This window comes from Acomys minous (assembly GCF_964271855.1).
Source record: "Acomys minous genome assembly, chromosome: 11".
In the NCBI taxonomy this organism is placed as follows: Eukaryota; Metazoa; Chordata; class Mammalia; order Rodentia; family Muridae; genus Acomys; species Acomys minous.
Window position 1 is genome coordinate 17891365 of NC_140492.1, and position 144179 is coordinate 18035543.

The 144179-nt window shown below is 35.4% G+C and overlaps 1 long non-coding RNA gene across 1 annotated transcript; it reads right to left on the reverse strand.

Annotated features, from left to right (window-relative positions):
- Window positions 1-53648: 53648 nt before the first annotated feature.
- On the reverse strand, window positions 53649-119205 carry LOC311608015. The gene is made up of 3 exons (XR_014782824.1): window positions 119160-119205; window positions 117865-117958; window positions 53649-53765 (listed from the first exon to the last, which is right to left on the reverse strand). It is a non-coding gene; the product is annotated as an uncharacterized lncRNA (long non-coding RNA).
- Between the last annotated feature and the right edge of the window lie 24974 nt (window positions 119206-144179).

The following is a 144179-nucleotide window of genomic DNA, read 5'->3' on the forward strand; positions in this document are numbered from 1 at the left end:
CATATGTCCAACTGATTTCATCTTTGTTGACTGCAACACACACACACACACACTCTCTCCCTTGGGTTGGTTTCGCACAACTGGGAACTCTTGGCGTATATTTCACAACTCTGGCATCTGCTACATCTTGGAGCCTCCAGTAAAATCCAGGCTTCACTTTCACAGATTCATACAATCGACTTTTTGGGCCTCCATGAAGGGACACTCCTGACGCACGCCTGGCATCAATAGCTCTCATTAACCATGGAGAGAAATTGCACAACCCTTTCCTAGTATCCTTGGCTCTAAAGCCAGACTCACATGCTCAAAACTGCCAAGTTATTCTGCTTGCTGATTTTGGAACACAGACCCCTTGTTAAAATACATTTTCAACACTTTTTGGTTTTTGATGTCTTAAGCTTGTCTGTTCTGGAATGTTGTGTGTAGTCTATGCTGGCCTTGAAATATGAGCTCTGTCTCCCCACCGATTGCTGGGATTAAAAATATAAGCCACCACTTTTCATACTTTATTTTCATAAACTTGAATCTCAACTGGCTGGGATCTTGTCCCGAGGTGACCACTACCTTTCTTTAACACATTTAGGATCAGCCTTTTCCTCAAACTTGTTTCTGGTGCGCTGTTTCTCCTCAACCTGTCCATTTTCAATTTTTTACTTGCTCTGCTTGTTCCTTTTAATTATAAGTCTGTATAAGGTGGGCAAAGAATAACTACACAGCAAGTCAATATTAGGCTGTCTGGAAATCTCCTCTGCCAAAACTGTTAATTAATAATGCTTTAATTTAGCTTCAGGCAGATGCTTTTGGACAAGGGCAGAAAGCAGTTATATTCTTCACTAAAATATCACAAGAACAGTCTCTAGGCCACATATTAATTTTCTTCTCCAGTGGAACATTTTGAGTAAGATCACCTTAATTCAAATTACTCTGTGTGATGCATTTAAATACAGCTAGAAAATGCTGGCCCACTATGCATCTTGTACTAGTCATTTGAGTTTGGCTAAAAAATTTTTTTCTCAATTTCATATTGTAAGTTAGAATATTTATAGTCATTTTAATCCTGAGTGACCATATTTTCTATATTGTAGGTGATTACTAAAAAAATAAGTTACTCATATATTCATATGAAATATGAATTCTTATGCAACCACAGTATTAAGATTACTACTATGATTCACTAATTATGATTAGAAAACTAAGATTATAAGAAGTTGCCAAGGTCAAATTATTTAAAATTCTTTCACTTACTAGAATTAACCCTGAACAAGATGTGAATCATCCTACTGTCACCACGTAGGCCAGTCTCACATTTATATCGTTCATTATGTACCAGAAGTAATGAATCTGTGAAAAAAGTCATTTGCATTTTCATTGTGCTCTTATCATATTTAGTTTCCATTTACTGCCTTATGCACTCAACTATAATTTTTGTTTTTGCATGGTTTAAATGCCAGCAACCAGACAAGTGATAAACAAGTTGGCACAAGATTATCATTTACTCTAGAAGATATTCCTTAAAAATATCCCCTAGATGTTTAGGCAGCAGATGGTACCTAATAAGTTAAACTCCTATCACAGCCATGAGTTAGCTATGATTAAATTTTAAATCAAATCATGTCCTCACAAGTATCTTGATATCTCATTTTATTTGATAATTGCCTCCTGAATGGTCCAAATTTTAGAAATAATCAGTGTAATTCCATGTGTCTTGCATTTGGTAAGAAATGCTTATGTTCACGCTTTTTCTTTGAGCAAAACAAACTATATTTCCATGTGTTGAACTCTGATGTAGAAAAAAGAATAAATAAAAGTATATGTTTTTTTTTTCAAGAAGAAAGCTACAGAGGTGGGCATGCTTTGAAATATTGTCATCTGAAGATGATGTTGCCATTACAATTATGAATACACTATATAAAGACACGTGCATAAAACAAAGAAAACAAAGGCATAAAAGAGGAAAAGAGCATGGTTAGGAGGGGGAAAGTGGTTAGTGGAAGTGGAAAGAGATGGAAGGATGTACTTGGATGAATATGAACATTGCTTCCATAGCTACAGTGATCAAAGTTAAAAATGTGTATATAGTCATGCTTTTAAAGATAAAATAAACATAGAAAATACATTCATCTCTTTAAGTAAAACAGGCTGAAACACAAGGTTCCGTCTAAAGCAGTGGTTCTTAACCTGTGGGACATGACCCTTAGGGAATTGCATATCAGATGTCTTGTATACCATATATATAGTGAATTCATAACGGTAGCAAAATTATGGTTATGAAGTAGCAATGAAATTTTCTTTGTTAGGGGATTACCATGACATGAGAAACGCCATTAAAGGATTGCAGTATCAGAAATATGAGAACCAAGGCTGGAAAACAGTCAAGCATAAGAACATGAAGAGTTATACATAAGTTATATATAAGTCATTATATAAGAAAACAAATGAAATATATTTGTGTTAGGTCACACATTAATCTTAAGAAAATACTAGGTCTAATGAGGGCAAAAAAAAATTCCACAACTTTCTTTTTAAAAAAGAGAGAGGACAATTATGAGATTAATAAGAAAATTATTCTCAGAAGACCAAATCCCTTATTCATTTCATGTTTGCTATGGGATAAGAATAGGAGAAGCCAGAGCACACACATGTTAATTTTTGAAGGGAAAATGCTGCAAGAGTTATATGAAACCATCAGCGATTTCTCACAAATTATAACTATAAGTCTAGTAACGTAACTCTGCTTACTGTCTCAGTTCTTAACTATGCAAAATGGTATCATAACAACAAAACAAAAATGTCTATACAGAGATTTGGAAAAAAAATTTTCACATTGATCTAAATTGTCTATCAGCAAGTTAATAAAATATGTAAAATTTGTTACCAGTCTTAAAACTACTCAAAAGCTTTTTCAACTGTATCTACTGAGGATCAATGGTAGTGTGCAAGCTATCATAATGTTAAATAAAGAAAGTTTTTTTAATTTAATTTTTTCCCTTTATTAATTTATTCTTGTTACATCTCAATGGTTATCCCATCCCTTGTATCCTCCCATTCTTCCCTCCCTCCTCTTTTCCACTTATTCCCCTCCCCTATGACTGTTCCTGAGGGGGATTACCTCCTCCTGTATATGCTCATAGGGTATAAAGTCTCTTCTTGGTAACCTGCTGTCCTTCTTCTGAGTAACACCGGTCTCCCCCTCCAGGGGACATGGTCAAATGTGAGGCACCAGAGTACGTGAGAAAGTCATATCCCACTCTCCACTCTACTGTGGGGAGTGTTCTGTCCACTGTCTAGATCTGGGTAGGAGTTTAAGGTTTACCACCTGTATTGTCCTTGGCTGGTGCCTTAGTTTGAGCGGGACCCCTGGGCCCAAATCTGCCTATCATAATGTTCTACTTGTAGGTTTCTAGGACCCTCTGGGTCCTTCTACTTTGCCATTCTCCCGTGCTTCTCTCATCTAGAGTCCCAATAGGATGTCCTCCCTCTGTCTCAGTTTCCTGGTAAGTGAAGGCTTTCGTGGGACATGCCCCTTGGGCTAATATGCAGATATATAAGACAACAAAAGGAGATCAAGGGTATTCAAATGGGAAAGGAGGAAGTCAAATTATCCCTATTTGCAGATGATATGATAGTCTACATCAGTGACCCTCAAAATTCCACCAGAGAACTCCTACAGCTGATAAACACCTTCAGCAAATTGGCTGGATACAAAATTAACTCCAAAAAGTCTGTAGCCTTTCTATACACAAATGACAAGCTTGCAGAGGAACAAATTAGGAAAACTACACCCTTCACATTAGCCACAAGCAATATAAAATACTTAGGAGTTACTCTAACTAAGCAAGTGAAGGACTTGTTTGAAAAAAAATTCAAAACTCTAAAGAAAGAGATTGAAGATGACATGAGAAGATGGAATGATCTTCCTTGCTCATGGATCAGGAGAATTAACATAGTAAAAATGGCTATCCTACCAAAAGCAATCTACAGATTCAATGCAATCCCTATCAAAATATCTACACAATTTTTTAAAGACATTGAAAGTTCAATTCTGAACTTCATATGGAAAAACAAAAAACCCAGAATAGCTAAAACAATCTTGTACAATAAAAGTTGCTCCGGAGGAGTCTCCATACCTGATCTCAAACTGTACTATAAAGCAATAGTAATTAAAACAGCATGGTACTGGCACAGCAACAGGCTGGTTGATCAGTGGAATCTAATCGAAGACCCAGATATGAATCCACACACATATGGTCACTTGATTTTCGACAAAGAAGCCAAATCCATTCAATGGAAAAAGGATAGCATCTTCAACAAATGGTGCTGGTCTAACTGGATGTCTATGTGTAAAAAAATGCAACGGGACCCATATTTGTCACCTTGTACAAAACTCAAATCCAAGTGGATTAAAGACCTCAACATAAAACCAGAGACACTAAGTCACGTAGAAGAAAAAATGGGGAAAAGCCTGGAACGTATGGGCACAGGAGACAACTTCCTGAACAGAACACCAACAGCCCAGGACTTAATGTCAACAATTAATAAAGAAAGTTTTGAACCATCCTCAAGAAATTCAGGAGAAAGTCGTGTGTCTAGGTTCTTCACTCTTATTTAGTAAGGTTCTTAGAGACATACTCAATTTTAAAGCATCATTTCTTGTTCTAGAGTTTATTTTTACATAGAACTAATGTAGAAGAGTTGCTGGATTTATTAACTATGAACACTTACAAGTTTTGAGCACATTAACTGTGACTATGAACACTTAATAATGTTTTACAATGTTATCTTTACAAAGTCTTTTTAAGTAGATGTGTACAAAATTTAATTTTCATGGATTAAGCAGAGAGGAAGTATCATCAGAGATATAAATAAATCTTCTTACACAGACATATAATGTGTTAATTCTTATGGCTTTCTAGACTATACTAAGTGTTATCACAAATGCTGATGAGAATAATGATTTAGACAGAGGGTACAACTATCATAGAACAATCATATCTCACCTCAGCCTTCGTACCACTGGGATAAAAACTTGTACCCTATTGGGACTCTAGGTGAGAGGAGCATGGGTGAATGGGGAAATAGAAGGATCCAGAGGGTCCTAGAAACCTACAAGAAGAACATTATGATGGGCAGACCTGGGCTCAGGGGTCCTGCTCGAACTATGGCACTGGCCAAGGACAATATGTGCAGTAAACTTTGAACCCCTACCCAGATCTAGCCAATGGACAGGACATTCTCCACAGTTGAGTGGAGTTGAGGACTGACTTTCACACATACTCTGGTGCCCCATATTTGACCACGTCCCCTGAATGCGGAGGCCTTGGTGGCACTCAGAGGAAGGATAGCAGGCTACTAAGAAGAGACTTGATACCCTATGAGCATATACAGGGGGAGGAAGTCCCCCTCAGTCATAGTTGTAGGGAAGAGGATTAGGGGGAAAGCGGGAGGGAGGGAGCAATGGGAGGATACAAGGGATAAGATAACAATTGAGATATAATATGAAGAAATTAATAATATATATATATATAATTACTTGTAGTAATTTTAAATTTTCTCTGAGATTTGCACATTGTCTTTTGAGAATTCTGTTTAGTTCTATTCCCCATTTGTTAATCCAGTTATTTGTTTTTCTCGTGTTTACTTCACTTAATTGCTTTCATGTTATAGATCTTAACTCCTTGTCAGATGTTTATCTGGTAAGGCTTTTGCCCATTGTGTCTACTACCTCTTCACTCAAATGATAATGCCCTTTGCTCTATAGAAGTTCTTTGGTTCCAGTAAATGACATTGTTAACCTTATAGGTTAGAGTATTGGGCCTCTTTTCATAAAGTCCCTTTTGTTGTTGTTGTTGTTGTTGTTGTTCATAGAAATTAAAAACTAGCCTTTCCAGGCCACAAGAGGAGGAATTCAGTCCTGATGCAACTTGATGAGCTGGGGTAGGTAGATAAAGGGACTCCCCTAGTCTAAGGAATGGGGGAGGCTGGATAGGGGAGAGAAGGAGGGGCTGGGAGGAAAGGAGGAAGGAGATATGTCCAGGATGTAAAGTGAATGAACGAATGAATGAATGAATGAATGAATAATGAATAAAAAAATAAGTAAATAAATATTAAACAATTAACTTCAACCAAACAAAAAAGTTAATCTCACAGAAGTTGAATGTAGAATTGTGATTTCAGAGGCTAAGAGTAGGCATGTTGGAGGAGGGGTAGAGGTTGATTAATGACCATTCAATTATAGTTAGATATAAATAATAAGTTTTGATGTATAATTATTACACAGGAATGATGATAGAGTACTAATGATGATAAAATTATAAAATGCTGCATGGTTTTTAAAAACTAGAAGGAAGCATTTTGAATGATTCTAACTAGAGCTATCCTAAGGTAAATAATTTTAACTCAATTTGACTATTACACAATGTACATGGAAATTGTGACATCACATGGAAGCCTATGATATGTACAATTTTATTTTGTCTATCATTAAAAATAAAATTAAGCCAAAAATTGAAGACTAGAACAAAGTTGTGGGCATGCTAGAGGGCATTTCTCGATCTGAATAGATCATCAGAACTCTGACCTAATGAATAATTTAATTTTTTGATTGATTAGAATTTCAAAAACGTACTTGGGATGTGATGGGAATCTCTGTTTTGTTGAAGTGCCACTGGGTCCCAGAACGTTCTTTGCAGTTTTTCTCCTCCCTGTCTCTCTTCTTTCTATCACTTGTGAACTGAATCACTGAGCTCCGTGTGATCACACATCCACTATACTCTGCCCTCACCACAGGGCCAGAATCAACAGCGACACGAACTACTGAGAGAATTTCTAAAATTAAGGGTTCAAATAAGCAATTCCTCCATTTAAGTTGTTTCTGTCTGATATTTGGCCACAGTTACAAATACATAAACAACTCAGTGGGATCATCAGCCATAAAGTAGAAAGAAATTAGGCATTTTTTCATGAAAATAGAAGAAAGTGGACAGCACCTTATTAAGTGAAATGAACTAGACACTAGGGCAACATCCAGGATTTCTCCGATGTGCAATATAAGTTTAAAATGGTCATGAAAATAGAAGAGAATCAGTAAAAAGCATAAAAAATTGTGTGTTGGGATGGTAGGGATCATTGACCATAATGAAGGATAAACAGATTTCACATACATGTATGAAAATGTGACTAACTTCAGTACTTTACGTAGTTAGTATGTCACAATAAATAGAATACACTTCTGTTATTGCATGCTATATATACTAAAAATAGAATAAATTAAAATGTGTAGTTTTATACCTATTTCCTTGGCGTTGGTATAAAATTTAGTGCAGTAAAACAGAGCAAAACAAAACAAAGCTACTAAAGATATGGTTAAATCATTCGGTAAAACATTGTCCAAAGAGAGCAATACCTAAGAAGTTCATAGACTACTGCCTCAGTATGATAAATCTAAATATCAAAGGAAATGTTCTTTGGGGTTAATGTACCTGTGTGGAGAGAATCTAAGTTTCAGAAAGGAAGCTACCTCTCAGGGATTGTGCTAACATGTTTCCAGATCTGCTTAAGAAATAAATGCTGACATTATGTGCCCTCACTGGAATTTTATTTATTACCCAAGGTTCTGATAGATTGTCTGTTTTTCAAGTACTAGGATTGAACAGAGACTCATGAGTATTAAGCATGCCACACACTATGCCCCTGGGGTTTATCCATACCCTTTTTCTTACTTTTTTATTGTCTTCAGACCTGCGTTTCATATGATGTAAGCTCTTTTGACATTCTAATCCAATTATTTAAAATTTGTTCCTTGAGAATAATTCTTATTGAAGAATTAAATAAAGTGATTAAAACTAAAAAAAAGAAAACCTGAATATTTTTACTCTTCATGGTTTTGTAGAGTATATTATTTTTTGTTTCCTGACTACATGATAATTATAAAACACCTGGTTACTATAGATGCCACTTTATTTCATCTGAAGTACAATGAAATAGAGCAAAATATGAAATTTGAGAGATAAAATTAATTGTGATGGAAAAAGCTAATGGTAAAAAGGGCAGATGCTTCTAAACAGCTCAGAAAGCTAAAAAAATTAATTGATATATGAAAACATGAAAAATTTAGTAAAGATATGATTTTGTAGTGCAAATAGCAATAAAATATAGTGAATGTTTTATTTTATATGACTGGAACAGCCTCTCACATAGCATATATCACACTCTGTTTATAGTTCACCATCCAGGAAAGGAAATGGTAATCAATGTTACAGTCTTGTTAAATATTTAGCATTGAATTCTGCAACTGTACTCATTAGCGTGAATTTATAATTGCAATTATAAATCAGGTTTGTTTGTTAGAATTTGAATGAAAGTGTATCAATACTGATCAAGCCCCTAATAAATATTTGATAACAAATACCAATAATGCTTATTCATGGTGATTAACAATATAAAGTATTCTTCAAATGTAGGCTGACTAGCGTATTAGCACGGAAAGCATGGCTCTGCTTCAGTTCCTGCCTCCAAATTCCTATCCTGATTGAGTATTCATTGACTTTCCTAAATGGTAGACTGGACAAAAGTTGTCAATAACACACCTTTCCAGTAGATTTTACAAAGCATATGTTTGCATTCTGCAATATATATACTATACTGTACGAAATAGAGTAGAAGTGCCCATCATTTCTTGTAACAGTATCAATAGCTAGTTAAATCACATTTCTTAGTATTTTTTATTTACATTCAGAATTTTATTTTATTTTTATTTTTTATAGAAAAAAATTAAAACTTTATTCATTTAAGCACAGAAACAATGTGAACACCTCTCATCTACCTTAAAATTTTATAATACTTATGTACAAGTAGAACATTATGATAGGCAGATTTGGGCCCAGGGGTCCCGCTCAAACTAAGGCACCAGCCAAGGACAATACAGGTGGTAAACCTTAAGCCCCTACACAGATCTAGCCAATGGACAGAACACTCTCCACAGTAGAGTGGAGAGTGGGATATTACTTTCTCACATACTGTGGTGCCTCACCTTTGACCATGTCTCCTGGAGGGGGAGACCTGGTGGCACTCAGAGGATGGACAGCAGGTTACCAAGAAGAGACTTGATACCCTATGAGCATTTCTTAGTATTGAACACTGAATCGAGTTCTGTTATCCTTGAGGCACCAGTTAATACTCTCCCATATACAAATCCAGTTACTAAATATCCTCTGGTAAATAAACAGCATACTTGCAGAAAAGCAACGGCAAACATGTGAATATATGAAATACCACAATGACAAAGAACATCCATGCATTGACATCTCTTATGCATTACAGAGACAAAGGGATTATATAAAATTCTTACAAGGAGTTAAGGGAACAGTTTTACATATATGTGTATATATACACACATCTACATAGTATTCATATATGACATTGTTAGTTTGTAAAGCAATAACTGTTAGATATTATAATATTTTCAAAAGACTACCTTAATATTTTTCAGCCAATGAGATGATGTGGAACACTGTCAAAGTCCTTTTAATATTTAAACTTAATTTTATCATTCTTAAATTGTATGTGTTTATGACATACTTGGAGCCAAGAAAATGAGGTACCAAAATGGTACTCAGTATCTGGATAATGCAGGGAATGCATATTACACCCTTCTCACCACAACACCTGATATGAAACCAGGAACAGTCACATACACAGCCAAATGATCCTCTGTCTCTTGTAATAAGAAGCCAAATCACATGAAGAGCTTACATGTATACCTTCCAGTTTTCAGTTCCACTGAGACCTACACTAATGCACACAATAAGACTCAAACGTAAGAGTACATCTTCCTTCAGATAATTCAGGTTCCAAGAAGCCAAAGCTATTCTTGATTACTTTCTAAGGACTCAGATGTTTTTCCATTTTCATTCCACATTGGCAAATACAAATGTGTTGTTATTAGAAATTGTTGGCTTCAGGCAATATTGGATGAAATCTCAGGGCTTTCATTGAATCTTGCCTTATCAATACAGATTAATCTCCTTTCTTGGTTTTAATAACATGTTGGCACTGGGCAGTAGTTTAGACAGCTGCTATTATTTTGATTTGCCATGTTAAGATAGTAAATAAATGACTATCATGTGAGTATTTCCAGTAAGCAGAATGATAGCTTCACAGGGGTTTATGAAAGCACACACGTATTGTGTAAAATTTGTCCTAAGTCAACTCGATCTTGATATAGTCACACAATTGTTTGACTTGGAAAGTCTTTATTCTAGCCAATGAAATATGGAAGATCTTTATGTCATTCATATATACAGAAGTAAGCTCTGTTATATATTTCCTAAAGACAATAAGTTGCTAACTTTCCTCATAAGTAAATTTTTAATAAAATATATAATGAAGAGAAGTGTCATGTCGTAGAATATTAAATATCTTACTGTTATTTCTAAATAAAGCTAACTCTTATCTTTGAATAAAAGCAAAATTAATATAGTAGAAAAGCAATATCATTGAGTTCAACATCGTTTACATGAAAAAAAGTTAACAGCAAAAACAACTTTTTATTTGTTAATGTCTCATGTTACGGTATCTTAAACACAACTAGCACATTAAGCAATATTAAAATACATATATGGAAAAGAAAAGACATGAAGCTATTTATAGGTGCATTTTGGTATTCTGACATGTTAGAATAATTTTAACAGTTTAATTTTAAGTAATAGCATCTATTAAAAGATAATAAGTAAGCTAAAATATTTAAAGATGATATAATGATTGTATACATATTTGAAAAATGCAAAATATAGAATTACTTAGGAATAAGAAATATATTTTTTTCTATTTCTGTGACAATATAATATGATCAAAAGTGTCTTAAAGATGGAAGATTTGGGGGGATTACAATTGCATATTGTTGGAGGAGGGCATTACATCACCAACACATGAAGCAGAGATTACACCTTGACCACAAATATGAAGCAGGAAAAGCAAACTAGAAGTAAGTTCTCGGTACAAACTCTCAAAGCCTGTTTCCTATAATAAGTGACATCTTTTGTCCTCCAAAATGCTCCACAGCATTACAAAACAGAGCCACCCACTTCATGGAAACAGTATGGGAAATACATTAAATTGTGTCTTCTTTGTGAATCCCCAGAGCTTTCAGAGCTTTCAGAAGTTAGGAAGTATCTTAGCTCAGACACAGTGGAGAAGGATCATATATACTGTTCTTTTCAAATAAACAACAGACTACTATGTCTTTGATTTCCATTTGAATATTTTCATATTCTAATGTGCTTATTTTAATCATTTCTAAAACACATAACAAACCTTCATGGCTTAGAGATGGAATGGAATTCATGTTATCATTGCTAAGTACACAGTGAATAAAAGGGAAGCCAGTACCACACTTCTCACACTGCTAAAGAAAGTATCTTAGCTCTTCTCATGATGACCTCCAAGATGCAAAAGAACCTCTAGTAATGAAGGCAACAGCTTGCTTCATATCTATGATGAGGTCTTAGAAGATGCAAGGCATCTGTGGCCAGGCATAAAACCCTCTTTGCTTAGCAGTATGAAAACCAGTCCTGCTCAGCAGTTAAGGATGCAAACCAAAATGATGTACATTTTCTTAAAACCCTCAAAAAAGTACTAAAGGATTTTTAAAATATTTACTTTTAAAATTTCAAATATAGAAAGTGAAAAATGGAGTTTGAAAAACTCATGTTGTACTTATGAGATGGATTGGCATATGAATACTCTTGCTACCAAGCTTGAAGACACAAATTTCATTCCAGGACCCAAATCTTATATTGAAAACAAACTTTCCTCTGACTTCCACATGCATGGCATAGCAGGCATTCACATTATGCATATATGCAATCCTCATATGCAATGAAAAATTTAATAGTAGCATATTAATTATTAATGATACTAGATTATATGCAAAATTCAACTTTTAAACAAATGTATGCCTATCCCATGGTAGGTTAATGTGACATAATACAGCTTCTTATACAATGGTGGAAAGCGCCAACTAATTTTGGAACAGCAAAAGAGGTATCAGAATGTGTGACAACAAAAAATGAATTGAAAAATATTAAATTCAACATGGGTCTGTGTTTTCTGTGGCACTGACTCGTGTTGCATGGCATAATTTTATGGAAGGCATTTTCCTCAACTAATAACTTATATTCTTTACACTGTGCATGGTTGATCCCTCAAATGCCAACAAAACCTACTGGAAACAGCTCAGTTCAGATTTGAGCCTGTCTTATGAATTTCTTCTATTATTTTTATTTTTTGCTATACATTAAAGTTTTTTCCTCTAAGAAAAATATGATGGGTTAATTATGGTACGCAATGTCTTTTTATCATTTGCTACGATTATTCCTCAACATACAAAAAAACTAAGTTCGTGCACCATTGGGTTGGATTGCGATAGAGTGATTTTAAATGCTGATGTATAAATTTCTTCTTTGAAAAGCTCTAAAACTCTGGACTTGATGTATAATCTCAAGAAACTGTGGATGCCAGGAAAGTAGAAAATAGAAATGGGAAAGAGAAAGAGATAAAGCGTTAATTTCTTATGAAGGATGAGCTAAATTCCCAAGGGGAGAATTTCATGACTGGGCTGGTAATAGAACAAGTCTAATCCTGGAAGATCGTGTCTCTTTCCAACTTGTTTTTTTTAACAGTTTTCTAAAATCATTTTAAGTATTTACATGATGAATTTTAAGTTCACTCCATATATCCCTTTCTTATTCAGCTGTATCTCTCAGCGGACCTCTTCTTCACAAGCCCCTCTTCTTTCATGGCATCTCTTGAGTTTAATCAGATTTTTATGGTCTACGTATGGTAACAGGGTTATTTTCCAGATAAAGGACTACTTAGCATCCACCACATTACTGAAGAAAAGAGGTCTTCCTCCACCACCAATACACTTTAACTACAAAGAGTTGTTCTGACAACCCTCGGAAAACAGACCCTCATAGGCCCAGGGTTGGTAATTCAGCTAAGAGCTGGCACAGTTAATAGTCCACAAGGAAACATTAAGATCTCTGGGTCATCGCCAACATGCCTATACCAAGAATATTCTAGAAGGACAAAGGTGGTTTTAGGACACATACAATGAGCTTTGCGATGCTATTTCTTAGACTAGTTAACACGTTATATTCTTACGCTAAGTGTTTAGAGCCACATTCGGGTCTCTCTGAAGGTAGGTATTTAGACTTAGCCATCCTGCTGGCAGGTCATGTCGTCCTGTATATATACAATACAGCTGGAATAATATGAATGTTCCTGGATTTACACTGGTATTGGATTTTCTCTAGTAAGACCTTGGCTAAAACATGTGCAGAGCTTCTGTTCTCAGCCTCTGCTGAGGAATAAAGGAGACCGAAGTGACTACGTGCAATATACTCCTACATTGCCCATATGGCTTCTCGAAATTGTTGTTTCAGGATGGTGTATTCTGTGTATAGCAATCAAGTCCAGTGTGCATTTTGTGTCTCTATGACAACCCTGTTATGTCACTCACTGCCACAATAATCTGAACTGTCGTCTACTTTAAATGTATATTCCATGAAGCCAAGGAACTATTAGTTTCTTTGTTAAGTTGTCAATAATTGTAAAAGTTATTTGATTTCCTACATGAAGCTGATTGCATAATAGATATTAAACTTTCTGAAGTAAGGAGTGAATTTGCTACACAGTTTAACCTAATGATAAGGTAGATATAGCATATATATGTTTGGAGATGATATGACATTTCAATGCCTCTCAAGTTTTTCCACAACGGCAGTGATGAATTATATGGTTCCTGGAGGAGAAAGGACAGGCTTAAGCATTTAGTGTTATGAACCCTTTCTAATAACCTGATGTTACATACATCATTTAAATTATGCAATTTATCAATTATAGCTATGAAGGAGGAAAGATGATACAATATTTGTCTTCATTTCAGAGACCAGCAATGGCGTGAAAGAGAATGTTAATGAACTTCTTAGGATATCTCAAAGGAGGAGGAAGGCAACTCACATTGAAATGCCCCCAAATTAGAAACTAGGTTATGTTTTGCATGGGTTACATCACTTAAGCACTACAGTGGATTCTCAATGAATATTTGAGCATTTGGGTGTTAATAAATAACAAGTCACTTTAGTTTATGAACAAGACTTTGCTAAGAACTTCAAAATGATTGCCCTTGAAATCTAACATCTCACTTTTTTCACCTTTTGCAATAGTGATTAATCAGGAAATTATGTCAGTAATTATGAAACTTATATGCAAAGCATACTGAATATCAGTGGCATATTGGCTATAAAACTGTATGTTTGAATGTATACACATTTCCCAAAATATTTGTTGTGGTATTACAAGACCTTTATTGTCCTTTGAATGTATCAACTAAATTTTTAAGCTATTGTTACTTTGTTTATTTTTATTAGCACTTATTTATAAAAGTATAATATATACTTTATTATGTTTATAAAGATAATGTATGCCATAAAATTAAAGAAACCTAAAAATTTTAAAATAATAGTAGAAATGTTTTCTTGTTTTTGTATAATTTTAATTTTGAGATATAATATAATTACAACACTTTGTCATTTTATTTCTTCCATCTAAATCACCCATAATATTCCTACTTACTCTATTTCATGATTATGGACTTCCTTTTAATCAACTCTTCATTTTATTACATGAACATATATATATATACATATACACAAACATTCATATTCATATGGAATATATTAATACAACCTACTCTGTATATTATTTGTATGTATGTTTTTAAGACTGGTATTGGGTATTAGATAACTAACTACTGTCCAATCACATAGGGAAGACATTTTTCCTGCTCTAAGCAATTTTTTCCTTGTACTGTAAATTCCATATAAATTTTCTACATTGTTAAAGTTTTAAAATAAATACAAATATCTAGAAAGCTATTTTTCATTTATAAAATGAAACATCTTTAGTGGTAGATTTTTTAATGGAGATGCTCATTATGGATATATGTTATTTGATTATAGGTCATTTAAAGAAATAGAATGTAATTAAATGAAATATAGAAATTAATAATTAACATATTTTAAAACCTTTAAAATTTATCAGCTAAGATTCATTTGAATTTTAGATAATGAAAATAGACTTTGTACACTTTTAGAAGCATGGGGTACACAATCTATGAAGTAGTAAAATATTTAAAACCTGGATTTCCATTAATTGGATAAGTAGACAGTAGAGCACATCTTTAGTAAACTGAATGAATTTTCAAGCCTGCATAGCAGAGGTGTCCAGTTTATAAATCAAGATGTTGTACAAACAGTTTATTTCATATTACAGTCAAGCAAATGGATCTAAAAAGCAAAAAGGTATAGTAGTTTTAGTGGCTGGAAAAATTATAATTTAAACTGAAAGTAGTCAGAAGAGATAGGGAAAGGCACCACATATTCATCAAAGAGAGAAAACACCATGACTCACTTCCTGAGATAATATATACTCTAATGCTCAGTCCTGAAAAGAAGGGACGCTTGATATGATGTGACAATGGCTCCCAGCCACTGATGGAAACTGTGCAATGTTAGAAGTATAGTGTGTAGTAAGATTAGAGTAAATTAACACCATGGCCCCACATCACATTTCTCCATACACAAACCCAGTTCAAACAAGCAATGGAACTAAAATGAAGGTAAAACATTAAAACTTCTGGACAATACTGAGTGCTATAACTTTTTACAATGAAAGTATGATACAGATGTACACACTGCAAAACAAATAGTAAGGCCAGCTGACCTTATTAGTATAAAGGAAGGAATATGGCAGCTTACAATAAACACAAGAGGCCTTTTGAAGAAGTTGTATAGAAACCTGCTATTAACGATGCTTCCTGAAGTATACACATGCATACACAAAAAGCATTCTGAAGCCACCATAGTAACACACATCTCTAATATAGCACCTGGAAGGCAGAAGCAACTAGATCTCTGTGTGCAAGGACAGCCTGGTCTAGGACAATCAGGGTTGCTCAGTGAAACCCTTTCCTGAGCTCCAACCCCAACAAAAGGAGTTTTAACAGTTTCCTACTATGATGAATGAGAGTATAATATTTAAAGTAGACAACTCATGATAATAAATAAAATCCCAATACCAGGAATGGGGTTTGTCCATAATTTTGACTTGTTGGCCAACTGGGTCTCAAACCCTTACCCTCCAGGTGGGTAGTCTAACAAGAGATACCCATCTGTGCAATAGTAAGATAAAGTCTATGTTATCAACTAATCATTTCTGATGAGTTCCAGGTCTCTTTCTATAAGATGGAGTGCATACACTACTAAAAGAACAAGGATCTGGAGGTAAAGTGTTTCATTTTTTTTTTAAATGAGCAATAGGTTTCTAGATATTTGTATATATTTTAAAACAGTAACATTGCAGACTATTTTCAATATTCTTGGCGACCCTCCAGAATTGACCATAAGACTTTACTACTGAGTGCAGCACATAATCAAGTAATGGAAGACAAAGAATTCAAGTTAGCATTCACCTTGAATCAGCATCTATACTTGGTTGCTTTCACAGTGTTGTAAGGTGCTGGGCATACTACCAAAGGAGAAAAGCAATCCCCAGGGTTCCTCAGTTATAAACACTGCAAACTACAATAGCCAGGCTAACAAGAGATATGCAATTTTACCATAGTGAGAGGAATCATATGCTGTTAACTAACCATTTTCTGATGAGTTCCAAGTCTCTTTCTATGAAATGGAACCAATACTTGTCATGATTAATAGGGCAAAGATCTGTCTGTAGACAACTCATAGTCTTCAGGGAAAAATACTATTGTTCTGCTAAATAGACAATTAAAATAACTTCTAGTCACCTATTGCTATAACCATTGTCTTAGTAACTGTTTTATTGCTGTGAACAGTCGCCTTGACCAAGGCACCTCATAAAATAACACACTTAATTGTGGGCTTGCTTACAGTTTCCAGGAATTAATCTATTGTCATCATGGCAAGGATCATAGCAGCTGACAGGAAAGCACAGTTCTTGGGAAATATCTGTGATTTGCAACCTGATCTGTAGACAGTAAGAAAAAAGAAAGAGAAGGGCAGGGAGAGAAGGAGGGAGGAAGAAAAGAAGGGAGGGAGGCACAGAGAGGAGGGAGCCTGGGTCTGCTGTTAGTTTTTGAAACCTCAAAGCCTACTTCTAATGACACACTTCCTCCAACAAGGCCACAGTGCCTCCAACAAGATCAAGCCTACTAACATCCACCCAAGCAGTGCATCAACTGGGATTTGAGCATCCAATTGTATAAGCCTATTGAGGACATTGTCATTCAAAGGGCCTCACTATTTGATCTCTCCATCCTAATGAGAGAATAATCTATCTGCAGTAGATAACAGTCATCCCAGAGACAGGCAAGAACAAGCACAGAAGAAGAGACATAAATGGATGTGCACTTCACACCCAAGGTTCAGCTTTATTGGTAGAAGTGGGTGTGGAAAGATTGTAAGAGCCAGAGGTAGTTAATAACATTTGGGAGACAATTTTTTTATGAACACAGCTGGATAGTTACACACATATAACTCACAGTGATTGTTGGCAGCATGGCCTAGACTATGTACAAACTCAAGCCAGACAAAATCCTACATGGAGAATGCAAAATGGACTGGGAACCTCTTCCTACATAAGGAGATATTAGCATTTGACAGCTGCTGGGAAAGGGAGAACCAGATTTATTTACTTACACGACTCCTTATAGGTGACCACACTAAAGGGCAGACCATAGGCTTACGAGAAGGTTGGCAATACTAACTGGACTCATGGGTTTAAGAGAGAATAGAAAGGAATACTCAAAATAGAGGGGGTAGATGTGCAGAGTGGAGAAGGTCCTTATGAGAGATATGAGCATAATAAAGTCTATGAAATTCTCAAATAATTAACTCTTAGGTCTAGATAGATGTTTTAAAGTGGTAAGGAGTATTGGGAGAATGGCAAAGTAGAAGGATCCAGAGGGTCCTAGAAGCCTACAAGAAGAACATTATGATAGGCAGATTTGGGCACAGGGGTCCTGCTCAAACTAAGGCACCAGCCAAGGACAATACAGACGGTAAACCTTAAACCCCTACCCAGATCTAGAAAATGGACAGAACACTCTCCACAGTAGAGTGGAGAGTGGGATATTACTTTCTCACATACTCTGGTGCCTCACCTTTGACCATGTCCCCTGGAGGGGGAGACCTGGTGGCACTCAGAGGAAGGACAGTAGGTTACCAAGAAGAGACTTGATACCCTATGAGCATATACAGGGGGAGGTAATCCCCCTCAGGAACAGTCATAGGGGAGGGGAATAAGGGGAAAATGGGAGGGAGGGAAGAATGGGAGGATACAAGGGATGGGATAACCATTGAGATGTAACAAGAATAAATTAATAAAGGAGAAAAAAATAAATAAAAATAAAAAATAAAAATAAAAAAAATAAAGTGGTAAGGAGGAGATATGATACATAATTCATTTACATTCAAACTTTAGACACACCAAGATGGGAAAGAGGTTTTATATGGTTGCGAAATACAGCTAGCAAAAGCACTATGAATGTAACATTGATATAATTCTTGATTGTTTCATGGTTCTTCTTGCTGTAGGTAGTTTTTGTATATATGTGCAATAATATAAGTGTATATTATATAAAACAGAAAAATAAAAAATAATAAAAACAGAAAATTCCAAAAAAGAGAAAAGAAACAAAGATTCGAGGAAAACTTACTGGATTATGTGGATAAAAGGGAATCTAAGAAAAAAATGGTTATTTTTCAAAAATATTATGTGGAGAAACTGCTATCACTAACTAATGATGTAAACAAATAAGCATAGTAAAATATGAAGAAAATATAATAAACCATAAAACAAATAAATAAAATCACAGATATAATAGGATGTTCATATCTTCAATAATAAGAAAAAATATTAACTAAACCCAAATTAAGGTGCTACAACTTATGCACAAGCCCAAAAATCTTAAGACTTGAAATAGTATGCATTAATGAGTAGAAGTCCCAGAAATCTGTGTAGACTATGAGTGCTCAGGTAAAAAAAAAAATGACAAAACCCCAAAGATGGACTTTTGATGCTTAAAGAAATGTTTGGTTTGGTTAAATCCACTCCATTCTTGGCCAAAAAAGGGCTCAATATTGTGTTTGAGGATTGCAATTTATTATAGACATGGCAATTCGTCTTAGTTAAAGCCACCAAGGGAGTTTTACAGCAGATGAGAAAGCTTCAGGAAATTAGAAATAAAATGATGTACACCAGCCTGGTGCAATTCTGTTAACTATAAACAAGAGGATAGGAAATTCTTTCAGTAAATCAACTTGGCCAAATCCCAGTCTGTCTCAGTACGAAAGCACTCAGGTTTCGATAAAAGGTGAGGCATTGTGAATGGTGGCTTCAAGTTTTTACTTCATTTTAAAAACATTCTGTTGTACAGTTCTGGTTTTATCCAAGAAAACAAGTGCTCATGTGTTGTAAATTCCAGACCACAATTCTCAATGTGATTTAACCCTAGTGTAGAAAATGTTATTGTGATTACTCATTTTCCCAGCACCTATTCTTTCAGCACATTCCCAATCACAAATTGAGATTATCTTCTAGCAACTGGGCTATCTGTGGCTGTGTAACCCAAAATGACAAAAGCCCATCTGCATTCTCCTCAAGACGAACCGTGCCGGGCTGGTTAATACATAGTATGATCTCCCAGGTTGCTTAGCATGACTGACCACCAGTTATCCATAATGTGTTACCTAGTTGTGAACATATCTTTTGATCCTTCTCCCTACTGGCCCCACCTTGTCAGTGCTTTCTAGATTTTCTCAAATAAATAATAAATAAATTCTATTCTGGTCTTTCTTTCAAGTTTCCACTGATAATATATATCTTTAAAGGTAAAAAGTCTTTGTGCTATTAAACAGATTTTTTTACAATTTTTATTAAATATTTTACATAAACATTTATATTATTTCACATATATACAATAAAATTCCCTACAGCAAGAAGAACCACAGGTGTTTTGGCTATTTGTATTTAGGAGCTTTGAAGATAACGTCTTTCCTATCTTGGTGAATGTAAAATTATGAATGTAAATCAATGTCTATCATATTGCACTTTGCCAACTTAAAACGTCTGTCTAGACCTAAAACATCTAACCCTTAAACAACTAAGCTTCTTAAAGAGCCTGATGTGATGGTTAAGATATTCTGTCGAGTGTACTCAGTTTTTATTAGAGAGATACTTAATTCAATTACAGTTTCAAATAATGATCAACAACCTGAAATCTCAATTCCACATGATAATGTCTATTTGTTATATGTTCAAAAACATAGAACAAGATCCTATCATACATCCCAATGCAAGAGAACTGAAATGCTAAAAAAAAAATCATATTCACTGAATTGCATATCTATGTGTATTTACAGGAAAAAATGTAGATGGAAATGATGGTTAAAGAGAATACTATCTTAAGATAAAAATACAAAGAAATTTTTCATCAAAATATTACGGGAAAAAGATGGAAGATAAATGCATACAAGGAAAATATTGCAGGTGGGGAAGCCAGTGGCACCAAGAGAGAAAAAATAGAGCGGGATGCAAAAATATTAAGATTCAAGAAATAGTGGAACAACTGAAGGATTCATTTAAATGTCATCACAAATTCACAGTGATGTGAAGTTAAAACAATCAAAGACATAACTGTTGGAATGTTCTATCATTTCACAAAACTTGGATGGAACAAAAGTATGCTATTAATGCAGTATAAAACGGATGAAGAATTAAATTTGAAGAAAAGGTACAATATATATATATATGTTTAAATATGCATATATGCATTTATATTTCTAACATATATATGTAAAGCTAAATATTAATACATAGTACATTACATATAATAGATGATGGAGACCCATGGTGTGTATACTGTTATATCAAATGCCTGAAATATAACTATGAAGAAAACTAAACTAGAATTTTAATCGTTTTTTAAATTAACCACTACTGCTAGGAAAGTTTAATTTAGTTTTGTTTGGTTTTGTCTGACTCACAATATGAAAACTGAAAGTCCAAACAGAAAAAGACAGGTCTGATTAAGGCCCCTTGTTGGAAAGAAGACGTATAAGAGAAAATGAGAGATTTTATCTTTTTTTTTTTTTAATTTACAAAAGAATTTACAGGAGAATGCCCAGTGCTTTGAAACAGGCTTCAGCAAGATCTTGCTCTCCTATATTTTAGCCCAGCAAGTCTTTGGTCTCTTCCAAGGGCAGTACCACAGAACCTAATAACCTCTAAGCCCCATGTCTAACTATATTCCACTACTTCCCACAATGTCACACTGAGAATCAAGGTCTGACACCCTGGGCCTTGGTCCTGACAAATCTTGCATTAATGGAAATAATTTTGTCGTGAAAACACATAGGCATTCATCATCTCTCAAATACATCTCTCAGGAGATCCAAAGATGTCTATCGTGTTCCTTTCCAAAAGGAGTTATAGGAAATATAAGTTTGCAGCAAAACAGAAAGCAATGACAAGAAGATGAAGTTGTAAATGATTTGAATAGTTTGAAAAAATTTAAAAAGGAATTACATCAAAGGCTCTTATAAGGGAAAGTAAGATAAAACAAGTAAGAAGACATGCATGCATAGATAAATATATACACATGTGTGTGCCTATCATGATTTATTGATCTATTTCTGAATCTATACATTTAGTCGCAAATTTGTGCCCATAGAACTAAAGACAAAGAAAGAGGGGGGCAGGGACAGAAGGAGAGAGAAAGGGAGGGAGGGACATACGGAGGGAGGGAGGCAGGGACAGAAGGAGGGAAGAGGGAGGGAGGGAAAGATGGAAGGAGAGCAAGATTAGCGTTGCATGATAAAAGCTTTTTTCTTAGAAAAACTTGTAAGTAACTGCTGGAAACAAAATTTAAACTTTTTTTTAAGTGACCACTGCTTCTAGTTTATTGAAGATAATTGATATTCAGAGTTAAGAAGGAACATAAAAATAGTAAAGAGTTCAAAGATATATGCACATTTACTTTATGTCATTCCTTTATGCAATATTTAGCTATTAAAATCATATAGTTTATGCTCTAATATAGGGAAGCTACACTTAAAAACGTCAGACTGTGTATAATAAACATTCCTGAATCATCCAGAGTATCTTAACTGATTATATAAGTGAGTTCAACTCTATTAATTCAACCTTTTTAATAGTACTTCAATTTTAAAATTTATAAATTTTAAATGTATAATTAATCTAGGCCATCAAAAGATATGGTATGAACAGGTTAGGGCAGACACTACACACTGGGTACAGTATACAGCCAATTAAATTTAAACCAATAAAGAATCTTCCTCCTTGCTTCTTAACTTCTATAGTACAATAAGGCGCTATTCAGGGTGCTGGGGGAAAAGTCAGGAGTGGCCTACCCATTAGCAGACACTGTATGTTGCAAAAATGATTTGCCGGACAAGATATTCCAGCTAATACATTAGCACTGTGCTATTATGTGGTAAATGACAACATTCTGAATAGGCCCACATCACTGGAGGGAATATCATTGCTGATACTATAATTCTGATGAGTAGCCCACAGGTAGGAAGGCAGAGTTTGCTATCAGTAATTCTGGATTGCTTGCATCTTTGGGCAGAGAAGTGGTTTTTGTTTGTTTGTTTGCTTGTTTGTTTTTGTTTTTTGTTTTTGTTTCCAGTGGGTAGTAGTTACTGTGGAGGTTCATAATTTATTATAGAGCTGAGAACAAAACAATAATATTTTTTTGTAAGTACCAGCTTACATTGAGTTTCTTTAACATCTCCCAAATCTTTAATCCATGGCAATATTTTCATTTACTCCAGAAGTCAAAAATGAGCAAGAAATATTGTTTGAATCACAGAAATATATTTCCCTGAACTCAGCTGTTTACTTGTAAGAAGGGAAACAGATCCCATGACTTTCTTATCTGGTTCTTACAAGGGTCCATTCTCTGCTAAAGGTCAAGGTGATCATGTTGTTTTCCCATCAATATGTTTCTCTGCAGGAAGCAGAAAGGGGCACTTGGGCTACCTAAAATGAGCAGATACTGCAAATCCCATCTGTAACGTCAATGTGTGCAATTGAAACACATTTACTGTAGTAGCTGAGCTCATGTTTGTTATTGAAAAACCTGCTATTAGTTGGTATCAGCACTTATTATTTCAATATTGCACCTTCACTACCTGGAAAAATGATCACTGGCCATCTAGCTGTTAGAGTAAATCAGAATTTAATAAGCTTAATATCTGAAGGTGGACACTTCATAAGAATACTGTATTTAAATGTCTTTATAAACTTTAAATGCAATTTTAAAAAAGTACTCACTATTTTGGCCAATTGTGAATATACTATACTAATGTTTAACAGAATTGTTTTCTACTTTACTAAAAGAAAAAAAATGCTTACAATACATCCTATGCATTGCATTCTCAACTTGAAAAATTAGTCAGAACACAATTCAGAGTGACTGGAAACATAACAAATATTTCAGTTGTGTGTGTGTGTGTGTGTGTGTGTGTGTGTGTGTGTGTGTGTGTGTGTCTGTGTGTCCATATATATGTGTATGTAAACTCTTTTCTTTTTGTTAATGTTGGCTACTGAGTAAGAGTGTGCCAGGTTTAGAAAGATGGCTCAAACCTTAAGGGCTTAGGCTCACAACCAAAAATATGAGTACATCAGGTTAGCTTGCCTGTTCTTCATGTATACACAGAGGGGGGGGGCGGCCGGCAGGCAGACAGACAGACAGAGACAGAGACAGAGACAGAATATCTTAAGCACTGAGTCTACAACTATTGAAAAAATAGTCAAATTCATACTTTCTCTGAGAATTGCATAGTATGCTTCAGTGACTGTTGCTCTAGGTAATCATGGACTCATGTTTGTTTGAGTAGTCCTATTGTAATGCATTTGAGACTGCTATAATACGATCTGAGTTAAGAAATAATTGTTATATTCTTTATATATATTATCTAGTTTATTAAGTACAACAAAGTTTAAAATCTTCACCAGGGAAAACAATTGCTTTTTACTCTCTGTCTCTCTGTCTCTCTCTCTGTCTCTCTCTGTTTCTCTCTCTCTGTTTCTCTCTCTCTCTCTCTCTCTCTCTCTCTCTCTCTCTGTCTCTCTCTCTCTCTGTCTCTCTCTCTCTCTTGTGTGTATGCTGCTAATTGTTTCTGTTTTGTGTGTTTGTGTGTGTGTGTGTGTGTGTGTGTGTGTGTGTGTGTGTGTGTCTCCATGCCTGTGTGTCGCAGGCATGTGAATATGGGCAGCATTAAGTGCCGGTCCTTGCCTTCTTTCTACCTTGTTTGTTCTCTCTGTTCTTTTTTCCAGTTGTTGCTCTTGGCCACTGAGTAAGATTATGCCAGGTTAGCTTGTCTGAGTTTCATGCAAGCTTCTGATGATTATACAGTCTCTGCCACCCATCTCACCATAGAATACTGAGATTACAAACTTGCACTATCACTCCAGGTATTGCATGATTTCTAGGCACTCAAATGCAAATCTTCGTGTTTGCAGGGTGGGAGCTTTACCTACTAAGCAGCTCCCAGATGTTCTCAGCATTTTTAGACATAATTTGTAGTCACATTAAAAGGTAGAAAACTATGCAATAAATATATATTCAAAACTTAAGTGGGTAAAGGAACTTGAAGATCACTGGTTTGATATACTCATTAAAGTACTAAACATCATACCAAAGCAGCATTTGCATCAATGTCCATCTCACTAATGATGCCTTTGATTTGACATTCAGCCTTTAGTTAAAATTTGTAAATTTGTTTTGTTGATTCTTTGAGAAGTTTAATAATTTCAATTGGTATACAGTATTGATGATACATTTGCACTTTGTTACTTGTAGAACTATATGTCTCAAACATCAGATGTATGTGATACTTTTGGAAGAAAATATATCAAATAATGGATAAAATTGGAGAATTATTCAAATAATTTAATTTCATGGTTTATGAGAATAAATGTGTGTAGTTCAATAGTAGGGGGCATGACTGGTTCATGTACAGGGTTCTGGTTTAAGCCATAGTGCTAAAAAAAAAAGAGAGAGTATGGGTTGACGTAAGAAAATAATGCATAATTCATAGAGCTTCATAAGAAACAAAACTACATTTCTTTTAAAAATATTTTTTATTAATTTATTCATATTACATCTCAATTGTGAAACTACATTTCGTGTGTGTGTGTTTTGCTTGCATGTATGCCTGTATGAGGGTATCGGATTCCCTGGAACGGGACATACAGACAATTGTGTGCTACAATGTGGGTGCTAGGAATTGACCTCTGGTTCTTTGGAAGAACAGCAGTGCTCTTAACTTCTGAGCCATCTCTCCATTGCCTGAAATATAGTTCTTAACAAGAGAATGTTAGATAATTTATCTAGTTCTTAATCTACTTGTTTTACTCATTATATGGATGAATTTTCTATCTAGAGAGAAGCCTGTTAAGACTAAGCACATTTGTTTTGGAGTTAAAACAATGAACTTCACTACACCAACAATGTAATGTAATTGTGAATGTAATGCACTTTAATTAAGCAAATCCTACAAGGTTCCTTCTATGCTTTGACGTTTTTCTAACTTTTGAGTAAACCTGTGGCACAGCCATGCAATAAATCCTAAAGCATTCATAAACCATTTTTCCCTTTGCAAACATACCTCATTAGCATTACATGTTTAAGTACTTAATAAATCACACCTTTCAGTGCTGACAATGGCTTCATGTTCTTTTGAACATAGGACATAAACACCTGTATTTCAGATAGTGAAACAGATTCAGTGTTCTTCTCTTTCGCTTTCTTTATTCAGACTACGTTCAAATACCTTTGAATTGGTAAACTACAAGCATACATCCTCACTCCTGGATTCTTTTCAGTCGTGTTCTGAGGCCTAAACTCAAGTTTTCCTTCTTGTAAGGAATGCATGTAAGGAACTGAGCAATCTCCTCAGCCCTCAAACCAAAATTTTGAAATGCTTTTTTCAAAATATTGTGTAACACTTAAAGGACAGAAAAAAAAACCACTTTCTATTATGCAACGAATAACTTCTAATATATAAAGGGAAACATGAATCCTTTATTGTATTCATTTCAGCCATAATTATTATTTCTTAATGCAACCTCAGATCTGCAGTGGACATCCTTAGAATTCACACTGAGTTGGTCAGATATATGCATCGTTCATTAATCAGAAAGAATGAGTAAATATAATTCAGTGGGAATGCCTCTGCTATTGCACAATGAGTAATCATGCTAGAATTAGGACAACGCCTGAAAATTAGATGTAGCTTTGAGACTGTACAGATCAAGTCACATTTATAAGCTTTATAAATGTTCAGTAAGTATCCTGATCTTAAAGAATAACATATTTATGCAAATGCATTATCACTACATTTAAAGTGATTATCTCATCAAGATTTTAGTTAGCCTTGGAACTTTACGATGAATACTAGTGTCATAATTTCATTGTTACTCAGAAGGAAGGAGCACGTAAAGATGATGCTCACAGCGCATGGATTTTTCCTGTGCCTTTCTATGTCTTCTCCCTATTGAGAAGTGGTATTTTCACTACACTATAATAATCTACCTTTCATGAGAGATCACTCCCATACGAGAAACTTAAAAAGCTTGTAAGTATTTCTCACAAGGCAGCAATTTGGTATCACTGTGGAGCTGCAAAAAAAGGAGAGCATTTAATAGCGATGGAAGCAGGAAGGTGTATGAGCCCGAAAGACGGAGAATCGGAATCACCGTGAAACCAACTCACTGCGCTGAAAGGACAAGGGCCTAAGAAAATCCTTCCTAGCGTGGGGTGGTGGGGTGACATGATGACATGCCTTATTTCATGCTCCATTGAGAGAGAATGCAGGAGCTTGGCACTAACGGCCATTGTCACTGTCCTCTCTCCTGCAGATATTAAAGCCTTCATTACTGCGTGTAAATGCACTGCAGCATGCAAAGTAATATTCTGCGGGTCATATTCTCTCCTGTCATTATTTGGCCTCTGAAATGGGTGCACAATTTTGCTATATAAACTCAGTTAGGTAGTCCATAATTAGAAAAGAGTTATAAGTTGCAAAAGAAAAAGTGCAAAGCTATGTGTCCAGGAAGGATTGCTACATATGAGTAAATTTGCAATAATTTAATGTATTTTAATAACAAGTCATCCATAAGTGAAAGAATGTGCTCTAAGCCTGGGTTCACATCCAAACACAGTCGCTCAAGAAGCTTCCTAGTGGGTACCTTCTTGCTCCAGGTTGGTAATCTCTTAAGTACAAAAAACAAAAACCCTTTTCTCAAAGTCTTTGTACAAATTATAAACAAAGACCACCAACCTTTTTTACATATATCATCATTTATTTATTACTAGAGAGAATACTAACAGGTTTGTCAGCCAGGTCTCAATTAAAGAGAAAAAACTATTTTTATGGTATTTATATGATATATGATTTACATAAGTGGTAGAGAATAATGAATTTGTGATGAGGATTAGGATTTAACCCTCATGGGGTCTAGTGCAGTGCTTGGAGCCCTAGTAATGAACCTGGAATTAGGAAAACTGAGCTCACTAAGGAGAGAGCAAGGAGTTCCTCCAGCCAAGAACACAAACTAAAGCTCACAGGAGTTAGAACATTGACGTATCCCTCACTACCTTGAGGCACTTGGATACAGGTAATCTGCTAAAAGATGGAACATTTGACCTTGAAGCTACATACCCTTGCCTAACATTTACAAACATAAACAGTAGGTGTTGCAGGAATTCTGAGTCCAGAAGTTACCATTCCCTAAAACAATAAAAGAGAAAGTTGGTATGTATGTGTGGGCTCATATTATCCTGGTTTCTGCTTCCTGATTTTGTCCTCATGAGTTTGATGAATAATAACTTCAGTCTTCCAGGCTTACCTGTTTCCTTTTCAGTTCTATCCCATAATCATGTATGGAAGAATACACTGATTATACCCATTTGAGCACAGAGATATTGACACAGTGTAAAGATATTCAAGTAGGGAGATTGTAATAACCTTTCATAACCTTTGAGAAATATCAGAGGCCGATATCAATAAGCATTTGTTATATGAGACATCTGTTATTACTATGACATGGAGGTAGCTCTGTGAGAAATACTACCTTAGTATGCATTCAGTGAATTGAAGCCATCTTTTACTGCAACCAGCCACTCATTGTAGCTAATGATAAGAATATGTCTCAGTGCACTGCTCATAAAATATTTTATGAAAGCATGAGAAATTTATTACTTGTGCTACATCCATTAGCCAAACACATGGTAGACAAAGACTTTTGCCAATTGCGAAAAATTAAAATATACTCCAGAAAAGGGAAACATTTTATAATTATTATTTTAAATTATTATTACGATTACATCCCAATAGTAGGCCCCTCCCTCCTCTCCTCCTGGTACCTCCCTCCACCCTCTTTACCCTATGCTCCATCTCCTTGTCTTCAGAAAAGAGGACCCTTCTCAACAACAAAGATGTGCAGAGGTAAAGTTAAGAGTAAATACTGAGGGAATGACCAAAGAAGGCCTGACCCAACCTGAGACCTTCCCCATGGGAGAGAGCCAACCCCTAACGTTATTAAGGATACTCTGCTTTGTTTACAGATTGAAGCCACCTTAACTATTCTCTGAGTGGAGCCTATCCAATAGTTGATTGAATCAGATGCTGAGATTCACAGGCAAGCATTAGGTAGAGCTCAGTGAGTGCTGTGGAAGAATAGAAGGGAAAGATAAAAGGACCAGGAGGGAACAAGAACCCTACATGAAGACAAACAGAGCCAACCAACATTTTCAAATTATTATACAGACTTCTTGAGTCACCTTTTCTTGTCAAAAATTCTTAGTTTCCTGTGCTGTATATAGTATATAAGCACATCACACAATTATGTGATTTAATAAGTATGAATGATACCCACAGAGTTCAGTTTCTGGAAATTTGGGCAATATAATGGCATTGAGCAAGAAATTGAATAATCTTTAAAAGTTAGCTCTAAGGTAAGGAAGTCAGATAATTGGAGATTCTGTTATTGGATAGAATTAATGTTGTTCTCTAAGGGTCTAATTATATAGGAAAAGAATAAATTATAAAAGAGCAGGTGTGGCTCATTATTTCTTCCCCAGCATGTGATTACTTCTTTTTGCACAATGAGAGCTGCGGTGTCACTCACCTTAAGGCATTCGCTAGAGCCGAGCCAACCCAGAACAGTGCTCTTATACTTCCCAAACTGTGAGTTTAATTAACTTCTTTCTCTTGCAAGCTATACGGCCTCAGGTACTTTGCTGTAGCAACACAAAATGAAAAAAAAAATACACTCAAGAGAAGACAACTAAAATATAACTCAGCTATGATATTAAACTTAAACTAGAGTCTCTCTTGACTGTTTTCCTGATCGAGAGAGCCAGGAACAATGACAAATCTACAATGTGTTTGCTTCTCCTGAACTCTGAATCTAACAATGTAATGGAAGAAGAAAAAATTTGATGTTATAAAGTAATAAAATAAACCATCATAGAAAGAAAACGAAACTCATTACACTTTGATTGTTCTGAACTCATCCGAGAAACATGGTGATTTCTCTTATAAGCAACAGAAATCTTAAAAAGGACTTAGGTTTATTTTCTGGAGGAAGATAAGTTTATACTCTGGAGGAAGTTAGCTTTATGTTCTGGAGGAAGTTAGCTTTATTTTCTGGGTGTGGCTATACACTCTGACAACACTTTTCCATATTCTTACTTCCCATTGCAAAGAACATTTATCATTATGCTTTTCATGGTAGTCAAGCAGGTTTTTAAAATCTTCCTCCTGCCTGAAGCCAGTTGTAAGCCTGGGGAATCATATCAAGGATTGGGCATTCACAGTACAGACTGCAAATTTCTGCAATGAACTATGTAATTCTGGCTTCTTAATGTTTAATCTTGGTAAGTCTTTTTTTTTTCCAGACAGGGTTTCTCTATGTAGCCTTGGCTGTCCTGGACTCACTTTGTAGACCAGGCTGGCCTCATACTTACAGAGATCTGCCTGCCTCTGCCTCTGCCTCTGCCTCTGCCTTTGCCTCCCTGGTGCTGGGATTAAAGGCATGTGGCACCACCTCCCGATGATCTTGGTAAGCTTTATGTAAAAGAAAACAGACCCAAATTTGTGCTAACCTATAGGCTTTGTGGCCCATTGAATGAAATGCCCCATAGTCCCTGGCACTTAAATACTTCGTTCCCCATAGGTGATGCTGTTTGAGTACGTTTTTATCTGATCCATGGCCATTCTGGAGAAGTATATCACTGAGAGAAAGTTTTGAGGTTTTAAAAGTCATAGGCCATTCCAAGTTTGCTCTCTCTACCTCATTCTTGCAGTTCAAATGTAATTTGTAACTGATTGTTCCCACTGCCAGGATTGCTGCCATGACTGCCGCCAAGGCTGCTGTTTCCCTCTGACAGATACATCCTTCTGTATCCATAATATTAAATAAACCCTTGCTTCTATAAGTTGCCTGGTTATGGTGTTTTAGAACAGCAATGGAAAAGTAATAGATAAGGCATTTGCTGATAATTTAATCCTGCTTGTTCAGTACAGAAACTACATCCTTAATTTCTTTGCACAGAGATAGCTTTCCACTGAACAGAATTATTAGTTATTATCTGGAAACTAAAATGGTTCATTTATCGTAGTTGGTTTTTGTCAGTCAGTTTTTTTTTTTTTTACATTTTATTTTATACAACAGGTAAGCTTTTGCCATATGCAATCCTATGTCTCTAGTTTATGGGTCCTATTTTTAAGGAAAGGTGATTTTTCTATCAGCCTTTTTCTTTCTACTCATCTTTCAAGGTAAACCCTGGTTGCCTTTACTTTTTCTTTTCTGATCAAGAAAGTTCACATGGGCCCCAGTCTTGGGGAATACTATATTCCATCCAGAACAAACTTAGACATGATTGATGCCCACCTATGACAATAAGAATAGAAATGCTTTTCTAGGGCAAAGGACCAGTATTTTAACTTAAATCCTAAAACAGTTATGCCCCATGAGACTAGAGTTATTTTCTTCTCATTTGAGCCATATACTGTACAGAAGCCACCTGACCCTCTTCTCATTGTCCTGTGATAATCAGTGCCCAAGAAAGTGGTGCAAAACACTAATTCTCTGAATCCCATTGTTTTTATCACTATGTGTCTGACATGTCTTTTGACAGCCACCTTACATAAAATTAGATCAGACTACTTCCGCTTCTTGTATAATACATCCTCACATACCTCAGAGTTCTGTAGAATTTGCTATGCTTTCTGCTTTAAAATTAGCTGCATTTCAGTGAGTCCACCTTATATTAACATTTTTGCAATGCATAGACTGGGAAACCTTAAACTTTACTAATATTCTGTTTCAATCTTTACTTGGCCTAAAGATCACTCAGTGCATTATTGGTGTTCTAGTATGTTATATGTCCTCAAAACGCCATGATAAATGATTCAGACTGGATTATCTCCATTTTTTTCCATAGTAGCTTCCCATTCAAAACTCTCTTCTTTCAATCAGTGTCAAACTTAGTGTTGGCTGTTATATCAGAAGTCTTTCTCCAGTCCTAATAATTTCCCTAATCTACTGAGGTAATTCCTACTTGTGATTCACTTTATGTCATCTGAATACTATAAATATAAACATTCTCCCCGGAATATCTATATTATGTTTACTATTCCCTTCATAATGTATAATTATCCTGGTTTTTAATGAATGGGGGGAAAAGCACTTATTTTTTAATTAAAGAATAGTTCTTATGTTTTTCCTATAACAAAAATTAAATAAATAAAGACTCATCACTGTTTCTGGTGAGCACTAATAGGTAAACATATCAAATGTGCACAATATGATACATTTAATGTAATTGCTCATTGAATATCACGGATTGATCTCTGATTGTGGATAGCATGAGTTGTTGGAATGATCCTAAGGATTTATCAGTAGGAAATGAACTGCCACAGCTTTTGTAATAAATTATCAATTCCTCTGGCTTCTTAAAATTTCATATTGTGTAGTAGAGCCTTGCATTTATTTTTCACTTTTCACCTAGCTCTGTGCACATCAGTCACTGATATTTTGTCATTACACAATTTAATTATAAATTCAAATCCTTTTATTGAAGGATGAAACTAAAACAATGAGTTCTAATCATCTGACTCCTCCAAGTATGAATGGAATTATGAAACAAATTGAGAGACAGTCTAATCACTGTTTTGAGAAGGAAGAGCCTTGAGAATTTTGGGAAATTTAACAATACCTGACTCATTTTCCATTTTCATTCTCTTTTTAAAGTGCAAAACTAAGAAAATGACTTCCTGTAAAAGTGGGAATGCTTATCTTTTTAGTATATGTTCTGTTCTGCTCCCGGTGAAAATGTCCCCTCCAGGAGTGAAGAATAAAATTTAACAAAAGCCCAGATGTTCATCCAGTTCATAGGAATGTTGCAAGAACTTCCAAGAAAATTATGAGAAACTGTGGATTTAGAAATAAGAGGAGATTGCTTGGAGAAAGGAGTCTCTTCCTCAGAGCTAGTGACAAATTGTGCAAGAAACTCCTCTTCATGCTTTTGTGGGATTTTGTTAATACAAATATCTGTAAGTCATGAGTGTTTCTCTATCAAAGTAATATTTACAAATTAATTGGTTCATCAATATAAAGTTAGATAGAATTGTCAGCAGTGTCTAATCTGCAAGAAATAGACATACATCCCACAAAATTCCCATGTTCCTATAGTTTCTGATTAATAAGATTTTACTATTGATTATTTAAGAAGGAGGCAGAGCAGAACCTTATGCAAAGTGGCTCTTGTGGACTCCATTTCTAGAGACTATTTGGAATTAATAAGACTATTGATTTTTACCAATTTTATTATGAACAACTTTCTACTCCTTCTGTAAGACCTAACTCCCAAAACAAGGAGCTAGAGACAAGAGTAAAATGCACTTCTTCATATATTGTTTTTTGTTTGTTTGTACCTGGGAAGATGAAACCACAGTCCTTCTCAAGAATTCACTCTGAATGTAGCCTCCTTCATCATATCTGAGACCTATGACCAGTGCTTTGAGACAAAATCTGTTGTCATGTTTGGTCCATACAAGATCTGATAAATGTGCACATTGCCTCATAACTGTAGCAGTCCCATCAATTTTATAATGTAAACCTTTTGCTTTCTTTCATGCCAATGAATAGTTTAGTAAAAAGGAATAGTTTACTTTAAAGGGAGCTTTGGGATTGAGACCATACTTCCTTCAGAAAATGCTTGCCATGAACAGGACAACAACTTAGGTTTGAGTTTAGGAATAAAATAAAACAAAAAAAGGAACAAACATAACTGAAGATTTTTTAAATTTATATTAGTTTTAAACAATTTAATAATGCAATCTTATTACTCTAGTCAAGTCACTGTTGTTTATTTTCCACTTGCCTCTTTCAAAACCCTCTCCCACCGTGTGTTTTTCAACTTCCTGGTACTATTCATGAGTTTAACGATTCATGGTATTTACCAGGTTTTGTGGCACATGTTTGATATATGCAGAAGAGTCATGTTTTCAGACAGTTGATAAGCTAGTATGTAAGTAATAAGAATAGGAAACACATGAAGAATGAAAGCACACCACAGATAGAAATGGTTAATATTAAATGGTACTATATTCATGGAAGGGACAACTGTAGGAGGCAATCATCGAAGCTTTTACTCAAAGAACTGAATTCGCAATCTTGCCATTTAGTAACTTTAAAGTCTTAGTAGCTCATTTGATAATAATCATATTCATCATGTGTTTTAAGAGGCTCTGGACATAGTCAAGGCTCCATCATAGACTGTTTTGACTGACAACAACTACTCTGTACTTTCTCAATATCTTAATTAATCACTCTATGAAACAAAACACATGGCTTTTTAAAAATTATCTTTCCATGTCAAAAATATTTATAAAATTGCATTATATTTCTTATGATAGTCAAGCTTCTAATTCTGAACCAAGTTTGCTCTTTTTGTCTCCCTTTTAAAATCGATTCTTCTCTTATATGTTACATCTCAACCACAATCTCCCCTCCTTTCACTACTCCCAGTCAATCCCCCACCGCTCCTCACCCCCAGGTCCACGCTCCTATGTTTCCCTTCAGAGAAGAACAGGCCTCCCAGGAATATCACAGGAAGATGGCTTAAGAGCTCCAATGAGGCTAGACACCTCCCATCATGCTTTTCTCACTTGTTGCACAGTCGTGAACAAACCTCACAATCACCTCTCCATGCAGTCAGCCCTTATGTGACCTTCACCTGACCAAGTCAAATCCTGTTTTTCAAACTGGACGGTTGATGGGATACAGTCCAAACACACACTTCTGCTGTGCATAAGTATGCTTTGAAATGCCTGCTGAAGGTTTCTCAGCTTTTCTTGACATCTTTTAAGAGTCTCAATATCAGATTCACATCCTCTCTATGTACATTTTCACTGATGCATATCCTTATTCTCCATAAAACTAGTATGTTGCTATCACCATAAATACAAACTCATACATATTCAATGACTGCTTGAAGGTAAGATTCCAGATATCTAAGCATGCACTTGAACTTTCTGAAGTTATTCCCTTACTGAATATACTGCCATAAATAAAAGATGATTTTTAAATATTTGTGGGTCTGGTATATCTTAAGATGAGAAAATTCTGTATTGTTTTATTCTTACTGGCCCAACTTTTATGTAACTTGATTCATGTGGTGAATTGATTTACCAATAAAGTTCTTTACTATCTTGTTGAATGATTTCATTCATGTGTAAAAAAACCACACATATCAGATACCATCAAATATTTCAAAGAATGTGCTGTCATTTGAACTATATTCCAAGCTGCATAACCAGACAACACACTCAACCTTGCAGCCCCTTGCTTTCCCAAGCCCAATGGCAATTGTATGCTGGGGAGTTGTAATTTAATTCAGAACCATGCAACAGGGGTAGCAAAAATAAACAACATAAAGACATAGTACGCATGTATATACTAGTACATACATGTACATATATACACATATACACAAAATGAGATATACATGATCATATGATGTATATATGTACATTTATTATATATAAATTTATGGTTTGAATTCATCTGTTTATAATTTCCCAAATAATTTATAATTACTAACTCACAGATATCTAGAGTGACCCTACCAATGTCCTAGTAATGAAAAAGGTACTCTCATAGTAACTAGTATACAATTATCAAGTGGCTAATATCATACAAGAAAACGTGGAGGAAATATTGACTGTGCACAACTTTGTTGACTTCTACTATGCTTCATCCTTTATAAAATATTTTATGAGTAACATTTGCTTACTATATTTGGAACAGGAATTCTTGTCTTTGTTTCTTAAAAAAAGCAATGTAAAATTGAGAAAGCATTATGAAGATTCTGAAAAAAATCAAACTTTTCAAGGGGGGTAAATATATTGCGGTGGAACATATTTCCAATCTATGATTTGCAATCTCCTTTTACTACATACAAAATTCTAAACTTGGTGTTTTATAAACTTATCTGGGTTCTAAAAACAATGAGATTGAGCAAGGAATAAGTTAGGAGCTTATTCACCAGCCATGATGTCTAATTCCTTTATGGAATAGTGGTGTTTGTCTGAAGTTTTCTGAAAAAAACATAGATAGGTAACTACTAAACATCATTATTATTATTTTCAAATAAAATAACTTTCTGGCTATCATAATTTAACACCTACTCTGGAGTTTTTAGGGAATACAAAAAGTGAGATTTGGTGACTTCACGGCTCAAGTATAAGCCTTGTATTTTCAGACAGTCATATGAGAGAGTTGCCAATCAGTTAGCAACACTGCCTCATTTTATAATAAGACAAAACTCTAACAGAGTTTAATTCGTCAAATTGTGCATATTTTTTTTTACCATTTAACAGAGTTGTGTACATTTTGGTTGAACTTAAAAAATTATTTTACCCCAACAGAGGGAGTCTGAAACACTACTACTTTCTAAATGGAAAAAGACATGAATATGTTCAATTTTATTCTTATGCCCTTGCTACTAATTTCAAATTCTACACCAAATAGCTTTTATTATAATACTTCACAATACATTCAGATGATCATTTTATCATTCAAATTTCTTATAAAATATTCTTCAAGAGAAATTGATTTTCCTCTGTGTTTTATATAACTGTATTTCTGCTGAGCTCTTTAAATTAATAACAACTTTCCCCAATGACACATAAACCTATTCACTCAGAATTTATTATCAATGGTCATGAAAAATGGTTACTTCCCACAAGGTTTACTCCTCTGCAGTGATTGGTGTTTATTCCATTAGCATATTTTCAGTGTTAGCTCTCTTTGTTTTTTGTTCATCTGGTCTCTAGTTGCTCTGCATTCTTCAGTATTTCTCAGATAGATAGCTACACTGTGCTGTCAGCACAATCACCAGTAGCAACAAGCCTGAGGCAACAATATTCCCAGAAGGTTTTGAACTTGTTATTGCTACCAAATGCCCAGCATACTTACAATTACTTTAATATGCTTTCTATCTTCATTATACTAAGTTGTTAACTAAAGTGACCAATAACTAGTAAATACTCTGCATTTTTACTATATATTTTCATTAAAATGAAAGACTACATCTTGATGTTTTTCTAAGCACACTGCATTTAGAAAGGTTTTGACAGCTATATAATGTTGGTTTTATACATGGGCTTCATAGTATCAATTTAGACTACATATCATGAATTCCATATATAAATGAAGTGATAAATCACAAACAAACATGTGATAGTAGAAATTACTAATTTTAAAAGCATTTTGACATTTCTTTAAACTTAATGTCAGGTAAGTCTGAAGTATATTCGAAATTACATATGCCTGTGTATATTCAGAAAATCCAATAATGGTGGAATGAGTCCCTCACAAATCAGAAAGCTTATGTTAACATGTTTTTGAATGACAAATTTATTTTATTTTATTAATTTATTCTTATTACATCTCAATGGTTATCCCATCCCTTGTATTCCCCCATTCCTCCCTCCCTCCCATTTTCCCCTTACTCCCTTCCCCTATGACTGTGACTGAGGGGGACTTCCTCCCCCTGTATATGCTCATAGGGTTAGGTAGCCTGCTATCCTTCCTCTGAGTGCCACCAGAATAGCCAAGTAGAAGGATCCAGAGGGTCCTAGAAACCTACAAGAAGAACATTATAATAGGCACATCTAGGCCCAGGGGTCCTGCTCAAATTATGGCACCAGCCAAGGACAATACAGGCTGTAAACTTCAAACCTCTGCCCAGATCTAGCCAATGGACAGGACATTCTCCACAGTTGAGTGGAGAGTGGGGTCTGAGTTTCACACGAACTCTTGAGTGACAAATTTAAATGATGTTGAATGTGGCTCTTATTTGCAATATCTGAAATGATTACCAATCTGCCTGAAGACTGATTTGCTAATATTTTCCATTTAATATATTCTATAACATGATAATAATTGTACAAGAAATAACATAAGACTTAAAACACATGGATTTGAGGAGTAATGTGAGTACCACTTTTGAGTAAAAATGATATATATACTCAGAAATAATGCAGCCTCTATAATACATAAACCGAGATAGGAATGAGAGCTTTCATTGAGAGATTCTTTAATGAACCTAAATTGGATAAATTATGGATTTATTTCGCTATTCTCAGTATATAATGTTTCTACATGACTCAGACTCACAGCTTACTCTAACTCCCTTTAGATATAAATATAAATGGAGAAAAACATATAACTCTAGTTAGACAACAATAGTGTTTACTCTCCACCAAATTGGAGCAAAAATAAAGCCATGCTTTGATATTAAAGTGACTATTATTTTTAAAGCTATTATAAACAACAAAACAATATTTTGCAAATATCATGCAACATTCTTGAAGGTGAGGCACTTGATCTGCTGATAGAATGATATTTAAGACTCATCTCTCTGTTTGCAATTCTATTTTGGCTGGAGCATGTACACTGTACTAGGAGTTATTAGGCCTTCAGTGTTCTAGACCGATTATCAAAACCCAATGCTGATCTTATATTCCAGTGTTAAAAATAAACTTTCCTGGGGTAGGTAATATGGCTTTGTAGGTTTAGGTGCTGGTCATCAGGCCCTACAGCCTAAATTTGAGTTCAAAGACCACATGATGACTGGAGAAAACCAGTACCCTTTAATTGACCTCTGACCTTCATGTATACACCATAGCACAGTTATGGACACAGAGAGAGAGACAGACAGACAGACAGACAGACAGACAGACAGACAGAGACAGACACAGAGAGACAGAGAGACAAAGACAGAAAGAGGCATGCAGAAACACATACACAGAAAAAATTGTTAGACATAATCAAAATTTTTAAATATATAATCTCAAGTATCCTTGACAAAGTCAACAATTGCCTTAAGAATAGTGTTATGAGACATCTATCGGAGTCCTATTTTAAAAGAGTGGGTATTTTTTCTGTTAAAACCAACCTACCCACATCTAGCCAATGGACAGGACAATCTCCACATTTGAGTGGAGAGTGGGGTTTGACTTTCACACGTACTCTGGCGCCTCATATTTGCCCAAGTCCCTGGATGGGGAGACCTTGTGGCACTCAGAGGAAGGATAGCAGGTTAGCAAGAAGAGACTTGATACCCTATGAGCATATACAGGGGGAGGAAGTCCCCCTCAGTCACAGTCATAGGGGAAGAGAGTAAGGGGAAATGGGAGGGAAGGAGGAATGGGAGGATACAAGGGAAGGGATAATCATTGAGATGTAATATGAATAAATTAATAAATTTTTTTTTAAAAACCAACCTGACAATCTCAGTTAAACACAGTTGAAACTAGGCATGCATATGCATATTGCTTTCATCATTATAAAGTTACTGTATGGAACAATTCTCAAGTCATTGCTGTGCTCAATGGAATTGTTTTCCACTGCCATGCTACTCACTAATATCTGCTGCACACCTTCGCATGGTTCCCTGGAAAACAGTGATTTTCTTTAATCAGTTTTAAGCTTTGGCTGCTCACAGACTTTCTTGCTTCATAAAACATGTACAGACTTTAGCTGCTCAAATACATTGCTCTTTCCCACTATGAAGTTTTAACCTTTGTGTGCAGACTATTCCAGGTGGACTTGATTCAGTCCTCTTTTCTTTCATTAATAGTCTAAAAGTCAAAAAAAATCTGGCACCAAGAACAACCAAAGGCAATATTTACCACATGGAGATTTGGACATTTTATTTCAAAGTTATCAATTGAATTTGTTTCTAGTTCAGAAAGGGAATCTCAGTCAGCTAATGTTATCCAATCAAAAATATGTTTTGTAGGCAACTTCCACACAAAGATATCTAGTATTTCAGCTCTGGATTGCTGCAATTCTGAGATCAAGGATCCAGAGGGATCAAGGATGCTACAATAAGACCTACAGGGTAATCTAACCCACAAAGGCTCACAAAGACTGAACCACAAACCACAGAGCTTGCATGGACAGAGCCTAGACCCCTTATACATATGTAGCAGAGGTGAAGCTTGGTCCTCATGCATGTCCCCTAACAATAGGAACATGAGCTATCTATGAATCTGCTACCTACTGCTGGACCAATTCCCCTAGCTGGGCTGCCTTATACTTCCCAGTGAAGGGGGTACCATGGTGGAATGTAGGCTTCCCCTTCTCTGGGAGGAAGTAAATGGTGGAATGGGAGGAAGGGGATGGGGATGGCAATGGACAGAGAGGAGGGAGGGGGCTTCAATTTGGATATAAAGTAAATAATAAATAAATAAATAATAAATGGAGAGCGGGAAAGCCATCAAGTTGGTGTGGGTGTGGATATGGGGACATGACACCTGGCCTCCTCCCTGTGTCACTGCATGGCAGAAAGAGTGTCATGATGTCTCTTCTTGTTTGGGTAGAAGCACTCTTGCTTTAGAATGCCTTCATTGTTTCTGTGGCTTAGGACAAGGCCTCATCTAAATTTAAGATTCCCCAAAGGCCTTCTCTCTAAATACATTAATTTCAGAGGCTCAAGTTTCAACATAGGAATTTAATAATATGTGTTTTCAAGCTATACTTTTGGTTGTATAATTAAAGGCTTGGAGGCAGTCCATAATAGAGATCAGTTGAAGTAATGTTTTCTCCTGTAATTCTGTTATCATGCAGACTAGTCAAATACATCTGGAATGATTTACTATTGAATTTTCATGTAATAAGTTTCTATCTGAATGTTAATATTCAACTTTATTTTTGAAAAATAGATGACTGCTAGGTACCTGATAGGTGGATAGATAGATACATATAAACACACTATTGATATTAGGGAAAGTAGCAAAATGTATCCTATGTCACAATATAATTTATTTTTTATATTCCTTTTGTTATATCATTTATTATTTCTTAAGAAGAAGTTCAGAGGGTTCTTCAATTGTAGTTGTTTAAGGATCAGAAGTCATGCATTCATCGGTTAAAGATTCAAGACACTTGATGCTTCTGATTGGTTTATCATTTAATTCTAGAGGCCGGAAAAATGGCTCAATTTTTAAGAGCACTGTATCCTCTGAAGATCCAGGCTCAATCCCCAGCTTACCTCCTCCTGTTACTCCTGTTCCAGGGAATTCTATGATATATTTTAGCCTCTATAGGCACTGCAAACACATGATACATAGACATGCATGCAGAAAAAAAATACCCATACACTTAAAATAAAAATAAGTATTCAATTTAATTTTGATTTTTTTGTGTGTGTTTTAGAACCAGAAAACACATGTGTAGAAATTTAGTACTTAAGGGACATAGGCATCAGAAATTTCGTGCCACTTCTATCTCCATAGTATGAGAACAGTCTGGGCTATATAAAGCCCTATTACAAAAATAAAAGAAATAGATAACAATCCCCATATTTAATAAGCATATATCTCAAATGTGGGTGAAAATTTATGTTTCTTTTTGATTAATTTAAAAGTATTATTATTTTCTGTAATGATATATAAAATCAAAGCAAAACAAAAGCAGAAAGTGTATGGATTGAATGAAGGCAATGACCAATGACACCGTTTTCATGCCTTGCCTTTCTCTGGGGGGAGGAGGGGTGTCTGGGTTAAGACTATTCTTTTTTTTTTACATAATTATTCATTTATTTTTATATGATTAAACAGGTATGAGCAACTATCTAAATGGGAAACATACTCTTTTATGAGTGCAGAAAATATATTTTTTGTCTACATACCACATATACAGACACTCATGCATATATAAATGTATCCATACAAATATGTGAATATATGTCCTAGTGAATATATGGAATGAGAACTACCACACGACAGGGACATATGCTCAACCATGTTCATAGCTGCCTTATTCATAATAGCCAGAACTTGGAAACAACCTACGTGTCCCTCAATAGAAGAATAGATAAAGAAACTGTGGTACATCTACATTATGAAATACTACTCAGCTATTAAAAACAAGGAATTTCCAAAATTTGTGGACAAATGGATTGAACTAGAAATTGTCATAATGAGTGAGTTCACACAGAAGCAAAAAGAGCTAAATGGTATATACTCACTTATATCGAGACACTAGTCCAAGTTGTACGTCCCCATGAAAAACTGTACCTACCAGGATAGTGGGTAAGAGGGGAGGTCATCCTATTGAGACTTTAGGTGTGAGAAGCCTGGGAGAAAGAGGAAATAGAATGATCCAGCGGGTCCTGGAAAACTACAGGCGAGTCTGGGCCCTGGGGTCCTCCGCAAACTATGGCAACAGCCAAGGAAAAAATAGGCAGTAAACCTCGAACCCCTACTCAGACTAGCCGATGGACATTCTCCACTGTTGAGTGGAGAAGCAGATCTAACTTTCACACAAACTCTGGTGCCCCATATTTGAACATGTCCCTTGGATGGAGATGCCTGGTGGCACTCAGAGGAAAGATAATAGGTCACCAAGGAGAGACTTGATACCCTATGAGCATATACAGGGGGAGGAGGTCCCCCTCAGACACAGACATAGGGGAGGGGAGTAGGGGGGAAGTGGGAGGAAGGGAGGAATGGGAGGATACATGGGATGGGCTAACAACTGAGATGTAATATGAATAAATTAATTAAAAAATAAAAATTAAAAAAAAGATTATTCTTGATACACCCACTCTCATTGCATTACAGCCCTGCTCTAAGTGATTACAGTTCATAATTTTCTCTTTTCAAGTGTGTCAGGACTTAGGGTGCCACCATCAATTAGACAAAGAACACAACATTTACTTGAAATCGTAAAACAGGGAAATCAGTCCACCTATATTCCAATTCTATCCCAAACTTTCATTATCATTGTGTTGGACAGATAACTATAATGTAAAATTTCATTTTTTGACTGAATGATACAGCTAATATAACTGACTATAGGAAATGTTTCAAGGATAAAATGATATAATATGGCCAAAGGATGTAAAATTGGCATTATATATTTGAATTCCTCAAAAGTTTTATCACAATAAGATGCCTATGGCCAGTATATTAGCAGTAACTGAATAACAATAGCAGTTATAATAATTCATGTTAAGTAGTAACCACTATTTTTATATAACTACCTTTTTATTTTATTCTTGTTCTTAAAATTCTTCGCTGTTACTTTTTTCCCCATAGCAATCTTGATTGCATGCATATTTTCCCATTTCCTGTAATATACATAGCTGACTAAACTCTTAGGTTCAAGTGTGTAAGACGCCATCTGCTTTGTTCATAATATATAATTTACACCTAAACTGAAGAAAATAAGATAAGTATCTACTTTTAATCAATGAATACTAAAGGTGTAACTGAATTTCATTTAAAAATTGAACAAGACAAATTAGTGCAAATCTCACACTCAATGAAATGTCTTTTTTTTCCCATTGGATGGCTATTACTACAGAACATACATACCTGGAAATGTTCAGTCCTAAAAGGAAGATCTACATGCTACCCTGTTTCCACAAGGGTCAAGAATTAGAATGGAAGACCATGTGGAAAGATTATAAGAGCCATTGGTGAGGGAGGACTGCAGCAAGACAGCTGTGGCTGCCAGAAAATAGACTTAAACATAATCTAGCAATTTAATATTCCATCCTGAAACCCTAACCACCTGTTGAGGAGCTACTCACAGTTTGCTGATGCCTGCAGATGAGTGAAGTCTGACTTCTTTCCCATATCACAGTAGATTGTCCTATGTAGACAATACTATATCCATACACATGTTGGCAACCTTAAATGTCACCAGGGGATTAAAAGCAGAATGTAAGGTGAGTGGGGGACATGGTGTTGTCTAGCGGAGTAGAGGGAGCCATAGAGTAGATACAAAATATTTTGTATACATGCATGCAATTTTCACAAATAAATCTTAAAGTATTTTATAAGACACTTTTGGAACAGAGTCCATGAACTTTAGAGACATGACTAGCAAAGTACTTGAGTTTTCAGATATAAAATTCACCAGCAAGCAAATTCCTTAAAAAACACCAACTAGAATGCCAGAAAGTGAGCAGAACTGGTATAGAAAAGGATTGACTAATTAAAAAAAATAGGCACACTCTAGTCAATATACAAAAAAAAAAAAAAACCCTACGAATAATTAGAATAAATATCTGATCACTTGAACTGTTTGGTGCTAGGACATTTATAGTACTTACAAAAGAGAACTAGTCATAAAGAAACAAGAGATAATTATACCAGGTGGAGATTTTTTCATAAAGAGTGAGATAAAAGCCCCTACCCTGACATAAATTGTAAAAATAGCAGGCATAATGTGGACCACCACAATGGGTAAAATGCTTTCTTAAATAGAAATTGAAAAAAAAAACTATTAATTTTCTTACATCCAGGGGACATGGTCAAAGGTGAGGCACCAGAGTATGTGAGAAAGTAATATCCCACTCTCCACTCTACTGTGGAGAATGTTCTGTCCATTGGCTAGATCTGGGTAGGGGTTTAAGGTTTACCACCTGTATTGTCCTTGGCTGGTGTCTTAGTTTGTGGGGGTGACCTGGTGGCACTCAGAGGAAGGACAGCAGGTTACCAAGAAGAGACTTGATACCCTATGAGCATATACAGGGGGAGGAAATTCCCCTCAGGAACAGTCATAGGGGAGGGGAATAAGGGGAAAATGGGAGGGAGGGAAGAATGGGAGGATACAAGGGATGGGATAACCACTGAGATGTAACAAGAATAAATTAATAAAGGAAAAATAAATAAATAAATAAATAAAAATTTTTCTTACATCCTTATTGAGTGATACTTAAAAAAATTTACAAAATAAGTTGTGCTAGACACTATAAAAAGCAAATGAGGCAACTTTTTTTTTCTGAAATGAACAACGTTACATTTTGTGTGCACTTTGCATGATGATTTCATTGTGTTTCGTGTTGTCTTCGATTTCCCCATTTCACTTACAGCGTTGTCGCAATTTTTCTTTGCTCTGCCTTCTCTGCCAAACAGCTGATGTTATTTGAATTAAAAATGCAGCTGTCTTGATCAATCTTTCAAGTTATATATGGAGTTAAAAAGTAAATTTTCATGTAAAAAGACTCATGAAATTATTCATTCTGTGAGCTAATTTGAGATCTGGTTGTTATGATGTAGCTGTTTCTATTCCGATGCAAATGATGCTTTGTTCTTAGTATCAACTAGCCTTCCACTGCATGGTTGACAGAATTAAGTCAGACAGAAGTCTTACAAACAAACTCATGTTATATTAATGTAAAACTTTCACTATTATAATTATAATAATTAATATAATTAGTCTACAAACAAGTTCTACTACTTTCAAATGGTGACAAATTTTTTCATTTGGAATTTATATATCATTCTTGGTTTCTTATCCTGTAAGTTTAAAATATGGAAATAGCTATATAAATCAATCCCAAAGTTTCTATGAATTAATCAATGATGCCTAAAAAGCACAAAAATTTAAGTAATTAGGCTAATATTAGAAATTAATTTGTTTCATGTGATTGGAATCATCTTGGAAAATATTATATCTACTGTGTGCTTTTGATTAAAATAAAATGTTTTTTATATTATAGCCACATATAAAGTAAGGGAGTAATTAAAATTATTTTCTCCAGTCAGGCAATCATATTAAATTTCACTGAGAAGTTTCTATCAAAGTAGTATAAGTCTAGTAGAAAAAAAAAAACACGTCTTCCAAGAGCTTAATCATGAATACCCATTTAAGTTGCCACGTCTAGTAGATTTTTCACAAAAATGTGCCTCCAGAATTCTCATGTGGAAAACAAGGAAGAGTTGGTCTACCAGGTGGAGATTAGTGCTCAATGAGACCATTAATGCATATTAAATTAGTACTAACCTTGTCCCTACCACATATGAGCTTATAAAAAATGATATTTCTAGTGTGAACTAATTACACCAATGACTACACTGAAATGACATCATTAATCTGCAGTCATATTTATGAAGGTGACATTTCTCACTAGTTTTGATCTCTTGACTTAGAATTTGAAAGGAAGAATAAATTAACATATAGCAGGATTTTAATCTAGAGTACTATTTAGCAGTTAACTGAAATAGCTTTATTTCCCTTAGCAGCAATAAAGGAGAAAGAACTAATTGCCCCTTTTTATAGGTGCAGTCGGAACTTAAAACTCCAGAGACAGTGTGAGCACTGAACCACTGTTAGAGTGTATTACACCATCTGTACCTTGAAATTAGAGCCACCGAATCAACAAACAAACAGCCATTCAAATCATGGTAAATATCTTATTCCAGGTTTTCAAATTGTTTATTATTAACATTCTTCAGGGCTTCTCAGAACTTAAAACAAATTTGTACTGAAACATAATCAAGTGTTCAAGTTATATATTGTTAGATATAACTGTGAGCAAAATGCCAAGTCCATGTTTAAAATTTTACATATATTTTAGAATTTTAAAGGATAGCTTTCAAATATTGTTGTTGTCTTTCTAGAAACCTCAACTTGTCATTTAAAATAATAATAATTTGCAAATATCTTCTTAGATAGCAATATTTTTCCAAAGAAGATAGGCACAGCACAGTAAACCATGAGACACTCTTGTTTTAAATACATTCATCAACCCTAAGAAAACTCAAAGAATGTATTTTGTATGGCCATATAGAACCACTAATGGAAGAGCTCTCATATATTTATTTTCTTTATTTGGAATAAAAGTAAATCTAAACAGGTATGATTTGGTCATTTTTAAAATAATAAATACTACTATGAAATATATGTTAATTATTATAAATATCAATATAAAAGTACATTAAATATTGAGGTTTTAGAGTTTTCAAAACATAACCTTTGAATAAATGGTCTTAAGTTAAAAATATAGATTTTTATATTTAATTCAACCAAGGAAAGTCTGAAATTGCCATAAAGATGAGGTCTGTGAGGTTGGGTAGATGCCTTAAGACATGTTCAAAGAAATATATCACCCTTTTATCAAAATATTGTTTCACATTCTGAAGATAAAATTTCCCAGGAATATTTATATATTTATTTATTATCTGTGAATTCATAGAAAACCCTTTCTCCACACTATTAAAAACAAAAATATATTCATTTAGACTCAAAGGACATAGCTTAACTTTACTTTACATGCATGCACACACAAACACATGGAGAGGGAGACGAAAACAGAGATTAACACACACACATGAAGACAGAGACGGGGACAGACAGCACATAGACAGACAGACATAAACATAATGAAAACTTAAAGGAAGTGCATATTCTTTCCGATACTGTCTGAAAACTGAAGTGAAAGGATAATATGCAAATCTAAAAGGAGCAAATTCTTTATTGTGTATGCTAAACTGCTAATGTACTTGAATGAAAAATCTTACAGGGAATATTATCTATGACATACCCAGCATTTTATCACAGCAACCATCTATACAGACAGCTACATCAGGGCACTTTAACTTGTTCTTTCGTGTGACATTAGAGGGGTCAAGGAGTTTTGGTGATTAAAAGGAACATGTTAACCAGTATAAAAATCGAGGATAGACTCACCGATGTAGGAAGAAAAGTATCATGAGTCCAGCAGGTTTAAGGATCACTGACACTAACAATAGTATTCTTATAGTATAATTCTAATATATCCTGACAGTATTACCCAAATGGTACTGAGGAGAGGGCAGAGACTCAAGAAAGGTCCTCAGAAAAGTCATGGGATATGTTTATGGGTGGGGTAAGGTAATGGCAAGTAATGAAAAGATGAATGCAAAAATGTAGATGATTGGCTGGTATAATCAGTTGACTTTATTCTGAGTAGTAGGAAATAAAATGGACAATGCTTTTTCACTTTTCTTTCTTCTTCCTTTTCTTTTCTTTTCTTTTTTCTTTTTCCTTCTCATTCTGAGAGCTGCTAACATGCACTTCAGGTTCACCCAAGTAATTAACTTTCATTCCTTCTAAAGTCTCTGATGGGTTTGAAGTCCTGATAGTTTGTTTAGTCTTACAATTAATCTAGGCTGTTTAAGGGTTAAGAAGTATTAGGTATAGAGATTTTGAATTGGCAGAGAAGAGAGAGGATAGATATTGATTCTCATCCAGAACTTTAGACTCACCAAGATAGGAAAGATATTTTCTACAAGATTGCCAAATTCGATTAACCAAAATAACTTGAATGTAACATTTATACCATCCCTGCTTGTTTTGTTTCTACTTACATGTAATAAAATAAATATATATGCCAAATAAATAAATAAATAATTTTAAAGTACAAAGCTGATAATAAATATTAAGAAGACAATGTTCTTTCTCTGCAGTATTAATGGTATTAAGAGCATGGAAAGGGAGGAGGAAACATCATTTCATGAGAATCAAAATCAAATAATATCCTCAGTTCACAGAAAACAAAATGCTACATGTCTGTACAGCATAGCATATGTATGATTGCATTTTGGAACCGTTGATTCTTTTTTTAATAATAGAACACTTTATTAATTCCTTGAAATTTTTATGGAAAGAATTTTTTATCATGTATCATATCCCAACTTCTCCCAGATCATCTTTCTTTTCCCTTTAGAGATTTTAATCCACCAACATGTCTGCTCTGGCAAGGGATTACATCTGAAGATCTCCTATGTCTATGTAATCCAGCTGTAATGCAGACACATTTCCAATGACACTATGATATGGTTGGAATACAAAAAGATTCTCACTACACACCCTTAATACCAAATAATGAAAGAAAGATTAGTTTATAAAAGGAAGCATCCATGTTTGAAAGTGATATCTAATTGAGGGGCAGACAAAGTGGTGAATCAGAGAAAGGTTTGACAGATTGAGTCAGAGATAGGATATGCCCAACTCGCACAAAAACAGGGCAGGAAAGAAAGGCTACTTACAGTCAGGGCAGGGAAAGTTAGGAGATTTGTTTTCGTTTTTGTTTTTGTTTGTTTGTTTGTTTACCAGGAATTTCTTGCTGAGACAGTTTCATAGAAACAGGTTGTAGAGAGCCTAAGGTAGACACAGGTGAAGACTGAATGAGCCAGAGATTAAAACATATTGCCAGAATTAGTTTGTGGCCAGGCAGAGCAATTTAGTCAGAAGCTAAAAGAATCCAGTTTGAATCAGTCAACTTGGAAAGGAGTTTCAGCCTAACAACTGAGTTGAACCAGCCCTGGAGAGTTCAGAAAGAGCTAGAAAATCCCATTCCCTGATAAGGGTATGTCTTTATGCCTTTATGGAGTGCCACGGACCACTAGCTCAGCCAGTAATAGGTCCTTGGGATCGGTCGTTCTTGGAGCACTGGTGAGTAGAAATAAGGCGAAGTGACACACAGATAAAACAAGGCTGAGCTAGTGGTCTGTGGCATCTGGCGCCCGAAGTGGGGCGCCAAACTGCCATGGACCAGATCACTTGGGTAAAGGTCCCTGGGAATGGGAGTTCTTGGGGCGTCGGTGTACACGAGATAAGGCATTGACAGACACAAAACTCAACATCAAGTCTGTATTTGCGTGTATTTTTAAGGAAGGTGTCTAGCATTATATACATTTCTTGAAAGCAGGGGGTGGTTTTGGTTACGTTTTCCCACAGCATTTTCCCACAGAGCAGATTCACGGACGTCAGTGAGCAATGAAGCATCCAGGTACAGGTACAGAATGCAAAGTTATTGTGTTGTCATAATTTAAATTACAGCTTTAAATGAAACAATGCAGGGTACAGAACGTACAAGAGAGCCGTCATTACTTCTAAGTTACTGGCTTGACATCAGTACGCGTGTGCTCCCTCTGTCCATGATTAATGCTCTCTCTCTAACGAAACTTGTGCCCAGCACCTGTGTGCCAGGACAACTTTTTTTTTCTTTTCTTTAGTTCCCTCTTTTGATATCTGAGTGCCACTACATGGAGTCTTTTGACATACTCCATTTTTTTGTAGGCCATAGCATAACTCATTAACTAATGATTAATTTCTAGTCATGTTTCTTTTCATAAGTGGAAGTGAAGCAGAGCTATCCCGGACCTGGACAGCACCTGCCTGTAGTCCCGAGTCAGGGTCATCTCCTAGCGACGATGGTTGTGCTTGAGAAGTCCTGATCGTGGAATGATGTGAAGTTAAGTAAAAGACTAGGAATATATTTGCAGTTAAGAAAAGAGGAGAGAAAAGCAGGGAAGAGCTGCAAACAGTCTTTCTCCTGGCAGAAACTTGTCAATCTCACTTCCAGGAGACTGTGCCCAGTTAAGGGGGTCGCGGCCTCAGACCTCTGTATTAATTGTCACACAGGTTCCACTGGGGGGGGTGTTGTGACAATGGAGGGATTATCTCAAAGCTGTTGTGGTCCTAGATCTTCCAATTTCCTATTCCCTTCTCTGTAGAATTATTTGAGCTTTAACTACAGGCACTGTGTTTAAATATAGTGGCGCACCCATCAATCAGTTGATGTCAGCATCTGATTCAGTTGTGACTTTCTGAAATGATCTTTATCTACTACAAAAATGATCTTTGATGAAAGAGGCTGAGAGCTACACGTATAAGGATATCAGCATAAGTTCTTATATAAACTGAAATCATACTGGTGTAGAAAAGTGCCAGTAGGGGATTTACTTCTATATTCCATGTTCTCATCAGCCATAGATAAATGGTTCATTTTACAATTTCATGTATCAATTGAATCCTATTGAATGACTCCAATTGGGTGACTGTTGTTTTCACCCACAATATATGTGCCATTATTGCACTTTTTAGAATATTTTGCCATGCTAGTCATTGTAATGGTTCTCAGGCTATAAAGCTGTGTAGGACTAATATTGGATTTTCTCCCTTGGCGGATTTCATGGTTCCTTCTGATACTATAATAACTACATAGAAGAACACCTTAAATTGCAAAAATTTTTGGAGCATTTCATAAAGATACATCATTTTAACAGTGCAGATGCAAAGCACATTAGTTTGCTTTGGGGGTCTGTGATAAAGACCGCGATCCAAAACAACTTGGGGAAGAAATGATTTATTTCACCGTTCCCTCCAAGGTCTCAGCGTAATTATAGAGCTATAGCGTTATTATTTATTTTATCCTGTAGCTAACTAGCAGCGTCATGAGAGGAAGTTAAGGCAGGAATGATCCTGGACCCCGGGCTAAAGCAGAACTTCAGAGGAAATTACCTCATGGTTTAGTTATTTTGTTCTCTTACATCACTCAGGAGGGCCTGCCCAGATGTGTCACTAGCCATAGTGGTTTGGGTACTCCTGCAGAAATCATTAATCAGGCAAATGCCTCCACACAAGCGTATGCAGGTCAGTGTGATGGGGGCAATTCCTCACAGAGATCTATCCTGCAAAATATACCTAAGTTTGTTTTCAAGTTGGCAATTAACTAACCAAAACACAAAGACTATCGGAATGAAAGAGAAACACAGACACAACTTTCTCAGTCTTTTTTTTTTTTAAGTCTTGGTAATGATGTTTGTTGGTGTTTAATATATGTGTTTAATGTTTTTATTTATTTATGTGTTTGAGCCCGTGTGAGTTCATGTGAATGAAAGAACTCAAGGAGGCCAGAAGAAAATGTCTAATTGCTTGGAACTGAAATTAGAGCAGGTTGTAAATCTCAGGCTTGGTGTTAGAAATTGAATTATGTTGTTTTTAATTTATCTGTATTATCAATATACCTGACTAGCAACCAATCAAGGCACCAACCCTTGTTATATTTTAAAATAGCCTTAGTTAACCTGGGGCAGGGCAGACATTAATCCTCTAAACTACTTCCCATTGCATCTGTTTCTAATAATATCTATCAAGCTACCTTCCATTCATAATCCCAATACTTGCAAATGTTCTTTTTTTTTTTTTTGAGTGTCCATTTTAATTTCTTTTTTTTTCTTTTTTTTTAAATTAATTTATTCTTGTTACATCTCAATGGTTATCCCATTCCTTGTATCCTTCCATTCTTCCCTCCCTCCCATTTTCCCCTTATTCCCCTCCCCTATGACTGTGACTGAGGGGGACCTCCTCCCCCTGTATATGCTCATAGGGTATCAAGTCTCTTCTTGGTAGCCTGCTATCCTTCCTCTGCATGCCACCAGGCTAATGTTCTTCATCTTGGCCAAATCTCCATCCACGTTGCCATGTGCTTTTCTCCCACCTAACCTATGGCAGCCTTCCTCTCTCCCTCCCCTCTCAGGACCCTTGGGCCTTCTCTTCTTCTTTTTATTCTTCTTCTCAGGATTCCTCTTTCTCTCTCTAAGCCCAGGAACCTTAGCCACACCTAGCTCCTTTGCCATTCCCAGGTGGAATAGCTTTTTATTAATTAGCATCAAAATACATCACACCATCCCCCAACAGAATTCTGGTTCTCTGGAAGAAGAGCAGCAAGAACACTTATTTCTGAGACATTTGTCCTGCCTCTGTTTTGACACATCTGAAATTCAAATTGATTGTGATTGATTGGTACATTCAAAACAACATTGTTTTAAGTGAAAACTTTGGATTCATCATTAAATATGGCTCCTAAAAATGTCAAAAATCCTTAGTTAATTTCTACAAATTTTGACCGATTTTAAATCCCTGCATTGTTTTCCTTAGATAAAATTGTCTGTATATCTGTATCATATGTCTTACACGTGTAATAATAAATAAAACAGATATATATATATATATATATATATATATATATCAAATGGCAGTATTTAGAGAAATACAGTTCTTAATAACTTAATGTTACTAAAATTACTTTAACTATCTTAAGCTTTTTGTTGTTTGTTTGTTTGTTTTTCAAGACAGGATTGCTCTGTATAGCCTTGACTGTTCTGGACTCTCTTTCTAGACCAGGCTGGACTCAAACTCACAGAGATCCATCTGCTGTTGCCCCCACCCCCCACAAGTGCTGGGATCATAAGCATTGGCCACCACACCCAACTTACCTTAAACTCTTTAAAGAAAATTAAAAGCAAATGGCCAGCAATACAATTAACATTTATCTCTATTTTTCTCTACCAATTATTGGATGTCAATTCTATTTTTCTGAAATATTTTAGGTTAACAAAAGTAATGCTGTAGAGAATGCCAAAGGACTTCCTTAGACTAAGCACTTAGTGACCTATGTAATCATCTAAAATTTTCTTAAACAATTTCTGCTTTTTAAAAAAAGGATAAATAATGCCTTTCAAAAAGGTTATATGAGAGTTAAAGCAATTTAAAATTTGAAAAGCATACAATATATTAGCTTCTATGTGACTGTCAATGGAGGGCAGTTCTTACCTGTACAAAAAGCCGACTCCATCAGTCAGAACTTTTGAAACTTTGTTTTTTTTTTTTCATTTTTTTCTCCTTTATTAATTTATTCTTGTTACATCTCAATAGTTATCCCATCCCTTGTATCCTCCCATTCTTCCTTCCCTCCCATTTTCCCCTTATTCTCCTCCCATATGACTGTTCCTGAGGGAGATTACCTCCCCCTGTATATGTTCATAGGGTATGAAGTCTCTTCTTGGTAACCTGCTGTCCTTCCTCTGAGTGCCACCAGGTCTCCCCCTCCAGGGGACATGGTCAAAGGTGAGGCACCAGAGTATGTGAGAAAGTAATATCCCACTCTCCACTCTACTGTGGAGAGTGTTCTGTCCATTGGCTAGATCTGGGTAGGGGTTTAAGGTTTACCATCTGTATTGTCCTTGGCTGGTGCCTTAGTTTGAGCAGGACCCCTGGGCCCAAATCTGCCTATCATAATGTTCTACTTGTAGGCTTCTAGGACCCTCTGGATCCTTCTACTTTGTCATTCTCCCATGATTCTCTCATTTAGAGTCCCACTAGAATGTCCTCCCCTCTGTCTCAGTTTCCTGGTAAGTGAAGGCTTTTGTGGGACATGCCCCTGAAATTTTGAAAACTATTCATTTCATCATGAACCAAGGCACTCTTTCAGATTTTAGCATGGCATCCCTGTTTCATAGTTATTTAGCCATAATTCTTATATTCAATAATAAATAGACTCCTGAGACCAAATGGCTTCAAGATAATTTATAGTTATCCTAAGTCATTGGATAGGACTTATCCAACGTGTGAGGGAGTGTTGAATAGGTTGACCAGCATTTTCTCTTGGTCCTCTGAGGTCCTGGGGGAGCACATGGTTGGTGCCCAGGCTTGCCTGCATTCAATCCTCCAAGCTCTGGAGAAGCTGGCTCCAGGAAAGCTTGCCCTGAAACCTGGATGCATGGAGGATAAACAAGGATGTGGGTCAAAGTGCTTTACTCCACTGAGCTGGAACAAAGTGAGCAGGCTGCTACCTTGGTGAGGGAGCAGGTAGACCCCTCCCTGCATGTGTTCTCCAGCAGAGAAAGCCCACAGAGCTCCTCTATAGGGAGGAGCCTCTGCTGCTGCATCTCTTGAGCCAGGGAAGGAAATCAATGGCTTGAGGGAGCACCAAGTATTTGGACTCAGTAGTCAGAATAAGACAGCCAAGAAAAGAAAACCTAAGCATTTAATGCATCCTAGGTTTCATACATTCAATGTAAAAGAAAGAGTCAGAGCTACGACAAAAGAAGAAGAGGGACAAGGGACAAGAAGACAAAAGACAAAAGGCTTAAGGCTGAGAGGGTAAAGGGAAAAGAGACAAGAGGGGTGGGGAAGGCTCCCCAGAGAGACCCTGGGTTATAAGGCCTGGTTGTAAAAAGGGGAGGGCTGAGCCAAGATATGCTTTTTGTTTATGGTAAATATCCACAAAGCCTGTCTCACAAACTGGGCCTCTTGTTAATTTAGGGGCAGCATTGAAGTGTCTTATCTAGAAGGAAATAGGTCGGTGATACCTTTTATCCAAGTGCTTTTTTACAGGCAGCTAGAACCAGGAGGGAGGCACTCCTTTTTCCCAAGTTCTAGAAAACTGGATTTTCAGAAAGGAGTGCACTCACCTTCCTCAAGCAAAGTCCCACAGAGGAGCTGATACTAACTTTTTTGTGAATGCATTTTTCCAGAGCAATCCAACATGTGATCCATTCAACGCATCCCTACTAAATGAGTTTTGCTCGAAACATTAGATATAGGAGCATAGCAAAAAAAAAAAAAAAAAAAAAAAAAAAAAAAGGTTAAAACACTAATGTCCGCAAAACTCCTTTAGAGTTGTTTGTCAGAGGACTCTAAGAGGTTGTAAATGGTGCCCTTAGTTGTGTGCCAGAGCTTGAAGTTCAATCCCTGTGATAAAAACATCATACACTTGGGATACGATGACCTGAGCATCTGAGCTGATGTGACCTGAAAATCTCCTTCCTGGAAATTAGCTTTCAAAGTGCCAAAACTTATGAAGATAAACTATGAAATTATTAAACAGTTTTTGTTGAAAATAAACAACTCTCTGATGTGACATCAGGCTTGGTCGACAAGAGAAATATTATAGTGAATTCTGGACACATAGTCAACTAGTTGAGTCTAACCAGGTTATGGACTCTTGGTGGAAAATGTCACTTGGCTAAAACAGCATAATTCCTAACAGCATTTACCCCGGGACAAGTGTAGCATTCACACCTCATCAAAGGAACTTGACTTTGCAACAGAAGAAAACCATTTTACAGAAAACAAAAATACAGAGAACTGGTTGTCATTGGATACTCAGCCTCAGTTGATCCATCTACAACACAACACCTGAATCTAAAGCTTGGGTACACTGCAGAAGAGGTAACAGAAATATTGTAGGAGATAATGGACCATAAAAGCTATGAGATTATATCTCCTAGAAATAATAGAGAGGCTTCACCCATGACAGTTTAATAATATGGTTGCCTAAATAAGAAGTGAACAAGTATAACTGAACAAGATGGAAGGGGAAATTATATTCTGTTCCATCCACAGGCAAAGGACTACAGGCAACTAAAGAACACTGACTGATTGCCACGGGTGATTCTGTAACTGGGTACCTAGTACCTAGTAATTAGGTTTTAAATCAGGCACTAAAACAGACTGAACATATAGATAGATAGATAGATAGATAGATAGATAGATAGATAGATAGATAGATATTCGTGTGTGTGCTTGCATATGTGTGTGTATTGTATACTAAAGAAAAAACTATAAGTGACTAAGTGACTATATATGGAAGGTGTTGGAGCCACAAAGTGAAAGGGGACATGATGCAATTATAATTTAATTAAAATTAAGTAACATATTCTCACTCTAGAAAAGTGTTTTAAAGTTTAAGATAGGAAATATCATTTGAAGATTTTAAAAAAGCGTCTTTTTTTCTGTCAGAATGCCCATGCCACTTATCTGTTTATGTCTGAAACACTTGATTAAATAAACATATCACAGTAAAGTTTTTATTCAATAAAAAATATATTAAAAGATAAAGATGACAGGTGTAAGTTTCTTAGGGGTTAATTTTAACATTAAAGCCTGCCTAAGAAAAAGGAGCTAATGTTTGCCAGAGTATAGGTCTATGTGTTGATGTTCCAGTGAAGGTAAAGAGCTTCCCTCCAAGTAACTCCTAAGCTCAGATGATGCTTTTAATTTTAGTAGGCTGTGTCCATTGGGTTCTTGTGCATCAGGCCTGGGAGCAAGCAGTAGAAAATAGGTTGTGACTTTGGGGAAAGTTTCCCATGCAGATGAAGCAATCCTTAAATGTGACTGACGCCTGAGGGATCTCTGCAGGTCACTTCCCATCACTGTGACTCCATGTGATGCATCCTAACATCTACGGCCTGAGAAGTCAAGCTAAGGATTGCTGCCATCCACTGTAGGCAGGTCAAGCCCTCCTCCAATAACGCAACTAAAATAATGTTCCAAAGGCATGGCTAGAGGCCCATTTCCCAGATAATTCTAAATGGTACAGCATTGGAAACACTTTCTATTACAAATTCTCAAAGTACCTGAATGAACACAGTAGCTCCATGTTGACTTTCACGTGGTGCTTTGAAAAATCTAGTCCCCATGTATGAACAGTTAGCATTACAAAGTATATGCAAGATAAAGTTGGGCCATGGTACTGTGAAGTGAATATACCAAGTTGTCTGAACAAGTAGACTACCTTAAGTTGGTTAAGAAAATGTGGCACACAGGCATAATGATACAAATGCATGCCTTTAATCTCAGCACTCAGGAGGCCCTAGTAGACGGGTCTCTGTGAATTCAGGGCAATCCTGTTCTACATGGAGACTATTGGGACAGCTAAGGTTATATAGAGAAGGTCTTTATCAAAAGAAAACAAGGAAAGAAGGAAAGAAAAGAAAGAAAGGTCAAAAGAAAGAGGAGGAAGGGGAGGAGGAGGGAAGTAGAGAAGCATACATACATATACATACATACATACATACATACATACGTGTATACATACATGCATATATACTTAGTGGTTATCAGGTATCAATTGACTATACTAAGAATATTGTAGTATCGGGTTTGGCATGCAAATCTGTATCTCAGGCTAAAAAGAAAAACTGAAGGAAATTGATAAGCATGAATACTGTATGGAGCAAAAAATAGAAATACATGAATGAGAAATGTTAGCAATCTTTATTGAGCTTTTAATACTTGAACCATATTATAACATGCATACTGAAGATCAAGCATAAGGCCAATGAATGAATATGTCACAGATAATCATTGGTTAAGGAAATAGCCCCAACAAGACATAATGTGGAAATACTCATGAACACTCGGATAAAAAGAAACACTTTGCAGTAATTAATGCGTATAGAACATTTTATAAGAAAAAGTGAGTAGTTACAAATAGAGGTGACATCATGTGCTAATGGTGAATGACGAATCTATGTGTTTCTCTTTCTCTCTATTTTTTGCTTCATTTAAAGGGACACCTATTGTATTATGCTTATACCTTCCAATATATTGAGGTCAAATGACCTTGATGTATAACTTAATAAATTGGCTTTAATAAAAATGATAGCAATGAGAATAAAAGGCAATAAAAAGTAAAGGAAATAACACATTAGAGACAAAACACAATGCAGTTGTAATTCCATATACATATGAAAAACAAGCATGAATTCATACAGAATGTCCAGTTTGGGAATTAGAGAGCAGTAGTGCCATTAGTACAACACTAATATCAGAATCAAGTCCCAGATCTAATTTCTAGAGGTCAGACTTTTACCTAAGGCTGTAACTGCTTCCACCTTGAATGTGACTCCAAGGAATTGATGGGTCTGTTGTTACAAGACCCAGGTCAAGCCTGACTGTACTCAGAGCTTGAATTTTAAACCAAATTGCTCAAAAACTTACCATTTCAAGATGTCTTTCTTACACATAAAGCTGTGTTCCTGGCAATGACTGCCTTTTTTTTTTTTTTTTTTTTTTTTTTTGCATTCGGGAATCTCTATATTCCCAGACCTTCCACTGCTTATTGATACTCTACATATTTACTCTCTTAAAAGATAAATAAATTGGCAATATATGATGTAGAGACTTTACTTAATGTCAAAAATAACTTTTGGCTATACCAAGGAAGTAAGAAAGGCTTAAAAGACACAACTAACTGTATCCCTGATGAGGAAGCCTCATTTTAAGAAATTCCTTTGACAAGTGTGTCCTCTCTGATTTTCCAGTGCATCGTGGTTTTCCTCTTCTGGAATTTGCTCATGGGCTATTAAATGAAATATTCTCATTTTGCAAGCTGGTGTCTTTTGATCATTTACTAAACTGTTTTATTCTGTTCAAATTTCAGATTTTATATGTTATATTTTTTAGACTTCTACTATGCAAAAGTTTTATATATGTATGTATAATACTGTTTTATTTATATGTAATAAAGATGCATATATAATGAATATACATATATATTATATACTGATGACAGTACTCCTGAAAAATCCACCACTTTCCTTGGCTCATGCATTCTCTCTAACCCATATTTTACAAGATCCAAGAACCTTAGAGGGGTTCTATAGATATCTATGTTGGATTACCAAAATATTATTAATTTTAAACAACGTTTTGCATCATATCAGTACTCTTCTACTATAGGAAAGTTTGATTTATATATAGTAAAGTTTTACTTATATATAGTAAAGGTTTTAATACTCTTCTGAAAGGAAAATACATCCCTTTAAGCATATTTTAAAATAAATATCAAAAATATTTTGTTTTTCTAAAAGTAACATACAATTCACTTAACTACAAAAGTCTTATGAACTAAACTAAAACTTTGCTAGTTTAGGCCAGAGAATCTGAGCTACCTTGGCACATGGTTCTAAGTACATTTGTCAGATAGAACTTGTGGATTTCAAGACTGTGGATACATGAAAGAAAAACTATAGAGGAATTTGCATCATTTTTAAAGATTTTATACAAGCATATTTGAACCTAGAGTCTTGCAGCAAAAAATTACTGGTGCTGGTAATTTCCAGGAACACCTTGCTAATTGTACTCATAAATGATTAGACATTTGCAATGATGATCTGGAGAGCTATTGGTAATTGATGAGAGTATAACTGAAACAATGATGTCATAAAGCTAATGGCAAGGAGAGAAGAGAGTGCAAGGCAGCTACTAGAGTTGGAATTACAGCCTCAGGTCTTTATATTCCTGGGACAAGGTTGAAAGGCCTTTCACAAGATGACAGCTTGTAATTTCTTCACTCATCAGATAAAATCTCACAGCAAGACTGTCATAGATGAGCTCCACTTTTACTTAGAGAACAAACATCCAGCTTACTCTTTGGAATTCAAGCCTCACATATACAGAGTTTGTATTCTACACGAGTGGGTGAGAAAAGGCTACTGGTGAAGATACAGTATAATGAGCATCTACAGAGACACACAGGAAGTGGGGGGGGAGCATATGGAGATAAAAGTCTTAAATATTTCTTCTATGTGAATCTCTGGAATTTTCTATGAAAGGGCAGAAAGAGAGAAAGAGAGAGAGAGAGAGAGAGAGAGAGAGAGAGAGAGAGAGAGAGAGAGAGAAGAAAGAGAAGAGAATGTGTATCAGGGTTGTCTAGAGGAAAAGAGCTGATGATTGAATATTTATAAAAAATAAATTTATTAGATTGGCTTGCATGCTATGGTTAAAGTTGTCCAACACTGATTGTGTTTACTAAAGAAACCAAGTGTCTGTGGTATCTCCATCCAGGGGCTAGAATTCCCAAACTGGGCCTGAAAGCCCACGTGATTCTTAAAGAACTAATTATCTTCAGTCCACATTAGAAAGTTAATAGTTGTTTCTAATACAAATAAATGTTCTAATACAGGCAGCAAGAAAGAGTTTTATCAGCCAGTCTAAATGAAAACAAGAAGGAAAAAGCAAAATCTTCCCTTTGTCCATGTTCTTTAACCTGAGCTTCCATAGAAAAGCACTGTTTATGTTTCAGTTGGGCTTTATCACGTAAAAAAATAATTTCATCAAGAAAATTCTTCTCAGGAGTTCCTTTTAGTTAATTCCAGATCCAGTCACATTAGCAACCAAAATTAGCCATCAAAAGAAAGGGAGTAGGGAGAAGGATGATTGTTCAACAAATGCTGACATTTAGAATAGTCAATTTTCTAATATCTGATTATAGACCCTGACTCTACTGCATCAGCATCTCACTGAGTCAGCATGGCAGGCCCCATGTGCACCCTGAGGGATGAAATATTCAATGAATTATGTTTCACTCAAGAGTCAGGCCTTAGAAAAAGTGACTTAAATGCCCTACCCATTACTCCAGGAAAAGAACTAGTAAGGGGTTGGTATAAAGCAGACAACATAAAAATATCAGTTTTCTCTTGCCTGGATTTGGAACAGATGGTTCCCGCTTCCAGACAGTGCAGGTCAAACCAGAGTCAGGAAACAATGCAAAGGTTAACGGTAACCATGGGCCCAAACTTCCACTCCATTTACAATTCTATAACCTTCATAGAAAAACCCACAGATTCACATCAAAGAAGTCAGATTTTTATTCTGAATTGATATTGGTCTCAGTATACTTCTGCTATGAAGAAGAGCTTAACAATTCCCAAATCAAGCTGTCTATGTTTAGATACTATATTAGAAAAAAAAATCTCTACTGTGCTTTAATATTTGATATACAGAAAATGAGAATAATAGAAATATTTACATGACGAGGTAGGTATGAGCATAAATAAGATTTCTAATAGCAAGCATTATGAACAGAAATTATCATACTGTAATTATTCAAAGCATGTTGGTGGCTATCCTTTCCTCTGTCAAAATAGGTTACAGGAGTCCTTGCACAAACTCTATGAAGATAAACTGGCTTTAGCATTTGAGACAAGAACAGTAAAGGCTGCATAACTTAAGGGGTTTTATTTAAATTAAACAAGCTGGAAGTCACAATCATGATGAGGAATGTAGAATTTATCTCTTGTTGCCATGACCTCAGTACTCTGACCTAAAATCTAGGGCTAGGTAATTCAGTCCTGGATAAGTATTCCTGAGAACATAATGAGAAAATCCTAGGACGAGCTGCATGATCAGATATCGTGGGTTTGACCTGTTAGTTTCTTACACCGTTTTCTTGTATATTTATACAAGATTTTTTTTTCTTCCCTAAAGAAATCCAGAATTTTCTGTCACCTTTTGGAGAAATCAGAGCATTAAAAGAGAATGCTAAAAAGGGAGGTGCCTTTCTTTGAAATGGTATGATTTTGTAGATGGAGACAGCAGGAGGCCAGTTTCATAAAAGTGGAATGGACAGATAGTGCAGGCACATGTGCGAATGAGAAACGGCTGAAGAGCTTGGGACTCTAAGTTACAGTTGTTAGTAAGTGGGACAGTGGCCTTAGTGCACTAGCTGGGGTAGGTCACGACAATGCAGCAGAATCAAGTTATTTTTCGACGGAAGAATCACACTAAGTTTGCTTTCATACTGACCACCCTGTGCAGCAGAAATAAGGTTTTCTAAATTTGTCCGGACTAGAACTATCTTTGAACCTGAACTGTGGGCAGAATTGAGCCTGTGGACAAGGGTCAAATAACAAAAGAAGTTTTACTAGGAGATAAGCCCAGATAATTCAAAGTGTCTTCCTGATCTCTCTGGGAACCAATTTTCCAATGTACTCATAGAAAACTCACCTTCGCCTCCACTGCAGAGAGCTCTCTTCATACACAATGTAAATGAAACACATCCATTGAAGAAATACCACAAAGCACATGTTCTCTAGAGGTAGTGATGATTGTGTGACCTCAAAGTCCCTTTGATGCTCTTAATGGAAACCATTTTGTGAAATGAAGTCATTTCTTTATCCTTTCAATTGTTAATTTTCAACATTCTAATTATTGTCAGTTCAAAATTTCATTATTTGACATCGCGTGACTAGCTTTGATAATCACTCTACAGTAGCGTGTGGCTTAATCATTCTTCAGTAGATCATTACATAACATATATTATGTGGATGGCAGGAGGGTAGCCCTGTAGGGGAGGGGAATAAGGGGAAAATGGGAGGGAGGGAAGAATGGGAGGATACAAGGGATGGGATAACCATTGAGATATAACAAGAATAAATTAATAAAAAATAAAAAACATATATTATGTGTGTACTATTTTCATTTTAGAGAACATGATTTAATTGACTGATGGTTAGGCATTTGGTAGATAAATACTCTAGTTGTAAACTATGTGACAATGGTATCTCCACAGTTGCTCTTGGAGAACGTAGTCTCTGAAATAAATTATTCTTTTTGTTGGAAATTAATCTAGTTAACAATCTAGAAGCAAGGGAAGAAAGTAGTAGTAAGATAAGCAAGACAGGATTAACAAAGTATTCTATCAAGAGCTGGTAAATATAACAAGTTACTAAGGTTCGATTCATTACATTAATCATGTGTAAACATTGGGTTGGATATTCACCAGCTGTCAGGCTCATTGGCTGGTAGCTTCTACTGTCACTAACACTGACACTTCTAACCTCTTCTATAGACAAGTTGACCTTTCTGATGCACCAAGAGGAATCCATTAATCATAGAGAAATAAGTGGGAAGTGGGAAAAGTCAGTGTCACATGGGTACACAGTTTTCCTGGGCACTGGGCTCAGGAGGTTGAGTGAACCACAGAGTACAAAACCTGACATATATACACAGTGCCTTTAAATTATTGTGACAGGTTAAGCCATAGTAAGCTCTCTATAAGAACTACAACACCCAAATAAAATTCAATCAATTCAATTTTAGTGAGATAGCATAGTTCTTCAATTTAGGATACATTAGCAAGATCTAAGTCCTTAGTGTTTATATCTTCACAGGACCTGTTTGTAATGATTTTCTGCCTATTTTTATCTCTAAACATGTAACAACAGAACAAGGTAACTTTGTTTCCTGATAATATTCAGTATAGAAATTACAGGTATGTAAAAATAATCATAGTGTTTAAATATTATATATAAAACTTTGTTTATAAGCTTTATAAGCAACAGCTAGAGCATGGCAAACCACTGATAACCAGTAAAAATAATATCCCATTTTTGTAGAAGTGTCATTTTTTTTCAAAAGAAAAAGAAGAGACTCAAAAGCAACTATATACCTCCAATTACATATTAGAACACAAAAACACTCAAGTGGCACTTTGAGAATAATGCAAAGATCAGTTGTTGCTTTTTCACTTTAGTTCTATGAGCCTTCAAGTCAGGACACTGGAGTTAGATATAAAACCATATATCCACCAAGTGATTTTATGCATACAAGGCATTGTAAGGTTAATACAAATTCTACATGGTGTTTCTTCTTAAGTCTGTGTTTAACAAGAAAACCACTAAGTGGTTTCATGATATTAATGAATCGTAATGTTAGAAATATCTACTTATGTGGTTTTTTGGATTCAGTTTTCCCTCAAATGCATCCGCTTATTTAATTTGTATAGTAGAGGACTTTAAATGGAAAAAAATCAGACCTTCTACATTTCTTCAGCATGCAGGCTGAAGCACTAGCTTTAGGGAAAGAATCACATGCTAATTTTCATTTCTAGTGAGTATAACTTACTATTCCCATTATAGAAAAGCAGGTGTAATGTAATCAGCTGGTAACAGCATAACTGATTTTTACCTTTAAGGAAAGATAATAGACTGAAACTTCATTTGGATCTGGTCTCAGCAGCTGAAATGTCAATTACTTAGTCCTGGAAGTAATCCATCTATAAGCAGAAGTTGATGCAATATGACATATTAAGAATTTCAATTCATGGCACCATGACTATTTCATTAATGATTTCATTGGGATGCCATTATATAATGGAATAGATACTATATAACCTAACCACTAAGTAATAACATGGATTTCAACTGCCTAAACATTTTTAGGTGATAACCATGATCAAATTAGAGTTCATTTGCCCCACATTTCCAATTCCCTTCGTTCTGACTCCCTGAACTTTCACCCTGGAATAACAATTGTGTCTCCCAATATGTCAAATATATTTCATAAAACATAACGTCTCAATCACTAGGTACTTGGAGGATTTCTTTTATTTTTGACCTAAAATTGACAGTCAATCAATTTCTAGCACCTACGCTCAAATGAATTAAAAATAAATAAGCCTTAGAGTAACGGACCACAAGGAGGATGAAATGAGAATTGGTATAAACACCACGGATAGTATGGGGGTTGAGTTAAAGTTTATATGAGCTGAATGGGCTTTCTCAGCCCTTTAGGTCTAATACCAAACACTCCATTTCTACAACATAAAATTGTACTTTGAGATCTGTTAACCCTTTATAATTCAGTGTTAATGATTTTGAATCCAGTCTAGACTAGAAGAAGGAAGAATCTTAAAGCCACTTTTGAACAATAAATATTCTCTGATGTTCAGTTCATGATGTTACTTCATGAATAGTATGGATACTTTTTATATTGTATGCTGTGTAGTGTACTACATTGCAATTAGATCTCTGTAAAGCATGTTTGTGCAGAAAGAAAAGCAAGATAGTGTTTCTGGCTCTTCTGAAGTATCTTATCTTCCTTCTATTCCCTGAAGCATATCCAAAAATGAATGAAATACAAGAGAATCTTTAGCCAATATACTGAAAATATAAGGACGAAGGACAACATCCACAAACATGTTGAAGTGAAAGTGGAGAATCTCCCTATACAAAGAACTAGTTAACTAAGAAATACAGAGAGCGGAGGAATTAGTCTTCCTAAGGGATGAGCCTCTTAATTACTTATACAATATCAAGTGGTATAACTAACACCATCTACATAAAACAACAAGACTCAGCAGACTACACATAATATATAGACATATGTGTGTGTGAAAATGGTGTGATTATATTTGAATTAAACATATAAAAATAAATCAAGGTCACTCTATTACTGTAGATGCTAAGTTCAGTAAATAGAGCTTCAATACTACAGATAAATTAAGTTTGACTCTACTTGAGACTCTCTAAATGGAAGCCAAAAAGCAGACCTCAGAACTGTCATTTTGAAGTTCAGGAGGCTACAGTTTAGCACACTAAGTCTTAGCAATGGAAACATTAGCTTCTTAACATTTCAGACTTGTACTACATAAGTGACCACACTCTTCAAGCTAGCAAAAATTCTCAAGTAGACACAATTTTATGAAATAAGTAGTCAGTGATATGTGAAATATATGTCCCCAAATGTTTCAGATACCTTCACTGTGTAGAAGACTGAAAAGTAAACACTAAGAATTTGCTTGAAAATTATACAGATTTTTGTTTGATTCTTTGTTTCTCCTGAGAGCTAAGTATCTTGTTGTAAATGATGCAGATAGGAATATTAAGAATAATAAACTCTCTGTGACACCTAGACACCTGAACCTTATGGATCCCAAAGTGGAAAGAAAGGTGTTCTGCCTGGGGAGAAATTACAGCTGAGGGTGGGGAGAACATCCACTCTGCCACTCAGCACTCTTTCTGGGAACACAGTACCACTCAACTGCTGAGTCCAAGCACTGTGCAGCTGACCATGGTTTCCCTTGTGAGGCAAAATCTTCCTACTGGGAAATCAGTTATTTCATAACAATATGAAAAAAGGAGCTATGCCTTAGCATTTGATATTAAGCAGTGCTTTGGTACATAGATGTTATGTAGGTCCCAAAGAATTTTGATTGATTATTTATTTTTCCTTTTTCAATTTCAAATGTCTAGTGTACATTATTTTATAACCATTGCTTAGAAATATGATATTAATAGAATTTGAAATTATTGAATGTATTGTGTTGGGCATTCAGGGGGGGAAAGCATTACCAGAACTGATTACTTAGCAGTCTACTAGAGCTTTATTTGTCAGTGATAACTACCCACAGCCTCTAATACAATTGGAGCTAGGAAAGTCAATTTTTCTCTGTTTACAAAGTTGAATATACCTCTATGAAATATTAAGATGGATAAAGAAAGCACAATTTTAATTGTTTAAATTGAATGAAAAGTATATTTAATATGTAAAAATAATACTGAGGGATTAATTTTTTATGATTTTCATTTTCGTGCAGTTTCTGTCTACTGCATCCAACATAGCAAAGGTGATTTGCCTTTTTCTCTCCTTCTGTCTTCTGAACCTTTCTCTTCCCTTCTCTTCTAGTGTCGATGCTGCTCCCGTCCAGCGGGAAAGACACCAACACCGGGAACTCTTCTTGCAGCAGTTTTTATTCAGGATCCTGGAGTGACCCCGGGAAAAGCTCCCACAGAACCTTTATAGTGTGCCTGTCCTATCAGAAACTGCCACATCGTCACTCCTAGTTGGTGCATTCGGATCACACCACCTCACACTATGTCTTGTTCGAATCACGCCACCTTACATCATGCCTTCAGGCATGCACATAAGGGGCTTGCTCACTGCGCATGCGCAAAAAGGGGCACACTGTGCATGCGCAAAAGGGGGCGTATTGTGCTGGGGAAGCAGCAGGGGCACTGCTATCTGTGGCTCTCCACATTTTTGTTTTTCCTCCTTCTCACTTCTCTCATCCATGCCCTCCTTTACCTCTCTCCCCTTGACCACTATGTGTCTTTAACTTTCTCTAATTGAAGGTTCTTATATAGCGCAATTTTGGTAGAAACATTACTGCTAACAATCATAAGGAAGCACTTTTTATCATTTTTGCATTTGTCTTGTACATCTTCAAGTGGTGCAGTAATGCATGTTGCACAATGTAAACAATCTAATGCAAATATTTTTAATTATTTTGTATCTTATGTAGGAATAGCTTGTCTGCATATATATGTGTGTGTGTGTATCTGTCTGTCTGGTACCTACAGATGTCAGAAGAGGGTACCAGATGATCTACAACTGGAGTTTACTGGGGCTTGTGGGCCACTATGTGAGTCCTCATAATCGTAGTGCTATAAATTGATGAGCCAACTTTCTAGGCCTTAATACACAGATTTTTGGAGTTTTAACGTATAATTAAAAGAAAATAATTGGTTTTCCATCTCTACTGATTGTAAGTGTATTTTATTTTTATACTTTTAAAATTTTTATCTACTTTATGAGGTTGCATATGAATTCATATCATTACAGTACTAGGTAACAAAATATAATTTTTAAATCACCATCAACACAGCAACTAATGAAAAGCAGTTAAAATACTCTTTAGTTTTTATTGCCGTATATAATTAACTTCTAAACAATATATGGAGCTATGTAATATCTTTCTATGTTTCTTCTTAAATTTTACTTATTTGTAGATACTGTAAACAAGTAAAAACACCGTCCCTCTAACATAAAGTCATTTACTAATACTTACATTTTACTCTATTTTGCAATTTGTTATCCATATTGAATAAAGTGTATGGAATTTTATTGGCTGGTCTCAGTTGCTTACAAAATCTGTTGTTAGTCTAATGTTTGACTTAGTCTGTAGGGTTTAGTCTTTTTAAAGCCTACTTTATTTGTGGTTCTTTAATGCCTCTATATCCCCACCAACCCACCTACCCTAAACATGAGTGAAAGAAGGTTAGTAGGGACAGTGGAGGTAAACCTTATGAGACTCAGTTCCTTGGGAGTGATTCTGCTCTTGGTCATCAGGATTTCAACAGCCAAGTACAGCAACAGAAACAAGCAGCAGTGGGAGAAACAGCAGGGACCAAAAGTAGATTCTTTGAAGTTTACTCCAGAGAGTTTCTTTCTAAGAGTGTCATAAAGTGGAAGCGATGAGCAGTCAAGAGATATGAAGCAATGCAAAGTAAAGAAAATTATGCAAAGCAACGTCTCTTTTTGTCTCTGTCAGTTTTATACCGTCCTAGAATCCAGACAGGATGCTTTCCAGCTGGCAAAGACCATGCCTCCACAGGACACAGTTTTCTGTTGACAAAGTCTATTTCCAGTGGATCAACATCACATGCCCTCACACAAGGCAGTTTCACATCTCACTCTTGGGATCTAAAGAAAATTGTGTTTACATCCACTACATTAATCATATCTAATTATGCAAATTAAATGAGCTTTAAGAGAAAGAGAAATGCTAAAGACAAGACTTATATTCTGAGAAAGATGAGTTCAAATGTCAGATGTACAATCGGCAGTGTCATCATTGTGAAAATGTATACCATGCACGAAAGCCTTTAAGTGGACTTGCTCATGTTATTTTATTTTATTTTTTTAAAGATTTATTATTTATACAATATTCTGCCTGCATGTGTGCTTGCATTCCAGAAAAGGGTACAAGATTTCTTTGTAGATGGTTGTAAGCCAACATGTGGTTGCTGAGAATTGAACTCAGGACCTTTGGAAGAACAGCCAGTGCTCTTAACCTCTGAGCTATTTTAATAATCATACAACCCTAGAACTCTTAGGTTCAGTTTGTTACCCTGCTCACTTAATAAATAAAAATGGTCTAGTTCTTTTTGCTGTTGTTGACATTTTTTGCATTCCAAATCTATAAAATTAGCAACTAGAAAGAGGAAAGAAAATGGAGGAGGCAAAATATTTACAGAAAGAAAACAAAGAAAGATAGGGTTTTTGTTTTGTTTTTTGTTTTTTTGTTTGTTTGTTGTTGTTTATTATGTACGAAGGTAGAATGGTAGAAAAAAAGTAAAGATAACGGAAAGAGACTAAACCATATCACATACAAAGCCACTAAATCCCAACTCTAAATTCTGTTCCCTTTTCTAATTCTTCACTGCCTGCAGGGCCAAGACCCAATAAATCTAATTTCTTCTCTGTCAAAAGGTAATGGTATTGAGAGGATTCAAGTCTGAAAGAAGCCACATGTTTCTTCCTGTTTAAACAGCAGCTTCCTTGAGTTTCACAAGCAGGACTGTTGACACCAGAGTACTTCCTCTCAATAGCAGCAATGCAACCTACGCAAACTTTCCCTCAAGCCTAAACATCCAGCTTCGAAATGCACCCCCAGCCGTCAAAAGCTCTCTTTTATTCATCTATCCGTACAATAATGGCAAATGCCTCCTGTCTTTGGGAAATCTTATGTTTCTAAGGAAACTTCTTTGGAACCTAATCAACAAGTTGTAATTGGACACTGTTGACTTTAAATTTTATTGAAAATAATACGACCTCTGCCTCTATGTCTCTTTGTCTCTCCTGCTAACTACTAATTTCTTTGCATTTTGTAGCTGAGGCTGTTTCTCTTGCCTTAGCCTCACTGTGAATTTGTCACTATACTATATTTTGAATTACAGACTTCAGCATACTCTTCAGACTTCATTTGTTTGTGTAGTAATTTCCCATGCCAAAGATTTGATAAAGCCTGACAAGATGGCTTAGGGGTAGAGAGTTTCTCTTGTAGTCCTGGCTGTCCTAGAATCACCTTGTAGGCCCAGCTGTCTTCAAACTCACAGAGATCTGCCGGCCTCTGCCTCTTCAGTGCTGAGATTAAAGGCCTGCACCACCACACCTGGCTTGTAACTCCTGTGTTAGAGGGTCTGATGCCTTCTTCTGGACTCCAGGGAGTGCAGATAAAGATCACAGAGGCACACATACACATAGAGATAAAAATAATGGTTTTAATAAAGAAGACTTTGGTGTTCTCACAGTGACCTTAAGGGTGTGTTTATTGTGATTGTTCGTTTTGTTCACAGCAGAACACTTAAGGATATATCAACTTGCTCAGTATTTAGACTAGGTTAGCAATGAGATGGCGACGGAATCAGCCCTGCTGAGGTCAGAACAGTGGGCCACGCTGTTTCATAGATGCTTGAAGGAAGAAAAGGAATCTCTGCATCCACATAGGAGTAAGATTTTGTAGCTGCTTTTAATATAGCAAGAGCTGACAAATATAGATATGTAAAATACAGTTTGTTCCCACTAGTGAATAATGTTAAAGTGGTAATACGAATATAAATATAATGTTATTTGATTATGATACTAAGGCAGATATTTTCAAAGCGCTATCAGAGAACACAGGAGAAAAGGCAAACAGGAATCTTCTGCAGCCTTGAAATTGCTGCAAGTTCAAGAATGATAGTGTCTAAGTAATAAATATCCCACTCAGTAAAAATAGCTGCATGGCCAGAAATCTTTATGTAGCCTCATAACCACAGAGAATGTTGGGTAACATTCTCCTTGCTTATGCAGTATGTATCTTCATATTATGTCCTTATAACTGTGAAGATTTTCTAAAACATATCTGTTAATTCTTTGAAAGCTTCTTATAATATATTTATATTATATATATGTATATATATACATATATGTATATAAATATATTATAAAATATAATATATTTATCTCTTTCCCCTAATACTTTTTAGATTCAATGATTTTCCTACCCACAAACTTTTAAAAAATTTTTAAAAATGTTTTAAAGCCATCAAGACAAATTTAGACTGCCCAAATATTTTCCAGTGGGTGGTCTTCCAGTAGATCACACTAAACTGGCCAGGGATTAGACATGAACACTCATCCAGTAATGACAAGAACATTACAGGAATAACTACCCACTTTCTGATTAGCATTAAGTCCCACTCCACTAAATGATGCTCATATAGAGCATCCTTTAATATTCTGCTAAATGGACATAATATAAAACTGATTCCTAATGATTTATCATTAAATCCATAAATTGATGCATCCTTCACCTTTTCTACTGCTTCTATTTTCAGTAGAGAGTGAGTAAGACACGCACCTTCAACTGGCCGAAGGTGCAGAGAAAAGGCTGTGGATTCTGAGGCTAAATGAGACTCAATACTCTATAGGCTCAAAGATCTTTTTAGATAAGGAGACTGAAAGGATGTAATATCTAGAGGTGATGGGTGACTACAAAAACAGTCTGGACACAGCAGGGAGCCTTCATATGAACCCGCAGTGCTGCAACAGTGTCAACAAGGGACCTTTACAAGAAAGGTCAAGCTAAAAGCATGAAGTACATTTGCTTTTTATGTGCTCCTATAGCATAGATGCTGACTAATTTAGGATAAAATAAAGTTGTGTTTAACTTTCTAGAAGACACCTTTGAACAAACCTGCACAGCTGAAAGCAACCTTTGTGGGTTTGGGGTGTTTTGTTTGGTTGTTTGTTTGTTGTTTTTTCTAATCTGGTGAATTGAAGACTGAGACATGCCAGTAAGCCAGCTTAGAATCTGACTTGACTCCATGAAACATATAGACACTGATGATAAGTGAGGAGAAAATGGGTGAAATTTAATTGACTTCACACACACAAAATAAGTTCCAGCTTCTACCTAATGATGTTTATCTTAATGTGACAATCACTCTTATTAACAGATTATTATGTATTTTTCAATTACTGCCTATATGCTATTTTTAAAATGTATGAATGGTAAGACAATTTTATAAAAAGTAAATAACAATGAACATTTGCCTTTAATTGTGACTTTAATTCTACAGCACATTCAGAGATTTTATTTCACTGGTTAATTGTTGAGAACTTGAGATTTTCCAGCGTATATGCTTCTATCACTTTGTCTTTCTAGCTTCTGACAAATCAGATAATATTATTTTAACCCATTCTTCTTGAAAATATATTCAGCCAATAAGGACTCAAATAGTCATACATATAAAGCATATTACCTAGTGTTTGATGTTTTATATAATTTGAGCAAGGTTGAAACATTAAATACCTTTTTAAGTATTTCAAATGGCCATCTTGATAGTGACACCATGAAGATTCTGACAACTCTTGCCGATATTCCTTACATTCATCTGTACCTACTTAAAAACTACTCAAAATTAAAATATAGGAGACCACACTGAGATATGAACTTCATTTACATATATATATATATATATATATATATATATATATATATATTAGGACTAAATGAAATCTCCAACTCTGTCACTCTTAAATTCAAGTGTATGCAGACAAATGGACTAAACGTAGAACATGCCTGATTTGAAACTCATCCCTATCAAAAACAAATATTATGACTTCCATCACTGACTTGATTAAGACTTAGACTATTTATTCCATCAGCATTCCTGGCCATCACCACATCATCTTTCATTAATCATTAATATCTCAATGACTCAGTTAAAAAAATGAATCACAGCTATTCTTGTTATATTCATATATATGCTATATTTATATATATTCATAAGTAGCATGATATTACTCTTCTAGTTCCACTAATTATTTTCACATATAACTCGGAAATCTAGATGTATCCACGCATATTTATTGCTATGATATTCATTCAGTTCTATTGATATGCTAAACTATGTTAATAGCAAAGTAAACACATATGTTTTTATAATTGTATAAGGTCTCGAAGTTGTGAAATGATCATCTTCCTACTATGTTTTTCATTTGAAACATTTATGACTCCTGTGAGTTATTTAAAATTTCTCATTAAATAGTAGAATCAATTTGCTAGTCTAGTAAAAATAGTTTGATGAAGCTTTAATTGGAATTTTATTTAATTCACGGGACAAGTTCACACTTTAAAGACGTTGGATTCTTAGAAAATCATGGACTTAGTTTATTTCTCCATTTACTTATATCTTCTTTAATTTCTTTTAAACATCATGAATAGACTACTGCCTAACTTCTACCCTTGAAAATAAGTGAAAACTTATTGTGAAGTTTCAAGGCTTTTTAGAAATTAGTGTGTAGGTATTTTCTAATGTTTTACCAAGTTCATTCCTTACTATCCTTACAGCATAGACATATGCTGTTCAAAGTGATATTTTTCTGTAGTTGTTTTTTAGAATTCAATATGATTACATCATTTTTCTTTTCCCTTTCTTATCTCCAAACCCTCATATACACCCCCGTAGTACATTTCAAATTCATGGTGTCTTTTTAATTAATTATTGATAAATCTATACAATATATTCTTATACATAAAACCTACTATTTCTGTATAATGTGACTTGTAAAGGTAAGTCCCTACTGATGGGTGCCATGAAGTCATGAATTCCAGATACAGAACATCAATGCCTCTAAGCCAGCAATTAAATAATTATATACATACACACATATGTGTGTGTTAGACAGAGAGACAGAGACAGAGAGAGAGACAGAGAGAGAGACAGAGAGAGAGAGAGACAGAGAGAGAGAGAGAGAGAGAGAGAGAGAGAGAGAGAGAGAGACAGAGAGACAGAGAGAGAGACAGAGAGAGAGAGAGATTGTGTGTGTGTGCGTAGATGTTATCACTAATTTAAAGAACTTTATCTACTATGTTGATTTATTAGTTTTAATAGTATTTTGGTTTCTTAATGCAGGCAATAAGTTTCTCAGGATGACCCTATCAGTTTGGAATAAGGCCCTTCAACTTCTGGATTTCTTAAATTAATTTGAAAATACACACAGTAAACTTTTAAAATAAAATGCCAAGTCATAATTTGAACAGAAATTTCAGAAGAAAATAGAGTTACTAAACAAGGATACAAAAAACTGCCCAACACAATTATCAGTTTGGAGAATGCACTTCAAGCTGCTACAGAATGCTATTATATATCTATGAGTATGGCTCAAAACAGGAACACCAGTCATTTCGAGTATTTCAAAGAGCTATAGGAATTTATGTGCCGTTGAAAAGAAAATAATAGCACAGGGGTTTTTCAAGTAGTCACACATCCACACCTGGGACTCATGGCTCAGTTGTTACACATTTACTCAACATCAGGAGAAATAAAAGCACCGAAATGACAACTTATAAGCACATGCTGTTAGCAGCTTTATTTGTAATACTCAAAAATATGACAAGTCTGTTATTTCTTAGTCAATCAATAAATACCTTGTGGTACAAGCATGCAGTACAATATAATTCAATACTTGAATGAAATACATTATTGTTATGAACAATGTGGATGATCTCAAAATACTCATTCTGAATAAAAGAAGTCAAACACTATATGCCATAAGTTATTCAGCCTATGGATTTTTTTAAACACAAGCTATCATAGAGTGAGCATAATTATATTAGTGTTTTCTGGAAACTGTTTACTAATGAGCATAATATGTTAATAGGAAATTGTTAGGAAGGGCTGGGAGGAAAGTAGACGGATTGACAGGTCGGCTTGTTATTTATGCAAAGGTAATATTTTCACAGATGTATACACAGTTCATTTTTAAGATGTCACACTTGTACATTTTTAAGATGTGTGATATTCAAAATTGATAATAAGGCTGTTAAATTTTAATTTACAAGATTTGTATGTGCTGAGAGGTTTTGCAAACTTAACGCAAACCCAGACATATCCAGGAAGAGAGGAGGACCTCAGCTGAGGAAAAGCCTTCAGACTGTCCTGTAGTTAGGCATATGGACTATTTTCTTGGTTGATGCTTGATATTTGATGTGGGAGCCCCAAGCTTACCGTGTGTGATTTCAGCCTTGTTCAGATGGTCCTGTGTGATATAAGAAAGCAGTCTGGAGAAGCCATAGAGAGGAAGCCAGTAAGCATTTTTCTCCACAAATTTTTATTGTACTCTTGCTTGAGTTTCTGTCCTGCCCTCCTTTTGTGACATTCTGTGATTGCACATATAAAGCAAATAAATCCTTTAAGATAAAGTTGAATTTTGGTCAGTGTTTCATTATAACAAAGAAATTAAGCTATGGTATTTGCAAAGAACCTCGAATGAGAGAATAAAAACAATGAGCAAAATATTTATACTTCCACCACATATGTATATTGAAGACCTAAACTCAATCTAGTATTCTTTGATGGTCTCATCAGCAAGAAAAAATATGTAAGAGTGAAATCTTAATGAATAAGTTAGAATAATCTGTCTGCACCTTGGTCTTGAACATTTCAGCTGCACATTTTTAAATGAGAATAGTGCTCCGTAGACTCATATATTTGAAAGCTGAGTCACCAGAAAGTGTTACTGTACATAAGCTCCTAGTTAAATGTCTTCTTTTAAGAATTCTCATGGTCATGGTGTCAGAACAGTCACACACACACACACACACACACTTGCAGCGAGGGGCTTCTGCCAAATATTTAAAATAAAAGGTTTGGCTAAACATAATTCCTTTAACAGTCTTCATGAACTCCCTAGAGCTTAAAGAACCACCTTTTAAATCATAAACAAATGAATTTAAATACCACAATAGGTCCATGAAGTGTCACGTTCCTTAAGGCATGGGGTGTTTATGCATATGAGTTTGATTCTATGGACATGTCTATATAAAATTTAAATTTTAATAGGTCCACTGAGTAAAACAATTGCACACCATCACTTGGAATTGTGAAATTTTGTGTTGTTTCATTTTTCAGATTGTAGATTCCAAATAAAATATTGGGTCTGTTTATGCTTAAGCTTATCAATCTTTATGCTGAGCTACACTTCTGTTGTTTTAGGTACTAACTTTTAACTATATTATCAGCTTATTCCAGGCCATAGCTTGCTGACTGGAGATCATAGAATTAGCCAATTTCTGTGTCTTCATGAGCTAATATGTACAACAAATCATGTATATGTGATGGTCTATTGGAACTATTTCTTTCGAGACCTGACCCCTGTCTAAATTGATGTAAAATAATTATGCTTTTAATAAAAATATGTCTTAGAATCATTCTCATTTGCTTCTTAATGTTTACAAATGTTAGTTAAATAACTGTAGTGTCAGACATTAATACAAAATTTCAATATGGACCCAGTTTTCATCTCCTAAAACAGAATTATATACATCTGTAAAAATACAATGATATATAAATCTATGGAGCTCTCAAGAACTTCAATATATATATTAGAAGAAATGGCTTTGTAGGAGTAGATGTGGCCTTGCAGGATGTGTGGTAAATAATATACATTATAAATTAATATAATTCTATATTATATAGTGACTATATCACTAGTTAATTTAGAAAAACAAACAGTTGACGTTTCTAATACCTACTTGAATTATGCCAAGTGATTTTAAAATAAATTCAATTTTCTTTTTGGTCACAGAATCCGAAAAATGTAAAGCAAATTCCTGAGTAGTAACAGAAGTCATAGTAAATGGTCTGAGTAGAATATTAAGTAAAGATCACCTAAGAGCAAGGTTGGTCTCTCATACATCTCTTCTCCTTGCCCAACCTTGACGGTGCTATCATTTTCTTCCTGAATAATGCACCATAAAGTTCAGCCTCTTTATTGTCCTGTTCTAGAAAGAAGTCATTTGATCTCTTGTTAAAGAGTAAATTTAAAGAGTAAGTGAGTCTGTGATTGGTTCTATATAGCTACTTACAGGAATGACTCATTGTCTCTTTGATTGTGAAGCGGTTCTGTCTTTCTATGAACTGTTGTAAAAGCCTGATGTAATCCTGAGTTTATTATTGTTAAAAAAGGTGTCATTGCTGCTTTCAACCTGTTCTATGCATTTTCTAAGGTGCTATACAGGTGTAAATGAGTCTCTTTCTTATTCATCACACACTTTTAAGGAATGAAATGTAACCCAGTTTACTGGGCAGGAATAAGAAGGGGCAATTTGAGAAGATATTTTTTCACTTCCATTTCAAACTACATGAACATACCACAGTACTGTAAAAACCTAGAGCTGGAAGTATAAATTTGGTTAAAAGAAAAGTTCAGGTAAAACATACACTGTTTACAAAGTACACCTAAAAAGATTAAACAATCTGCTGCTTTCTCTCCTATACCCAGCCATGGAAAATTTCACAATTTTAAAATGATGACAATAATGTGGGTATGAACTCATGTCTATAAACATATTGTTTGGAATCTTAAGTGTGAACAGTGTTGTCTTAGTTTCTTTTCCAGTATAGAAAGGGTTATGTTGGCTCACGGTTCAAGGTGCCACCCCTCATGGTGCAGAGGAAATCAAAGCATCAAGAGCTTGAAGCAGTTGGTCCTCAGTTCACAATGAGAAGAGAACAATGAGTGAATATAGCTGCTCGGTTGACTATCTCTGTTTATACAATCCAGGATCCCAGTTTTGTAACGGATATACCAAGTATGCAACACTTCCCATCACAGCTTAAGTAATCAAGATCATCTCCCACAGACATGCCAGAGGTTCTGAGGTGATTCAACATTTCATGAGGTTGATAATTGAGTTAGCTTTCACAAGTATTAGTAAAGATGATTACAATTTCATTTATATTAAGGGAGCTGCAATATCAACGTATCTTAAAATTAATTTTATGATAATATTGATAGTGACTCTCATCTATAGTTAGTTTATACAATGTGTGATTATTGACTTAATATTTTTAAGTTATATATAAATTGAGTAGATGACCTTGTGTTTACAGAAGAATACTGCTAAGTATAGCCTCAGGGGTCTTGCATCTATGCTCAATGGATTTGGAAAGCAGGGACTATGTAATCTTCTTTGAAATATAACATTCATTGTGATACTCTGCAGAATTGCACTCTCAGAAATGTTACCTAGTGCATGAAATTCAAATAAAACACAATAAAAATTTGTCATGCAAGAGTAGTATATGCCCTAATAGCAATAAATAAAGTAGTGCTTGCCAGATTTACTAAAATTGTGTACGGTTAACAGTAGCAACCAAACCTTAAAAGAAAAAAGAAAACGTTTTAATATTGACCTCTGGCAGTGATTGTCCATCTTTCATTTTCTCTCTTTTCAATAGAGAATTTATTCTGCACTAGGACAAATAGAAATACAAGCAGTGGAAGATCAAAGCAGCCAAAGAGGAATAACTTAATGTTTAAAATTAGTTCGACCTTTCAAAAATATTTTAAATGCCCAGCTCACAGAGGAATTGACCTTTGTCATTATCCAAGGACTTTGTGTTATTTGAAGATTGAGCTCATTAATAAAATTAATGGTAGGTGATGTGGTGAGGAAAATAATCATTTTATGTGAGGTTTGCACTGGGTGGATTAGAACTAACTGTAAATTCTTTGTGTATCACACAAACACAGATGTTTTACAAAATGAATTGAAACTGCATACATAATTTCTAGACAATAAACCTGAACGACTCTATATTAAAGCAATAATAATGTGCCAACTTCTTAGGCCAAGTATAAGGAGGGAAGATAAAGAAAACAAGTAAGTAATCATTTCTATAACATGATCAGTTTGTGTATACATACACTGGTGCTATCTAAAACAGAATGGTTCTGAGACCATCACATCCTGTGTCTTCTCATGACTGACAATCGTCACAAAATATCCATCTGTCTTTCATCATAGGTACATGCGTACAATTTTAATGATGAAATTGGCTCAGGCAAAGACTCTCATCACTGTACCAAAGAGCACAGAGGAGATGACAAGTTCCAGTTTCCATTTGTCTCAAATTCCAATTCTTTAAAAGTACCACTCGTGGCATGTTTAACACTGCATGAGGCCCCTTCAAGCACCTGCTTTGTTTTTGGTTCATATAGTAAAGCTGTGCTAATTAAAAGTATAGAAGCATCTGCACATTTACTTTCATTTCAACCAAGTTGAGGGATTAAGAGACAGGTTAATAGGAAAGAGATTTGAGAGAAACTTTTTCCGTCAGGATCACTGAAGAGGGCTTTTAAATGTAGACAAGAGCCAGTAGAAAAATGGGAAACTGTTATGAATGTTTCTTAATTTTAATTTAAGCTTAAATCAAGGAAAATAAAAAGATTCCCTAGAAGGGACAAGCTCTGCTAAAGTGGAACTTACAAAACAGGAAAATAGGAAAAAATCAGGTGACTTTTTCTCCCTGAAGACATTACTTTACTAAAAATTAATGGTATTTATGTTCTCTAAATACTTAATAATGATATTTATATTCTCAATTCTAGAAAAATATAATATGGCCCATATGTATTTCAGTTTTCCATAAACACATCTGTATTTATATACACAGGTATACATGAACTTGATACATGCCTATTCCTGTGTGTACCTCTAAAGCTATATTACATGCTATATAATAGTTGAATTGAAATAAAATAAAATGAATAATCTAATATAAAGAGAAGGTCATTTGTCCTAAAACTCCAGATATTGTATATTTAATTGTATTGCATATATGTGAGTAGAAACAAGAACTCACAAATGAACATGTTTCATCTTAATTGTTTCCAATGAGAACTAAACCAGCTCACACAGAGAAAGGTAATTAGCCTACTACTGAGAACTTTCTGTATCTTTTATTATGATCTTGATAGAGGTAATTTGGCACTGACAGATGTAAAAGAGTCCTATTTTAGCTTGTTGCAATCTACTGATTAGAGAGCTTCCTTGATTATCAAGACCTGAAATTGCATAAAGTACTAATTTCCTTCAAGGGAAATTAGTTTTCCCTTTGTTTTTGTTTTCCGTGGGAGCATACCAATGCTTCATATTCCTCTGATAGTCTAGTGATCACATTTAATATTTTAAAATGAATTATATTCAAATAGACTTTAGTTTAAATTTAATTGAATACAGTTTCTTTATTTAATCAATTTAAAAACAAAATGTGCTAGTATCCACTTGAAATTATTCAGAGAACTGAACTTTGAAAACAATAAACATAAATTTAAAAGATAAATAAACATTGAAATTTCAAACAAAAATAAAGAAATACATGGCATAGATACTGCTGTTATTTTGGGCCAGTAATTTGAAATTAAAATTCCATTGTTAAACAGTATTTAAATACACATTGAAAAACAAAAAGTTTTGAAGTTCTTAGATGGAAAACACAATATTCTATTTAGAGCCACGGAGTAAGCAGTAAAGATTGAGTGTAGCAGATATTGAGGCAATTTTGATAAGTGATTAATTAAATTAAAAATTTTGACAGAATATTTATCATAATTCTGAACAGCTGTCTTGATAAATTTTTTTTTTAAATCTTCAAAATTGTTAAGAAAATTCCTCAGTATGATTTTGGGTAAAGAAAAAAGGTGTACAGAGGGTTTGTTTATATTTCATGGGGAGGAAGGCAGAAAATACCATGCAGTAAATTGCTAGAACTCACAAGAAAAGGACTATAGTTAATGGGAGGGCAGCCATCCTACAGTGAAGGCCACTGTGAAAAGTGGAAGGTGTAGTAGCAAAAGACTGGGAGTCCACGTGTTTCCTGGAGAGCTCAGTCGCAATTACAGACTCTTGATCCTACAGCAGAGTGAGTGTAGCTGCACAAAGTTGGAATCAAGTGCTTAGACAAAGTAACTTGGAAGCTCGCTATTTTAAGTGGATGGTCAGTACCAGATTAACTAACAGAAGAAAGATAAAGGGAGGGGAAAGAGTGGCAAAAGCCCCATGATGGCAAACCTACATCTCCAACCCCATTTAACTCTCTTTTTTCTTCTCTTCATTTTCTGAATCCCTTTCTGTCACTCTATTTTATCTTCCCTCTTTTGGAATCACACCCTCCCCATGATCACTTACTAGTTTTCAGACATCTATGGATATTCCACAGGAGACACCCATATCTAAAGTCTCAAAACTGACATACAATATTGAAAGAAAACACGTTTGTCTTTCTTAGTCAGAGTTACAACGCTTACTTCCAGCTTCATCCGTTTACCTGAAATTTTCATGATTTCAGATTTTATAATAGCTGAATAACAAGCCACAGTATAAATGTAACACATTTGTATTATCCATCCATACATTTATGGTCATGCAGGCATATTTTTTATAAGTACAGTGAATTCAAATAATGAGGTTAGGACAGCCTCTAACACAAATGATACTAGAACTCCAGCTGTCCTTGTATTAAAAAAAATAAAGCGAGGTCCATATATCTCATGTATAAAAATTGATTCAAATGGATTAAATGTCTAAAATTCAACTTAAAACTCATACATTATTAAGGAAAATACAGAAAGCATGTAAAGATATAGCCAGGGATGAAGATTTTTCTGTCAAAGATTCTAATATGTTGGGAAGTAAAACCAAAAATAACAAATGGAACTGCACAAAATTAAAAAGCTGCAAAACACAGAAAGCTGTTAATCCAATGATGAGATAGTCATAAAAGTGGAAGAAAAAAATGATAGCCATATGCTTAACGGAAGGCTTATCTCTAGAATATATAAAGAAGGACTAAATACAAAGAAACTCAGACCAATCAATCAAGAAATGAACCAGTCATAACTAAACTATCAGTTGTGAAAGAAGGAAATACAAATGAACACTGTGGTAGTGCGGATAAGAATGACTCCTACAGGCTCATAGGTTGGAATGCCTGGTCACCAGGGTGTGGCATTTTTGGAAAGGATTAGGAGGTGTGGCTTTGTTGGAGGAAGTGTGTCACTGGTGGTATGCCATGAAGTTTCAAAGAGCCCATTTCTACCTAGAGATTCTCTTCTGTTCCCTGAGGATCTGAATACAGAACTCTCAGCTAATTCTCTTGTACCATGTAGGCCTATGTGTTGCCATGCTCCGCACCATGACCATGGGCTAAACTGAAACTGCAAGCCAAGCCCTATTAAATTTTTTTACAAGAGTTGCTGTGTTCATGATGTCTCTTCATGGCAAGAGAAAACTGACAAAGTTAAATTCTTAATGGTTTAACATCCTATCTCTCAGAGAAACCCAAATCATAACCATTGTTATCCTCAGTGGGAATAACTGTTAGAAAGGAAAATATAGTAAATGCTCTTACTGACACATGGGAAAGGGAGCCATTAACTTGTGCTGAGAGGAATGTAAATTATTCTAGCCATATTAAAAATAAAGATGAAATTACTTAAAAGTACTGAAAATACAGTTAGTATGACCTACCTATACCACTCTTGAATATATTCCTGAAGATCTCAAGCCAACATAGTATAGAGATATTTACACATCCATGTTTACTGAGCCAGTAATTATCTTATCCAATTTATGAAATTAAACAGATGAAATCATTCATATAAAAGCAGACTCAAAGCTGTTGGTGAGAAGAAAGGAGGGAGTTTGGAAGGAAGGGAAGTGGAAAGAAAGCTTGTTGGAACTAAATGTGGTTAAACATGATAATCTTGATGGAATATCTTTATACAACCCACAATTATATAAAATAAACATATGATAATAATTTAAAGTTTTGAAGCTTGTTTTAATTTTTAAGTTATATAAGAATAACAGCCAAACTTCAGGATGAGCTCAGGAAGTCTTATGGGAGAGTTGGAAAATAGAAGGATCTGGAAAGGTCAGGAGTTCCACAAGGAGAACAACAAATCCAGGCAGAAGAGGGGTTGCTGCATAGATGGATGCACCAACCAAGGACCATGCATGGTATGGACCTAGACACCTAAGCAGCACAATCTCTTTGCCGGTCTTCTAATATGGGGAGTAGGGAAAACTTCTGACATGGACTGTGGTCCCCACATGTTGATCTCTTCCCTGGTGGGGCTTCGTGCCAGGCCACAGAGGAAGAGGATACAAGCAGTCCAGATGAGACTTGAGAGACTGTGGCCAGATGTTGGGAAAGGAGGGCTCCCCTTTCTGAGGTCTAGGAGAGGGAGGGAGGCTGGGACCAAGAGGTAACAAGGGAAGGGTCTACAATCACTGTATAAAGTGAGCAAATTTTTTAAAAATAGACTTTTCTTTGACTGTTTTTTTTTAAATGCTGCCATTACAGTTAAACTGCTGCATAGATCCTTGAATTAGAGTTGTTGAGTGTGCTGTTTCAGAAAGCTTTTCACTCTTATTGAGCATATACTGTGCTGAGACTGTAGCAAATGAATTTGGAAATTAATAACATGAGGTAAGAAATAATAAAGCTTATTAAAGCAATTGGAACACCCAAATACATAAGAGGTATTTGATTTCCACAACTGATTTTAAGTGGATATTTTATGCAATATAGTATTTTACTGATCATTCACAGTCAAACATTATGGGTTGTATGTAAAACTATTTTAGTAGATTTATAAATTTTAAAGAAGCTAGGATAGACAGAGCTGGGAAAATTACTCTAGAAAATGAAATAATTCTTTTTGGCTTTTCGAGACAGGGTTTCTCTGTGTAGCCTTCTTGTCCTAGACTCACATTGTAGACAAGGCTAGCCTCTAACTCACAGTGATCTACCTGTCTCTGCATCCCGGAATGCTGAGATTAAACTCATGCACCATCACACCCAGCTGAAATATTCTTTCTATTTATCATTGAGTAATGTCTCTGTCGTAATAATGATAATAACAATAATGTTGTCATTGCATGTATCAGAGACAATAGAGAGGCACTGTGGCGCCCATGCCACCGCGGTACCGAGTCGGGGGCGAGGGACTGCAGATTTAACTCATGCACACACACGCACACACCCACACAATAACACAGCGGGTCCTTCGTGCTAAGAGAGCAGAAGCCGCAGCAGCAGCCGCGTCAGTAGCCCGCGGCGGCGGTTTATTATTAATCATCCCAGAGTTCCAAAGAGCCTTCTTATAGGCAGCCTCTCAGGTGAAATCCCTCAAGAGGTAATCGCACACAGGAGGAAAAGTCTGGAGGTAGGGAGGGGCGCGTTCTCAGAGCATTAAACATGACTAGCTAACCAAAATAAACACAGACATGGAAGCTGCTAGAAACAGGGCCTGGTTCCTACAAGGCACTATTGTTGTGATCATGTAATTCTATCCTGTATTAATAGTTACTTTGATGAAATGCACCTACACTGTCCTCTTAGTAACAAGGGCATATAGTAGAAAATAGGTTACAGAGTTTATCTGCTTAGCACTCTGAAGACTTGAATAAAAGTGGCTTAGAGGAAGGCTCACTGTTCCACACAGAGATCAGTTTCTAAACACCACTCTAGAAACATCTTGAAACAAATATAATAGCATCCATTAGATTGACAGAAGCTCTGGGCAATATCATAACAGACAATATCATAGTTTACTACATATGTAAATTGTAGTTATTTTTAATTCTGTAATATGTTTTTTCTTAAGAGAAAAAAAACCCAGAGTGGCATATCAACTGTGAATTAATGAGGCATGACTAATTTTCTGGATTTCTCAGGGAGAGAGATGGTTTGGGTAATGAACTATAAAGGTACATGTAATTGTGATATTGGCAATATGTAATGTTTTAGCACAGGAAAGAAATCTTCCTTGTACTACAGGTAAATGGAAAAAATCTCTCTCAGCATATATGCATTAAAATTTTGCTATATAAGTTTGTAGAAAATATACAGGAGACTTTTATTTCTTTTGCTTCTTTCTAAAAAAAATGTTTCAGACCAAAATGCAAAGAAATAAAAAGATGTTAAAAGTAATTTGTCAATATCTAACATAAATAAAATAGTTAACTTAAAAATAACTTCATGGTAATATAAGGCAAATTAATAACCCACAAACTCAAAGCAGAGAAAAAGAGTACTGTCCATTTAGCTCAAGAAAATTCTGGTGTTCTGTAATATATGTGTCAGGTTTGAGCAAAAAGTGGCTAAATCCATTTTCCTACAATGATTTAGAAGCTCCTTAAATGTTTCAGAACAAAATGTTGGTCACATTCACTACTAACATGTGATTCAGGTGTTTTGTTTATGTATTGGATTTTCAATGTATAATTTATTTTCATTGACTTCTTCATCCGAATCAGCTTATCCTGCATTCCAGAGAACATAACAATTAGCAGTTACCTCTAGAAATAATAAGGTGTGCATTCATTATTTATGAAATTTAAAGAAATGGAGACATTAGCTCATTTATTGGAAAAAGCACAGGTGACTCCATTTCACTTAAAATAAATAAAAAATATGAAGAGTAATTTTTTTTCCTTTAGGTCAGCAACTGTTCTCAGCCTGTGGCTTACTACCCCTTTGGAAGTAGAGTGACTTTTGCAAGTGTAACATGCTAGATTTCTTGCATATCATATATTTACATTTATGATTCATAACAGCAAGAAAATTATAGTTATGAAGCAGCAACAAAAATAATTTTACTGTTGGAGGTCACCATAACATGAGTATTAAAGAGATTCAGCATTAGAAATGTTGGGAACCACTACTTTAGATGAAAGTAAATGTTCTATTAGAACTTACAGGATAGCTTTGAAAGCATTGTGACATGGTCAAACACAGGAGCTGCCATTGCTCTTACAACTGCTGCACCCTTGGTCTCTGACTATGTGTCACTCTAGGAGTCTCCTGTCTTTTTCAGAACAGTTTGTAGGTCACCTTCCTTATTTTGCACCCTGTAGAGTTGATTCTATTAGAACTCCACCTGTCTGTTAGACACATTTGTACGTGTTTGAAATTCAATATTGAAAACATTTAAAATCCTTCCCATACTTTTGGGGAGCCTAGCCTTTAAAAGTTAAGCCAACTTGATGAACTGGGGTGGGTAGATGGGGGGGGGGGAATCCTCTCTTCTCAGGAATAGGGGAAGGGGAAAGGTAGATATTTATTTAGAAGAAAAAGTACATTTAAGACTTTATTTTTAATTTTTCAATAAACCGGGTGAAATATTGTATGCAATATAGTAACAATTATACAAATAGACATATTACCAAAGAATAAAATGTTAATGATTTATAAATATATTTTTAAACACTATACTATGAAATAAAATGCTACATAATATTACATGCTGCAAATAATTAACAATATGTCTCAGATTATTTACTGCATGATCTACCTTGAAAACTATTTATGAAAAATCAATACTTAACACATTTATAAAATGAAATTTATGTGAGTAGAAATAAAAATCAATAGTAAGTTATTATGCCAAGATCATTGACCAAGAAATACATAGATATATTAGATAAAGTCTTCCCTAATGCTCTATGTAGTTCCAGTAATTGTTTTGAGGGTCTAATTTAGAAATGTTAACAGAGAGTATTAATAAAACACATCCTAATCGGTACCCGTCTACTACAATATATAACTGGTTGTTGCAGGGGTGGGGGAGGGGGGGTTGGGGAGGTTGTTTTGCTTTGTTGCTGTCTCAATTTGTAAGAAATGTACCAACACTCCACTTTAGCTAAAGATGTCCCATGTCAGATAGGTGATGTACAAAGAGATTTCCTGAGTGTTCAATTCCAAGACATACTTGCCTTCTATAGGACAAAATAAAGGTGGACAGAAACTCCCAACATTTAGATTATGTCTTAGAATTTGTCTTTCTGGTAACCACTTGATATTTATTTGATAACTAATGTCTACTCTTAGTCACTTTGGAATCATGACAATAAATTTTTATTTTATTTATTTTATTTTGGGATCATAATTTAATGACATTTCTTCTTCCCTTTCCTTCCATCCATCCCTTCCTTATACCACCGCTTGCTCTCCTTCAAATTCATGGCCTCTAGTTACCATCACATGCATCTATGTATATACACATGTAATCCTAAATATAACTTGTGCAGTCTGTCTTATGCTGTCTGTATGTTTGTTTTCAGGACCGCTTGTTTGGCACTGGACAATTGATGGCGTCTTCCCAGATAAATACCAGCTTTCTTCCTGATCCAGCTGTCCTTAGTTGCCTATAGTTTTTAGAGTAGTGTTGAAGCCGCACTGATCTTTCTCCCTTGAGTTTGGCATGTTCATTGATGTCATACTTGTGCAGATCATGTTTGGGCAATCATATTGGTGAGACTTTATGGTTATAATTTCTGTTATTACTAGGAGACATAATATCACAGGGAAACCCTCTGGTGTTCTATCCCTTACAGTCTTGCTGGTCCTCTTCTGCAATGTTCCTTGAGCTTTAGGTGTCAGAGTGTTTTGTAGATGTGGTATACCACTAAAAAGGTGGTACCCCAGTGGTACAGCACTAAAAAGGAGAAAGACACATGAGCTTGAGGAAGATGCGAAACAGGTTCACAGATGTCAGTATCATTCTCCAATTGAGCATATATATCAATTCCAACGCTACAGATTATAGCAATGAAAGCTGAAAAGATATGTTGAAAAACTGAAAATATTGCAATGATATACATTAGAGCTTAGGGTCTATCAAGAGTAATGGTATTTGCCATATAACACAGACTTTTTGTATTTATTTATGAATTCAAAGCTCTCTGAGTAAATCTAACAAACATAATGCTTCTGCCATGGGTTCATGAGTGCAAGGATTGTGTTGTGGCAAAAGAAAAAAGAACATTTTGAAGCCATTCTCCCTTTCTTCTGTCTGTTACACTCTTCTCATGTTTCTGCAAGTTTTTTTTGAGATTTAAAGCAGGTATCATAAGTGACTTGTTTTGAACTGAACACTGTGCCATCACTTAATTCTTACAATCTTGAGTGGTCATAAGTCTCCACACTCACTGACACTCACTGTAGAAAATATTCTTTAGTTAATGTTGAGAAATAGCTTTGGCTATGAATATAAACCAGAATTTAGAAGGCATTTTGGAACTACATCAATTTACTCTAACAACAGTAGCAATTTTTTACCTTGTACCAATGACTTCTTCCACTATTAGTTTTTTTAATGGGATCACAACGCTAAACACAGGGACTCTCCTGTGGAGCTGTCCTGAACTCTAATTAGAGAGTAGTTGGTTATGCCTATAACTGTCATACCACCTTTCTGCCAATGGGCACACCTACAAATTGCAGTTTATAAGTTAACATATGAGTTAGAATATTGATGGCTGGTCTTTCAGATTTGTATACTGATTTCAATGCTGTATGTTTACTTTTCAAAAAGAATTACAATATACATTTTAAATTTGACAACCATTTTGTTTATTTTATTGTAAAGTAGGGTTTTTAATAAAATTGTATTTTTTTGTAAGAAAAAGCCCTTGCCCTGGAATCTGAGGGTTATTTTTTGAACACTTTTTTTGTTATCATGTTAGAAAATATGTCTTGAAAGTATCCGCCAATTGTCACATGTGCCTTTTATAACTAAGATACAGCCTGCTGAAAATAAATAAAGTTAGGATTTTTTATTTCAAAATTTATTAAAATTGGAATATATTTCTAAAATATTAAGACTATATTATCGTTTTCAGGCATCACAAATTTCAAAGTGATTAGTTGAATTATAAATATAATATTTTCTTAAAATATTTTATATGAACCCTCAAATATATAACACGTAATTATAGGATGTGTCATGATAAGTAATTTATTTGTAGGAAGTCACAGATACTCTGGGCAACTGAAATCAATGGTATTTGTTTAGGAAAATATAACTCCTCACTGAGTTATATAGAAAAATAAATAAAGCAGAGTTGTCTGCTTAAGGAGTCAGTGGGGAAAAAGAATACAGCAACTATAACAGAATATTTGTCACATGCAGTGCAGCATAAAGGAGTGAGTTCACAGTTACTAGTCTCATGTAAAAAGTCAGGGAACAATTATGTAGCATGTACAGAAACAGTGACACCAAAGGGTTAGAAGCGCAAAGGACATGGGGAACATGGTGCAAAAACTATATACTTCTACTTGAGTAAGTAAGTGTGTTTCCCCAGTGTGTCTGAATGTTAGCTACATTTTACATAGTCAGTCAACTGCAAGCAGAATTTACAGAAGGGATTCTATATAAGGTGAACCTTGTGCGAATATGCCTGTTATCCAAGAAGAACAAAGCTTACCGTCGCTGAAGTGCTGGGTACAGAATACGTACATACAATACAAAAGAAAAGCTTAAACATAAGAGTTGCTTAGGTAGCCTTCAGTGTGAACAGTTTGTGTCAGAAAGCACAGAAGAAAAAAAAAAGTGGATATTTAAGGATTTGAAATGAAACCTAATGAAAAGAATGAGGCAGGAGTCCTGACTTTCCATTTATATCATCACTGCATTTTCTGTCTCCTTCTATCACATGCCTTGGGGAGCAGAATAGGATGAAAGAGGGAGGCAGGAATGGGAAGATCTAAGTGAGGGGATAGCAATTGAGATGTAATCTGAATAAACTATGTAAATTAAAAAGTAGCAAAAAAACCTATATAACGTGAAAATTTTAATAAAATTACAGCAATTGTTGGATAACTTCATTACAACACAGATATTTTTCTCTCTTTGAGAATAATAACAGTATTTAAACTATAAGGGTGTTACCCACTGTGCAGGTTCTCATGATGTTATTCTCTTCCGTCCTATCTTAGCAATGCTGAATCCATGCACTGTCTTCTTAGTCATATAAGTTAGCCCAGGAACTAAGGTTTCCAAGCAAATTACTTTATTTACAGTATTTCCAACATAACAACAACCAGTAAAAATGAAAGGAAGTGCCATCATGCTTGGTAGCACGTGGAAGTTAAGCCTTTCCCTCTCCCACTTAGGTTTTATGTGCTAATTTGATGAAAGAACTAAGTCCAAGGAAATAGCTCAGCTTTGCATTTTCTCATCCCTTCTGGAATTTTAAGATAATTGCAAAGTAGGTACCAATATCTAGAATTCGAGAATATGTTCTCCCATCTATATACTAACCAGGCCCAATCATGCTTAGCTTCCAAGGTCAGATGAGATCTCGTATGTTCAGGGTGGTGGAATGAAAGATCACAACATAAAACCAGACACACTAAACCTGTTAGAAGAAAACATGGAGGAGACTCTCAAAGTCATTGGCACAGAAGACAACTTCCTGAACAGAAGACCAACAGCCCAGGCTATAAGATCAACACTTAATAAATGGTTTCCCATAAAACTGAAAAGCTTCTGTGAGGCAAAAGACATATCAACAGAACATATGATGGCCTACAGACTGGGAAAAGATCTTCACCAACCCTAAGTCTGACAGAAGGCTAATATACAAAATACATAACAAATTCAAAAAATTGAAGACCAACAAACTAAATAATCCAACTAAAAATGAGGTATAGACATGAGCAGAATTCTCAAAAGAGGAATATCGAATGGTTGAAAAACACCTGAAGAAATTATCCACATCCTTACTCATCAAGGAAATGCAAACCAAAACAACCCAAGATTCCATCTTGCACACATCAGAATGTCTAAAATCAAAAAGTCAGCTGACAGTACGTGCTAGTGAGAATTCAGAGAAAGGGTAACACTCTTCCATTGCTGATGGGAGTGCAAACTTATACAACCATCTTAGATATCAATCTAATACTTTCTCAGAAAATTTGTAGTACTCAAGACTCAGCCATACTATTCCTGGACATATACCCAAAAGATGCTTCCCCATACAACAAAGACATTTGCTCAACTATATTCATAGCAGCTTTATTTGTAACATCCAGAATCTGGAAACAACTTAGATGTCCCTCAAACGAAAAATGAATAAAGAAAATGTGGTACACTTATACAATGGAATAAAACTTAGCAATTAAAAACAGGGAAATATTGAAATTTTCAGGCAAATGGACGGAACTATAAAAGATCATCCTGAGTGAGGTAACCCTGAACCAGAAAGACTTGTATGGTATATACTCACTTATAAGTGGATATTAGCCACATAACACAAGATAAGCATACTAAAAGCCACAGACCCAAAGAAGCTAAATAACAAGGAGGACTGTAGGGAGGATGCTTAATGCTCATTCAGAGGGCAATTAGAAAAGACATCGGAAGTGTTTGAAGAGAGGGAACAGGACAGGAGGCTACAACATAGGACCTCTGAAAGACTCCACCCAAAAAGGATTGAAGCAGATGCTGAGACTCACATCCATGCTTCAGGGCAGAGTCTGGGGTAACTTAGGGAGGAAATGAGGTACAGAAAGACCAGAAGGAGACAGGAGCCCCACAAGGAGAACAACAGAGGCAGCAAATCTCGGCCCAAGGGGACCTACAGAGACTGATACACCAACCAAGGACAACGCATGGAGAGAACCTAGACTCCCTGCTCAGCCGTAGTCAATAGGCAGCACAGTCTCCAGCTGAGCCCCACCATATGGAGAGTAGTGGTTACCTCTGACATGGACTCTGTTGCTCACTCATTGATCGCTTCCTTATGGAAGGGCGGACATAGCAGACCACAGAGGAAGAGAAGGCAAGCAATCCTGATGAGACTTGATAGCCTTGGGTCAGACGGTAGGAGAGGAGGGCTCCCCCTTCAGAGGACTGGTGTAATGGGAGAGAGGGAAGTGAGAAAGAGGGTGGGACCAGGAGAAGATGTGAGAGGGGGCTAATATCAGAATGTAAAATTAATAAACTAAAAATAAACTTTATTTTAAAAAGAATATGTTCTATGAGATAAGGGTTAAAATAGTGAATTGATTGCAATTTTGTTTAATATGAGTTTGATTTTTTTGCTGTTTGCTTTTTAAATGAAAGCATTTGCTGTCACCAATACTCAATCAGGAGAAATAAGCTTGAATCAAAACATCAAGAATGTCAAATACAAATAGCCATAACAGTTAGAATTTAACATTTATATAATTCCTGATTTTGTCATGATTCTTCTTGCTATAGGTAGTTATTTGTATATATGTTTAATAATATAAATGTTTATATAAAAAATAAAAATGTTTACTTAATTTAAAAAGACACAAAACATTTTAAATAATGTAAGAGTAATTATAGGTTTATTTCACTGACCAAGGAAGAGATTTCCTTTTACTATATGACTGTAAAAGGAAAAAAAGATGTTAAGTTTAAAAAATACAATAAGAAAAAGAAGAGATATTTAAAACAAGAAAATTATCATTTCTTACCTATAAGTTACAAATATCTGTGTACGAAAATTACAAAAGGTCTCAACCATAGACAAAGAACTGTAGACAACAAAGGAATACTCACAACAGTAGGAACAGTCTTTTCCAGGGACAAGCACACCAAATACAAAATAGTTATCCCTGACAATATATGCATTCAAGTAACATTATAAGGACAAATCTGATTGTATTTATGTATTTAGGAGTTTATACGTGTGTGTATATCTAGATTGTGTTCAGGAAGTTACACAAATAATATATGGACAAAATGAATAATTGAATAAGTGCCATGAATTTGAAAGAGATCAAAGAGTATGGTACATGGAAGAGTTTGAAAGAAGGAAAAGGAAGGGAGAAATATTATAATTTTAAAACAAGTATTTTGAACAGAAAAAAATGAAAACCAAATAGAAACTTCATGCTACAACACTAATCAGTGTCCTCTAGTTCTAAGAAAAGTTTTAAGACGTGAGAAATCATGGGTTGAATTTAGGTAAAGCTGACTCTAAAGTCCTGCCAGTAATGACCGTGCTTCCGGAATGACTGTGCTTCGTGTCACATATGCTATCTATCTTCCCAGACACTGTCTTTACTACTACTATTCTCATGTTTTTCAATAATCTCAAATAATTATGCACAGAGTTTATTTGGCTTTATCAAATGCTTTTCTATTTTTATAAAGTGACAAGAAAATTCTACACATGGGCATGAATGATTTGAACACTTTAAAATGACATACGAAAAAGAATTGAGATAGAGTCTATCCATTTCTCATTGGGCTTTTGTGGGGGAGGCAAACATCATAATACCTTCTATTTTATTTATTTTAGTGCACACAGATTTCATTAATTCTTGGGTTTTAATACTCAAATGTCATCTGTGACTGTCCAGAAAATAGGTATTAGACCCAAATTCTTAGTTTCTAGTCTTCTGCCAAATGTCGCATAAACACTAACACTCAATTATTTGTTCTATTTATGTTGCATTGAGGTTCCCCTAAGCATCCTTCATTCTTCTTCATTTTTTTCTTTTTATTTCTGATGATATTTTTTCAAAGGGCTGTCCATAAATTCGCTGTTTCTTTCTTTGGTTCTGTTTGACTTATTCTGCTATTGATAACTACTCTATTTTAGCGTCTGTTTTGCATGCCTTTTAGATCAAGAATTTTGTTTGCATTGTTTAATTACTGGGATCTTTCTGTTAAGATTTTCTAATTAAAGTATTGACTCATTTCTTTGTGTTTCATTAAAGTTCATTGGATTTCTTTGAAGTAACTTCTTTACATTCTCTGAGTTAAATATACTTGTTGCTATATCATCACTGCTTACAATATTATTTTATATGTTAGGAAAGATCATGAGTCTCTGGAATTTCTTGATGCTTTATCAGTATATGTTATTGTCTGTATGCTAAAGTATTTACTTCATTCTGTGTAATCTGACTTTGACAGCACTAATCTGCTTTGCTGGAGGATAGACGTTCTAAGCAGATGGCTGCTTTTCATGTTTACTATTGCAAATCCAGGATTATATTTCATCATAAATCCAGGTTTGTTGGAGGTTCAGTATTGGTTTCATCACTGAGATATACCCAGCCTAGTCATCTGAATTCTGCCAATTATGTTGCTCGGTATGAATTAGGAGAGACCATCAATGAACCTTTGCCTCTTCCAACTTCCTCTTGTAGACGTGGCTATAGCAAGGCTTCATCAGTAGTTTTTAACCCTTTGGGAAGAAAGACAAGATTCTTCTTGTATTCTTCATTTAGGATCATCTGTCCTGGACCTCAATGAAATTATTAGCACAATTTATTCTTATTTACCAAGTGGAGAGGGAAAGGGGGTAAGCATCTCTAAAACTTACCATTGTTTTCACACTTGGTTTTATTTTCAGCCCACTGTCCAAGACTACAGCTTCTGGTTCCTTAAGGAGTCTGTACTCATGGCCTTGGATTGTTAACTCAACTATAGATAAAGATGGCTATGACAAACATCCAGCTAACTGGTTATCATGATGGAACAGAAACAAATCCACAGAATACACCATGATTGCTATACTCAGGGTAAAGGTCATTGGAAATCTCCCTATCCTTACCGAGTTTCACTGGTGCAAATACAAATTCCTAAGGCATACTATATGCTTCAATTTGTCTTTCTCTCCAGTGGATGAGGTTTTTTTTTCCATCTTCAGTGTCACAATGCTAGTTCAGAGCTAGTGGATATAGCACCTAGGCAGTAAGGCTAGTCTGAGTTAAGAGCCTCTGTCTGAGAACACTGGCATGGGGCCAGTGATTCAGAAACATAGTATTTAAATTCACCAGGGCAAGCCAGTTACTGGATGCCAATTCCAGAATCCTTGAACACATTCCCTCTCCTTCTCTGCTAATGGTTGTTGGGCTCTGTCCTCCATGTTTTCAGAGGTGAGGGTATGACTGAGCAACTCTTGACTTCACGTCTTCCTCACTTTTCTAAGTATTCTGCTATAAGAAAGAATAGTGAACTCTCATCCCGTTTCCTTAACTTTTCTGAAGGTGACTTGTGACTAAAATACTTTTTAGGTTGATCATTTTAGTGGTAAAATCAACACTGAGGATCCTCTGGTTGTCACAATCTTTTGCCATCTGTATCCAAGTGTCAAAACTTCTTAATTATACTTCATTGACTCCCAGTGTGGGCCCAATTGTTACCCAAACAAGGGAACAGCACCTTTTCTCCTGCATCCTCCAGCCAAAACTCTTCCGTTTATATTTTTAGTTTTCTTTCCAAGAAATTAAGGATTTCTCTTTTTGTTTGCAAAATTATTTTTAACTTAACAACTGCTTTTTCATTTAAAAATAGTGAACATATCTTGATAGTATAAATGGACAAATGTCTGATGAGGGCTATTTTCTCCTTTCTATATAGAAATTGGAAAATTTTTTTTTGGTATTAAGCAAAATAACCTTAATTTTTATTAGAGCTGACATTATTTCAATCAACAGTATTTACACATATTTTTCATGTTTTCCTAATATGCTCTTTACTGTTTTTTAGAAGATAGTTTATTTCTATGTGATTTTGTTAGTCAATTTTATTCCATTAGAATTGTATACTAATATTATATTAAGTATGTGTTTCCTAAGAATAATATGTTTTAATAAACATTAATAACATACCCAAAACAGCCTTTTATTTTCCTACCAGTTTTAAACTATAGTTTGAATTCTATATGTGTCACACACACAATAATATTAGAGAACATATTTTACCTCTTTAAATATGACTCAGTGGATTAGACAATATGTCTTAAGAAAAAATTGCCAATTTTTTATTCTTGGAAGTAACATTTCCTAGTAATTTTTGTTTGATTGTTTGTTTTGTTTGTTTGTTTGTTGTTTTTCATTTCCTAATAAATTGAAGTATTTATTGATTACTGTGTCAGTTTTCCATGAAATAAATTTAACTTTTAAATTCCTTTGGTGGATAATTGTATTATAAGCTCATAGATTCCCATTTTTACATGAAATATTATTTCAGATTATGACAAAAGTGGTTTAAATGTTATATACTTTTAAAATTATATTATATTTGAAACATAGCACATAATGTCTATATTATATGCAATATAAGATTATACACACTTATGATTTAAAAGTCATTAATTTTAAAATCATTTAAAAATAGGCACACATATTTTACACAAGTGTCATCATCACATTACACTGGCAAAAAGTATTATTTATTGTTATTATCATTATTATTATTATACAGATCACATATTTAGGAATATGTATGTGTGTTTGTATGTTTTTATATACATACATACATAACAATTTTTAAAAAGAGAAGCTATGAACTACTCCTTTCAGAGAATGAGGTCATGTCTGGTACATGGGATTCATTAGAGGGAGGAAATGGAAAAGGACATTATGCAACTATATTTTAATTTCAAAAATAAATTTTCAAACATAACGAACACTTTGAAGATGAAAGACACCAAAGACTTTTCTGAAGATTTTAAAAATTATCTTACATATACATTTACATTATTAAACATTCGATACCTAGAAAAATACAATATTCTAAGACTTGTTTCCAGATTTACCTCATTTGCAAAATCCTGCTAAACTTAAAAGCATATTGGATGTCTTTAATGCCTTATATTTAGTAGACGCCTGAACCACTTCATCTTCTTTCCAAAGCAAGCACTGAGGTGGAGGGAGCGATGGGTCAGAAGGACAGTGGCTACTGATGCTGACATTCTTGACTGCATTGAGCACTCATGTCCCACTAAAGCACTGCCACGAGGGAACTCCAGATTTACCAACACCCTGAACATTATTTTATTCTTAATTTATTTTTCTATTTTAAACTAAATTTTCCCATGTTTTGACTTTATACCTACAAATATAAATAAGTCGCCACCTTGGTGCTCAGCATGTCTATGTTAAGCAGTGGTAGATATCACATATCCTCTATGTGAATTCCTGTCTTGAAATCATCCACCATGAGGTACCCCATCAAGGCCGAACAGTTAAACCAAGCCAATGTAGGGCTTTCAGTTTTCAAAACTGAGCTAAATAGTCATGATTTTTAAAATAATATATTTAATCTTGAAGGTTTTCTATGCCAATGAAAAATTAAAGTTATGAAACTTAAATGAAGAATGGGATTGTCAATCTGTATTAGAAAATGTGTAAAAGGCTTTGTAACTTTGGCAGACTGGTGATTGAGAGATGATAGATAGATGATAGATAGATAGATAGATAGATAGGATAGTATTACTATATATTAAACACACACACACACACTTATAGCCCAAGCTGGTCCTGAACTTGTGATCTGCATGTGCTTGGATTACAGTGTGTGCTACCATATGACTCCTGATAGAGCTTTAAGACCTAGTGCCTTCTGTGCTGTTAATCTTTCTTTCTTTGAGTCACTTTTTAAAATATATTTTATTAATTTATTCATATTTCATCTCTATTGTTATCCCATCCCTTGTATCCTCCCATTCTTCCCTCCCTCCTATTTTCCTCTTACTCCCCTCCCCTATGACTGTGACTGAGGGGGACCTCCTCCCTCTATATATGCTCATAGGGTATCAAGTCTCTTCTTGGTAGCCTGCTATCCTTCCTCTGAGTGCCACCAGGTCTCCCCCTCCAGGGGACGCAGTCAAATATAGGGCACCAGAGTTTGTGTGAAAGTCAGACCCTACTCTCCACTCAATTGTGGAAAATGTCCTGTCCATTGGCTGGATCTGGGTAGGGGTTTAAAGTTTGCTGCACGTATTGTCCTTGGCAGGGGCCATAGTTTGAACAGGACCACTGGGCCCAGATCTGCCCATCATAATGTTCTTCTTGTAGGTTTCTAGGACCCTCTGGATCCTTCTATTTCCCCATTCTCCCATGCTTATTTCCCCATTCTCCCATGCTTCTCGCACCTAGAGTGCCAATAAGATGTCCTCCCCTCTGTCCCACTTTCCTGGTAAGTGAAGATTTTCAAGGGACATATCCTTTGGGCTAGTGTCCAGATATAAGTCACTTTTTGCTTCCAACTTCCCTAGTTCTGTTTCAAAGCAGAACAGTTTGCATTCTTCATAATCCATCATATTTTTGTCATTGTTGCAGTCGATAGCTAAAATGACTTTGCCTTGCATCATAGATGAGAGTGTTATCTTGGAATTTCACTAATCCAGGTAAGACTTTGGTACTATTGGGGGGATGGAATGAATATATTTGGTATTTTGAATTAAACACGAATTGGTAGACTAGTGTTAAATATAACAGTTGTTATATTATTTGAGTGTGTTCCTCTTATGTTTCAGTATGAGAGGTTAGCCCCTGACAAACCAACTTTAAGAGTGGCAGGACATTCAGAAATGGAGGCACAGAGCAAATGATTATGCCACTAGGGGCATTGTAAGTATATGGCATTTTTTCTCATAATTATTTTTTGAGGAGGGAGTCACAAGTGTTAGGGGTGGACCTGAGAGGAATGGGAAGTAAGGGTAATCTGGGCTTATGGTGTGAAATTCCCAGATAATCAATAAATGATATGAAAAGAAAAAAATCCTCAGTGCAACTAAGTACTTCATGCGAGACAGTAGGTACTTCTGCCGAACTGAACTGTTATGAAGAACAAGATACTCTTCTTCCACATTCTGATGTACTGTCTCTCCATGTGATGTTTCTATTATACACAAAAATACCATGTAGCATAAGTCTAAAAACAAAATATTTCGAAGACCTTGAATGCAGTGGGAGCTAGGATGTTTATGCTCTACTCTCTAAAACTGTGTTCCAAGCAAGAGTCTTCACAAAGTGCACAGCACCAGGTCTTTTGCTATAGCAAAGTAAAACTAATGCAAATTTTTACTATCATAGACGAACTAGCATAGTGTGAATCACAACTTGGCACTAAAGAGCATCCTGATGTGAAGACACCATGGTGAAAATTTGTAATTCTATAATAATTGAGTAATTAGAAACATAAGAAATAAAATGTTGCCTTCAAGTGTATTTCAGCAAAATGTATAGGATTTATTATAAACCTAAGATTTATTATTTATTATAAACCTAAAAGGTTAAAATGTTTTTATTTGAAGGTTTTACTTAAAATAAAGATAAGAATATATTAATGCTGAAAGTTTCCCAAGAAATGGTGTTGATAGCACATGTATGTTCTTGCCAACATATGGATGGTTTGAGTCATCACGTGTAGTGACTGATGTGTTACTTTGGCAGTCAGACAATCCAGCCTAAAAGTAGAAGTGGAGAAGGTTCTTGCCAGTGACAGGTATAGCTCTGTGTAGGACACTTGGAATCTGGCAGCTTGAATTTTATAGTAGGAATCAGATATAGCCTCAGTGTTAGGACCTGCTCCTGACATAAGGCTACAACTTTTATACACTAAAGCTCAGCTTCATGATACCCTTTGGAAATAGGCATTACAATTTCACTCGATTACACATGTCCACATAGAAAACAATCACAGCACATATTCATGACATAAAAATATTTATCTGCTGTCACCACTGCTTCATTTTTCCAAATACGGCTGTCTCTTGAAATCATTGTTTGATTTTTTATTATATTTTTTATATTTTACATACACATTTATATTTTATGCACATATACAATAAACTACCTACTGCAAGAACCACGAAACATCCAAGAATTATATAACAGAAATGCCACAAACTAATTGAACAGGATAGCTTTCATGTTTTAGAACTATCACAGTGTGTGTGTGTGTGTGTGTGTGTGTGTGTGTGTGTGTGTGTGTGTACTTGGGGTTTATGGCCTTTGCGTCAAGAAATAGAGATTAGAGGCTTTTCTCATGAAGAGAAAGAGTAGTTTTTAGCTTAAAGACAAGAATCACACAGCATTTCTGTTATTATTGTAAAATGAGATTGAATTTATGGAGATTCTAGTAAGCTTACTGATATGTAGGCATTCATTAATTCAAAAGATAATATACTACATAATAAAAATATCAGAAAAGTAATCAAAGAATAACTAAGACCCTGACTCATATTGAAATTTTTACTAAAATTTAGCGATTATTTTCAATACTTATTCTGCAATTAAACACATACACGTTCAAAGCCAATAAGAAGTTTAATTTAGCAAGGATAATAATGGTAAACTCCAGATAGTCAGTCTGAAATGTTAGTTACACCATGGGGCTAAAGGCTTCTTTGGTGATTTGTTCCCATATGTAATTGTATACAAGAACTAAACCTCCACATTGAAAGGTGTACAAATTATAGTCAGCAGTGACAGAACTTAGAACATTAAGAACAGGATCTAAACTTGACAGACAACCACAATAAAAGAGCTTTCTCTAAGTATAAATATGCAATGAAGTGGTAGGTGTTTACCTAACATCCACTAGCACTGGATGTACCTCCAGCACAGTTTGAAAATGTTACCAGATAGTAAACCAAACGCCGACAGTGTTCAAAGAAATTGCCCAAGATAACAGATGATATCCAAGTCTTATACTAGAAATCAGGATATTTTATCCAGAATATTTTATTCCTCTATTACCTGCTATTTAATGAAGTAAATGAATTCTTCCTTTGTTCTTGATTACAATGTTTTGGGGAACTGGCACTTTTATCCATATATACTAGAAGAGAAGTCAATGATCATAGTTGGTGATCAACATTCTAGATAACTGAGGTATAGAATTTTTAAATTTAAAAGAAAAAATGGGACAGAAGCATGCAAAGCAAAACAGAATCCAAATGAATCAGTGCCGAGGGCGTAGCAAATTTAGCAAGAACATAAACACATGAATAGTTACTGGCTTACATACATGTATTATCTACTTCATGTAATCCTGATATTTTTTTAATCACAATTTTCATACCTTTTCACTGACTGGTTAACCTTTCAATGCTGTATTTTATTTTGACCAAATTCAACTCTTTAAATGCGGACTATAATGAAAAAGATTGTATAACAGGGAACATGCTGTTGACAAAATTATTTCTAAATGTAACAAAACTAGTTTTTTAAAAGGAAGTTTTCTTCCAATGACCTTGAAAATCAAGAATCTATAGAAAAACATCCTATTCCAAAGCAGCATGATCAACATGATAACAGGCCATTTGCCTACCAGTTATTTGTACTGCGAAAAAATATTCACTGGGCAAGAATCATTAACTGGGAATGCTTCATGGTGTCCTAATAGGACTTGCGGACCTCGGGGAAAGAGAAGTACTGATGCAAACATCCCCTGGTGACAGTGGATTTAATTAAGCATCCTTCAGAAATGTCCTCCATGTAATGCATAAGTAGCAAAGTGAAATCAAACTTAAAAGTTCCCGAGCTAAATACTCAACTTTCTGGAAGAAACTTCTGAATAAGTTTCTCTGAAAAACAAGACAGTTCAAAATGATGGGCTCCTAGGATTATTTGAAATCACATGCTGCTCAACTGCCTTCACGCGAAAACAACAACAACAACAAAACAGGAAACAGCAACAGAACTGGAAACCCTCCTCTCCAGGGCCTGGTTCGGCATTTCGAAGAAGTGCCTTTTAAGTCCGTCCATCCCACTTCAAGCAAAGGATATCTGCAACTTTCATCCTGAGAGCTAAGGTACAACAGTAGCTGGCGTGGAGATTCATGTCGGGATTTGCAAGGCTCTCGTGCTCTGAGGATTCTTCGTCTCTCCAGATTGAGCTCCTGTTTGGAACCGTAGAGGAACAACGTTTTTCATTTCATTTATCTTCTTCCTTTTCAAATTTCAGCACCTCAGCAAGCAGAGTCTGACAGCTGTGACAAGCAGCTCAGGTCCATGTAATACGGACAAGAGAAGCTCTGTTCTATAGCAACGCTGCCTTATGAAAACACCTTTCACCTCCCTAGATTCAGACACTAATAACAGATAAAATCGTAAACCAGTATCCCACTTTACAGTTTCAGAGGTTAAAAAAAAAAAAAAGAAGATATCAAAACCGTATTTTCTCATTTCTACATAAATTTAAACTAAGAAAATTAGTATGTTTCCCTTAATCTCACCAGAAAAAAAACACACAGATAAAAATGAATACTTGATCAATTAGGATGGTACTGCACATGTGAGTAGCAAATAATTTAACAACATGCCTCCAAATGATGAGGATTTTTTCCATTATCTTCCAGCAATTCCCATTACTATATTTTGGTAAAATATGTGTCAGTCTAGAATCTTATTTTATAGATTTAGAAGTTATATATGCCTCTAGTCTCAGCATTATAAAATGTATCATTCAAATAGAAGTAGCTAAAAGGGTTCAAAATAGTTTTTTTGGTGACAGCAGTAAATTTTGAAATTTATTAACTTAATAAAATAACTATTTTACTTTAATATTTTGATAAAATGTTAAATTGCTTATTAATTTTTATAACTAGAAGAATGAGAAAATTAAGAATATAAAAATTAATTATTTTATAGGTCTTGAATTATAACATCAATAAATTACAATAGGATTTATATATTTATTTGAATAGAACCTCATTGAATTCTGAAGGTTTCAGATTTTTGTAGAAAATACCCAAGCATTGGGTCTTTCTTAATCTTTAGCATTTCAGTGAGTAATTTACATTTTCATAAAATATCTATACCATACAATGTAAACATATTTTTATAAATGTTACTTTCCCTCTTCTATAATTTCCTCTTTACCTATATAATACTTAATTCTCACAGGTGAAATCCTCCCTGTACTTGAAACTGTTTATCCTTATCTACCATGTGTGAGCTTAGATTTTCTGAGTCTTTAGAGTCATGATGAAAATGGTCAGGATCCTCATTCTTTCTACTGTAGACTTTACTTTTTAAGTCAATTGTGTGTCTGAACAATTAGATAACAAAATCAGATACTGGTTTTGGAGGACAGATCTCAAGCCATTTCCCAAGATGCCTTGGTTTAGATCATAAAGGGTTGAGACTCTCTGATTATGATCATGTGGGCCTGAGAGTCCCATTTATTCTCTTTTATGAAAAGATGACTCTTTGGACTCTCCTCTCTGTCGAAATAACAGCCTTTTAACCTATACTAGAGTAGTGTTCTCACCTGTAACACCGCCCCCCTTGTCTCTGTCAATTAAGAATAACCCTTGTTTAAATATTGACATTCTATTGGTGATTTTTCTCAATTTGTCTTGAATTCTGCTTGTGTTATATACACATTAGAAATTATATTTTGCTTAGCAAGTAAAATTGTGACTTGATCGCAAGTGGTTAGAAATGCTTAAAGGGCCTTTAAAGAGGAGCAGTTGCCTCCATTCTCATCTCAGATCTTTTACTGAAGTCTTACTTCATGAATACTTTGGGGACATAGAACAAACAAGCAAGAATTTGCCTTGAAGATGATAACCAGAGAACAAAGTGCTATGTTTGATGGTCCATGAGTGCCCTCCACAGGGAGCAGTGCAGACTGTTTGAAAGTGCTGTCTCTGCTTAATTTTCTCAAGTGTTCTGCCTTGGATCATTTCTATATCAGAAACTTATAAAGGCTTGAAAAGAAACTAAATCCCTTGATCTAGTTGAACAAAGGTTTAATCATTTAAGTGAGGAAGGAAAATGTCAATGCCAGGGAAGTGTCCACCCCTACGAGCATCACCCAATCCCACTCAATTATCTGACAGAATTTTCTGGAAAATGCTATATTGGTGCCTGCTCAACAGGTAATAGATTTTTAATAGTTTTTTTTCCACTCACTCTTTCTGGGGGAATTGAGTTAAGAGCATGAATGTTGGGACGTAATCTTGTATCCTATGGCATTTGTTTGGAACAAGTGCTTAATACATCTTCAACAGTTTTGCATTCTAGACCAATTACTCTGAGCCTTGCTCAAATTTCTTTTGAAATAGAGGCAGGTTCTCACTCTTTTCAAATTATAATGCAAGTTAGAATTTTATCAAGGGATAGCAAGTAACCAAATCTATTTGTTCACCATTCCAATTAGAAAACTAATTATTTCATATGGACAAAAAGGAATTGGTGACATAAAAAAAAAGGAATAAACACTTCTCATAGGAGATAAGAATTATTTTGGAGCAAGTATTTTTCAGTCTCTCGTTTCTTTAGAGTAAGTTTTGAAATAAATACTAGGCAATCAAAGCAAAGAAAATAAACGGAATAGAGGGAAGTGAACACAGAGAGTCTTTTGTTTCATGAATACCCAGTGTTACACAGAAGCAACTGTATCATTCCAGATAAATGAGTACAGGGATATATACTAGGAACACTTGAAACAGGGAGACACTAAACAGTAAACATGACTCCCAGTAGCTGCAGGCTTCCTATTAAGCCTGGTCAATCCTGACAGCCAGGAATAAGAAAGTCCTGAGACACAGTGTTGCTGCCTGAAAGCATGATGAGTTATACTTGTGTCATATATCACACACATCAAAAGACATATACACCACACAGAGGACTGGAGTGAGAGGAGCACTCATCCTCCTTTGCTGCCATCTATTAACAGACAAGTTTACACCAAATATACACATGAGCTTTTGACCCAATATGATATCAGTGGGAAGAAGTTAATCTCCAAAAGGAGATGATAATGCTGTACCTGCACAATGTTTTCTTTGCCCCATCTTTGCAGTGACAGACATAAAAGTATATTGTAAATACAAAGATGCAGTTTTCTACTATTACATGCAAATTGGTATTTCTTTCCTGTCATATTTTAAATATATATAAGACATGTATAGTGCTAGTAGTTATAAGCAATTATTGGATATCTCTCCTTGCTTTTATTCATAACCCTAATACAATAAGTCTGCATGGTTGGGGTGGTAGCAGCTTTTTTTTTCTTTTTCTTTCTTTCTTTCCTTATTTTTTTAAGGTCATCTTTGAGGAAAGCTCTGAGACTGTATTAAATTTCACTTTTCTATACTTCATTCATTTAGGTAGGAGAGTTAAGAAGAAGCCCTTAGGGCACTTACAGGGAATTGAACACTGAGACATTTACTCCAATTTTACAATAATGAGATAAAGCAAAAGAAATCCTTGTCAATTTAATAGAAAAATCATCACTAGAGAGAATTCAGTTGCCTTTGAGCTTCACAGTGAGGCATGTTTATTGCTTGATTAAATATTAATATGATTAGAGGTCATGCTCCTTGGTGAAATCCCATTAGTAACACAGAGTGGAATAAAAACATTCAACTTCAGCATTTTTGAAATACACTTATAACTATATGAATAACAGCTAAAAAGTGAAGACTTCAGCATGTGTCAAGAATCCACAGAGCAGACTCTGCTGTGATCCAGTCATGCTCAAGTCAAGGAGACATTAACTATGCAAGAAATTAGAAAGGAAGAATTTCACTCTCTGATAGTGGAGACTGCGAAAAGCCATATTTCAAACCTAAGTAGATCAAATTACAGTTAAGTAACTACATGTGTCTCGATTAACCAATCAGCCATTATTCTTGTAAAGGCTAATTATGTAGAGTTGAATTGTAGCCTATCATAAACTTGTGATTAAATAAGAAAGAATATTGAAAGACCTGCCATGGTGTTAAAACAGAAGAGTGACCTGGGTCCTTTAAGTCTCCATTTCTCTTTATGTAATTTCAAGATAATATATTTCAGGGACCTGATAGTTTTAAAACATTTTTAATAAAGACTATGCCACTCAAGATGAGTAAAGAACCAAGTAGAAAGTGTGGAAAAGATTGAATAACAAGTATAGAAACAGTAAAAGGACCATTGAATTATGGTGCCACTGATGTTTTTCATAAATATCAGATTTTTATCTCTAAAACATTAAGTTCTGTGTTTAAAATATGTGAAACAGGAATGAAGTCCTCATGTTAAGCCATAACTAAGATTGGTGTTAGAAATGTGAGAAATTAACAGATACATTTTAGGTTGCTGCAGGTATGTAAATCCTGTAGTCAACATAATATACAGAGAGCTTTTTGTGAATATTTTGATCGATTCATCCTTAGGATTTCTTTATAAAGAATATTAAGTTCTGAAAGCAATTTTTTACTCCTTATTCCAGGTCTAAGGCTGTCTAGCCAGATTATTCATCACGTGTAACATCTGACACATCTTAAACCCCATCACATGTTTCGTTTTCTTCATGTTGTACAATTTCTCCTGGGTGTTCATGACTTTCACAACCACATGTGGAGACCAGAGTCTATAAAGGCTGAAGTCATCACATGAACTGTTCTACATCAGAATGCCAAAATTACCTATGCACTTCTTGCCACTTCTATACATTATCTCTGAGTTATCTACTATGTTGAATACAATGTCTAGAGGTGTTAATATGTTTCTAAGTGACTTGTGAGAAGGAAAAGAAGTCTGTACATATTCACCGCAAAATTTTCTCAAGGATTTTTTTAAATCTATATTTGCTTAAATCTGCAGATACTGAGCCAACAGAACTAAAGAAATAACTATATTAGATAAAAATCACTGTGGAAAATAACACCCTTTCCACATGTATTTTGAATCTAATGAATGTGACTACAATTAAACTATTAATAAAATAAAATTCCACTATTATTGTTCCTACAGATGAGACCCTTGGGATTTATATGAAAAAGATAAGCCTTTATAGTAAAACACTATCTAATTCAATTATGACTGATTCTTTTTAAATTGCATTGAAGAATACTGTATTTCACACAGGAACTCTGTACTACACATACGTCATATAGGTGTAATTTTATGCGACACTTTTTAATACTCTGATCTTTCAAAGGAGTTCAAAAATCCATAAAGGAGCTAATTGACAATCCTTAAGCCCTCTTGCTTGCGTGTATCTGTAACACAGGCATCCACTGTGCAAATTTCTGCACAAGCCCAGCATTTATGTGTGAACTATAGGCATCTTGAGCCTATGACAACGGGGTATTTGTTACACTTGGTTTCCAGGGGAACGATACTTTACAGAAACCCCACTTACGCTGCTCCATGCGAAGCTGCCTCAAAATCGCCTTCAAAGAGCTCTTGTCTCCATCTGTGAGCTGAAGGTAAAGTGCTGTGAAGGCAGCTGCTAATGAGCTGACTCGCCTCCATCAGGGCAGGTCTAAATTTACTTCTGCTGTACCCCTAGGGAACTGTCAATCTGGAATATGAGTGAGAGGAGAAGAAATCATTGCCCCTTCCCAGGAGTATGGCACTCAATGCTAGCACACGTGCTAATTTGCTAGATAGAATAAAGAGTGGATAGTCAAAGGAAAACCCATGTCAGCTAAGTGCTTGCTTCTCAGCTTTCCAGTATCAGCTTCTCACTGCTTTCATGTGCCTACGACTCCATTTTGTCACTGTGCTTACTCCTAACTGCATATTTCACATAGTATACTATTTCCTGGGGCCTGTGTTGCCTCGTTCCCAATTTTCTTCTAACAGTGAAGTATGACACAAGCTAACAGAACCATAAAAGCATGTGCTTGAGATCAATTGTTTAAGACAAGTTTTGTCCTGGCAATTCTCATCACTCAGCCGTGCAAATCATGAGAATATTAATACCAGGTGGCCTTCATTCATAAGAGGAACCACAAAGAAGGAAGGTATGTTTGGAACGTCTGATGGTGGCCGACAATTATAATTACATACGTTCTGCTGACCCTGGAGTAAGTTAGTGAATGTTGCTGTGCTTTGGCTTCTTGTGTAGGGCTTGTTAGACGTCATAGAGCTCAGATTCCAAATGATGTAAAGAGATAATCTTGCCCCGTGACTAAAGTACAGAAGAGCAATTACTTGCCATCACTTGAATTCTGCTTACATATCAGCTATGACCCATCTAACTAACCTTATTATCTCTTCCACAAAATAAAAAAAAATAATTAGCTGTGTCTTATGGTACTCAATTTGGAAAAAAATATTTGTAAGGCTTATAGATCATTTAGGCTTGCAAAATTATGTCAGTCTTTAGGGAGACTATGGAAAACATGTCAAAGTATAGTAGATATTGGACGATCAGAAGCGGTTTAGATATAGTGTGCAGATGTGTTGGTACAAATACACACTGGCATGCAAAAGATCTAGAGAGATTTCATAGTAAAACCATAAGAAAAAGATGTTCTAGTTATTTCTGTTGCTATGATAAAACAGTCTGACCAAATGCAATTTAGGGATATTTGGGGTTATGATTTGACTTACACTTCCAGGTCACAATCTATCATGGAGTAAATTAAGCAGAACTCAGGTAGCTGCTTTGCTGGCTCACTCCCAGCCTCATGCTTATTCATCTTTATTATACAGTCCAGGACCACCTTCCCAGAAAAGGGCGTGACCCAAGTGGCTACATCTTTCCACATCAATCATCATTCACGATGATCACAGACTCATATGCAGAGGGCAATCCAGTCTTGGCAATGCTTTCATTGAAGTTCTCTCTTCCCGGGACACTGAGTTATGTTGAGTTGACATGAAATCTAACGAGCACAAAACATTTCTTTCTTTTCAGTTTAGTTGAGGGTGATCTGAATAATATCAAAGCTAAAAATATATAAATCATCAGAATGCACCATGCAAGTGATGCCATGAGTAGCACACATAATATTTACGGAACACAGGGAAAAATTATCGCCCTCCCCAAAATCGTGTCCTTACTGTTTTCCTTTCCAACTTTGTTTTTTTTTCCCAGCTGACATTCCATATTGAGAAAATAAATTAGAGGTGACCCTTAAAAGAAAAGATTTTAAATCTCCATGTAGAATATACATGAGGAGCATCCGAAGATCACAGCCACTGATGGCTTTCTGTGCAAGTGCTCTGCTGTGAGGTTCTCTCTGCAGAGGACACTATGGGAATTCCATGTTCCTTCTCTCATATGAATTAGATGAAGAATACACATCATCAGAATTATGCAGATACAGACAATTCAGAACTCATCATAACTGGTTCATAGATACCACCTCAAACATCATTAAATACCAGTTTCATTTTAATTTTTTGCATTAATTCTGTCTTCCTTTCTTGCTGAAAGTGTCTATTTTTCCTTGCACTATTTTTTCAAGTCTTATTCCTGCCCTTTATAGTTATTTTTTACCTTACTTGGTGGAATCTTTTCCTCCTTTTTCATTTGATTTCCAACACCTAGGGTAAGACCTTGGAAGAAATTGACATATCTTTTGACTCAAATGTCCAAATGGAAAAAAATGTCACCAACTAATTTGTTTCAAGTACATACTGAAAAATAATAGAAAACAATGTACCTGACCATTCTCTTAAAGGGAAAACTCTCAAAGGTTTTCTTCATTGTTCTTCAAAGAAAAGATGAGCATGGCCAAACACATACAAAATTGTGTGTCTATGATTTTAATTGCCACATAAGTTATTGATTAAATGTTCACCATTGTGTATAATTCCACCTAGACAATTCTATCATAAGAATACATATCCGCATGTATCCTATGCTCTCTGAAAGGCTAAATGATTTTATCTTAGTAGCTATAAAGCCTTTTCCATACAGCAAATGGATCTGTACAAAATCAGGTGATTCTTCACACAGAGAGAAAGAAAGTAGACATGACTATGGTGAGTCAAATTTGAAATTGAAATTTCTTCTTTTTTAAGTATTATGTATTAAATATTTCATTTTGGAGGAAAGGGCGAGGATTCTGGAGACTTGGGAAGAAAGTAAACCACACAAGATACATAAAACCCATCCCCTAGCTAGTAGAAGCAGTGACGAGGTTGAGAGAAGACTCTGAAGCAGGGTAGGCCAGGGGGTGGTCTCCATCCATCAACTTCCTGCACATTGGGATGCTGCTCTCTGGAACCCATGCCAGAATGGGATTTCCAGTAACACAACTGACTGAGTCATCCCTGCTTCTTAAGTAACCCCCTCACGTCTACGTCTATGAGTAATTCCAAAAAACTCATTAGTTTGCTAAGGAGGACTTTAGAAAAATCATTTATTTGGCATCCTGACTATTCTACCTAGAATAAGTACACATTCGTTCACCACTCCCCATGTCTAAAGTAACTTTGTCTTTAAAAAGTTTTAGTGCCAGTGAATCTTTAAGATAATAAAAACATTTTCAAATGCCATATTTTGCATGCCTCTAAGGTCTTTGAGGACTCTAACTATTCTACCTTGTATTTCTATAGAATAATATCTATATGCTGCAGCTAAAATGTATATTCTTGTGATAAAAGTAGACTGGTAATTAATATGACCTTGATGATCAACAAACAATTAACTTGTATAACTTACTTATCCTAAACAACCTGCAATAACACTTTCAAAGTATTGGAAGTAAACCTTATGTTATAATTGAGTTGTATAAGTATAATACTTCATATTAGAGTAGAAATATGTGTGTGTGTGTGTATAGTGTGTGTATGTGTGTGAAGAATAATCTTACATTTGAATTCTATACCACTGTATCTAAAATTAAACTTACTTTGCATCATATACAAAATTGTATACCTGTGAATTAAAAATAACCTTGTGACAATTGAGGCACTAAATTGAGTAGATTCACTAATATACGTTTTGTTCTATCTTTCCTATATATTGCAATATTCCCTCTTCTTTCTTTTCAACCTCTATCTCCAATCCTAAGAATGTAAGATAAACGAAAAGAGGCACATTGCTGAGGCTAACCTTGTTTTCTCTCTAAATAAGACCAATAATAACTTTTAACTAACTCTCATTAATAATAACCCTCTATAGCCCATGAGGTAGGTTCACTCCTGGCAACACAAAGCATACCTCAAAGAGGATAATGAGAATCAAAGAACCTCATTATGGAGATAGCTTCAAATGTTGCAAACAAGCCACTGGGCAAATTGTCCTTGTTTCTACCACAGACAAAATTTTGCCAAGACAGGGTAAGCAAGTCCTCAATGGTTCCTGCCTCACAAATATGTCTGTCAGATATATTGGGCCAGAAGGCTGAAGAAAATGGTTTAACGTTAGGGAGAGTTTTGGGTGACTATTAAGGTAACAAACTGTCTCTGTCATCTTCTCATTGGAAAGCTACTAACCTGCCCTCCCTGCATACTCAGGTAATCACGTTTATTCCTTCTCAAGTCTCTGATGGAGTTTTACCATAAATCTTAGTTGTTTAGGGGTTAAGATGTTTTTAGTCCTAGATAGATGTTCTAAGTTTATAATGACAAGATACAATGGAGATTGATTTACATTCAGAATTTTAGATGCACCAAGATAGGAAAGATGTTTTCTTCAAGGCTGTCAAATACAAATAGCCAAAACACTAAGAATGTAACAGTTATGTAATTCCTGATTGTGTCATGGTTCATCTTGCTATAAGTACTTTATTGTATACATGTGTAATAATATAAATGTTTATGTAAAAAACACTTAATAAAAAAATGTTAAAGGCAAAGAAAAAAAGTTTTTACTTCCATTCTACAGAAGATGCCCTTAATCATAGCATTCTATCTAAGACATAAAAAAATAAGAGATTTAAAGTATCTACACTTTTGCAATAGTTAATAGTGTACAAAGTATACAAAGATTAAATATATAGTAGTACATCTGCCTTAAATTGTAATCATAACAGAGTTGGTTCTGTTTCATGAGGTGGGTCTAGAGTTGGGCCTGGCATTAGTTGGGTATTCCCTCTAACTGTATACTATCTGCTCAATCTTTATCCAAGAACGTCTTGTGGGCAGGGGAAGTTTTGGGTCGAAGATTTTGTGGATGTGTTGGTGTTCTCTTCCCTCCACCAGGAGTCTTGTCTAGTTAGAGGGTGTCCTCTACAGTTTCCGTGTCCTCTGCTACTGAGAGTCTCAGCTAAGGTCCCTCTCACATCCTTCCAGAAGCCTTTCCTGTCTTAGGTCTCCAGCGTGTCACTGAGATGACCAGGGCCACTGTTTTTTTTTTAATGGATGCTGCTACTCACAGCCAAGCATGGGGAGTCTTGTGGAAAAGTGGGAGGAAGGATAAAAGGACCTAGAGGTAGCAGGAGCTCCACAAGACCAACACAGCCAATTAACCGAGGTCCTGGGGCACTGCGGAGGCTGAAGCACTAAACAAGGACCAAGCATGGACTTGACCTACGTCCCCTACACAGATGTAACTAATGAGAAGCTCAGGATTCATGTTGGTCCTCTAGTAAGGGGAGTGGTGGCTCTCTCTGACATGGACTCAGTTGTCTCCATTTTTATCACTTTCCCCCTGGCAGGACTGCCTTGCCAGGCCACAGGAGAAGAGGATGTGCTCAGTCCTGATGTGACTTGATGAGCTGGGATGGGTGAAGTGGGGGGTGGTGGTTTCCCATCCTGAGGAATACAGGATGGGGATGTGGGAAGAAGGAGGAGTATTAAAATGAATTACATTTATAATTAATACATTTATAACCTGTGTCATATTTGGTCAGCAGTGGACCACGTTGCAGGAAGGTATATGTTTATAAGACCATTCCACCGAGTGACATTTTAGCTATATTAGTTCTTGTTTGTATAAGCATAAAGTATTAACATGCTTCCTTCACAATGTGTCACATTTCTTTGAACACAGTTCTGCCATTGAGGGAGTTAAGACTGTGTGCCAGTTATATAGAAGACTGAACCAAGCTTGTTTCTGTTCCATTGTATCTTGTTTATTTGCTCTGATCTTTGATTGTTTGTCACTTCTGTATTCTTTTATCTTTGCTATTTGATTTATCCAGGTATAGCCCAAACTGGCTTGTAATTGTGATAATGCTGCCTCCATCTGTGAAATGATATCCTACAGGTGTGCGGCTCAACCTTCAAAGCTCGTGTGTCGTACTCTTAATGGCATTGCTGAAAGCTGTGCATTATAAATCCCAGTACATTCATTGTTGCTGCATTTCTTCTAGGACTCAGGAAAGGATTTTATTTGGAAGGTAGCCAGTGAGTCAGTATTCAGAAGGCACAATTTGGAAAGGAAGTTAACCCACAGTATTCTTCCTATCCTGCATGGAGTTGGAGAAGGCAATTTAGCACTAAAGTGAGAAGTATTTGAGAACAATTGTGTAATGCAGGAAATTAGAGCATGGTAGTCAATCAGCTAGACAGAAGAGGAGGGTGGATAAAAGGTCACAGAGAAACAGTTTCTAGAAAAGATGCTGGATGAGTGAAGGGCCTTGCACGTGGGCAGCAATCAGAGACGTCAAAGGGAGTAAGAACAGAACCAAGTTATGCCCATGTCTCACCCAGGTCAGCGCTGAAGATCTTAACCTGCACCATTTTCCTTGCTGCTCTGTTTTGATTTACAGAGTATTTCATAATGTTAGTGGGTGGATTTTAATAACGGAAATGCCTATAACAAGCAGAAATCCTTCATACTAAAATAAAGAGGGCTTAGAATGCCGATCATCATGCTTTGAGATACCCCTATCCTTTTTGAATTACAAAGGTCAAGTTTTTGTCTGTTAGGCTTATACATGGAAATCATTAAGAGTCTATGGTAAAATAAGTAGTGAATTACAGTAGGGAGTCTTTTAGTACTAAGTATCAGAAAAATTATTCTATGACAAACTGAGTTACTGTCTGTACTGCACATAGGCCTTCTGAGCAAATGCGTACTCAAGCCCTTATATGGGAAATGACCTCATTATAGAGATGACAAAAACTATCTTAGTTGCTGTTGATTACCTTATTCTGTATACAGTTTCAAAATAGGTTTGGCATAACTGAGAATATCACATACAACTCTAAACTACATTATATCTCTTTAGGTATGGGACATTTTATTTTCATAGCCACACACTAGGTCCCCTCTACCTGTCTGAAAATTGGTCCTTCAGGTTTTTTGTTTGTTGGCTTGTTTGTTTTGTTTTGTTTTGGTTTTCTGCCTCTTTATTCTAAGAGCTTTTTTTTTTTTGTCTTTGGCTGGTTGCATGTACAATATTTACTCCAAATATTTAAACTTTTGGTCTTAGTTTCTTATTTCATTTCCTTTCACTGCTTAAACCTCCTCTCTTTCCATTAAAACAAACCAATCCTCTATCTCCAAATCCTTTATGAAACGCCTTCCTAGATGGAAGTGAGCTTTTCTGAATTAGTTAATTCTGTGGCATGTTCACTTTCAAATCTTGACATGTTTAAAATTTCACTCCAGGGAATCCCTATTCTTTTGCTCTGATGAATTTTTTATATCCTTCCTCCAACACACATCTGTGATAATTATTTTTAATATCTCAATGGTAACATCCTTTTCTCTACACATGAAAATACAGATTGACCCACATTTTAGACTTAATCCCCTATTCTCTTTTTTTCTGCTGCAGTCAGAAATGAACCCCCTCCTTCTGGTTTAATTAGCATTTCTAAATATAACTCTTTAAATTTATGACACGACAACTCCTTTCTGCTGCGTGCCCTGAATTTCTAGGGAGAATGAGTGTATTTAATCAAATGAAAGACATTTCACGTTTAAAACACAGCTGATTTTCTTGTCTTTTCTCAATAATAAAAATCCCTTCTCCTTTTAATTTTATTTTTATTTTTTGCATACCATAGTCTTAATTCTTTTGAAAACTTCAGCACCCATCTTCTATCTTACCTCTATCCTGGGACCCTTACCATTAATTGGTTTAAAAAAATCAGTTTTTCAGTCTTCCTAAATGGCATATTTCATCTTTTACATTCCATGTTTATCACTCTGTCTTGATTAATATTCTTACTATCTCTTAGTTGCTTATGAAAGAAATTCTTCACTAAATAAATCCTGAACATGTTTGTTTCTCTAATTGCTGGTTCGATCACATCACAAACATGACTGTTCAGACATGACTTTTTGTCTTCATTTGTCTTTTTTAATGACTTATTTATTTTATTTAATGCATATGAGCATTTGTATGCATATTAAGTGTTATAGATATGTGTCAGTTGAGGACAGAACAGAGGGCTGACTCCCATGAAGCTATGGACAGTTGTGAGCCACCATGTGGCTTCAGGGAACTGAACTTGGGTTCTCTGCAAGACTATTAAGTGTTCTTAACTTTTGACAACCTCCCAAAATTGCTTCAGCTACCTCCCCCCAGCCCTTCTCAACAAAGCCTACAGATTTATATATCAACTGCCGCCAAGTCTACCTGGAACATGCAGAGTTGTAAGTCATGCTCTGTGTAATGCCCTACACAAGAGTTAGAACATAAACTCATATTTCATGACCAAGTACAAAAATCAGGTTATGCCATAGAGGACTGTAGTTCACGGTAACCCACAAGGAATTCTTAATTCTACTTATAGATCAAGCCTGTTTTCCAAAATATGTTGTTTAATGCATGCTAACTGAGCAAGCACATCATGTCTCCTTATGCTTCCGCTGCTTTGTATCAGAAAACATATCATATTTCTTTATTGGTGATAATGCCCTTATTGCATAATAAACACAGTATGTCTTAAGTTGATTTTACCTGAAGGTTGCAGTACTACTAATGAAATATAAGTTTTGTTTTCCAACTCCAAAACTTGAATCTTACATGTCCATGTAATGTAGCATTTATTTTTACTCATTTAGTAGAACAATAAACCCTCGTATGCAGTTTTATTTTCATGTGCATACATGTGTGTTTCCACCTTCACTCCTATGGGACTTACACAGCCATTGCATTCAGCTTCTCCATGTCCTTTCTTATAAAGGTGTCATGAAAGGAACTGCCTTCTCATTTGCCCCACAGATTGTAAATATGAACCTGTAATATGATATGAATATAAACTATGTTTTCAGAAATATGCCATAGCATCACAAAGAGAAGCCTATATATGCAGCTATGATTATGACTATTATTTCAAGATATGAGGATCAGAAGTGTTTATAGTGAATAAATAGGATTATGTTTTAAACTTTCTGTGGAATGCCAAATAATCTTTTTTTTTTTTAATTCTGTGTAATGATCTTCAAACATATATGACAAAGATAGGTAAAAAGGAGTTTGATAGAAATTCCAAGTTAAGTATTAGACCCCTTAAAAGGTCTGATAAATTTTATGAACTTGAATAATTTATTTTCCTTTTTCTGAGAATTTCATCCCACAATCCAAATTCTCCAGTCAGCCCTTTAAATCCTCAGTGGTTCTTGAGGGTGCGAGTGGCACGCTAAAGAGCAGCAGTGCCCCCTAGTGGCAACAGTCTGTGCAGGCCCTGTAAGTAGTTTTTAAATCGCTCAAATATTTCTATTACTCATTTGATTTTTCTGGTGGCAATTATTTCCTAGCAGAATTGCAACAAATATGCAATTTTATTCACTGTCTATTATTTATAAACTTTATTAAAATGTATGTAACTGTTAATTAGTTTCAGAAATTTAATAACCAAGCTTTTTAATGTAGAAAGTCAGTCTCAGGGATAGGTCCCTTGGGTTTCTACCAAAACTGGCTTCACAATTTGACAAATAAGGTTAGATAGTTAGCACCCATATAAATATATGAAGTAGTTTTTAAATTGATATTTTCATTTAATCTGGCTGTGAAACATTGGAATTTAAAAAGACTAAAGAATCCATGAGGAAAAGAAGCAGCCTGGTTATAAATCCAAATATTTATCCCTATTATTTAATTGCCTACAATACATGATGGCCTTAAAATAATAATTGCTTTCTAGTGGCTTATTTGCAAACCAAGGAGAATAAACCAATGTATATTTATAGTTCAATTCATTAAAATAAATATCACCAATGATGAAGATGTATTAATATGTGACCCTCATGAAACAGATTTCTCTAGAAATTATTTTTGTTAAAATATTATCTCATTATTTCCTTGGATATTGGTGAAATAGAAACTTAACAAATACAAGGCAGAAAGCATTTGAGTTGTGTTTCAGAGCATTTTGTTCAAGATCAAAGGCTTGCCTAATTTTGAATATTTATTCACTCCTGTGATATTTTAAAGTACTTTGTGCTATTTGAGGCATGTGTGTATATAATATGTACTAATATATATGATTTAAAATATTAAAATAACTCAAAGTGAAATTGCAATATTTCATTTCCAAGGCATGCCTTCAGACTACAGAACGTGTTATGGGTTATCTTGGTGAGATGACTTTGGTGTTCAGTCACTCTGGGTATCTCCTTTACAATTTGTTTCTAACCTGACCACCTTTGCTCTGACTCTGAAAGTAGACTGCATATATGCAAACCCTTGCTGCTCTTTCAGAGAAAAACAAACAAAGAAAAAGGAGAATTTGTTATTCATCTTTCCTTCCTTTAACATCCCATCATCCCTCTAGCAAGCTCCTCAGTGCCAAAGCATCCATCGCCATTCAGATATGGAGATGGATCCCTCAGAGTACATCTTTACCAAAAACCACGTTACAGACTCACTTGGATACAAGATTCATGTGGTGAAGAACTAGCTGCCCGAGATTTAGAGCTCTGCCCATATTTAAAGTCTTTAAATGGATATTTAATTTGAAATGAAGCTGTTATCTCATCTGATTGATAAAGGAAGATATTAGAAGATGCATAAGAATGATCACACACAAAAATAAAAAAATAAAAAAATAAAAAAGAATGATCACACACACACACACACACACACACACACACACACACACACACACACACCTGTGAGAAGACAGGGAGAAAGTGTGCAACCACTAACTACTGCTCTGTGAGAAACCAAACTTGTTGGCACCTGCTTCTAGAATAATGAGAAAACAAATGTCTGAAGCCTATGCAATTTCTCTATTGCAGCTTAGAATGTTAATCAGTTGCCCTCACCACATATTAACATTTGCTAACCTCAGTCTGGATTTTGTAAACATCCAATCCATATCAGTTTCCTGAATTACCCTATTCAAGGGTGATGCCCATTTCTTAATTGTGCCTCCTTTCCTGTTTACAACTCTCCTTTCCTTTAGAATTTGTGGCGATGATGATGCACTTGGGTTTCAGTGGCTGCTGCAATGGGATGCTATAAGCCAGATGACTTCAAAGAGAATATACCTTCAATGTCTCATATTCCCGATGGCCAAAATTATGAAGCGCAGAGGCCAGCAGATCACAGTCCCCTGAGATGTCTTGGAGGAAGCACTTTGCTGTTTCCCCAGCTTCTTCTGATGCCTGCAGATCTTCTGGGAGATTGTTCCCTTCGGTCAGTGCTGTCTGTGCATGACCTCTCCCCTTCACGTCTTTGCTAGAGACCCTTGCCATTGGATTGAGAACCCACCAAATTATTTTAGGATGGACTTATTAAAAGGTGCTTATTTTATTACAGTACATTTGATGGTTTCACCTAGAAATATCTTTTGAAGGACAACCAACTATTGACAAGTAAAAACCAACTGAATTCTTTTCCTAATATTGTTATAACAGTGGAAAAACTAACAGTAATTATTATTATCACGTAGGAGATAGTATAGAATACTACAGAAATGAACAGAGGGATTAAGTCTACAGCCCTATACATATATAGAATTTAATGGAATCAAATGCATAGCATACATACATAGCACACTAAGCATATAGCTTTTTCTAATGGAAATAATGACATTTGTTTGATTTTTTTACAGTGTTTTTTAGTATTATTATTTATAAAACAGTGATTTTTCAAAAAAGGAACAAAAAATGAAGTAATTTGAACTGTTTACGAATCGATATGATGAAATACAAAGCAATCCATATTAATCACAGAGTTTTGTTAATATAACCCTTTATTTACAGCATGATTTATCATATAAAAACAAAACCTTTTTTTCTCCAAGCTTTTTAACCCATTCATGGACTTACTATTCAAATCTCTACCAAATCTAGTACTTTCATAACCATTTTATTTTTATGTATTCTATTTCTATAACACTGGAAAATGTATAGATGGGTAGATATAAACATATAAGAAATTAGTCTCTTAAAATTGTACATGGTCAATTATAGCCAGAGAAATACATCCCTGGGAAAATGTATCACTTGGTATTATGTTTTAAAAAATGATTCTTCACCAAGAATTTAAGACAAAAAAAAAGAGTTCCATAAAGTTATAAATCTGATTTGGCAAGCAAATCAGTTTTAAACTTTGATTATAATACTTTGCAATTTTTAATTGTACATTAATTAATAGTTAAATTTATGGAGCTACATTATCCATGATTAGAAAATAATTGTATGGCTTCTCTTTTAGTCACTTTGCTCTTTTGGTAGTAAAACAACAACAACAACAAACATGACAAACCAAATTATAGAAGGAAGTATTAAAATTGGCTTTACCTTTTCACAGGTTGAAGGCATGACCATCATGGCAGAAGCAATGGTGGCAGGCAGACAGGCCACAGCATTGGAGGAGTGTCTGAGAGCTTGCGTGCTGCAACAAGAGCCACAGGTGGAGAAGGAGCTACCCAGGATGACACAAATTGGGCTTTTGAAACCCAAAAACCCATCCCCAGTGACACAAGTCTCCCAACAAGACCAAGCCTCCTAATCCTTCCCAAAACATTTCTGACAAATGAGAACCCAGCATTCATATGTATAGAGCTACGGGGGTCATTCTCATTCAAGCACCTGCACTTTTTAATCTTATTTTTCTCCCAGTCTTTCTTTACATCAGTGTGCAAAACATAATTCATTTAAATTGTCAAACAGAGTGAAGAGACTGAGATTGTCTGACCAAGGAATTACTTAATTTGCATAAGATTGATTGACATTTTAACCTTTCAGTCTGGCAGACACAGTCTTTTGCATTACAATTACTTTGGAGAGAAGCACGCTTGAGATGCCTTCCCAGGGAATACTTGGGGTACTCCACCTGGGAAAGAAAGTACCCTAAAACTGATTCCCATCTCTCACCTCCTCGAAGATCCATTTCCTTAGTATCAACCCCAGCTCTTTGGCAGACCATCCTCTGTGGCCTCCCCTTCCTCTCTGCCCTCAATTCCCGTGGAAAACATACACATCTCCTTCAACATTGCTTCCACCAACACATAACATTATACCAGCTCTCAAAACTCGTTGGTATTCCCCTGAAGCTGCGAGCCAAGCTTCATGCCAGGGAAGCGAGTAGACCTGGGAAGCAGGGAGGCAAGCTTAAGATCTTCACTCTCTCTACTCTCTTCCATCCCATTCTTTAGTCTTGTCCCCAACTCTCTATCCAGACCTCTGTGGTCTCTCCTCACTATGGGTCCCTATTTCCAGAGAACTAAGCAGATCCTGTTAGATCACCCTATATTCCTCCCTCCTGTAGAACCCTATATGTTCCCTGAAAATTTCCATCCTAAATGTCTAATTTTTTTCCCAGAGTAGCAGTTTATATTTACATACGTGTAATTAAGTAGCCCTGAATTTGTATCAATATAGTAAATGTATACCATTGCATTAAGATAATCTTATTTAAATATAATAATATTTCTAAGTTGAAGAGTAAATACAATAATCTACGTTTTCTATTATTCCTATATTCTCTCTATATTTCCCTCTTTCTTTTCTTTTCAAGACCTTTTTATTTTTAATTTGTTCACTTGATATCCTGATTGTAGCCCCCTCCCTCATCACCTCTAGATCCCTCATACCTTCCTCCTCCCTCCCCTAGTCTTCAGAAAGGGGAGCCTCCTTCCCTCACATCTGACCTCAGCCTGTCAGGTCTCATCTGGACTACTTGTATCCTCTTCCTTTGTGATCTGGCAAAGCTGCCCACCAGTGAGAAGTGATCAAGTGGGGAGAGTCCCTACTCCTCGTGTTGTGGGACCCACAAGGAGAATGTGCTGCCTATCTACTACATCTGAGCAGAGAGTTTAGGCCCACATCATACATGGTACTTGATTGGTGCATTAGTCTTTATATTATAGTGTGGTTATCCTATAGTATGTGGCTAATATCTGCTTATGATTGAGTGTATACCATGTGTGTCTTTCTGGGTCTGGGTTACCACACTCAGGATGGTCTTTTCTAGTTCCATCCATTTGCCTGAAAATTTCAGGATTTCCTTGTTTTTAATAGCTGAATAGTATTCCATTGTGTAAATGTACAACAGTTTCTTAATCTATTCCTACTTGAGGGATGTCTGGATTGTTTCCAGATCCTAGCTAACATAATTAAGGCTGCTATGAACATAGTTGAGCAAATGTCCTTGTTGTATGGTGGAACATATTTTGGGTATGTGGCCAAGAATGATATAGCTGGGTCTTACAGTAGCACTATTCCCAATTTTGTGAGAAAGCACCAGATTGATTTCCACAGAGGTTGAAAAAGTTTGCACTCCCACTAGCAAAGAAGGAGTGTTCCCTTTTCTCCAAATTCTTGCCAGCAGGGGCTGTTACTTGAGTTTTGATTTGGCCCCTGCTCAAATGTAGCCAATGGACAGCTCATTCTTCACAGTTGTGGAAGAATGGGGACTGCCTCTCACATGAACTCTGATTCCCCTGATTTGATCGCTTCCATTTGGTGGGGAGACCCAGTGGGCACACAGAGGAGGGGAAAGCAGGCTACCTGGAGGAGACCTGTTAGGCTTTAGCCAGATGATAGAGGAGGAGGCCCCTTCTGTCAGAGGTCTAGGAGAGGGGAATAGGACAGAGGAGAAAGAGAGGATGGGAATGGGAAGATACACGGATGGGGATAATATTTATAATGTAATATGAATAAATTATAATAAATTTGACTAGTTTGAGTTTTTTAAAAAGTATATTAACACTTGGCTTCTTAATAGAGACTCTAAAAACCATAAGGTCAGGGACAGATGTCCAACAACCTGAAGAAACCTTAGAGGCCAGCCCACACTAGCATAGCCTACAAAACTTTTCATCACAATAGATGGAGAAAATAAGATATTCTGTGATAAAAACCAAAATTAAGCAATGTCTGTCTATAAATCTCGCCCTATAGAATAAGCTATAATGAAAACTTCAACCTGAGGAAGTTAAACACACCGAAGAAAACACAAGGAATAAATAATATCAGACAAGCAAATAAAAGGACATGAAAGACATACACACACAAACACCACCACCACCACCACCACCGCCGCCACTGCCGCCACCACCACAGCAACAACAATAAAAATGCAGGAATCAACAAAAATGTCTCACTGATAACTCTCAACATCAGTGGTCTCAATTCTCCAATATAAACATGCAGACTAACAGACAGAATCCATCCTTCTCCTGCATCCAAGAAGCACACCTTAACACCCAGGATAGATATAACCTCAGACTAAAAGTGTAAATGTTCTTATTTCCTCAGAGAAAAGGATGAGGTGAAAGCTATACCCAAAGGTGTACCGACACAAGGCTTGGGCTGAGCCCAGAGCATTTCTTTCTCTGTTGTAGCTATCCCTAGGCTTAGGCTTCAAATAATCTTGAAGATTTCAGGTTCCAGCTTCTGTCTGATAACCCAGGCCTAAAATATCCTTAGCCTCCTAGACTTACTGCTGAATAAACTCATTCTTTCTAGTTATTTCTGTGCTCTAGGTGGCTTGTTCAAATCAACTGTTCTGGAAAAAAACAAAACAAAAAACAAAAAAAAAAAAAACCTCCGCTTCAAGCTGAATGATTCAAACTTGCTTTTCTCAGCTTCTGACTGAATTGCTCCATTTGGAAAAACTGCCTCTGAGCTCCATGAACTGAGCTGCACTGTCTGCATGAACTGAACAGAACTGAGCGTAACTGTAGGAACTCAACTGAACTACGCTGAACTGAGCTCTCTGTTCTGTTCTTCTCAAATCTTTCTCTGATTCCTCACTTTGTCTGCCCCTCAATTAGGGGCACTTTCAAACAAGGCTGTAATTAGATGTTACTTTCAAACACGGCTGCTTCCTTCGGTAAACTAATCTTACTATCACTGTTTGGGATTAAAGGTGTGTATTAAGGGCATTTCCTTATTCCAACCAGATAATACTATCATCCAGGACATGACTGCATTCCAGGCAGATCACATAGAACTAAAAGGTCTTGCCAGAACAGCCATGTTGTTGAATTAAATTCCTCTATATAAAGTGATGGAAAATATATTCTAAGATAATGGACATAAGAAGTAAGCCAGTGTAACCTTGGTGGTTCTACAGATTATAGCTTGTTTATCACTGTCTTAATAATAAAAGATTCACAGCTTTATGATTTGGCAGGTAAATACTTGGAGGTTTGGGGCCATAATATCCTACTCTATTCTTGAGGGTGCACATTCTGTTACTCTTCGTGGATTCATACTAATTACTTCAAATCTGTGGATAGTACATATTAAAACATTTATCTAAATGTTTGAAAATATCATCCATATTCTTTCATTCAGTGCTCAAGGGATGAGTAGAAATACTGTGAAAGATTATAGATGGCTATAATAAAACAATGATTCCCAGACACAGCAGCACATTTACACAGTGACTGTGACAGTATACATACAATCTGCCCAAGACTGTGCAGGTTCAAGACAACAAAATTCCAGCACGGAAGAAGAGGGTGTGCATGACTCTCATCTTTACTTAAGGAACTTTTGGCATATATATCTGTTGAAAGAGGAAGAGTTTTTTCTTAAAGGTGTGGCTCCTGGTAGGTTGAACACACTCCAGTGGAAGACTACACACCCAAGAGTATATGGGCAGCACATATTGAACTAGATAGGTTCTTGAAATTAAAATACATGATTGCATGCATAGGTAAGGGGGCATGGACCTGGGGAAAGTTGGACAAACCGAGGGGTGACTATCTCTATCCCATGGTTGTTAATACACACTTAGTCTTGACATTAAAAATGAAGTCAATTACCCAGTTGATTGCATATAAAGATCCTTGTATTTACACAAGGTGCGAATGCATAAAATTCTCAATGACTTAATAAAAATATTTTTTAAGTATTATATGTTTGCAGCCCTGAAACTGTCCTTCTTCCCAGGAGAATCTGTTTCTAGCACTAAGCTCATGCTGATACCTGATGTTTCAAGAAATGACCACACAGAATGAAGAAAGCATTACAAAGAAATCACAGCGTTTCCTCTCAGGAGGCAGAAATATTTGCTTTTTATTTTATTCATACATATTGAATACACAGATTCAGACACTTCTCTCCATTCATATTCATCAAGATGTCTGCTGAAGACTGACACAATATTGAATACTCTCAGTATTTCAGCAGGAGGCTGCACTCTGCTGTTTTGTGGATAAATTTTTTTTTTCATGTTTAGTGAGACTTGCTAGCTAGGAAGATGCCATATGGTGCTGAAGTCATTAAATTCTTCCCAACTGGACATGAGAGTTAACTTCAGGCTGGATTCCTTATTTGCAAAGAAATATGTCTGTTTAAGGAATTATTCACAGACATTTGTAAACACAGGGACCTTTATAAACAATCAACGTGGTGCCTGATGGCATCTTTAACACTGAGAATAAATATATCTGGACATCCATGGGATAGGCGTTTACTGACAAACCAAAGTGTGCAAGACATGAGTCATACTGCACACTTGTGTATATTTTTTAAATTTAGTATGTGAAATTGACCATGGTAAGAGCATAGGATGTATTATTTCTAGAAAAAATAAGATATGGCATGTTTCATATATAAAGATTCCTATATTCTGATTTTTAAAACAACCACCTAGAAAAACTGTAATTTCAGATATTTGTAAAACTTACAAATGTACCCACAATTTCTTCTGGATGAAGACTTCACAACAAGACAATTGCATCTTCATTTAATAGGCCTGGTGTGATGCTTGAATGGTCCTCACTATTAATTGGAAATGATAATTTAATTTCTCTTCATGTGCATACATTCAAATAACCTTTCTTCATTTATTTCCAAGTGTTAATTTATCACAACCCCTACCTCACATTCTTACTTCAGGCGTTATCGAAGATACAACATAGGCCTTAAAATATTTCTTTGAATTGTTCATCTTCTAATGATGATGAGCCTTATCATTTGTTTCTCTTCATGCAATGTTCCTGTGCAATTTTAGATCTTGAGCAAGTAGCTCATCCTCTGAGGACCTCGTCTGTAATCAACAAAAATAGATGTTTTAATAAAAATACTATTATACTTCTCGACTTTATAGCCCTCCATTAAAAATGTAATGTGTAGTTTTATAAAGTCATACTAAGTCACTTAATAAAAAATTGGTCTTCGGAAAACATTCAAGATTAAAAGACAAATATTTCTTCTTCAGAATTGCATGGTGGGTCTGCATCATTATCAGGAGCACATGAAATCAAAGGTCCAGTGAGCGTTCTAACTAGGAGTCACATCTGCACTAGTTAGCACCATGCTGAAGGCTAATTGGTTTGCAAAGGCAACATTTGAGCATAACCACAAAGTACAAATGATATATAATGACCAGCGAGACAAGCCTTGTGTGTAGTTGTTCCCACTGTTTAGCTGTAGTTATTAGAGGATGCCTACCTCCCTGCCTCCAGCAACATCGCTGTCTCCAGAGCTCCTGAACCCATTTACTTTCCATTCACTGCTTGCCTCACTGCCCGCAGCTCTATTAATACATCCCAGAAGAGTTTGTTCCCATCAATTACTGTAGAAGTTTTAGTCACAGTTCCGTGACACATCAGCGCTACCACGACAAGAAGAGAGAGACAACACAAACTCAGCTTGTAGGTCTTGCAATTAAGACACACTACAAGAAGAAGAAAAGAAAAAGAAAAAGAAATACCGAAAGGCACTGCTACCATAGAAGACAGATTATTTGACACCTAAGATGTTATTAGATACATAGTACAATAATGCTTTTATGACGTTTCTGGACACCTTTTGCAATTGCGGTTTTTGTAATGATGATTATTTTGTTAAACTTTGAGCTATTAAATGGTTAGAGTGAAAAAAAAAACAGAAGTTAAGAGCTAGGTTAGTTATTTCAACCTGTAATTGTGATCCACTTTACCTAGGAAATTAATTTTAGCTCTCAGAATCAGCTTGCGAAATATTTATCCTACTACTAGAAGTTATTTGTGAAATAAGATATTTTCAACAGTTAAGTGATACAGCTGCAACATTTTCAAAGTCTTAGAATAATATATAAAAATAATATTAAGATAGTTACTTATGACTGATACACAGTTATCCAGTTTAAAGATAAAGATAGATAAATAAGAAAAATCACACAATCATGTCACCTACTAGTGGAGAAACTACAATACCTTACCTGGAGCCTTGAGTAAGATCCTCATAGTCAGGGGCTTTATATTCCACCAGGTCCATTCACAATTAAGGGAAAAATATAAAATTGTACATTATCAATATTTCAATTATCAAATGATCTCTTGCCTCATCCCTTGCATTCTCAATGAAGATAACAATCACATTCTATTTAATATTTTAGTATGCTTGTCCTTGAAAAAGGAACCTTTGGCTCTTTTAACTCATTGTAGCCTGTTTTTCCTTTGCAAACTTCTATTTCTTTTTAGAGATTAGAATATAGGTTGCTCATTTTATGTTAACATAATAACTTATTCCTTAAAACAAGTTTAACAATTACTAGATTTTATTGATTGGTATTTATATGTGATTTATTGTTCAGTGTTTGTCACCTCCATCCCAATGTGATGTATCTACTAAGACAGCAGATTTCTTCACACACTTGCTTTGAATATATGCATACCAGCAAGTAAAGTATTAAAGCACAATAATATCCAAATAAATAAGTGCTGAATAAAGAATAGCAAGAGATGGTAATGATAGAAAAAGTTCCCTAAACAATAAAGGGTAATATAATTTTATGCAAATAAGTAGAAAGTCATTTTTGTCAGTAAATTAAGAATATACATAAGAATATTAGGTATAATTGCAGTTAAAGATAATACCACTTTTATTTTAATGGAAGAAATTGATAGATTGTTTTTAAATCAAATATTATGTTAATTTAAGTGAAGTAGGTAAGTGAGAATGTCAGCTAAAAGTGGGAGTTCGTATATCACAGACCACATCCTATGAAGAAACTGAAATATTAAAATAGCCACAGATGGATCAAGATATAAGTTCAACAGGCATCAATTTCCTTCCAAGACCCACTGAGAAAATGACAGATGATGAATATAGTGTGATAGTAGTTTAAAGGGCTCTTCTATATTTTCCTCTCTGTGTGCAACCATCCCCAGTGTTAGTAACAAAAAAGACAAATATTCTGGCTCTATAAAATCTCAGGGCTCTGATTTTATCATGTAGTGGAAGTCAAAAGATACAGAATGCTAATGAAAATGTAGGATTTGGCCTTGACACTGAAGGTCATGCTCCTGTCTGAGGAAATTAGCCCTTGCTTTAAGAATGAAAAGGCAGGATTTTATAATAAAAGAGCTGCACATTACAGTTGAGATAAGAAAAGAAATAGCCCTAGACAAATAAATAAATAAATAAATAAATAAATAAATAAAAGGCCAAAGAAGGACCATTTCAGAAGGGGCATAATACTGAATTGAATGCTGATAATTATGAAGGATTGTATTAACAGAGTATTCAACAAGTTATAACTTAAGTATATTGAGTTAAGTCAACATTTATTTAGTACAAAGAAAACAAAGATGGTGACTGCTATCCCCATAGGACAGACCTCACAGTTTCTGGAGAAATTACTGAATTCTCATGGGCAGAAATATCATGAAGTGTGAGCCTGATGGAGAAAACTTCTCTATGGCATTGTATGGAAGTGACTTAAAGGTACAAATGAGCCAGGCACAGAGCTCAGTAACAGAGCTCTTACCTCGCATGAGGTTCAGATTCAATCTAAAGAACTACAAATAGACAATACAAAATAAACGCATGAGAAACTAGAGGCCAGATGAAACTGAGATGGAATCAAAGCCTTCCTCGAAATGAGAAAACTACTACTCATAGTAAGAAAATAAATTCGTCTTCTGCCCAGGCAACTGGAGTTCAGATAAAAGGACTTTATTAGTTCTATATGAGAGTGTGAAAACCCTTGTAGAGTTTTGGTTTATGTAGAATTTCATTTGCATTTATATTTAAAGTTAAATATGTTCACAGGGATTGGAAAAGCATATTAACAAAGAGTAAGAAAAATGAAACAAGTATTTGTACTAAACACTTGGAACCAGCATGGCTATGAGGAATCATAACCCACACAAATAATGGGTATCTTAATGAAGAATAGTGGAGAATTCCTTCAATAAGGGGTAGCCATTAAAAACCTGATGTGGGTTGGGACAGTGGTAGCACATGCCTTTTATTCCAACACTCTGGAAGCATATGCAGGCAGGTATCTATGGGTTTGAAGCCAGTCTGGTTTGTAGAATGAGTTCCAAGACAGCCAATGCTACACAGAAAAACCCTGCAGGATAACTAAAATGATCTAGTATAACAAAGGAACTTCTGGTGGTACCATCAACTCTGATTTCAAACTGCAGAACAATTGTAATAAAAGAACACATAGTATTGTTATAACAACAGATTGATTGATCAAAGGAATTGAATAGAACAAACATCTTTTGACAAAGTAGCCAGAAATATACAAAGGAAAAAAGAAAGGTACCGGTCTAACTGGATGTCATCATTGAGAAGAATACAAATTGATCCATACCTATCACTCTGCACAAAATGCAAGTACAAGTGTATCAAAGGCCTCCACGTTAATCCAGATACCCTGAGCCTGATAAAGTGGGGAGTAGCTTTGAACACATTGGCAGAGGAGACAACTTGCTGAACAAATAACCAATTGCTGAGGCACTAAGAGCGACAATAAATGAGAACTCATGAGGCTGAAAAGCTTCTGTAAAACAAAGGACACTATCCAGAAGACAAAATGGCAGCCTACAGAATGGGATAATATCTCTTCCAACCCTACATCTGACATGGGGCTAATATACAAAATATATAGTGAACTCAAGAAATTAAACACAAACAAACCAAGCAACCCAATTTAAAAATGAGGAATAGAGCTAAAATGGGAGTTCTCAACTGAGGAATCTCTACTGACTGAGAGCTCTTAAAGAAAAATTCAATGTTATTAGGGAAATTCGAATCCAAAGGACTCTGAAATTCCATCTTACACCTGTCAAAATGCCTATGTTCAAAGTCACAAGTGACAGCTTGTGATGGTGAGGATGTAAAGCAAGGAAGACACTTCTCCATTGTTGGATGTGAATGCAAACTGGTACATCCACTTAGTAAATCATTGTGCAATTTTCTCAGAACTGAAAATCCATCTACCTCAAGGCCTAGCTATATCACTCCTGGGCATATAACCAAAGGACACTCCATCATGCCACAACGACACTTGTTCAACTCTGTCCATAGCAGCTTTCCTCATAATAACCAGAAACTGGTACATTTACATGATACATGAAGTATAACTCAGCTATTACAAACAATGACATCATGAAATTTGCCAGCAAATGAAAGGAACAACAACAACAACAAAGCAACCTTGTTAAAGTAACTTTTATTCACTTGATGTAATTGTTGTCTCAGGGGCTTACTGTCTCCTACTAACGTAGTCCTAGTCCTAGAAGCTTCTAAACTCTGTAGAATCTAATCCAGGCCTAGGATATTTTCAGCCTCTGAAACTTTGAATGGTGTTGATTATTCCCTTTGCAGTTGTTTCTGAACTCTGGTTGGTTGGTTCAACTCAGCTGTTCTGGTTCAGATTCCTCTCCAAGCTGATGGCAAATCGGCTTCTCTTAGCTACTGTCTAAATTGCTCTTCTTGGTGTCAAACTAACTCTAGCAATCTCTTCTTATTCTCTGGCTCATTCTGTCTTCATCTGTGTCTAGCTTGTTCTCTCTCTGCCACCTGACTCTGTCCTGCTAAACTGTTCTCTCTCTCCTATCTCCACAGTTCCCTTCTAAGTCACCTCTCTTTCCTCTCTGCTCTTTGAAGAGTTGGGCATAACCTAGTCTATCAAATCTTTCTCTGATTAGTCACACGCTGCCACTCAACTGGACATCACTTTCAAACATGGATGCTTCCTTATACAAACCAACTTTACCCTCATTGTTTGGGATTAAAGTTGTATACTAAGGGCGTGTCTCCATTTCAAGCCAGCTCACACACACCTAGAAGGTCTTTGGGTGTGATCAGAGCAACCATGTTGCTGGATTAAAATTCCTGTACACATCCTGAGTGAGGTAACACAGACCCATCAAGGCAAGCATGGTATATTTTGTTATTGTGTCCATTAATCCTCATTTCCTACTGTTTTGGTTAATCGGGTTATAGGTGATGTATGCTTGGCCTGATAATAAACATTTTTAGACTATATTGATAAATTAAGTGCAACAGGCTGGTTGGTATCTTTGAGAGTCCTGGGCTTTTCTGAAGAGAAAGGGAAGAAGAGTGGATGGGGTAAGGGAAGACAGGAGGTGGGGTTGGGAGACTGGGAGGAGAGCAGGCAGGGGAAACTGCAGTTTGAATGTAAAATTAAAAAAAAAAATAAAACAATTGGTTATAAACTGTGTCAAACATGACAATTTTTGTCTGGTATTACCAAAACAAAAATAAGAACACACACCACCACCTTTCATATAATCTCTTGATTTCTAACCACTGTAATGAAGTTAAAGAAAAAAAAACTCAATGTTCAGTAAATTGTGTGAACAGACCATCTATTTAGCAAATGTGCTAAAGGCAGGATATATCAAGAACAAGTATATTAACATCATTTATTACTAGGTGAGGAGGGAAATTTTAAATTCTATTTTAGTAGGAACAAAGTCCCAAGAATTTTAAGCAAACACTACCTACATAAAATTCTAAACTAACTACTAAGTAACTCAATAAATGGCATCATTCAGTATAAAATATCTTTTCTTATTCTGATATAAGTAAAATAATAACTTAATTTTAAAGTCTATTAATTAGCACAAAAACCAAAGATAAATTTTAAATGCTAAAGAAAACTACACAGAAAATGTATACTTCAGCGTCTGATAATAAACAACAGGAGGTAAGATTATGTTGAGTGACTTAGGTAATTATTATCAATATTTATAGTGGATACAGAACACAACACAAAAACACATCCATCCATTCAAAATAAGCTTATTTATAACAAAATGGGCTTGGTCAGTTGGAAATACAACTGAGAAGTTCTATGAATTGATCTCCACTTCATATAATATACACATATACACATATATGTATATACATATCTTATATGTATATGTGTATATGAGTACTATACAAGCTTATATAGTTAATAAAGGAAGAATAATATGAATGAATAAATTAATAATTAATTAAACACATCTTTCTGAGTTAGAAGACAAGGGCTTAGGATAAAATTTGGCTTGCAGCCTATTTCCTCCTTTTAATAGGGACACATGAGAAAGAAATAATCTAGCCAAATCCCACTGAAATTATGGTTCTGAACAAGTGCTTGCTAAAGGCTTTGATTAAACTTTTCATGTTGAATTTATAGGAGAAAGAATCCTAATGCAAGAGATAAATAGCATTTGTGAAGTAGTGTTTTAAATTCCAGGCATGGCTTTCCTCTGATCCTCTGAGATTTGTTAAATTTGGTTCTAAGATTCTTTTTTTTTTTTTTAAATATGCTATGACTTATCCTGCACCTCCTGCATGACAAGACCTCTAAGTTGATGAGGCATCAAATTCCTTCTTAGATTAGATATATATATATGGTAGTAAAATAACAATAGGATGATGTACAGAATGAGAATAAATTAATTAAAAATGCAGACAGCCATTCAGACAAATTGCTAAGAAAAACTATGAGAGAGGGAGGGCAAAAATTCACAACATACGGGTAATGTAACATTTAAAACTAAGGGTTACTTAATTAAGTTAATTGACGGGCATTTAAACATGTATACTTGGGTTCTCCTAAGGCTTGGTTACCTGAAGAGATGTGGATGGATAATGACCAGAGCACAGCTCCATGGGTACCATGCGTATTTGCTTCTTCCTTGGTGAAAAAAGTAATTAACTAACAAATAGTTTGTCTGTTTTTTAAAATAAATGCAAGTACTTTAACTTCAAAAATATCCTAATGCTTAAACAAATGAGAAGGCTATCAACCAGCATAAAATTATTTAAAGGAAAATACAACTCAAATGAGATGCAGGGTTCTTTTTCTTTCCTCTTCTGATTCTTTGTATATATTGTGAATAATACATGCACAAATATATGAAAATAGCACAAATAATTAAAGAACACTTGTGTTTTCTAGTTTCTAATAAATTTTATATGTTTTCTCACAAATAGTAGGTTTTATAAACAAGTCCACAAAGGAAAATTCTATAAAGAAATTAAAAGGCATACACTAAAAAAAAAAAAAAAAGATAAGAAAAAAAAAGATAAAAGGCATACTCTAAATTGCAAAGTTATCATGCCACGGTTGTTAAAACAGAACGCTGGTTTTGGAACAAATGGGCTAAATCACAAGCATTTGCTAAAGTATGAGACTATAATTATTTTTATTTGAGAAATATCTTGAAGTCTAGGAAATCTATATGTTTTTTAAGTAAAAAAAATAACAAAAACATATAATAGGGTTCTCTCCTTGAAAAATCATATGTACTCTGAAATTTAGCATGTTGTGATCAAAATTAAATGGTATGACAAAAATATATGTTAGATTGTTTTAAAGAATTCCAAAAGATTAAAATTTTTGTTTTAATATATTTAATAGGAATTGCAAAACATCCACCAGCATAATAAGATGGAATTTTTGTTTCTGTGAAAAGTTTAGCTGAATGATACAGATAATAAATGTTCTGATCATGGCTGTATAAAAAGAACGGTCCAAGGGGGACCTAAGATCTTAGCTACAATCTGTGCATGTGAAGAAATGGAAGCTGAAGGGACTTGTGAAATTCTGTTTACCAGATTCTGTAAATGAGTAGATGAACATTGGTATGTGAGAGCACATTAGAGTAATATTAATTAGGAACAAGAGAAAGAACACTTGAGCTAAATTTAGAAGAGTCTGACTTCTAAGTGACATAGCAGGCAATGGGATATCAAGATGGAACAAAAGATTACATGCTCATAATTGGGGAAAAAAGCATTGCGGTACAAAACTCTCATGAGCAGAGTTCAAACAGTTTGCTATTATAACAGATTCAGAAATATAAACCTCCATGTGTGGATAATTACAAAGATGTTGGAAAATGAGAAGACGCACATAGAATCACATAAAAGAGTAAAATAGTCTTCATTCTGGGTTTAGAAAAAGCCACAGGATTATTGTACTAAAAACGAAAACATACCACTTTTCTCCCACATAGTTTATAACCACATTGTAAATTTAAAAAATAAATGAAAGTATATAAAATAGACTGGGAAGATGGCTCAGAGGTTATGAGCACTGTCTGCTCCTCTAGAGGTCCCGAGTTCAATTCCCAGCAACCAATTGGTGGCTCACAACCATCTATAATGAGATCTGGTGTCATCTTCTGTCACACAGGCATACATGCAGGCAAAACACTGTATACTTAATAAATAAATATTTTTTAAAGAATATGAAATGTTAGCAAATTATTAGAAAAACTGATTCTAATACATTGAGATACATTATTTATAGAAGTATAACTTATAATGGCTTACATATACACTTTACTAAATTTTCATTCAAAGAAGTGTCAAAATTGATGTTTAAATTGGAAAGCAGGTTTATATTCAGCTCAAAGATATTTGTGTCTTTATAAATTTATTAAATATATAGAAATAAATGAACTAATATAGTAGTGTGATACCATATTAGACTAAATGCACTGAAAAATTGTTAGTGTAAAGATACTTTAAGATTGAAATAATAACTCAATATAATTATATCAATATCAATATAATCGCTGAGTCAAAAGAAATGGAAAAGTTAATATTTGACAAAATATATTACTATTCAACAATATCTAAAGAAAATGTATTATTCTTAAATTATGAAACTAATTGACTTTATACTCTCTTTGTTTTGATTGCTTTCTCTATATAAACTGAGAATAATTCTATCAAAAAACAAATCTTCCTTATGGTAATAGCCTTAAAAATACCCTAACTAAATGAAGTTTATGCTGTTTTCCCTGTGTGCTCTGTTTATACAGTTTAGAAAAGGTGCTGAAGCCTACAATAGGAGAAAATAATAAAAATATTTGAGACAAAAAAGATATTATTTCGGTTACAAAACTTTACATATGGCTGGGAAAAATATAATTAGAACTTGTATATTTTTATCTCCAGGCAGAAAAATTATATTTTCTAATCAATCTTTATATGTCTTTCTTTCTTTGACATGCTGATAATTTGCAAGGAGGATTTGCCAGGCAATAACCGTTACAACCATGACCTCAAGCGGGCATCAATAAAGATACATCAAAGAATAATATAGTTTGTTACCTAATGAAAATTTACTATATGTATTAAATAAACTACATCTTCGTTATTTAGCTTTCTTAGAATAAGATAGATGCTTTACTGAAATTCAAACTACTAGTGTATAAGTCATAGCAGTGCCTAAAATTTTTGTCTTGTTTGTTGTTTGTTATTGAAGGCTCATGTAGCTTCTGCTGGTCTTGAACACACTGTATGCTACAGATAGCCTTGAAGTTCTGATCCTTGCCTCTCTGTATATAATAGAGGGCTCCGTTATTATAGATCTGCACCATTATACACAGTTTTTATATAATACTTCAAATCTAACCCAGGGATTCATTCCTGGTAGAATGTCCCAGCCTAACCCTCTAGTGACCTGCATCTGGAGAGTCTAACTGCTCTGAAATTCGCTACTTTATTTTAAACTCACAACATTCAATTGAGGCAGTCACAGTCAGTATTTTTCAAATGAAAAGAACCCATTTCCTATGTTTTTTCCTTTAACACATTTATAATTTGCAACTGATAAGTTGAAATAATTGCAAAATGTAATGCAATATATTATGTGTATACTTTCATATAAAGTAAAATTGGAGTAGCCAGCCCCCAGAGGACGGCCATTTCTTCAAACATCTGGGCAGCCTTTTGTATGGTAACTATTCCACAATCAGCAGGATGCAGGCCATATTTACAAATAGTGTCCAATCTTGTTTTACAATACAGGAATGAAACAACATTTTTGTTAGCAAAATTGGATTGACTGTAACAGTTTTTACTCTGATTAATAAGCATGTGTTTGATGCTAGTTATAATGGTTTAAATTGGTCTGAAATCACAATGCGTTTTGCACCAACCTAATATTTATAAGCCATATACTATAGCAAATACACAAACAAATCTTCAAGTCATAAGTTATTAATGCAACAATATTTTATTTATGTCTTGTAACTTTGTAGCCAAGAGCTGAGATGATATAGACAAATGACGTCCTTAGGTTCTGTAGATATGTTCATTTGATTTATATCCAGTTAGTGCTGTAGTGTTTCTTAAGTTTAAAAGGTTAATTACTGTTAATGAGTTGATGATAAATAAGAATGGGAATTTTGCTTCATCATGAAAGTTTCACCTAGAAAAACAAATTCATGTTTTCTCTTTATTATTCATTACCCAATGAGAGAAAAATATACTTAGTCTTCTTTTATTTTGTAATTTGTTTTAGAGAAATAAGTATATTCCGGAAACATTTGATACGCATTTCTGCCACAATTCTGAAAAGGAGTCAGTGAAGGGGAAACTCTAACTTTGCACCTTGACGTCATAAGGTAATCTTAAGACATGGATCATGCTGCATCACATCAAACAGAATTTATCACTCCAACGTGGGAGGATATTCTTTCTCGTGGTGTTCTAGAGTCCTGACTCAAACACTTAACAGAGATGAATGATGAGAAATATGATTCAGGTTTAATAATTTTATAGCTATATATATATAATTTCTTAATGTTGTCTGAATATTACTATAACTCATATATACATATATTATTTCAAACACTTCTTTGGCCCACAGTAAAATATAGTTCTCATTAATAATTAACTTACTCCACTCTCCAGTACCAATCACTTTAAAATTAATGTGGCATTTCTCTATTTCTGCCAATAAAACTAAATGATATTTAGTAGATATTATCACAGTGGTAACGGGTGATATGATGAAAAATACAACCAACTTAATTTTGCTTTTAGAACGATCTTTTGTGGAGTCCTGTTTCCTACATTTGCTCTAAAAATACCTCGCTGAAGATTAATTTAAATTAGACGCAAGGTTCGTAGTAATAATCCTTGTCTTGGGAGACAAGAAAGCCAGAGGTTCAAGGTCATGACTGACTTAGAAAAGCTTGGGCTTCATAAGACCTTGGCACATTTTTTAAATAAATTGATTTGTTTGAAATATTGTCACAAAAGAAGATAACTTAGAGCACACCTAAAATACACACATACTGAACAATTTAAAAGAAAGTTAGTAAATATACACAGGATGGTTAAAAGAACGTATTAATTAAAGCAGTTATTCATGCAAACATGAGGTCTTTTTATCTAGCAGGCATGTTTACGTTATTATTACCAAATGACTATTCTTGGTTATGATTATGAATACACCCTGAAACATTTATCAGTAATTGTAAAGAAAGGTTCAGGGATACTAAAGTATACTGCTTATGTACTAACATATGTTACATTTTAAAATAAGCCATATCACTTTAATCCCATGATCAGTGACTATTTTTATGTGATAAAGATTATTATTCACAGACAAAGAGAAACTTGCACTTCAAGATGAAACATTCTAATTTTTTAATTGAGATGATTTTTATACAATATATTCTGATCACTGTTTCCCTTTCTCAACTCCTCCCAAATCCTTCCCACCTCCCCACTCACCCAACTCTATAGCCTTGCTTTCTCTCTCTCTTTAAAAAGCAAACAAGTAGACAAACAAAACTAACAAGCAAACAAAAGAGAAAAAAAAACCAAGAAGCATGTGAGTACACACACACATACACACACACACACACACACGCACACACACTCACACACACACACACACACACACACACACACACACACACACACACCCCTCTGATTTATAAGCTATTGCAGAGTCTTAGTTTCACATCAATATGCTCTGTGACTCCACTCAGTTCATTTGTTGCTTGAAATTTTAAAAAACTCGAGTAGGGCAACAGCCTGAACAGATTCCTTATTCTAGGCCTTGCAGTGATTATTGGATGTTTATATATAAACAATAACATTGACCTTGTAATACTAATATCTCTAAACCATGGTTCATTCAACTTATCTGTTTTACATGTTCTTACTCTGTCTGATTTTCTCAGTGACTACCTAGACTTCAGAAAGAATATTTTTTTTACCATAATTGAGCTGCAGGTTTTCCTTCAGCCCCAGCTTCTTAATGCTAACTGACTGTGCTTTCCCACTCAGTTGCTCTGAGGTTTTTAGACATTATTACTGTTGCAATCCAGCTGGGCTCTCTTCCACACTACACTGGACTATGGTCTGCTTGCATTGTGGGCCTCTCCTGTTCCTTTATTCATACACGAGTCACTCATTAGACTCATCAAACACTTGGATATAGTGTCTTCTAAAATTATTTATATTTAGCTTCCTTGAAAAATTTGAAACCAAATAAACCAAACCTGAATGAATGGGTGCTTATAAACATCATTCTTTTGGTTTTAAATTCTTGTTGTTAGCCTGTTCTCTTTGTTATTAGAAAAACCTACTAAATAATTGTCCCCTAGAATTGAAGCCTGCGTATAAAAAGGATAAATAGAACCCCAAGGAACACTATATTTATCTAATTTATATTGGAACACAGTATACAAATTCTGAGACTTGTTCATTACCTCAATTTTCAGTCTCGTCTTGTAGAAAGTAAATTACATGTTGAGAAATATTAAAAAGAGCATCACTCATAAAGCAGTACTTTTTCATTCAATGATTACTACTTCTTAATATTTGTATACTATAACTTTCTTGAATTTGTTACCTCTTGGCTGACTGAGCCACTTTCAAGACAAAGTGTGGCTGAAACAATTTCATTTTTTGAAGAGAGAGATTATGTTCTATTTTCTGCATGTTATCAATTTGGTGCTGTTCCCATATCCTGCTCTTTGCTTTCACCCCATTACAGAAGCTGCAGTAATTACTGGCTCACTGTTTCCCTTCATGGTTCATGTTGTTTGTATAAGTCCCCTGCTTTGTTTTATCTACATGTGGCCACATTGTAAAATGCTTCTTGGGTTGCCTTGCAGAGAAAGTTGGCAAAGATCTATTGGAATAGACAACCTCTATTGATGTCTCTAGCACATCGGCATAAATATTTCTCATATTCCAACTAATCTTGCCAATTTTGTGGGTAGGTGTAAACATCTTAAAAGATAAAATTAAGTTTTCAAATCCATTTGCAGAATATTTTTTAAGGTTTGGTTTACACACACAAACACACACACAGTATAAATTTTAATATTCTAAAGAATTGTAACATAAATCTTAAGAATGAGGCCAAATATAGACCACAAATGTATTCATAATAAGTGTTAGACATTCAGATTTGCTGCTATTTTCCAAATCTAAATTGTAAACTCTTCTTCAATTTTTATGGGAAGATCGCACAAGTGTGATTCTTCTCAGTCTAAATGATAAGAACAGAATAAATGGCAAAAAGCTAAAACAATAATAAAAATAATACATATGACATCATTGTGTTTTTTTTGAAAGTGAAATCATAATATGGTTTATTTCTCTCTGAGAATTACAATAAAATAGAGATTTAGACCACATACCTTTTATTGTTATTGAAGAGAATGATATGAAAACAATTACTAAAATAACCAAAAAAATGATAGCTAAGTTACACAAAAATAATTCTTTTTAAAAAGAGAATGAGCCATTTATAAACTGTGTTTTTAGATAATAAGCCATAGCACACACCTTTAATTCCAGCACTTGGGAGGCAGAGACAGTTGGATTGCTGTGAGTTCGAGGCCAGACTGGTCTACAAGGGAATCCAGACCATCCAAGGCTACTCAGGAAAACCCTGTATTGAGAGAGATAGAAAGAAAGTGTGAGAAAGATTTGGTTTTTGCTTGTTTTTCTTTCATATGAAAATAAATTTTTTCTCACATAATATATTCCATTATGGTTTCTGATCCATATACTCCTCTCAATTCTACCTACTTCTCCTCTCATTTAGATCTACAGCATTTCTGTCAGTCAGTAGGAAAAAAGACAGCTTTCTAAAGGATTATAATACAATGTGTATAGTAATATATTATAATATAATATAAAAGGAAAAACAAAATTAATGCATCAGAATTGGACAAAACAAATAAACAGAAAGAGATGTGCCCAAGAAAGGCACAAGAAACAGAGACCCATTTATTCACACATTTACAAATCCCACAAAAACACTAAAGTGGGAGCACCAGAAACTCTTTTTTTTTTTTTTTTTGGATTATTTCTTTTTTTATTATTAATTTATTCTTGTTACATCTCAATGGTTATCCCATCCCTTGTATCCTCCCATTCTTCCCTCCCTCCCATTTTCCCCTTATTACCCTCCCCTATGACTGTTCCTGAGGGGGATTACCTCCCCCTGTATATGTTCAGAGGGTATCAAGTCTCTTCTTGGTAACCTGCTATTCTTCCTCTGAGTGCCACCAGGTCTCCCCCTCCAGGGGACATGGTCAAAGGTGAGGCACCAGAGTACATGAGGAAGTCATATCTAACTCGCCACTCTACTGTGGGGAATGTTCTGTCCATTGGCTAGATCTGGGTAGGGGTTCGAAGTTTACCGCCTGTATTGTCCTTGGCTGGTGCCTTAGTTTGAGCGGGACCCCTGGGCCCAAATCTGCCTATCATAATGTTCTACTTGTAGGTTTCTATGACCCTCTGGATCCTTCTACTTTTCTATTCTCCCATGCTTCTCTCATCTAGAGTCCCAATAGGATATCTTCCCCTCTGTCCCAGTTTCCTGGTAAGTGAAGGCTTTAGGGCCTCAAGACCCAGCTAACCCAGAAGATGCTCCATCACACAACAAGAACAGTTGTTCAACCATGTTCATAGCAGCCTTATTCATAATAGCCAGTTCATGGAAACAGCCTAAGTGTCCCTCAGTAGAAGAATGGATAAAGAAACTGTGGTACATATACACTATGGAATACTACTCAGCTATTAAAAACAAGGAATTCCCAAAATTTCTGGATAAATGGATTGAGCTAGAAATGATCATAATGAGTGAGTTAACCCAGAAGCAGAAAGACTCAAATGGTATAAACTCACTTATATCTTCAGAAACTCTTTCAGCCTCCACTTCCACTGGTTTCTCTGAGCTCTGACATAAAGAATTTGATGGGGGAAAAAAAACCTTTTAGAGCTGAGTGTTCCAACATCTCTCATGCTCTGAGTAATATCTGGCTGTGTGACTCTGTACTTGTTCCCATTTTCTGCAGAAAGAAGAGTCTCTGATTGTGTCTGAGCAAGGCACAGATCTATAAATATAGCACAGCAGAAGATCATTAGAAGCCATTTTCTTGATACTTTTCCTTTAGAACGGTAGTATTTGGTTTTACCCTAGGTCCCCTGGCCAGCTAGTCTCAGGTTCTTGGTCAGTCAAGCAGGGTCAAGTATGGGTTCCATGTCATGGAGAGGGCCTTAACTCAACACAGATATTGGTCAGTTAGATTTGTGCCACCACTGTACTAGCATATCTTTCAGATATGACATCAGTGTAAACCAGAGGGTTTCTTGCATGTTAGTGGGTTAGTGTTTACAGTTCTCCTTTGATAACACACAGAGTACCTTCCTATTAAGAGACTCTATCATGTAGGGCGAAGACGCTATATAGGCATAGGCCCATCTTCTCTATGTTCAATGAGTGTTGTAGCTGTTATCTGCAGCAATGGGTCCTTGAGATCATTTGTAGACAACAACCTGTGGTCTTGGCAGAAGCTTGGGTTTGTCTGAGGGGTCCCCTGAGCACTCTTCGGCCAACAACTGGACTATATGCAACCCACTCTCAGTACTCGGAGCTTCATGTGATGACAAGAGATGTCCAGTTATGATGGTTTCCCCCATTATTCAGAGAAAGAAAGCTATAGACTCAAAAGAACTTTAGGTATTCAGCAAAATTCACTGTAGCAGAGGAGAGTAAAATATTTTTAGCTTTTCTTATTTCTGTGAGTTGAGCCTGAAAAGAGGGTGAAATAGGTCACCTAGTACTAAGCTTTAGAGAGACACACAATGACTGATAGCCATGACTTCATGCAGAGTTAAGTGGGATTCTGATCAAAATAAGGATACAGGTTCAGGTAAGGACATGATGTCAGGCTTTTATACTGCCTTTAGTTACTATTGTCTCCATATGAAGACTCCATATGAAGAGAATTTTGCTTCACAAAGCTTCTAGAGGCTATAAAATCTATGGATAAACTTTGTCGATATCATGTGGCATCAAAAACAAATTTTAAAACTTTAAGCTATTTGTGTACCACTGGCTTATACTTTGTGATTATCTTCCAGAGCATTAGCAGAGAAACACCTCAGACTAAAATAAAAGTTCTTTGTAAAATGTACGTAGACCTGAAACCAACATGTCATATTAGAAAATCTGCTATTTTAAGCGCTTTCTACAAAATTATTGGTAGTTTTCAAGAACATATATACAAATAAAATGGCATCCTGGTGTTTCCTTTCTGTATTTTATACAGAATGTAGATTAGTTATCATTCATTGGAACTATATAGAAGAATAAAAACAGATAAGGGTGATGGAAACTCCAAAAAGAAGTTGTAAAGGGAACAACAACATGGAGAGCATCTGTTAAGAATGTTTTGGTATTAACTCCATCAAGAAAGAAAAAAATGAAAGGTTAATCCCCACTAAGCTTAGCTTCATCCAGAAAATAGAACCATAACAATGAGACACTTTTTCAGCTGAGACTTAATTAAAATGTCTATGTAATACCTTATGTTAGGTTCAAGAAAAAAACATAAAATAACACTATAAATAACACTATAAAGTGACATTGGTGTTAACCAAAAGTTAAGAAAGATATAATTTCTACTTTAGTTTTCATAGTTACTGGGAAAATTCAAAATTGTTTCTTATTGTTAATAAGTGAATGATGAGGATATCTTCATCTTTAATAAAAAAAAATGTTGTGTTTACAGAACTAATGCCTGATAATTAGACTAAGTTACTTTGATGGCTCACAGAAATATAGTTAAAGACTTAAACCTTTACTACATAATTTGATATTATCTTTCCTATTGGATCACAGAAAAAAGTTTTTAATAGACTCCTCAAAAAAATTCCCACAAATCCCTGGAATTTGCCACCAAAATATATAATAATATGTCTGTTTTTACTATATGCTTCCTTCCTTAAATAAATTTTTGAACTGATAAAGTTTTATAGCTATTACGTCTATCTTTACAGATATTATGCTTTTCTTGCTTGGGACATGTATACTTTTCTTTCATTTCTATCTCACTCTGTCTTAACACACACACACACACACACACACACACACAACACACACACACACACACACACACAACACACACACACACACACACACACACACACACTTCTATTTACTTAAGTGTGAACATCTGTAACACTGACCATCTTTAAACTCTTAACAATATCTCATTCCCCCTTTCTGTTTAATTTTCACTCTTCTTTTTGCTGTTGCTGTGATACTGATTCCGACTAAACCAGTTAATTTTCCTTCCATGATTCCTGTTAGTAGCCAGTACTTCAATAATAGAATTCAGTCACATTGTTTTTTTAAATCTAGACAATAATCTAACACCACATGCGCAGATCTCAGTGTTGATGAACAATTAAAACAGCATGACTTCTCCAAAATTTACCCGTTTCTCAGCAGTGGCTTCATTAAGAGTGACTTGGATTTATAAGCACTTGAAAATGGAAATCTGGTTTTCTTTCAGGGAGTCTCACTTGAGAAAGAGACTACTCTTAAGTATAGTCTGTATACCCAACAGTAGATGACCAACAGAAAACAATCTCAAAGGCATCTTTAGAGCTTCCTTCTTGCATGATGTCATGTGACTCTTTTTCTTTTTCATTCTGACTTTTAAATTAATTTTTCTCTTTTTCAACAATTACAGGTCCTCTGTATATATATATCATGGCTTCCAGTTGTTGTTGGGTTTTTCCTTTTTCTTTTTATTGGATTCCTAAGTGAGTAAATGAATGGGTCTCTATGTATATATGTGTTTTGGTTTTCCTTTTCTTGGTCTCTTTTCTTTCTATTTATTTCTTTTGTCATATTCTTATGTGTTTGCTTCTATATTATTTTTCATATTAAATTTTAGTGTTGTTCCTTATATCTCTGTTTTCTAAAGAGATAGTGAAAGGGCAGGGGTCTGGATGTAAAGGGAATTTCAGAGGAACTGGGAGGAATAAAGTGAGGGTAATCAGGATATATTATAATAAAAATATCTACTTAAAGTCAGGGATAGAAATTGAATACCAAGAAACTGAATAATCCAATTAAAATGGTGTACAGAGCTAAACAGAGAAATCTCATATAGCCTAGCTGCACATAAATAAGTGTTCAACATCATTACTTATCAGAGAAATGTAAATTAAAATGTCTCCAAAATTCTATCTTACACATGTCAGAATAGCTAAGAACAAAAACTCAAATGCCAGCACAAGCTGGAAATGTTAAGGAGAAAAGGGTACAGTCTTCCATTGCTGGTAGAAGTTCAAACTTGTACAACCACTTTGAAAATCAATTTGGTACTTTCTCAGAAAATTGGGACTAGCTCTACCTCAAGACTCAGCTATATCACTTCTGAGCATATGCCCAAAAGATGCCCCAACATACACCAAGTACATTTGTTCATCTCTGATCATAACAGCTTTATTCATAATAGCCAGCAACCGGAAACAATCCAGATGCCACTCAATTGAAGAATGGATAAAGAAACTGTGGTACATTTACACAATGGAATGCTATTCAGCTATTAAAAACAAGGAAATCCTGAAATATACAGACAAATGGATGGAGATAGGAAAGATCATCCTTAGTGAGGTAACCCCAGACAAGGAATGTACTCACTCAGAAGTAAATATTAGTCATATAGTACAGGATAACAATAATACATTTCAGACCTAGAGGAACTAAGTAACAAGGAGGGCTCAAGGGAGGCCCTCACTCAGAGAGGGGAATACAATAGACAGTGGAAGTGCTTGAAGAGAGAGAAGAGGTTAGGAGAAGGAATGCTGAGCAAAATGAAGGTGGAGAGCAGATATGGGAACAGTTGGGGTGGGCCAGGAGGACAAAGGGCTTGCAGAGAGGATAAAAATCCTGGACATAATCAACTCTGACACAAGCTACAGATCAATGACAGGGTAGTCTCTTGTGAGGATATGGAGATGACTCTAGCTGTGACCCCTAGTAGCAGGGGTCATGGATACTTATGAGGCCAGCCTCTACCTCTATAGGACTCCTAGTGGAGAGAAAGGGAACACCAACCCATCCACAAAAACTTTGACCCAAAATTGACCCTACCTGCAATATGTGCAGGGGTAAAGATAGAGCAGAGATTGAGGGAATGCCCAACCAATGCCTGGCCCAACCTGAGACCTACCCCGTGAGACAGAGCCAACCCCTGAGACTCTTAATGACACTCTATGTTTACAGATGGGAGCCGAGCATAACTGTCTTCAGAGAGGGAACACCCAGAAACAGTGGGAAACAGAAGCTGAGTCTCACAGCTGAACTATGGGTGGAGAGTAGGGAGACTTGTGGAAGAGTGGGGCCAAGGGTAGAAGCACTTGGAGGGGACAAGAGCTCTACAAGAAGACCAACAGTGCCAGCTAACCGGTGTCTACAGGGGGCTCACAGAAACAAAACACCATCCAAGACTGCATGATCTAGATGTAGGATCCCTACATATACGTACCCAATGAGCAGCTTGGTCTTCACCTAGGTCCCCTAGAAAGGTGAGTGGGGGTAGTCTCTGACAAGGTCTCCTTTGCATGCCTTTTAATCACTACCCCCTGATGGGGCTGCCTTGGCTGGACACTGTGAAAGAGGATGTCCTGGTGTGGGTCAGTAGTGGTGGTGGTTGTCAGTGGTTGGGGAGGAGGGATGGGGCGGGGTAAGAGAAGGAGGGAGGAAGCGAAGGGTCTGGGAGGAGCGGAGCAAGGGATTACATTTGCAATGTAAGATGAATAAATTAATAAAGTTTTAAAAAAGAAAGGACAAATACTGATAACATTGTGAAAGGAAGGTCCATTTCATATCTTGTTGGGGAAATATATGAGTCTAACACTATGAAAATCATATGGCAGTTCTTCAGAAGACCAAAAATAGACGCCATCCAGACAGACTCATCTCTACCTTTCTAGGTAGAGACTCCAAGTAATGTACCTCAGATATATGTGCATATCTGTATTTACTGCAACGTTATTCACAACTGCCAGGTTATGGAATCAATCCATGTGTCCTTCAGCCAATATATCCAATGAAATTATAAAGATAGCATCTAGCATACTTCTAATGGAGTTGTATTCATCCATAAAAAACATAATTTTTGTGTTTATCAGGAAAATGGATGTAGCCATAGATCATCATTAAGCAAAATAAGTCACGCTCAAACATACACTATATGTTTATTTCAATGGTGAATGGTATTTTCCTTAGAAGCATAAGATTACTTAGGTATGTTTATCATAAACATAGAAATTAAACAATC